The following is a 144179-nucleotide window of genomic DNA, read 5'->3' on the forward strand; positions in this document are numbered from 1 at the left end:
ATCCCGTTATCTGCAAGTGTCGGACAAACAGCTTCAGATGTGTGGCCCAGTTGCTCCCGCAGCTGCCAAGTGACGGAGCCGGGATGCCGCGTCTCTTTTAGCCCGTTCACCCGTGGCGGTGGCCAGCAGAAACGGCTGATATGGACGGTGACGTGCACTTGGGGGGCGGTCACGATGACCGGTCACGGAGCTGACGACGGCCAGAAATCCCGTTATCTGCAAGTGTCGGACAAACAGCTTCAGATGTGTGGCCCAGTTGCTGCCGCAGCTGCCAAGTGACGGAGCCGGGATGCCGCGTCTCTTTTAGCCCGTTCACCCGTGGCGGTGGCCAGCAGAAACGGCTGATATGGACGGTGACGTGCACTTGGGGGGCGGTCACGATGACCGGTCACGGAGCTGACGACGGCCAGAAATCCCGTTATCTGCAATTGTCGGACAAACAGCTTCAGATGTGTGGCCCAGTTGCTGCCGCAGCTGCCAAGTGACGGAGCCGGCATGCCGCGTCTCTTTTAGCCCGTTCACCCGTGGCGGTGGCCAGCAGAAACGGCTGATATGGACGGTGACGTGCACTTGGGGGGCGGTCACGATGACCGGTCACGGAGCTGACGACGGCCAGAAATCCCGTTATCTGCAATTGTCGGACAAACAGCTTCAGATGTGTGGCCCAGTTGCTGCCGCAGCTGCCAAGTGACGGAGCCGGGATGCCGCGTCTCTTTTAGCCCGTTCACCCGTGGCGGTGGCCAGCAGAAACGGCTGATATGGACGGTGACGTGCACTTGGGGGGCGGTCACGATGACCGGTCACGGAGCTGACGACGGCCAGAAATTCCGTTATCTGCAAGTGTCGGACAAACAGCTTCAGATGTGTGGCCCAGTTGCTCCCGCAGCTGCCAAGTGACGGAGCCGGGATGCCGCGTAACTTTTAGCCCGTTCACACCTGGCGCTTCACCCCTGGCGGTGGCCAGCACGAACGGCTGATATGGATGGTGACGTGCAATTGGGGGGCGGTCACGATGGCCGGTCACGGAGCTGACGACGGCCAGAAATCCCGTTATCTGCAAGTGTCGGACAAACAGCTTCAGATGTGTGGCCCAGTTGCTGCCGCAGCTGCCAACTGACGGAGCCGGGATGCCGCGTAACTTTTAGCCCGTTCACACCTGGCGCTTCAACCCTGGCGGTGGCCAGCACGAACGGCTGGTATGGACGGTGACGTGCAATTGGGGGGCGGTCACGATGGCCGGTCACGGAGCTGACGACGGCCAGAAATCCCGTTATCTGCAAGTGTCGGACAAACAGCTTCAGATGTGTGGCCCAGTTGCTGCCGCAGCTGCCAAGTGACGGAGCCGGGATGCCGCGTCTCTTTTAGCCCGTTCACCCGTGGCGGTGGCCAGCATAAACGGCTGATATGGACGGTGACGTGCACTTGGGGGGCGGTCACGATGGCCGGTCATGGAGCTGACGACGGCCAGAAATCCCGTTATCTGCAAGTGTCGGACAAACAGCTTCAGATGTGTGGCCCAGTTGCTGCCGCAGCTGCCAAGTGACGGAGCCGGGATGCCGCGTAACTTTTAGCCCGTTCACACCTGGCGCTTCACCCCTGGCGGTGGCCAGCACGAACGGCTGATATGGACGGTGACGTGCAATTGGGGGGCGGTAACGATGGCCGGTCACGGAGCTGACGACGGCCAGAAATCCCGTTATCTGCAAGTGTCGAACAAACAGCTTCAGATGTGTGGCCCAGTTGCTGCCGCAGCTGCCAAGTGACGGAGCCGGGATGCCGCGTAACTTTTAGCCCGTTCACACCTGGCGCTTCACCCCTGGCGGTGGACAACAGAAACGGCTGATATGGACGGTGACGTGCACTTGGGGGGCGGTCACGATGGCCGGTCACGGAGCTGACGACGGCCAGAAATCCCGTTATCTGCAAGTGTCGGACAAACAGCTTCAGATGTGTGGCCCAGTTGCTGCCGCAGCTGCCAAGTGACGGAGCCGGGATGCCGCGTCTCTTTTAGCCCGTTCACCCGTGGCGGTGGCCAGCAGAAACGGCTGATATGGACGGTGACGTGCACTTGGGGGGCGGTCACCATGGCCGGTCACGGAGCTGACGACGGCCAGAAATCCCGTTATCTGCAAGTGTCGGACAAACAGCTTCAGATGTGTGGCCCAGTTGCTGCCGCAGCTGCCAAGTGACGGAGCCGGGATGCCGCGTAACTTTTAGCCCGTTCACACCTGGCGCTTCACCCCTGGCGGTGGCCAGCACGAACGGCTGATATGGACGGTGACGTGCACTTGGGGGGCGGTCACGATGGCCGGTCACGGAGCTGACGACGGCCAGAAATCTCGTTATCTGCAAGTGTCGGACAAACAGCTTCAAATGTGTGGCCCAGTTGCTGCCGCAGCTGCCAAGTGACGGAGCCGGGATGCCGCGTCTCTTTTAGCCCGTTCACCCGTGGCGGTGGCCAGCAGAAACGGCTGATATGGACGGTGACGTGCACTTGGGGGGCGGTCACGATGGCCGGTCACGGAGCTGACGACGGCCAGAAATCCCGTTATCTGCAAGTATCGGACAAACAGCTTCAAATGTGTGGCCCAGTTGCTGCCGCAGCTGCCAAGTGACGGAGCCGGGATGCCGCGTCTCTTTTAGCCCGTTCACCCGTGGCGGTTGCCAGCAGAAACGGCTATGGACGGTGACGTGCACTTGGGGGGCGGTCACGATGGCCGGTCACGGAGCTGACGACGGCCAGAAATCCCGTTATCTGCAAGTGTCGGACAAACAGCTTCAGATGTGTGGCCCAGTTGCTGCCGCAGCTGCCAAGTGACGGAGCCGGGATGCCGCGTCTCTTTTAGCCCGTTCACCCGTGGCGGTGGCCTGCAGAAACGGCTGATATGGACGGTGACGTGCACTTGGGGGGCGGTCACGATGGCCGGTCACGGAACTGACGACGGCCAGAAATCCCGTTATCTGCAAGTGTCGGACAAACAGCTTCAGATGTGTGGCCCAGTTGCTGCCGCAGCTGCCAAGTGACGGAGCCGGGATGCCGCGTCTCTTTTAGCCCGTTCACCCGTGGCGGTGGCCTGCTGAAACGGCTGATATGGACGGTGACGTGCACTTGGGGGGCGGTCACGATGGCCGGTCACGGAACTGACGACGGCCAGAAATCCCGTTATCTGCAAGTGTCGGACAAACAGCTTCAAATGTGTGGCCCAGTTGCTGCCGCAGCTGCCAAGTGACGGAGCCGGGATGCCGCGTCTCTTTTAGCACGTTCACCCGTGGCGGTGGCCTGCAGAAACGGCTGATATGGACGGTGACGTGCACTTGGGGGGCGGTCACGATGGCCGGTCACGGAGCTGACGACGGCCAGAAATCCCGTTATCTGCAAGTGTCGGACAAACAGCTTCAGATGTGTGGCCCAGTTGCTGCCGCAGCTGCCAAGTGACGGAGCCGGGATGCCGCGTCTCTTTTAGCCCGTTCACACCTGGCGCTTCACCCCTGGCGGTGGCCAGCACGAACGGCTGATATGGACGGTGACGTGCACTTGGGGGGCGGTCACGATGGCCGGTCACGGAGCTGACGACGGCCAGAAATCCCGTTATCTGCAAGTGTCGAACAGCTTCAGATGTGTGGCCCAGTTGCTGCCGCAGCTGCCAAGTGACGGAGCCGGGATGCCGCGTCTCTTTTAGCCCGTTCACACCTGGCGCTTCACCCCTGGCGGTGGCCAGCACGAACGGCTGATATGGACGGTGACGTGCACTTGGGGGGCGGTCACGATGGCCGGTCACGGAGCTGACGACGGCCAGAAATCCCGTTATCTGCAAGTGTCGAACAGCTTCAGAAGTGTGGCCCAGTTGCTGCCGCAGCTTCCAAGTGACGGAGCTGGGATGCCGCGTCTCTTTTAGCCCGTTCACACCTGGTGCTTCAGCCCTGGCGGTGGCCAGCAGAAACGGCTGATATGGACGGTGACGTGCACTTGGGGGGCGGTCACGATGGCCGGTCACGGAGCTGACGACGGCCAGAAATCCCGTTATCTGCAAGTGTCGGACAAACAGTTTCAGATGTGTGGCCCAGTTGCTGCCGCAGCTGCCAAGTTTGAACCGCACTATCAGAACCGCACTAAAATTATCGCCGCAATGCAGATAACTGGCGAAGTTTGAATCATCTTATCTGTTTCGCATTGCTGGGTCTCATGGGAAACGAAAAGAACAACGCGATGAGCACGTTGACCCAATTGCGGCGGCACGGGACCGTTCAAAGGGTGTCGCCACCCTACGGCGGCGATCGTGAGTTTGTTTACGTTACTGAACCTGGATGGCGCCACAATACCGTCTCGAGGCGTGCTTCAACCTGGCTTGTTTTTGTTCGGGGAGAAAATAATCATCTCGCGCAACATAGTGCTCGCTCGACAAATATGGTAACGTAATGCTTCAATCGGGCAGTGTCGTCTGAGACAACCCCAAAGACCCGCAGTGCTGTGCAGTTAAACGAAGCATAGTGCGCGCAGTAGCAACAGCAGTACGCATCAGTTCTTCTATGTTTACTGTGCTTTCGTAACTTCCACTCTTTGCCCCACCATTCTTATTGCTTTAAAAGGAATGTGCCCTAAATTTAAGCACAAATAGCTAGTTATGCAAGCTTATAAGCTCAGCCTAATTTGCGTTTGCTTTTGCCGGCCTCCGCCAACCGCAGAGCAAGCTTCTATGACATCACAGGTTCTGTTGCGGGAAATTAGCGAGTGGGTCGCATGGCCATTCCCTTTTTTCCTAATTATATAACTTAATTGAGTGAAGTTTACGTTAAAACTGGTGTCAGTATGATTCTAACGAGGCCGTCTTTTGAATGAACCAAACTTGTGTTTTGTCTTCATGGCTCTGAAACTGAAGCTTGTGGGGAACGGGGTTCTTACGGCGACCAATCTCGCACTTGTGACGGCCGCAAAGCTAGCTCCACTGAACTCCGCCACGAACCGCCGACTGGCGTAGCGGCAGCGAACAGCAAGTAACACGCAACGGAATGGCCAAACCCGTGCTTATTGGGTCCTCCAATAACGTAGTTGGGCTCTTCGCTCTCCCTGACCCTGCCGAGATCAGGAGAAAGGCGCGAGGGGTTCAAACAAGGGAAGGCAAAACCGGTGCTCACATCTGCCGTCTCCAACGTCTCCAAAAGCCGCTTTCCCGGTTCCCGCGCCCCGGATCGGCTTCCCGGGATCCCGAAAAACCCGGCGGGCTGCGAGTTCTGGCGAACGCGCAGCGACTCCGGGCTTCCCGCAAGCTTCCCACATCTCACTGATGGCGTACGTCGCGTCGAAAACACCCTGCAGGAACGCGATGATGATGATTCTACGTGAAGTGAAAGAAAAACGTTTCCCAAGCTCGGAATCGAACTTAGGTCCCTGGCAGTATGAAGCCGACGTCTGTGGGAACAAAAAAGATTGCGCCGTTCAGACACGGACGAAGTAGTTTGGATTTGCTGACGGGTGCGTGGTCGGGCCAAATAAGGCAGAAAAACCATGCACCCCTCCACGTAAGGACAACGATGGTTGTGCACAAAGCTGTCTTCATGGCAAATCAAATTTATTTATTATTTATTAGCATTCTCACTTTCTTACATACAGCAAACTAAAGGAACAGGGACAAAAGGTGCCAAACTGCACCTGTCTGGGTTCCTGACTCCATGCATTCTGCATAACAGGGAAACAGAAACAAGCTCAACTACAATAGAAACACAGAAAAAGTACACACAGTATGAATAGGTACTAGGGATTATATGTAGAAAAAAAAACGTATATGATATACAAAACCGCGGTTACATTGCAAAACAAAAACGTAAGCAGACAGCATCACACGGAAAATACAAACGAAGTCAATGATTTCTTGAAGCAACTAAGAGATGGGCACTGATCAATTATGTCCATTAAGTCCTTATTTTTATTCAAGAGGGTAGGAATTAGGTGGCGTAAACATTGAAAGCCGTAATTGGTTCGGATCTTCGGCGTTTTGTACTTACTAGTTCTAAATTCGAAAAACTGATTTCTGGTTAGATATGCGTGTTCAAACTCCTCCCGACTTTCCTTTATGTGTGAATACATGTACATCGCAAGCTTGCGCTTGTGAAGCTGGAACACATCGATCATACCATATTTGGCGCAAACATCTCCAACACTATCCGTATATCTTAAGTTTTCTAATGCTCTAATAGATCTTTTTTGAAGTTGAAACAGTGCACGCAAATTCGAATCTGTTGTTGTGCCCCAAATTAGTTGACAATACTGCAAATGTGCCTGAATCATGGCAGAATATATACTGGTTCTAAACCTTGCAGGAATTTGGTTCCTTACCTTCCACAATGCGCCTATTATGCGTGACAATTTTATTTTTATATGATCGATATGTTCATTCCAGGATAAATATTCGTTAAAAAACACTCCTAAAATTAAATAGTGTTAGTGGATTGAATTACGTTATTGCGGAAGCAAAGTTGAAAATTTTCTGTCAGGGGTGTATTTCGGGCTCTGAACATAACGTTCTTTGTTTTGTTTATATTTAACTGCAATTCATTAGCGTAAAGCCAATGAGAGAGTTCCCCTAGCCAACAATTCGCATCTATTTGTAGTTTCATTAGGTCACTTCCAGAAAAGAAAACATTTGTGTCATCTGCGTACAAAACTATTTCTTGCGTGTGAGGAATATTGGGAATATCATTAATATCAAGCAAGAAAAGGAGAGGACCGAGTATCGATCCTTGGGGTACTCCCACTTGTATCGAACGAAAATCGGACGACGTGGCACCTAGCAATATAAACTGCTTACGATCTGTCAAATAGCTTTTTATTAGTTTTTGTGCAACTCCTCTAATGCCGTATGGACCTATCTTGTCCAATAAGATGTCGTGTTTTACGGAGTCGAACACCTTCCGTATATCAAGGAAAAGTCCCACCGTATACAGTTTATTCTCAATGTTTTCTATCAGCTTTTCCTTAACTCCTAATAACGCTAACTCAGTCGACTTTTTCTTTCGGAAACCAAATTGTTGAGGAGCTATCACTTGCAAACTTTCTAAGTATTCATTTATTCGGGTAAAAATTACTCGTTCTATAATTTTGGAAAAAACGTTAAGAATCGAAATTGGACGATTATTATTTAAATCATCTTTTGGACCACCTTTGTGAAGAACCGTCACACGGGCAACCTTGAGTTCATCTGGAAACACTCCGTCGCGAAGTATACAATTGCATACATGGCTAAATGGTGCTGCAATAAGAGAAGCTACGGCTTTTATTGGTCCAGCCTTGATTACGTCAGGGCCTGCTGCGCTATTATTATTCAAGGAACCGATAATATTTTGTACTTCTAACTCGTCCGACGGCCTTAAAAAGATACTTCCTCGAACATGGGAGTTAATGTAGGTTACGGGATCACGTTTTCTTGCCGATCGTTGGGCGAGACCACACGACAAGAAGTGTTCATTAAACTTGTCAGACAATTGTGTACCAGAAATCGTTACACCATTGACATTTATTTCTGTAGGTACTGTATTACCTTGTGCATTGTTCAGCTCATTAAAAGCTTTCCAAAGTTTGTGTTGTTGATCAATATTTTCAAACTTATGTCTGTAGTAGGAATCTTTGGCTTTCCTAATTTCTTTATTTACTTCATTGCGAAGCTTTTTAAACTCCTTAAATATTTCAACATTTTTTGTCTGGAGAAATTCTGCAAATAATTTATTTATTCTTCTAATACTACTATAAATAGAAACCGATATCCACGGTTTTCTAGCCTTTTTATGCCTCTTCAAAATATATGCTGGAAAAGCCCTGTGGTAGGCATCAATAACTTTACGATAAAAAGTTGAAAACGCTGAGTTTGCGTCATTTTCATTTAAAACATCAGACCAGTCTAATCGAGATAACATAGACTGAAATGTAGCTACAGTTTCATCATTAATTTTTCTCAATTTCTGCAAATAGTTGGGTATTTCTACGGAGATATGGTAATTCAAAACATAGAATAAAGGTAAATGATCACTAATATTTACACTCAATGCACCAGAGGCCCTTTTGTTTTGTACAGCATTAGCGAAGCACACATCAATAGAAGTTTCAGTAAGAGGGGTAATTCGTGTTGCACAGTTTATGAGGTTGTCATAACCATATGATAACATAGTGGTCAGAAATTCGCTCTGTGCACTCCCGGTCGACATTAGATCAATATTTATGTCTCCTACGATAACTGATTTTAGTTTTGAAAGGGACACATAAACAAGAAGTTTTTCCAAACAGTCGAATAAATTTTTCATTGTTCCATCAGGAGGCCTGTACACAACTGTTATTAAAGTGCCAGCGCAGTTAGCTGTTAATATTTCATAATCTCTCGTAACTGACGAAAATGCTGGCACAAGCGAGCACTTCACACCAGCCTTCACATAAAGAGAAACACCGCCACCTTTTCTTTCTGTTCTAAATAAACCGAAGTGCTCGTAACCCTCAAAACGGCAGACATCGCTCGTACAAGAGAACCACGTCTCAGTAAAGCACAAAACACTGAATTCTAGTGAAAGTTCACTGAAAAATAGTTCAAGTTGTTCCGTCTTGTTTCTAAGACTACAAGCATTCAAATGAAACAATGACAACGCCTTATGAGTCCATTTGTTGGCTGATACATACTCTTTAAAGTAATCAGTCGAGTATACTGAACCATCCATTATATAGACTTATTTCCGTTAACGAACACGAGTCCTTCATTTGATTTTTTCCATTTCGTCCTCAGAAAGAATTCTGATATTTGGGGCGCCGGGCTGCTCCTTGACCAGAATTTTTCCATTTATTTCCCAAGCGAACTGGTAGTTCATCTCAGCAGCTTTTGTACGCGTGAGCCACAGGAGCCTTTTGTTGTAAGGCGTGAGGTTCTCAAAAAACCCGACAGGTGACTCCCCCTCCCTCAGTTGCTTCGCTTTTGCCTTCCAACGGTCTTTCGTGGATTTGGACGTGAACCGAACAATTATTGGAGGCACATTCCCAGAACGTACTGGCAGCCGATGGATGCCCTCAATCTCCCCCTCTGTTATCTCGTCAAGCTGCAGTGACGCCCCAACCTCATTCACTAGAGCTAGCACATCCTCATTGGTTTTCACGGGAAGTTCATGAATTTCTAAATTCAACCTCCTTCCATATTGTTCCAGCTGATTCAATTCATGTCTCAGATGTTTAATTTCGTTAGGAGAGTTGACCTCCTCTACCTTTCCGAGCCGTCCTTCCAGGTCGGCTATGGCTTTGTCCTGCTTGTCTAACTTGTCAACAAACTCATCATACTTGTTGGCAAGCATTTCTACCGACTTTTCAATGGCATCAACTGTTACCTTCATGCCAAGGAGTGCATCCACTTTTAAGGTGAGTGGAAGAAGTAGTTCCAGTTTTTCACTGATGTTGGACAAGTCAGTATTGCTGGGCCTTCTACACTCCGTATTTTCAGATGATGCATCGCTATCTGAGCTCACACAGGTCGAGCACTTCCACGCGGCTTTCTTCTCGCGAGGTATCTTCTTCAACACCTTACTAGTAACGCCAGAACAACCTCCCACATGACAAGAGAGTTGACATTCAGAGCATACTAAGACGTTCTCATTAGCTGGGAGCGGTTTGTTACAAGACAAACAGGCTTCAGGTGACCCGCTCCTCGTTTTAGATCCAGACATAGAGCAACTTGGTATAGAGCACTACGAGCACTACGACTAAGAACATAGAGCACTACGACTACGGAAGCAGCAGAGACGGCAGAAATCCCATTAAGAGTACTCGCTCAGTAGAAAAAAAAGAAACACCAACCTGCGAAAGTCAAGAACGCCGTTTGTAGAACGGAGCCGATTCAAGCTGCCTGTCTCTGCTGCCCCGTTCACAGAATGACGACGACGGTGGGTGGTTTCCCGCCAGTTGAGATGCCCCAGTTGAATTCCCGCCAGTTCCCGCCAGTTCAATGGCGAAGGAACAGTCAAATTCGCTGAGCTCAAAGGTCGAAACTGCGTGCGAGCCAAAGTCAAAGCTCAATGAGGTAAAGTCCAAGCTCAGAGGACAACTAAGGAGACTCTCGCAAGAAAGCTTCCCGTTCAACCATCGTCGTCATTAGGCGGAGGGGTGCATGATTTTAGAGGCGAAGCTCCTCTTGCTCGGGCCCTGTCCCGGCCGTACACGGCACATTGTACACGGCACATTAATGATGATTGAAGCAGGATCCCCCTAGGGATTGGCCAACCAAAGATTGGCCGAAGAGGTCATAACGTTCAACGCGTTCGTTGCTACACAACAAGGAGGAGAGGAAGAAGAAGAGGTTGTCGTTCGTCGCCTGCGAGCTCAAGACTATTGCTCGGGCCCTGTCCCGTCCCTCGATCGTTGCTGCCATACACGGCGGAATGATGATGATTGTGGCAGGATCCCCCTATGGATTGGCCAAACAAAGATTGGCCGAAGAGGTCAAGACGTTCAACGCGTTCGTTGCTACCCAACAAGGAGGAGAGGAAGAAGAAGAGGTTGTCGTTCGTCGCCTGCGAGCTGAAGACACGTACCGGGGGTACGCGACACAAGACGCTCTGCAGAAGGCGACGGCCAAGGTGGCTAAAATGTCACACACCGAATTCGCCAACTTACCCATGGAGATTCTCATCGTCCCAAACAAGCCCTACATAATCACCACAAAAATCGACGTCGTCGACGGGCTTGTCAATGGAGCGGTGGAAAGCTTGACGTGTCGAGTCTTTATATGATGTGTGGGCGAATGTTTCACGGTGTTACCGATAAGCATTTTAGCTTCGCGCGTGTCATCATCATTCACTTCGTGGAGATGGCGGGATTTTTTGGCTATGACGGGGTTTTATAACAATGGGCACGGGGTCAGTTGCACATATCTCAAAAAGTAAGGTTGCCAGCCTGCAACCGCAAGCCGCAATGCATGAAAACATCACAATCTGGAATGGTGGATACTCCAAGGAATTTTTTTGTAAGGGCGACCACAGCAATGCCCGTTGCGTTATAGCAGGTGATTATAGGCCTCCTAACGATACTATTGATGTGCTAAATCAATTGAGAAATTGTTTGGCTTTAAATTCAAAAAATGACGCGGTATAATAATGACAGGAGATGCCTAAAATTGACTAGAAAATCTTCGAAGCAGCGCCACCAATGGCTGATGCTATGCTTGCTAGTTTTGACCTCCTTCAATTAGGCTGCACAAGCTACCCTCAGTAAATCTCCTTAAGCAAGCATTGAGATAGTTTTCGGAACTTCCGATCATCATGCGCTGTTATTAACTCTAAGTGAGACAGCTTTCGAAAGTCTTCTATTTCCTTAATTTTGAAAGTGCAGATGATACTTCTATTATAAATCCTATTTCATTCAAGTTATTTATTTATTTATTTATTTATTTATTGACATACTGCTAGCCTGATTGCCAGGCTTTAAGCAGGAGTGGGGGAAAGTGGTACAAGAATATTCACCAAAATAACAGTGAGGAGAAGGACAGGTCGCGTGATTATACAACAGACAATACTATACAATATCGACATAGTTTACACGCACACACATACACACTTGTATGCGCGGAAGAGCTAGTTACAAGCCATGATTATGACAAACTTATGGAAGCAATGTAATAGGTAAGATTACAACGTACTCGTTGGAAACTAAAACAACAGAGAAACAGACCGCAACATTTTCACCGCAATATAAACTGGAAAAACAGTTATGGCAGTTCATTTAGGAACGCAGGTACAGAGTTGGAGTCAACCGTGTTAAACGGTAAAGTATTCCAATCAGCTGCTGCGCGGGGGAAAAAGGACTGTTTGAAGGCATCTGTACGACATGAAAATTCCTTGACCTTTTTTGAGTGGTATGACCGGGTTGAGCGCGGTTGGATCGGTTCAATGTATTTAGTTTTTGGTATGCCGAGTTTATCATAATATATGAGATAGAATAGTTTTAACCTATCTCGGTAACGTCGGGCCTGCAGTTTTTCCAAGTTGGCTGACTGTAAAAGGCTTGATGGAGATGTGTGCCAGCTATAAGAGTTAAAAATAAACCTAACAGCTTTCCTCTGCACATTTTCTATCTTATCAATATTAGATTGTGTGTAGGGATCCCAAACTGCTGCTGCATATTCTAACACAGGCCTGATATATGTTTTGTATGCTAATAGCTTTATTTCGCGCGTTGATTTACCTAGGGTTCTTCTGAGGTATCCAAGTTTTTTCATTGCCTTATTCACAATGTGTGTTATGTGGTCGTTCCACCGGAAATCAGAAGTAAAGACTACGCCTAAGTATTTGTATGTAGTTACTGCCTTTATACATCGGTTATTGACATGGTATTGGAATATGAGAGGATGTTTTTTGCGAGTTACAGTCATTGCAACCGTTTTCTCAAAATTTATTGTCATTTGCCTCTTTGATCACCATTCGTGTATTTGGTTTAATGAGGAGTTTAAAGTCGTTTGGTCGCTGGAAGTTTTAATCTCATGGTATAATACGCAATCATCCGCGAATAGTTTTACTTGTATAGGCATGTTACAGGCTATATCATTGAGAAATATTAGAAAGAGAAGTGGTCCTAACACTGAACCCTGGGGGATTCCAGACTCTACATCGGCGGGTTCGGAACTTGCTTCTTCAATGCATACCACTTGGCGCCTACATGACAGATACGCTTTAATCCAAGCTATCAATGAATCATTTTTCAAGATTGATTTTAACTTAACAATGAGTTTTGCATGCGACACCCGGTCAAAGGCTTTTTCAAAGTCCAAAAAAATTACATCTACTTGACGTTGCCTGTCGATAGCGAATGCTAGATCATGGGTAGTTTCGAGCAGCTGCGTTACTGTAGAAAAGTTCCTACGGAAGCCGTGCTGTCGATTGTCGAGTAGCCTATTGTTTTCGAGATAGGCTGAAATATGCTTGAATATTATGTGCTCAAATACTTTGACACACGTGCACAATATAGAAATGGGCCGATAAGCAGAGGGCAATGATTCATTTGATTTTTTTGGTATCGGGCTAATTTTAGCGTATTTCCAATCACTCGGAAATTCTGCGTGTGAGAGTGATTTCTTAAATATTAAACACAAATATTTAGCACTCCACTCAGCATACCGTACAAGAAAAGCATTCGGTATGGCATCTATTCCCGGCGACTTCTTTACGTCTAGTTTAAGAAGAAGCGAAAAGATCCCTTCCTCACTGATGTACACGTCATCGATGGGCGGGGCGCCAACACAAGCAACAAAATCAGGGACGATACCGTTATCAGAGGTAAACACTGAGCAAAAGTAACGATTGAGTGCTTCACAGATCTCTGTCTTTTCGGTAACAACAACATTATCCACCATAATGATAGGTATCGACTTTTTTTTAGCTGAAAAGTGGCGCCAAAACTTTCCAGGGGAGGAAACCAAATAATTTTTTTAGGGTAAAGCGTTGATAATATTCTTTGGCTTTCTTTATAGTTTCTTTTAGATCCAGGCGCAGGCTCGAATGCTTATCAGTGTTACAAGCGGTAGGGTTTCGCTTGCACTTCTTTCTCGCCTTTTGAAGCTTGCGTGATAAGCGTATTATTCCCCTGTTCACCCAGGGATTCGAGTTGCGCACCACCTTTCTTTTGAACGGAACAAAGGAGTTGATGGTCGTAAAAACGATATTTTTGAAGTAACGCCAAATGTAGTCCACTGAGTACTCGTCTGATTCACAGAATGAAACAAATGATGAAAAAGAGTCTTCAAGAGCATCTAATACATCTACGTCACTGGCACGCGAGAAAATCGGAATTCTGCACTCCTTATTCTTTATGACTGGAACAGATTTTGTTTCCAGCGTTAAGCATACCATTTTATGGTCCGAGATGCCCTCAAAAGTGTGTACTTTCGGTTTTCGCCGAAGGACGTGCATGTTGACCAGGAATAGATCGAGGATGGATTCTGTGGAATTTTGAATGCGTGTAGGTTGTTTGACAAGTTGCGTCAAATCGTGGAATAACACAAAATCGGCAAATGCCTCCGAGGAAGCAGAAAGAGCGCACAGGAAATCGTTGTCCCAGCTAATGCTAGGGAAATTGAAGTCTCCGGCTAGCAAGATGTTGCATGAACGGTTTCTATAAGGGCACAAAAAGGCATTAATCTTTTCAACAAACGTGTTGTCGGTGTTAGGAGGACGATAGAATCCCCCTATCAGGAGATTGCAATCGTTTAGAAAGAATTTAGCCAACACGCATTCCACTCCAGCGATGTCGGGCAGCCTTGTCGCGCGCAAAGTATTTTTAAACATAATGGCAACTCCACCGCCACGAGAATTCCTATCTTTTCTGAATACTTCATAACCGGGCGGTAGTATTTCAGAATCACTAACATCGTGATGAAGCCATGTTTCGGTTATGATTAATATATGTGGTTTGTGTGCCAAAATTATGCTTTCCAAATCGGCGCTTTTGTTCATTACACTGCGGGCGTTGATGTTTATGCATCGGATGCTTTTATCAGTCTTTACGAGTGGTCATTCGGTCTTTTTAGGTTCATTAGTGCTTCGTGAACTGGGGACCATTTTCTTTTGATTGCTGTCCCATGCAAACATGGTTTTGTCTACTTTTATCTTGTCGTAATAAAGTTGAACTTTCGCGCCTGAATTCCTAGCGTCAGCTGTACTCTTCCAAAGGTGCCTTCTAATTTCCCTGGTGGCTGGTGAAAAATCTTCAGATATCGAAATGTCGGACCCCTTAAGGTTGAAGCAGTTCTTGAGTACTGATAATTTTTCTCTGTGGTCAATAAGCCTGAGAATAATTGGTCGTGATTTTTCAGGTTGTTTCCGGCCTATTCGATGTATCCGCTCGACGGATGACACCTTCACGTTCAATTTCGCCTGGAATATGTCGTCAACAACTTCTTTCATGAGTGATTCAGCTGTTTCTTCTTCCTTTTCTGGTACTCCAAATACGAGAAGATTATTTCGTCTTCCCCTGTCCTCTAAGTCTACTATTTGTTTTTCTAGCCTTTGAACAGTTTTTTCGAGGGCAGACAGTTTACCACCGAATTCCTTAACCTCGGAAACACAGGATTCAACAAGTTTTAGTTTCAGGTCAATCGCGTCCAGTCTTTTTTCAACATTTTTTTGGCCTTCTAGCAGTTGTTCCAGTAATTCCTCGACAGTTGGCCCAGGGTTCGACTCGACGTCTCCACTGAGCAATAAGAGCGAAACAACAAACTCTTTGACATACAAGCACAAGGCGGACAGGCTGTGTGGGCACGCCAGCTGGATAAAGCATCGGTCGCTGGTTTTGATCGTAGAATGTGTTCTACTGACCTGTACAAAAAACAATAGCGGGTTCGTCATGGCTGTAGCTGGAGGCCAGCCGGCATGCCCACTGAAGGTCTGCCAGCAGCGCAGGCTTCTTATATGCTCGGTCGTCGCTGTAGCGGTAGGTGGCTTCCAGGCTTCCGCGATGCGTGGTAGCTCTGCGCAGTCCTCGTTGAAAAGTGGTTGAATGATCATCGGTGTTCGTCGTTCTTGATAGGCACCGGTAGCTTCCGCCGCTCCGAGCAAGGCAATCTGTACAAAAAACAATAGCGGGTTCGTCATGGCTGTAGCTGGAGGCCAGCCGGCATGCCCACAGACTTTGGCTTGGCGAACTTTTCCCGAAAAGTTCGCCAACTTTTCGGGAAACCAAACTGATATACACAATTTATGAAATTGAACGATGACATTGTGAATGAATACATAAAATCATTTATGGCTTGAGTAAAGTTAGGTTCGTAGAAGGTGAGTGGTGTCGTCGTAGAGGGTGGTGAAGGACCCGTTGACGAGACGAGGCCAGTAGGTGATGGAGAAAAAGAAGTCTATTTACACGTATTTACAAGAGACGACGAAACATAGCACAAGACAAGAAAAAAACTGAATTAAAATTAAAAGGCGCCGCAGGGCGCAAAAGGGAATATCGCGGCGCGATTCCTGGAGGGGGCCCGGAGGCCAAAAAGGTGCCAAACCGCCGCACAGTTGGCGAAAAATTCGTGGGGCTCTGGCGCCCAGAAACCGCCACGGGAGCAGGTCTTGGTGCGACCACTCTGGGCCGCAGTTCCGAACAAACTCGTCGAAGCATGCGCGAGCAGGGCGCGAGCAATGCCGCCTCCCCCACAGCAGCGCACATGCTAAAGAGGATCTTGACCTCCGCTCCCCCCCTGGCCGTCCCCGAAGGTCAGGATGAAAGGAAAGCCTCCCCCGACGCCGCGAAAAGCCGCCGGCGAGGCCCATACAAAGGGTTGCGACTGGCCGGCGTCGGCGGAGGCCACCCCAACATTCCGCCACCGGATGGGAAGACCCAACAAGGCCACGAGAAGGGAGGGGGGTCATCGTCAAAACGGGTTCATCGGCGCTGCAATCATTACAGCTCCCCTATCAAAAGCCTGTGTCAGCACTGCTTGGACTACTACAGGCTCCAAAACAAAGTGATTACAGCGCGGATAACCCAAACAAACAACAAACAAAACGCGAAGGATAACCTTTGAGGGCTCCATGCATGCAAGCGCGATTTCCGCATGCCAGCAAAGTACAAAGTGAAATGCTACACGAAGAGAAAAACAAATGCTGCATAACGCGCCCGGGGCACATCATGCAAACCAGAAAAGTACCCGCGTGCGGGATACAACAACAAGGGTAAAAATGAGGCTCACTCGCGAGAACAAGGGAAGGAACAAATAATGCATAACACTCCCGGGGAACATCATGCAACCCAGCAAAATACCGCGTGCTGAATATAACCTCAAAGGCAAAGGCACAACAAAAGTGATGCTCGCGAGCACCAAGGGGAGCGAAGAAGGAAAACGGCAGCGACAAGAACAATGCAACTATGAAACAAAACGCAAGGTGAACGCTATCGCCCCCACAAGCTTGTGGAATTGATTGATTGATTGATTGGCTGTTTATTTGAGGAGGTCATAAGACCCTAAAGGGGATGGGGGAGAGTGGGAAAGGGAAAAAAATATGAAAATAAAAGTAATCGATAACACATTTGCACGTGGAAAAAAAGGAAAACAACAGCAGAGAAAGAAAAAAACCGTTCATGAGAGTTCAGTCAGTGCACCACAGTTTCTCCTTCCACCAGTAGCACTCGAATTAATCGGGTGCGGCCTCGAGGTGAGAGTTCACCTGGTTGTTGCACAAATCGCGATGTTCGGCGTTCGCCGCGGAGTCAGGTGATCCGCCTCTGCAGCCCGTGCGGGAAGTCCACAATGCCAGAGCCACACGCATGACCAGGAGCCGAAGTAAGACGCTTCCCAACTCATGTACGTGTTTGACACCGTCCCCTCCAGCGCATGCCAAGTTGTTTTCCGCTGTCCTTTTGTCGACCTTCGTTCTCATATCGAACCCACTGCATACCGCCGCCGCGGTGCCTGCCGTCTTTTTGCAACCGCAAATGTCCGAGGGAGCTACTGCCACCGAAAGCCCGTTTGAGAAGGCTCGGGCATGATTCCGCAAGGATTTCCGAGCAGTGCGGCGGTCAACCATGTTCGACGCTGCTGAGCCTCGTCTACGCCTGGGGGGTCCAAAGAAGTCACCCGGTGCACGACGCAAGCCTCTCTTTCTCCTGTACAATGGCTTGACAAAGCAAGGGAGCACCGGCGGGTATGCCGGGGCTCGCGCACAAGTTTGAGCGGACGGAAGCTGAATGGCGTGCAAGTCTGGGTCTCTCGACATGGCACCACCGTACTGTCCCCGTACTCTGACGTGAGCCGCCATGCCTGCAGGAGTTTTGCCACCGCAGCCGTCCGCGGTAGCGTCTGTCCCAAGCAAACCCTTTGGGCAGGGCCGGTCGCGATACTGCAGAGATTTTGAAGCACCCAAGTCGGCGTTGGCTGTCTGACCGACCGCCTCTATTCCTACCGCCGTGGATCTCAGAGGAGACGCCTCGGTATTGCCCGGCTCTTTTGCCTTGCCCGCACAATCGCTGACCAAGCCCGCCTCCACTTTTCCGGCGCGTGCCGCCGCGGCGAGCGTGCCTGCCCGGCCCGTGGCCTGGCCTACCGACTCTGCTACCCTTGGCTGTGTAGCCGAGGAGCCGCTGACGGGAAGCTTCTGCTTCTGACGGGAAGCGCCTTCACAGGAAGCCTCTGCCAGAGAGGCAGATTTCGCCGGCCTGGTCAGCTGATCAGGGGTAAAAATCCTTCTCAACAACGCAATTTCGTTCACTGCGCTGAGGCTCAGCTTGAATGGCTTAGCGGGGACACTCGGCCCGCCTAGCCGGCCGCCCACCTTGTATGGCCGTCTTTTAAAGATCCCGGAAACCGCCGCAGTGACCAGACGCGGCCTTTCAGCTGCCTCGGAATCAGCGACTTCAACCCACCGTTCCCTCTGTGGGTGTGGACTGGCTTCGCGATCGATATAGCGGTAACGGCGACAGTCCGCGGACGAATGTGTTGTCTGACCACAGCTGCAGCATGGCAGCACAACGTTCTCGTTTCCCGGCCGCGCCCAGAATTCCGCTTCGGCCAACCTTAAAAGCCGCTCCAGCTCTCGCGTTTTTGCGCGTTCGGCCTCCAGATCTTTATCTCTAGTCATGGTGGGCTCTGGCAATGAGGATGTCCCTCCAAAAAAAGAAAGGTGCAGAGACGGACCACTCACCGTCGATGATACGGCCGCTCCGCTGCACCACACACGTCAGTCCCACTCGTCCCGCGGGGATCGGAAGGTGCTGAAGTGAAGTTTCCCCGGCAGGAAAACTAATCCACCCGTTGTCTCGTAGGCGGCTCGCAGTCGCCCTGCTTCGTCTCTGTCCTTGCGTGGTGTCGACTTCTCTCCTCCTCTACTCTCGAAGTCGCCTCTCGGCCCGCACTGAGTCACCACTTCGTTAACTGAACCACAGGTAACGTCCACGACGCTGTCGGGCTGCGCCAGTAAAGTTAGGTTCGTTGGTGAAGGTGGTTGGTGTCGTCGTGGAGGGTGGTGAAGGACCCGATGACGAGACGAGGCCAGTAGGTGATGGAGAAAAAGAAGTCTATTTATACGTATTTACAAGAAGCGACGAAACATAGCACAAGACAAGAAAAAAACTGAATTAAAATTAAAAGGCGCCGCAGGGCGCAAAAGGGAATATCGCGGCGCGATTCCTGGAGGGGGCCCGGAGGCCAAAAAGGTGCCAAACCGCCGCACAGTTGGCGAGAAATTTGTGGGGCTCTGGCGCCCAGAAACCGCCACGGGAGCAGGTCTTGGTGCGACCACTCTGGGCCGCAGTTCCAAACAAACTCGTCGAAGCATGCGCGAGAAGGGCGCGAGCAATGCCGCCTCCCCCACAGCAGCGCACATGCCAATAAGGATTTTGACCTCCGCTCCCCCCCTGGCCGTCCCCGAAGGTCAGGATGAAAGGAAAGCCTCCCCCGACGCCGCGAAAAGCCGCCGGCGAGGCCCATACAAAGGGTTGCGACTGGCCGGCGTCGGCGGAGGCCACCCCAACATTCCGCCACCGGATGGGAAGACCCAACAAGGCCACGAGAAGGGAGGGGGGTCATCGTGAAGACGGGTTCATCGGCGCTGCAATCATTACAGCTTGTATAGCAAAAAAAATTGACCAAGAAATTACTCGATTTCTCGAACGACAGTGGGCATATGAACGATAAACAGGGGGTAAAAATCGGGTGCTATTTTCGAAACTGATAATCAGGGAGAAATCGGAATTTTTTTTCGAAAACTTTCAGAAATTCGTTTTTTTTTCTGGTTGAATATAGATATTTACTGATACCCTCAGTTTATTTTATCAGAAGGTATCGCGAGCTCCTAAACTTTAACACGTTAAAATAGGTATTTGTTTCAAGCTGGTAATCGGGGGGGCTTCAGGATTTTGTAACAAATACTCTCCGAAATTTTCCGTTTGTTCGAAAGGAGTGACCGTAAAGAGCATTCATACCCTCCGAGAAATGAAACATTTTATTCACGAAAATCTGGTCATTGACTTTGTACAAATCCCTGTTTACATACGCTATGCGCAACGTGTCGGTCTCCATTCGAGACCGCTCCGATCGTTCAGCGTATCTGAGCCGGGAGAAAGTTCTCTCGGCATTACAGCTTCCGCTAGCAAGGCACAACAATGTCGGTGCCGCATTTGACAGCTTGCAGTAGCGAGCAGTAGAGTCGTGTCAATACTCAGTGACTTGGAAAGCTGTGTTTGTGGGACTTGCTTCCAGCTGTTAAGAAGGGTGGATCGTGAGCGCATCGTGGATCGCGCATGGTGGATCGTGAAAAGGTCCGTTCGGGGAGAAATCGGGTTTAACTCGATTCTCCTGAATCATGTTCGGGATGTAAAATTCGGGTAAAATCTGGTATTACGTGAGAATGAACACTAAAAATAAGGCGCCTAAAATATTAAAACTGAACGTAAGGTATTCAAACGAAATCGCTGACCTTTCACAAAATTTGAAAAATCAAATTCAAGCAGATATACAGCGTTATTATGGCGAGTCTTTGATGAATTACTTGCCCTCATCGCGCGAGAAATTTTGGCGCAGCATTTCCCCCGTGCCGAGAGTTCTGAATTTGGTTGTACCGTCACGCACGACAACGTTACAAGTGTAATCGGTTTTACTGTCATTTCTAATAGTCTTGTTTCTTGTGACGACACTATTACCACTCCTTGAAACAATTTTGCCGCAAACGACAGATGTTGTTTTGAGTGAACGAGACATATTAAATATGCATGTGAACCTTAATATCCGAAAATCATCAGTAACGGGTAATATCCACAACGCGTTCTTAAAAGATACCCTGGATCGATCTCGAAGTACCTCTTCGTTGTTTTCCCAAAAGCGCTCCGCGAGGGCCAGATACAGCATGACTGCGGAACAGCCTGAGTCAAGCCTCTTCATAAATCAGCGAATAAGTGGAGTATTAAAATTATTCTCCCTTTCTCGGTAATTTCAACCGTCTGCAAGCTCATTGTCCATAATAGCATTTCAAAACTTCTTGAAGAACGTAAAATTGTACACCAACATCAGTATAACTTCAGAAAGGGATTTTCAACAACGCCGCAACTGGCATCAACACTGCATAACTTCACCAGTTCAGTAAATGATGAAAAACAAACAGACGCAATGTGTAAGTATTAAATCGAAGCTTCACTAATATGGTCAACCCGAGTTGCGCCGCCGCCAGAAATTTGACCTTCATTTTACCGCAGCTGCAGCGTAGCCTTGGCAACGCAAGAAGTGACTCGCCGCGCCGAACTTACCCGCCGCCGTGTGCGCTTGCCGCCCCCGCCTGCGGCGACTTGGCGCATGCGCTTTCCGCAGCCGGGTCGCTGCCTGACCACGTGACTCGCCGCGCGCCAGACTAAGGGTGCGTTCCAATTTCCCCTTTAGGCGGCCTCGTTGCCGTCTTCGCGGACAGCCCGCCATGTTAAGCACCGTTCTAAATCGAACGAAGACTGCTTCGAGGAGACGGAATCCAAGTCAGCAACGACGCAGGCTACCTTCCTGTCTAAACTGATAAGTGACGGCAGCGCCACCTTTTTCTGTATTAATGTCGTAACAAAAGCACTTGTTCTTTTATTGAGATATTTAGTATAATATATTAGTGATGAAGATGACTTTGTTTAGTTTTTAAACTACGTTATGTTTGTAATAATAAAGGTAATATTATTTACGAGACCTGCGGCTTGCGTTACTCAACATGTCTGCTACGAGGAGGTCGTCTCGTTGGTGTTGCGTTTGGGACGGCGGCGCCGTTCCAATTTTATTCCTTGAGACGTCTGTTAGACTGCTTGGTAAGCTGCATACCAAGCTGTCCGTGAATTGGAACGCAGCCTAAGCGGAGCGCCGTGCTCGCCTAATCATTGCGAGCTTGGCCGTCTTCACTGAGCGTTGCGCGGGAGCGGGAGGCTGTGAGCCGTCGTCGACCCGCGGCGTCTCACGCGGATATCGCCCGGCGAGCTGCTTCACTGGAGAGGGTTCGGAATGCCAAGCGCGAGAAACTAACGTCGGAGAATGAGGAAGGGTGTGTTTACCCAAGCCTAATCACAGTTACGTCTAGCCACTGACCTAGGCACACCTGGCTTAGAGCTAAATGTATACGTAATTATAACAATTACAGCTAAATCAAAGGTTGCCCAAATGAAACCAATATTTAACCAGGCTAAACAAAGCTCTCGCTTTCCATATCCACGGTTAGTTTAGGTAAGCCGCAGCCATTTTTTTCAGAAGCTTTTGATAAAGTTTCCCGCAAAAAATTAGTGTATACATTACAAAATGTTTTGGTGATAATCAACTAACTAAATCGATATCAACCTACTTGAGCTATAGGGAACAATTTGTTGTTTTTAACCATAATTCTCGTTTGGTTGGGCTTGAGTCTGATGTCCCCGAGGAATCGGGGCTGGGTCCCCTGCCATTTATTTGATTAATTAACGTCATAGTAAATGGCATCCTAGTAAATATTACATTTTATGCTGACGATTGGGTTTTTACCCTGAAACGGAATCCCCGAAGGACCAATTTTTGTTAAAGGGACCCTGAAACACTTTCGATAAGCGCTTTCACTCTTTCTTCCGCGTCTCGAACCACTGCGAAAGATATAGTTATCGCCAGAACAGAGCGGCACTGCGTGATTTGCTCGTCGCACCAGATACGCCTTCCATTTCTGCTTTGTTTTTGTGGCTTTTTAAAAATTTTCTACCGAAAAGCGGTCATTGCTGCAACGGAAGGAAAACCGGTCAACAGCCGCTACATGACCTTAGTGACGTAATTCGAGCCGTTGAAGAACGTCACGAGCGGGAAAAAGAGAGAAAAGACTTTTGAGCAAGTTTACAAGTTATCTGATAGGCATAGAGCCTTAATTTATGGCTGCGGTACTTTGCGACCCCCCAATCTAAGTACTGGGTGTGTTGGGTGACTACGTTCTGCAAGCATTTAAGATTTCAAAAAAGTTGGAAAAAATGTTGCAGGGTCCCTTTAAATGAGTCGCTAAATAAGGCTGTTTCGTGGTGGGAGGTTTCGCATATGTCAATCAATTTTGAATACAACGGTTTACATGTTTATTTCTCATAGGAAAACAACGAAATTTCCAGTACTCTACCAATAACGTCATTCTTTGTGAAGTTGATTTCTATAGGTACCTTGGGTTGCGGATAACAAATACCGTAACTGGACAAAGCACACTGACATCATACTTCGAAGGATAATAGAAAACTATTCTTCCTACGAAGGGCTTTGAGACTTTCACCGCCATCTGTTCGCCGCCTTGCATGAACGCTGTATACCCTGTAGCGACACCATCGCCATCGTCACCATCAGCACCGAATCATCATCACGGTACCCGGCCAGCGTCGGCAGTTCCACGCGACCAGAGATCGAACACGACCGAGCGCCTGGGCGCTCGCGTGTCTACGCCGCTCTCCAAGTTCCGGCCGGGCCTAACGCGCGTATTGGCAGCGGGGGCAGCGGAAGGAGGGGGCGCTTATTCTCTGCCTATCTACATTGCAGGTTTGACTTGCTGTATTTTTTTTTTCACAATTCCTGTTATTGCTGCCACTGCTGCCAAAATATTGCCTAATTTTGTAGTGTTCTGTGTGCCGGAAGTGTTGAAAATGGGTACCGAACTTGCTGATCTTAAGCGAGACATACGAAAAGAAATCAGAGAGCTGAAAAACAGCGTAGAATTCATCAGCAAGGAATACGATGCTATGAAAAAGGAGTGTGGTGATATGAAAAAGGAAAACGCCGATCTGAGAGCTTCGTACGAGGCCTTGGCGCTCGAGGTCGCAGCTTTGAAGGTGAGGGTGCACGAAGATTCGCTGCGGATCACTGCCCAGGATCGGTACTCGCGAAAGAAAAATCTGGAAATTAAGGGCGTTCCCCAGAACGACAAGGACAGGTTGATTGAAGTGCTGAGCAAAGTTGGAGAGGCGATCGGGGAGCCGATAACCGAACAGGATGTTGAAATCTGCCACCGTGTTCCAGTACGCAATGATTCTTCAGACCCAAACATTGTTGTCGTCTTTCAAAGATAGCAAAAGCGCGACGCTGTCATTCGTAAGGCACAAAAGCCAAGATGTAACACGGAAGACTTGGGTTTTGCATAGAAGTAGCCAGTTTATGTAAATGAACACCTCTGCCCGAAAATAAACTGTTAGGAATGACAATTGCGAAGAAAAGAGAACTGAACTCGCGCTTCGCATGGTCAATAGGCGGCAAGGTCTTTGCTGCAAGGGCAAGGGCCGCAAGGGCCATTCACATCACTTGTGAAGCAGATCTGGGAAAGATGCGCGATACCACTCCCGTCCACTGCCGACCACTCCCGCGCGATACCACTGCCGTCCCGTCCACTCCTTGAAGATAATGTAGTGTTAAGGCGTACGTGAGTTTTCTTTCGACGATGGCATCACCTGCCGATATCAAGTATCCTAGTGATGGTCGCTATCTTTCCTTCTTGCACTGCAATGCCCAGTCTGCACGCAACAAGGACGGCGATCTTATTGATTGATTGATTGATTGTAGGGTTTAACGCGCCGACGCAACGCAGGCGATGAGGCGCGCCGTAGTGGAGGGCTCCGGATTAATTTTGACCACCTGGGGATCTTTAACGTGCGCCGAAATCTCGTACACACGGGCGTTTATGCTTTTCGCCTCCATCAGAAAAGCGGCCGCCGCGGCCGGGAATCGAACCCGCGACCTCGTGCTCAGCAGCGCAACACCTTAGCCACTGAGCCACCGCGGCGGGTACGGCGATCTTACCATTTTTCTAAACGAGTTTCACTTTAATTTCTAAGTAGTCATTGCCACCGAAACTTGGTACACGTGTGAAGACGAAGTGTTCCGTCTGCCTGGCTTCAATAGTTTTTTCTTGAATAGATCATCTCGACGCGCCGGGGGTGTCATGCAGCTGGTATCAAATGAGCTGGCATGCAGCATGCTAGCAGATTTGTCAACCATAGCATCAGATTTTGAAGTTCTGACCCTGCAATGCAATAGGTTAATATTGTCGGTTGTTTACCGCCCACCCGATGGGAAAACGGATCAATTTTACTCTTTTCTGGAAAAGCTGTTTTCTTTTGTGTCTCTGAACAACCTAGAATAGTAATAGGTGGTGACTGCAATATTGATCTTTTGCAGTGCACAAACATATCTCGAGATTTGCTTTTGCTACTCGATTCCTTTTCATGCAGGAATGTGATTACGCAGCCTACGCGTATCACCTGCCACTCTGAAAGCCTGTTGGACTTGTTTGTGACAAATAACATGTTGATAGCATAGTATCTGGGACTATTATGTCGGACTTGAGTGATCATCTTCCCATCTACATGTTTCATAAGCGCAACGAAACACTCGGAAAAGTAAAAGCTGATCGCCAATCACACAGTGTGGAAGACACCAGTACCAAAAATTGAGTAAAGTTCCGGAAGGAAATAGAAAGAATAAACTGTAACCCAGTATTTCAATTAAACAGTGTAGACGAGGCTTATGACACGTTTATGCATAGTATTAAGGAAGTTTATCATAACCTCTTTAATCTAAAGACAGTACGAACATCTAAAAAAATAAGGAAAGCATGGTTAACAAATGAATGCCTTGAAATTATTAGAAAGAAAAACTCCCTTTTTTCGAAGTTCATCTAAACAAAGAAGCCGGATGATTTCAAAACTTTTAAGAAGTATCGCAATTTTGTGTCGAAGTTCCTGCGTAAGGCGAAGAAAACTTACTTTGAGAATATTTTTTCTGGCTCCCGTAATGACGTCATATGGCGTGAAATAAACAAGCTCCTAAACCGTGGGTCAAGGCAGGCTGAAAAACTTGAATTATTAATCGGTGATAGAATGATACAGGGTGTCGAGCTGGCGAACAGTTTCAATACATTTTTTACAACCTTAGTGCCAAGTCTTAATACAAACGGTTCGAAACAGTTTTTGGGTCCACCAAACAGTTACTCGGCCTTTTTCGAGCCAACTACTCCCTCTGAGGTTTATTCAGTCTTCATGTCCCTAAAGAATAGCACAGCGCGCGATATTGATGACCTTCGAATAAAACCGCTAAAATTTGTACTTGACCTGTTGGTGCCCGTGATTTGCCATATTTTGAACCTATCTTTATCTACGGGTGTTTTTCAAAAAAATATGCAGCACGCCTCAGTAACGGTGTTGTTTAAATCTGAAAACCAAAATGAATTTCGCAATTATCAACCCATTTCTATATTGCCTGTAATGTCGAAAGGATTGGAAAAAATAATTTGTAACCGCATTGTGCCCTTCTGTGAGAAACATTGCATTATATCACCGAATCAATTTGGCTTCTGAAGAGGCATGTCTACAGAACTCGCCCTGCTAACTCAAAAAGAACACATACTTACCGGATTCGAAAATAAAAAAAATTACTTTAGGCATTTTTATCGATTTGTCGAAAGCTTTTGACAGGATAAACCATGAAATTATGTTAACCAAGCTAGAACACTACGGTTTTCGTGGCGTTACTCTAGAAATTATAATGTCTTTTCTGAATTTCAGGAAACAATGTGTCAGCATCAAAGAAACTAGATCTTCGCTAAGGAACGTAACAGCGGGAGTTCTGCAAGGTAGCATTCTCGGTCCTATTTTATTTACATTTTTTATAAATGATATATTCCATATTAGTGAATGTGCCCATTATGTCGTCTACGCTGACGATACCAGCCTCTTTTTTCAGTCTGATGACCTAAATGAACTTTCAAACTCAGCCAATATGACCCTTAAAGGGACACTGAAGTGAATTTGTCAAGCTCCCGTTTTTGCTTGCACTGTGTAGACTGGCTCAAATTAGCACACTTTTCATCGTTTATCCGGTTGACAAATCGGTAATTATTTTACAAAGCTCGAAAGAAGAAAAACTACCATGCGCGGTTTGCGGCGGCCGCACAAACTAAGCTGTGACGTTGAGAGGAGGGGGCGCCGTGATTGGACGATGCCCAAGGTTAGCAATAAAACAAGTTTCGGTTTCGGTTTCGGTCCGTAAAACAACATGTTTGACATTCGATGGCGTCGTTGGATGGGCATTCTCAATATCCCAGTTATCGTAGTACCGCGCTTCTGCCATGTTGTCGGCTGTAAAGTGCATAAGATAAGCCTCCCAGGACGGCTTGGAATCGTAGCATTCACTATCTGAGGCCTACGCAGTGCATGAACGCCCTCCGCGTCCCCGCAGACGCTCAAATGCATGCGCTTTCCCCCTATATTTGGAGCTTGCCTCGCTCATGCCTGTATCGTAAAAAGCGTGTTCGCACCAGGCCAAGGGTCTGTTGATTCTGGCCTGTGCCCACTGCCCGCAAGCAGTCGGTGCTTATGGCAACAGCACGCCAACGAGAACTCGCTAGCGCGGCAGTGCCAGCCTGCGCGAGTTCTGTTGACTAGTTCGTGGAGCAATGAAACGTTGTGGCCCAAAAAAAACGTGAACTCAGTATAGAAAACATTGGCGAAAAACGAAAAGGTTAACTCATAAAAAAAAAAGCATGTACCCGCGGCGATTCGAACTTGTGACTGGCGAAACACTTGCGGTGACATAGCTAGCGCACCAGACGACTAGGCCACAGGGGGCCGCTGGCCGAAATGGAAAATATCAGGTATATAATGTATAACCAGTTTACACTTTTATTTAGTTTTAGTATTTCAAGCTGCTTAGGTGACTATTTGTTGTATTGCGCTCGTGCAGTAAGCGTCCCCCGAGTTTCCACAATAGCTCACGTCTAGCAATTGCATTTCGTAGACGGGAAAGCGTTCGCGGATGCGTAGTCGTGCTCCTGACCGCTCTGCTTGTTCGCCCAGCGCAAAAAAGTGCTTCCCGCACCCTAGTTTTACGCTGTACGGTAAAAATATCAGTTGATTTTATCTCCTTAGTACCTATATTGACTTCGCTCACTCTTCTCCCCCTTCAAGAGGCCTTATATTTTCCTACTGGCGTACCAGTCAGCGAAGCGTCGCATGTGCGCTTGTGCAGCGCTTGTGTGAAGCGACCTTGACTTGTAGCTAGATACAGTGTACAAACTAACGAAGTAAAGAAAGGCGCATTCTTCCATTCCCAAACGTGTTGTGGCTTAGTTTCAACTGATCGAGCGAATTGCGACGACCCGTCGGCGGCCGGCGGACTAAACGGTGGGCCGACTGACTCGGTCGCGGAAGGTCGGCGAGCCGTGCAGTAGCGCAGCCAATTGTCAGCTCCTCTCCTGCTGACGTCACACGAAAACGCCACAGAAAATGGGCGAGCGTAAAGAGAGGAGGACAGCATTTTCGAATTGATTTTTCTACTACATAAATTCGCGTAAATGCGCACAGAGTGGTCGAAACAGGGCCCAGAGACTCCGGACTACAGTTTGCGCACGTAATCCCGCATTGTTTACAAATCACTTCAGTGTCCCTTTAAAAATTTGCTGAAGTGGTGTGAGTTAAACTTTCTTGAAATAAACATAAGAAAAACGAAAGCTGTACTATTTTCTACTGCACAAAAAAACATTGCTTCGGATTTGAACTTATACCTTGGATCCGAGAGCGTAGAGGTTGTAAAAGAAGTCAAAACCCTGGAAGTGACCTTCAATGAACATTTAGTTTGGGATACACACGTTCAACGCGTAGGAGGAAGCTTGGCTAAGGCTTGCGGTATTCTTTCCAGACTGCGACATGTTATCCCCACCAAAACGAAACTGCTCCTATACAACGCACTTTTCACGCCCCACCTAAATTACTGCCATCTTGAATGGGGCACCACATTTCAAGCAAACGTAACTAAATTATTTTTATTGCAAAAGAAAGCGCTTCGTCATATTGCAAACGTATCGTACGACGCCCACACTGCAGAACTTTTTTCAGAATTTGACGTGTTGCCTCTGCCGAGCTTATAAAATTATAATCTTGGGATGAAATACAAACAGGCTGTCCATTACAATAACAAATGTTTCCTCACTTTATCCAACCTTACGCCACCTTTGGAAGTTATATATAATATCAGACATAAAAATCCTTGGATGACTCCTTTCTCACGTACAAACCACGGATTTCGCAGGCTACAGTACTGTATGCCCAGTCTCTTAAATAATTTAGCAAGCAAAAATATCCACATAAATATTATCTCCACCAGAAAATGGAAAGAGCACGTCATAGAAATGGGTATTCGCTTATGACACTAATAAATTTGGGACGGCCACGCACACCGCAATAATATTCTTTTGAATGGATTTCTCTCCGAAACATTTCCTATAATGCAATGTGTTTTCCCTGTTTTTCGTTCACCGAAAATGTTCGCTTTTAATTTGTTACATGGGCCTATTATTTCTCTGGCTGTATGTTTTTACTACAAAGGTAGTTTGTTTTTCAACTTGGTACGGATGTTCATTAGTACGTACCACTGCATCAAGTACATTAAACAAATATTTGTAATATTTTAATTGAGTGTATGCATATGTAATGTGTTTGTATCTACTTTCTTATTATATATGTATATCCCAGTGTACATATGACTGCTTATGTACATGTGTATTTGTATTCAGATGCATCCACGTGACAATTATTCTTTTGTGTATGCTCTTTTTATCCAAAAAAGTTCAACCATTTGTATTCATTTTTCTGCTGTTCTTTTGCTGTCAAAAACGGGGCAGAAACCATGTCAAGTTGCTTCTTAGCAGCTTTTTGTTTCTGCCCTTATTATTTCCACTTTGTATGAGAGTACAATGCTGAATAAAGGAACTTTGAAATGAACTTTGAATATAAATGTAGGAGAGCCACAGCACCCGACCGAGTCTGCTCCCAACAACCCCGCCCCCCACCCTCTGAGAACAGGCCCTGAGGTGCTTGGACCGTGACCGCCAAGAACTGGTCAACGACCGGGCCCTCAACTCCCCTACGCTAAAACGAGAGTTCGAAATAACAGTGCTTTCTCTCTCTCTCTCTCTCTCTCTCTCTCTCTCTCTCTCTCTCTCTCTCTCTCTCTCTCTCTCTCTCTCTCTCTCTCTCTCTCTCTCTCTCTCTCTCTCTCTCTCTCTCCCTCTCTCTCTCTCTCTCTCTCTCTCTCTCTCTCCCTCTGTCTGTCTGTCTATGGCACTTTAAATACTGGATTACGCTGATGTCATCTGGACTGCTTTTAATCCGGCGAACATTAATCAATTAGAAACATAGTCCAGAGTTTGACGGAATACCGTCTGGTCAGGTAAAAGCATGGTTGTGACGATGAAACGTAGGTCACTGACCAAGTCAAAGAAGCGGTTTTGTCAAAGAAACAATGCAAACAAGAGCTGTTCGCTTCATATGTAACAGCTATGAACGAACCTCGGTAACGGAAATGCTACTTAGAGCAAACTTACCTTCACTCCCAGAAATAAACCGTATATCACGTTTAAATTATTTCTATGAAAAAATGCCCATTATAAAATACATAATGAATGAATTGATTTATTTTCTTCGGGTTACGCTATTAGAGAACGTCATGACCATAACTCCTTTCCGTACCACAATAACTGCTTCAAATATGCTTTTTTCACCAGAACTGGGTACGACTGGAATACGACCAAGTCATTAACATCTTTTGCAGCTAGCCTGGATTAAAGGAGAAATATAGTTGTTTGTGCATTTGCTTTGTCTTTTTTTTTTAAAGCGCGAAGGGTGTTCCATCGGTTTGACTGTTTTATGTGCGCTTACTTTTTTGAAAAGCGACTGATGATTTGTCTGTTTGTCTTGTGCTGTCTGTTTAATATTGTTTAATGCGAACGATTGTTTGATGTGTTTTCCTGGTGTTATATGCTTAATTTATTTTGTACCCACCTCCTCAAGTTCCTCTAAGGGATTGCAGTATTCATAAATAATTAAATTGTAATGAGGACGAATGGTGTGGTTACTGCAGCCCCTGCCTTACGGCTGCGTTCCATGTGCAGTAGCTTCGTAAGTGGCATGGCCAGCGCCGACGACAAAGACGGCCAGCAGCATCGTCAGCGACGGGCGCGCGAGACCCTCTCCATCGCGATTCGCACCTCTCATCCGCTACTTTGACTCTGACCTGTCCATCCGCATGGGAAATCGCCCATGTCCCAACTCTGCCTTCCTTTTATGGGGTGACTTCAGCTTCCCAGGCGTACTCTGAATCCTTCCTACACTCGGGCCTCTCGTGGAGGAGATCCTTGAGATTTCCCCCATGCGTAATAAGCAGTGCGGAATCCTCCGCTTACCCGAGTGGAGGGAGCAAATGGCGTGGAAGGGGGACTCGGAATACGGCCCAGAGTATCCAACATTGAGTCGGTCACGCTTATTAAACGGGCGATGAAGACGTTATGCGCGTGTGGTTCATTCGAAGCGTTGGAATAAGAGCTGGCACCAATTTTAACGCAAGCATCACTAAAATAAGTGGTATAGTGAGGAAAATAGGAAATAGGCATGCGACACCCTAGCTTCTTTCCCGCACTGATCTCATGACGAATTACACGCAGTTAGTAGCGATTGGTTGAGGCCGCCAAAATCCAACGCAAATAAGCAGTGATTACAACCTTACATAACGAACTATTTGAGCTTAGATTTTGTGGACAACATTTTATAGCAGTAAGAATGGTGGGCCAAACAAGGAAAGTTGCGGACGAACACGTACGGAAGCACTAATGCGCACGGCGCGCAATGTACCGGTCGAAGCTCAACACCCGTCTGGCACGACACTGGCAAACTCCATAAGCGACACCGCCAGTTACGTGACCCTGTTTGCCCAGCATACTCAAATTTTCACAAACGGTTACTATCATCGGTAACAAAAGTTAGTCAGGTACAAATCAGGTCAGAAACACAGCGAATGCGGACAGCAGTTGGGAGCAGTATTGTAGTGCTATCTCAGAAAGCAGACGCTAAACAAGTCCACAAAATGACCTCTTGCCGTCCGCAGCATCCTTATTCAACACAATAGCGTTGGGTTTAGACATGTGCCCTGAATACGTCCTCGTTACCATCACGGAACACACGAGAGACAGAGAGAAAACATTTAATAAGCGCAAATGTGAGAGCGGAACCCATGTTCGGGAATCCATGCGTTGCCTTCGCCGTCTTGGCCCGTGTCACCAGGAGAGTATGGTCCTCCGGTTGACAGCTGGTCAACAGTGTCTCCCACAGCTCAGGAAAGGAACGGGTAGAGAGGGGTGGTAGGGCTGGGTTGAGAGCGCATTTCACAATTATATGCTGGAGGGTACCTAGCTGTGGACAAATTTGAATAGAGCGGCGTACTGTGTGGGAAACAATAAATTCATTCAAACCGAGTGAACGTACGCCCGTGCTTGTAATTTTCGCAGTATTATTTCCTGAGTTTTGCTGAGGGATGGGTGAGGGCACGAGAATTTTCGTCTAGTGGTCCGGTAAAATTGAGTAATGTCCTTATAGGTTCATGAGAAGTGGCGTCGGAGCTGCGGTGACCTCTGGGGCTCGGTGGGCCAGTTCGCGAGCCTGTTGGTGGGCGAAGTTGTTGCCCGTTACAGAGGCATGGGGAGGTGTCCAAACGATCGCCACTCGGTGAGATGGACGGTATCGCTGAAGTACCCGTAGGGTCGTTGGTGCCACCCTCCCTGAAGGGAAACTGCGGCAGGTTGCTTGAGAGTCAGTGATGATGACTCTGCTGGAGCATTGGATGAGGGCTAAGGCAATTGCGAGTTCTTCGGCGTCTCGAGGGCACGTCGTACGGATGGATGCGCACAAAATTACATGGTTTTTGGACGTTGTGACTGCAACCATGGTTTTGTTGTAAGCGTAGCTCGGCGCATCGGTGTAGGACACGTCAGAGCGATTGCCATATAAGCATTCGTGAGCTTGGCTGCGGGCGGCCCTGCGCTCGGGGTGGAGGTCGGGGGTTCATATTCTTTGGTAGGGGTCGTGCAGAGATATGTTTACGCCGCTCGACTGACAAAGGGGCCAGGTGGGTTTGTTCTGCACAGGGCCAGTGGATGCATTGCAGAACAAAGCGGCCTGCTTGAGTGTGTAACACACGATTTTGTGTGCGAAGTAAAATTTTGGCATAAATATTTAATTTCGCAGTGAACAAAGCATCCTTTGCTGCCGGAAAAGCACCGGGGGCAGTTGAAATACCAAAGCTTCGAATATAACAAACGTGAGTTTTGTCTTCACAGAGGATATAAATGTACCTTATCTGAATGCACAAACTTCGTACACCTGTGCCACGGCTTTATCTCACGCAGCTTGTCCACCAAGCTGCCGGTCCTCCCCTGTTTGCCCACCAAGCAGGGGGAAACGGCGATTCCTCTAGGGCTTTGAACCACGCCTGCACCCAGCATCGAGGAGTCCCCTTAAAGAGGGCGCCGCGCGACTACAAACCAAGATGGTGGCGTGTTCTTGCCCCATGGACTCGGACAGGCGAGTGACCCATCCACATCGCTTCCCGGAGGTGGTCTCTCTCCCAGCAATCCGGTCCCCACCCAATATGTCCAATGTGTCAACAACAGGGCCAACGCTGCAGATCGGGCTCTGCGCGAGCTTTATGTTCAACCAACGACAAGCTCCAACGTTGTATCTGACTCTGCTGCAATGAATCACGCGTACTCGGGCCAATTAAAAGCACTCTTTGGCAACCTCGTGTGCCGCCTGGACTGCCATACCAGCGTCATTGACGAAAGGATGAACTCAACGAGAAGATGGCCGCCTGCTTAGTGGATTTCAACGGTCGTATAGCTGCCCTGTCCAATCGTTTGGCAGTCATGGAGTCATGGCGCTTTGGCGACGCCCGTTTTCAGAAGGTACACTTTGCCGAGCTGAAGCCTGTGCGACATCAAGTTATGACTCTAGAAGAACTCGCGAATCGCGCGGAGCGACTCACGCACAAAGCAATCGTGGGTTCTCCTAACAACACGAAGGATCTTATTGGCACTGGAGCATTTGTCGATGCCCAGGAAAATCCACACCTTCAGCGTTTTGCACGTCTCGCTCGGCCGATAACTGTCCGTGCGGTTCTTGAATTGGCGCTCTAAGCTCAGCTGTGGAATCTCCTGCAGCACAGCAAGTGGAGGCCGGCTCTTTGTCTTCTAATTCTAGGCTACCTTACGGCGGGGTTCGGCAGCCTCCACCTCGCCTGGGCTGCTGTTTGTGTGGTGCCCCTGGTCACTCGACGCATGATTGTGACCGCCACGCAGGTGTTCTGTCTAGTCGACCGGGAAACTCCAGCGCGGGTCGTCGAGGGCCGGAACCCGCGCATACCTTACCAAGCCCCTCGCCTGTTGGCAGAGTTTACTTCACGCCAATTGGATGTACTTAGTGAAAAGGTATCCAAAGCCACTGAAGCAACGACACATGAGGTAAACTCTGCAGTGTTGCCCGTGCCCTCTGTGGCTGCGGGAGTGCTGGACAATGCCACAGTAAGAGCGAAGGTTCCCCACGACGCTCCTTACCTGTGGCTGGACGTGGTCGTGCTGGTTAAATCACTAAAGGCTTTAGTGGACACGGGTGCTGCCGTCAACATTTTGGACCGTTCTGTAGTGGCCCATGTGCCTCACTTAATTCAGTTCGCACTTGCCAGGTGGTTGCTTGCCTTCAACGCATCTGAGGTACAACCTATTAGATACGTGCTTTTGGATTTGAGTGTTCTCAGAAGGCTCTAACGTGTCGAGTTCATGGAAACCGAAAGCCCAATTTGTCCGGTAATCATTGGATGTGGCTGGTGTCGAAATAACATCTCCGCCAAAGCCTAGGTGCATGCGGCATCAAGACATTCTTAGGCCTAAGAAAGCTGCTTGTGGGTTATACCTTCTCGCAATTATGGTTGCTTTCGTCGTACATCCATTAATCTGTATGCATGAAAACTGGAAAGCTCTTCTTGGTCGTGTCTTCTGGGGGTTTGCCGCACCAGGGCCGCACAGAAACTACATCGGAGCGGCAACTGCTGTTAGCACAACATGCGGCGGAGCGTGGATGCAAAGACGGAGTGCTACAAGCGTCACAAGCTGGGACTTGTGAGTGCTTCCAAGACGGAGGCAGAGATGAAGACCTCGGCTTTCGCGGTGGAGGCTGTGGTGGGGGCGGACTACTAGCCGCCCACGAGTGAGAAGTGCTACAAGTGCAACTGGATAGGCCACTTTGCAACGGACTGCAAGGAGGCTAAGGACCGGCGCTACCGCTGCAACGGCATCGGCCACATCTCCGAGGACTGCCAGCACAGAACAGACCAGGTGTCCTGCTACAACTACAGCAAGCTAAGGCAAGAGAAAGATAATGATAGATTGACCGAAATTATTCGGTTTAGAATGAAGAGGGCAGAAGCGCACTCAGGATATGAGCTCAGCTGGCACTTCAACTGCATTCGACTCATGGCGGGGTTGCTAATTCAGGGGTAAAGAACAGGACAGGGTAGAGGAAAGAAAGTTTATAATTGATTGAAGGAATGGAAGGAGATCTGCCACTGTTGTTGGGGTTGGCCACACACAAAACATAACCAAAAACACCCGTCTGGCGTCTTGCAGCGTCGGGGGCGGCTCAATGAATAAGGAAACAAATGGAGAGCTTGAGAAGTCGTGACCGTCCACGGTGATTTTGAACCTCGTAGGTTGTTGGGAAAAGACAAAAGACGAGAGAGGGCCTGTGCTCGACGACCCCACGCACACACCGCAAGAGGTCAGAGCCCACGGGCTGCGAGGACCGCAGATCCGGAACTCTACTGAGCGATCGTCAACCTAAACACATCCGCGCTGCTCGGCGCCGGCGATCGAGCATCCATGGTAAAAGGCATGCTTCAAGGTTTTGCTAATGATTTTCAAACAGAACGTTATTGCCAAATAGCCCTCCAGAGTGGACGTCGGTGGCCTCCTTTGTATGGTGCGGCCATCTTTCCCTACTCTGAAGCCCCACAATGTAACGGAAGAACGAAACAAAAGGCAGACCTGAGCCATGGCTGCCCGTTCGGGGATGATAACTTTAATGACACGGGAACTAATATCCATTATGATTGTTATGACTGGCGCATGCGCATCGCGACATTCAACAGGAATTATGTGGTCGGTCACAAGTTTCTACACCACTGAAATAAACATAGCAGCCACAAATTACGGTTGTTCATGAAGGCTATGTGAAGGTGCTGCTCCTATGCTGGCTCCTGAGACAGAGCCCTTTTTTTCTCCCCCCTTTTTAAGAGCCACAAAATGAAAACGGGGCAGCACTCGAAAGCCTCGCGTTCCGAACGCACGAAGGTTGTGGAGGGGTGGCCCCCGCTGCCCTCGGTGACAGATAACCAAGCCACGCCATTGCACCGCACTGTTTCAATGCATTGCTCTTGCAGCGTTCTCTTTTCCCGCGGGATGTTTTGTCGCCGTGCTCCTTTGTCGCTTTGCACTGTTGTTGCTAGCTGTTTCGCTCTTTTTTTGCTATGCTCTTTTATCCTGTGTTCTTTTCTCGCTGTGCTCTTTTGTCACTGCGATCTTTTGTCGTGAGCCTTTTTTTGCGTGCTCTCTGACGCCATGCTGTATTGCCGAAGCTGTTTTGTCGCGTGCACTTTTGTTGGTTGTTCATTTATCGTAGTACCATTTTTATTACACCCGCCAATAATGTGTCGCCATGAACGCGAGCGTCAAGTATGCACTCACACTATGTATATTTCACTTTTTTTTTCAAATAAAGTCATTGATTGAAGCTCTAGTCTTTCCTTGTTGCCTCACATAATCCGTGTCGCGATATGACAACCAGCTTTCGCTTTTCCTTGCCATTTAAAGCGTCCAGGATGGCATACCTGCATTGAGCTCGCGCGTTCTAATTAGCGGTTGGTTATAAGCAGATTCTGCCATATCAGCATTATTTTTGCAATAACGCCTGAAGTTCGCGGAAATAAGGTTTATTCACTTACTCAATATTTGATCGAAAGGCCCAATGGCGTACTTCCACAGGACTTCTAGCTTCTCGATTAAATTGCAATAAGCGATTTGGCCGAAAGCATCATTTTAACGAACAAATTGCAGGCGTGTAACCTCTTTGTGGAAGTTCTCAAATGGTCATTAACTTAGGTGCCTCCATATAGAAGTTATTTTTAGGCACAGGGCTCCTCAAATTCAAGGATAGTGGCTCCAGTTCTCAGGGCGGGTTGTTCATTTTTCAAACGTCATTAGTTCAGGTCCATGGAATGACTGTATGCCTGTAGACCCAGGGTTTATCTGCGAATCCTTGAAAGTGGTTATTTTATGGAAGCAGCCACAACGCAGAAAGCCAATGCATTTGACCACCCTACTTCATGTCGCGCCGTCATGGGAGAACAAGGTTATTTATTGGATACTCGCATACAGGATATATCCTTCTCTCAATGAAGGGTTCTCGAGCGACGTTCGGGCAGCCGCTTGCGTCACCGCTGTGCAGCGGCTGAGCACCACACCGTCCATAAAAGCCGTCATCGCTAAAGAGAACTTTCGGAATCCACTTGCCTGGGTTGAGTGGAATTTCGCAGCCGGCTTTAATAGCTGTAGCGGAGTTAAAAACGTACACAAGAGATACATTTTCGCACGTCTTACGGTCAACTGGGGATACACAAGGAGCAGCGCGGCCACGCGACCAGTGGTCTGGTTTCTTCTTCTCAGTGCCTGTGGCTCGACAGCGATCGTCCAGCGCGACCGCACGTGCTGCTGTTAGCAGACAGCCTTGGCACCGTCGGAGGGACTCACAGCTGATCCGGGCGGAGCCTCACGGCCTCGGTGGCGCACACGTAGCGCACGCCGTGCTGAGCTGCGTCGTCGTCCTGCTGGCGGCGGCGCGCGAAGCACGGCAGGACGGCCTTGAACTCCTTGCGGAAGCTGTCGTTGAGCCAAGTGTACAGGAAGGGGTTGTAGCAGGTGGAGCTGACGGCGATCGCGTGCGCCAGGAAGAAGAAGGCGTTGGCGAAGTGCCAGCCGCGCGCGGGCTCCGAGAAGTCGACGGCCAGGTTGTACAGGTTCAGCGGCAGCCAGCAGGCGCCGAATATGAGCACCATGGAGACCAGCATGCGGTTGGTGCGGCGCGTGCGGCGCCGCTCGAACTGCTCCTTCTGCAGCGACTTGGCGCCGGGCTTGGCGCGCGCGCGCTCGCGGAGCTTGCAGCAGACGCGCATGTAGCAGAAGCTGATCACCGCGAACGGCAGGCCGAACTGCAGCGAGCTGGTGCACAGGCTGAAGGCGCGGCGGCTCTGCTCTGAGGGCCAGCGCTCTTCGCAGCGGGCGCCGTCCGCCGCCATGAAGAGGCCGTACGGCAGCGTCAGCAGCCCGCCCGCGAGCCAGATGAAGCCGATGAGGGCTCCGCACAGGGGAAGCCGGAGCCGGCCCCGGAACGGGTGCATGATGACGAAGAAGCGGTCCACGGCGATCGCGGTGAGCGTGAGCGACGACACGTACACACTGACGCCCTGCGCGTACGGCACCAGGCGGCACACGGCGGCGCCCAGGGACCAGCCGGCGAACTGGTGCAGGGGCGTGAATGGCACTGCGAGCGCGCACAGCATGATGTCCGAGAGGGCCAAGTTGGCGATGAACAGGTTGGTGACCGTGTGCATGGCGCGCTGCCGGAGCACCACGAAGCAGACGAGGGCGTTGCCCGACACGCCCACGATGAAGACGAGCGCGTACACGCAGCAGAAGAAGGCCCGCACCGCCGGCACTTCCGAAATGTAGTCGCCGCCACTCCTATTGGCCGCCATGCCCGCCGAGCCTGCGCCAGCAAGAGCGCCCCTGCTGTGAACACTGTGTCACGGGCTGCGGGGCGGCCACAGCGCCATCTCACGAGACGCGCGCCTAATCTGACACTACGGAATAAACCCTGTGCGCCAGCCATGAGCTGCAAGGACACCTGTAACTCACTCATACGGGCCTTCAGTCGCTTTTTCCCATGTTTTGAGAAGAACGGCGCGAAAACGAAACAGACCCCGATTCAATGTGGCTTCTTCCGAGCTCACCCGTGGCAGACGGCATGTGCCTGCTAAAGCAGACGCTTAACGTGCGACAATTCTGTCATGGACATTTTTTACGCTTGTACGAGGACCGTTCTCTTCATAGAAGTCTTCGGCCATGAAATTGGATTCATATACCATGGGTCATTCTGGAGATTTTGCCAAAACAAAAAAAAAATTATATGTGGTATACACAATTAATTAAATTTCGCTATCATAAAAATCTTAACGGGACCGTGTAACAGTAAATTGGCCTATTTCCAGAAATCAGGGTGCCGGGAATAAATGTATACGACTCCCAGTAGTAGCAGTTGCATGTAAGTCCAGATAATGCTCAAACATGTAAAATTGGTTTCGTTTGATTTTGCCTCACTACGACATCGCGTTCAGTGAAACGGGCTTCGTGAGGCTATGCCTTTGCCTAAAAAAGCAGACTCAGGGACATGTAAATGCGAAATAAATAATATCTATGGGGAACTTTTGTGCGCAGCGCATAGGCTTTAGAAGCCACGTACCGCAGTTCGAAGAGATAAAATAATATCCCTCACCACTTGTAGTAGGTTTTGTTTTAGCTTCTATTTCGACTAAGTGTTTTGCTATGCGGTGCAGGCATATTCAAAATGCCAACGCAACAGCTCGTGGTACCTACTTACCACTAGCGCATAAAAGCAGCGGCAATAGTCGGAGACTGTTTCTCCTATCGCCTACGCTGCCAGGATGGCCGTGAACTTCATTGATGGGGAATGGCGCGTGTAGTTGGCTGACGCTTAAAGGGACACTGAAGGGAATTTGTCAAGCTTATGCTTTTTTTTTTGCATTGAGTATTCTGGCTCAAATAAACACACTTTTCCTCGTTTTTCCGGTCGATAAGGCGACATTTATTTTATAGAGCCTGAAAGAAGAAAAAACTACCCTCCGCGGTCTGCGGCGGCCGCAATAATTACACAGCAGTGGCGGCCGCAATAACTAACCACACCAGGTGTGCTGTGATTGGACGATGTCCAAGATTACAATTAAAGTAGTTCCGGCTTCGGTTCTGTGAAACAACATGATTGGCATCCGACCTTACCGTTGGCTCGACATTCTCGATATCTCAGTAATCGGCATACCGCTCTTCTGCCATCTTGTCGGCTTGTCGAATAGTATCTACCATCTTCTACCATCTTGTCGAATAGTAACGATCACTAGCCGAGGCGTACGCGGTGGATGAACGTCCCCGCGGCGCCGGATACGCTCAAATGCGATGCGCTTTTTCCCCAACTTTAGAGCTTGCCTGGTTCGTGCTGTATCGTAAGAGGCGTTTTCGCACCAGGCCAAGGGTCGGCTGATTCGGGATTGTACCCGCAATCAGTCGGTGCTTATGGCAACACCACGCCAACTAGAACTCGCCCGCGCGTCAGTGTCAGTCTGCGCGCGTTCTGCGAACTTGCACGTGGAGCAATGAACGCTACAGAGCAAAAGAGGGGAATTCAGTACAGATATCATCATCATCAGCAGCAGCAGCAGCCTTCCCACGTCCAACACTGCAGGACGAAGGCCTCTCCCACTGACCTCCAACCGCTTCTCGAGTCCACAGTTTACCCCCAAGCTTTCGCACTTGATAACTCCATCATGTTGTCGGCCTTCCCCTTCTATACCCACCTCTTGGTATCCATTCTGTGACCATAATTGTCCACCGATTCTCGGTTCGTCTCCTACATGGCCAGCCCAAGTCCGTTTCTTTTTCTTTATTTGAACTATGATATTGTCAACTCTAGTTTGTTCTCTCATCCAACTTGCTCGTTTCTTGTCCCGGAGTGTTATTCCTAACATTATTCGTGCCATGGCCCGTTGAGGCGACCTTTCCAGTTTGCTTTCCAGTTGTTTAGTAATGCGCCAAGTTTCAGCTCCGTATGTCATCACCGCCAGTATGCACTGGCTGTAGATTTTCTTTTGAGCGACAGAGGTAGCTTACTTTTCCTTATTTGGGAGTGCTTTTTGAGTGCTCTCCAACCCCATGGATTTCTAAGTTATCTGGTGAGCATGTATCAGTTACTTCTGGCTGATGTACTTCATGACACCCCATTCTAAGTACTGGATGTGCTTGTTGACTATAGTTCGAAAGCCTTTAAGATTTACAGAAAAGTTTGGAAAATTGTTGCAGGGTCTCTTTATTGACGCAGAAGGAAGACATCGAACATGCGGTTTTAGAATTTACCGATCGGTGGATATGGAGGGTTCCACAAGGAATTCGTCTGCCCAGTTTTTAGGCTGGACGACGAAACCAGAGGCGTATTACAACAGAAAATGACGCTTAATGGAGTAGAAAGGGCAATCCAAAACTTGATCCCGGGCGAGTTCGCCGGCCCCGATGGGTACAGTGCTGCTTTTGTTAGCGTGCTAGCACCACTGTTTTACTAGGCATAATGAAACGAATCATACCGTACCATTTCGTTGGCAAATGTTGACTACAAAAGTTTTTTTAAAAGTCTCCGCACATAGAACACAGAAAGTAATACGGCAATTAATAGGGACACATCAGACGTGTGGCACCAAAGGCCGAACAATATTCACCAATGTACACAAAGCCAGGTGTGTGCTCGAGTGCTGCGACGCTGATCGTGATCAGTGCTCCCATTGGACCTCGAGAACGTAAACAGAGGCAGGGTGAAGCTCTGGCGCCTTGGATGCAATTGCGGGTTATACCCGTGCCACACGATTAAGGCCTTAAGATAACAAATGTCATTAATTGGGCGGGCTGTGCTACACGCGAAAATGCAGAGGCATAAAAGTGTTAGGCATGATCATGGTGATCATGACCAAAAAGATAAATTCACTCATATTTTAGAAGTCTTTAACGTAGAGGAAAACGCCTTACAAGGGTTAAAACTGTTTTTTGCGAAAAAAAATTATGAGAAATAGTAATTTCTCAAAAATGGTGTGAGCCGTTTCTAAAAGTGGTTTCAGCATGCCGTCGCCGGCCAGCCGTAGCCAAATCCGAAAAATTTAACACGAAGAGTAACGCGATGTTCTTACTTTTGCCTCTGTTCTAGTGAACTTCGTCTTCTTCAAAACTTCGCTCGTCTTATTTCGAAGTTCAGCTACATTTCCGCGTCAACACTCTGGTGCTGAGAGTTTCATTGGCTTCATTTGGTGCTCATCGCGTTCGAGAGTAGGCAGATGTAAGGCATTCGCGAAGGTAAATGAGTTGTGCGGAACTCCTTAAACCTAAAATGAAATTAGAGCGAATGGCATTAGATTTTTGCGCGTAGCAGCGAATTATTGGCATTAAAACTTCAGGCATTAAAGGAGCCATGAAGAGAAAATACAACTTCGTTTAATTTGAAAGAACTAGGATACAGTATCTCACTCAGCTCCATTACAGCCACAAAAGATGTTTTTTGAACGAAAAAAAGCAAGAATTATTTAAAAACTTTCAAATTTTGCGCCACAGTGACGTGTTATGAGCAAGAATGACGTCATACGGGCCAACAATAAAACATAATTTTCAGTGCCTTAACTGCACGTTAGCATTCAAGTGATGCGGTCAAATGGAACTACAGGTCCCATTACAGACGTCCAGTGATGTGTCGTCGCGACAGGTGAGTTAGGCGGCAGCCAATCACACAAACAAGGTTCCGTGACGTCATAGAAAAGTTGCGGGAAATTGGCTAGGGGGTCGCGACTGCTTCACACGTTTTCTTTAATATCTCCGTTATTTGTTCGAAGATTGCGATGATATTGGTATCATTGTTATCGGGACTAAGCAGTCTTTCTAACAAACCCAACTTGTATTTTGTCTTCATGGCTCCTTTAAGCATTAATGTCATTTTTCGTGTGCGTGTGGCACGGGTATTAGGAAGCGTGCAGCATTCGATGCGTCGGGGCTGCCCCCTCAGTGCTCTCCTCTTTGGTCGTTACATCGAGGCGTTATGTTTGAAAATTTTGGGAAACGAACGTATACAAGCGGTTAAGCTTCTTCAGTGTGAGGCCTAACTGCGAGCATATGTGGACGACATCACTGCATTTTGTAAAGACCTGGGAAGTGTAACAACTGCCGTTGAAACTGTCAGATTACAGTATGCTTCTAGCCAAAATGGAAGAAAATATGATTAACTGCAGCATTTAGGCCTCGCGAAGGCCACTGAGTCCCCTAAAAGACCAAATGTGCCCTGATCAGGGCCGTGTGCGAAATTGGGAGACCAAACGTTGGACCCTGGACGTGAATGGGTCCAACGGAAAGCCTGACAGCACCCTTTGCTCCCCCGAGGTAGCTGTTTCTCCCCATCGCGGCGGCCCTCCGACTTGTGTTCACTTGTTCAGCGGCTTCAGACGTGTGGAAAGTAAGCTCCAAAGTGGCGGCTTTTCCCCATTCTCCCCCCTTTTTTTTCGGGGTTTGCAAACTCCCACCTACCGTGAGTGTCAGATTTTGTTAAGACGAGCGATTCGCTGTACATTGCTGTCGACGACGATCTACTTTTTATTTGTATCGGTCGATATTTACTGAATTCTTTGCTTGACCATAATACACAAAAATGGAATTTTCATTCGGTCCCGCGGCTCAACCGCATTTTCTCGGCATTTTGCTCGATATCTTGCGGAACCCTAACTTGTATTCGGCCGGACCACACAGCAAAACAAAGTTTCCGCAAACGCGGTCTGACACGCATAATAAAAACCACCCCAAAAGAACCCAGGTATCTATCTAGTAGGGATTCTCCTGTCAACGTTCGCGTTGTTTTGTTTGAATTACCGCGCGCTGCTTCTCTTGATTGATCGATTGTAGGGTTTAACGCGCCGACGCAACGCAGGCGATGAGGCGCGCCGTAGTGGAGGGCTCCGGATCAATTTTGACCACCCGGGGATCTTTAATGTGCACCGAAATGTCGTACACACGGGCGTTTTTGCTTTTCGCCTCCACCAGGAAAGCGGCCGCCGCGGCCAGTAATCGAACCCGCAACCTCGTGCTCAGCAGCGCAACGCCTTAGCCACTGAGCCACCGGGTCGGGTCGTGGTACTTCTCTTGCCAGCGAACTTTCGAAATACTGTGCGGTGTTGCACCACCGAGGTATACGCTAGGTAAACGCTTCGGGGTATGGTGGCTACAAGGGGCAGGTGACGCCAAGGGCCGGTCCAAAGCTATGCGCCGGTTCATGCGTGGTGCACGGTGGCGCTGCAGTTCCGAGACAAAGGGAGGGCCTCTAATCATCATCATCGATGCCCGAGAAGTTCGCCGCACGCCCAAGTGTAATTTTACCAAGCACGCAAGGGGCTTGAAGTGGCTTATACTTCACAACTCTCACTGAGCTCTTCGACGCGTTCTGTTCCCATACGCATTACCTATGCGATCCCGAACGTCACGCATCTTTCGCTCCCGACTTCCATGTTGTACTCCACGCTTCCCATTCTGTACTTGACGTTATTTTAGACACAATACAAAGAAGAGACCATACCCGTTTCGTTTGCATAAACACACAAAGCACGAAAACCACCATTTTTTAAGCCGAACGTATACTAACGACCACAAGGAAACAGAAATTCAAAGGGTCTGCATCTGCGACTGCAGCCTTTCACTTGAACTAGTAGAAAGCGCAAATTGTTCAGTTTTGACGTACAGAATTTCTCTCCTGTACATATTTAGACTCCCAACATTTTACTGAAAGCAAATATAAAATGGATTAAGTCTGCAACAAGGAGAATTAGCAGTAAATGCACTTTATTTTATTTAAAAACTGCACAAATGTCAAGGCCTAACTGTAAATGCAATGGAAAACGTTTGCATTTGAGTACTGCAGTGTTCAATCTCGGTAACGAAAAATAAATTGCCATGTATCATTTTTTGACATTTACACAAACACGTACGAAGAGTGAAAAAGTACGTGAGTATACCTGCATACACCAGCACTTGCGCCTGAGAAGAAAAACAAACTACTTCACTCTGCCAATACAGCACTCTTAATTTTAGCACCACAGGTTTTATCTCACCACAGGTCTTTTCTTGGCGTTTGGGGTCAGCAGCAAACTCACCCTTTTCGCCAACATGTGCAGCTTTTCCGCTGATGGCAGTCCTTTCAACAGTGATTACTCTGCAATTTTTAGCGAAATGAGAAGTTCGTTTGCACAGCTAATATTTGGGGTGAATACTTGCTTTGTGCACAGTTTCAAGTCGCGCACGTTGCGCGACTGGGTTACTGAGCCATGGGAACTATCCCCTAGAAATGCATGCGGAGTTAGATTTCACAGCAAATTACACAAAAAAATATTCAGAAACCTGAAATCTTCTTTTAGCGTTTTAATCTCCACGTTGACTTCTGGCTTTATGCCAAATATAATTTTCCTAAAGTGGTTCTTCTAGGTTCCTGAGAGGTTGTAATTTTGAGCGAGAAAGCTGGGCATGATCCTTTGCACGGAATCAGGTAGGAATCCGCTACCACAAGCAGCTCTTGCGCCATTGCACGGTTAGTGGCCTAGAAGTTATTCACAATTGTGGCTTGAACGAACACTTTCCCTTCAACACGGCACTTGATTGCAGTGAAGGTATGGGACTCATGAATAGGGTTCCACCCCATCTGACGCCTGCGAGCGTCACCTGCAATGGGCTCAAAAAAAGTTGTTTCTCATCTCGATTGCAGTGAAGAAAACGACTTTTTCGAATGCAAGGTTCTGGTGATCCATGGTACAAACTCTAAACGCTGCAACATTGTCAGCCCCAGCAATCTCGTGCTTCGCCAAATAGGCGCTTTGCGGTTCCCATTTCACGATATCAGGCATGGTTGGGGAGTTATTGGGAGTGCTTTCGTCTCCAAGGGCGTCGGCCACTGCGGCCGCGTCATAAAACGAAGGATCGCTTTCACGTCAGCGACGCCAGCGCATTGACGCCACTGCCCCCTTCTAGCCACCATACTTCCGGGAGTCGCCAGACGGGAGTGCCGACAGCCAGGAGAAACCAGCCGCCGCCAGTCACCTTCGAGGAGCCCTCACGACAGCAAGTGGGCAGCTGTTCGTCCCACCGTGCCGTAAGCCTCCGGAAATCGAAGTGCTGTGGCTAATGTGTCTCCTGTGCCATTGATGTTTTGTTTCCGCTGCTCAAGTAAAGCCAATGTTCTGCGCCTCACTCGTTCTGTCTGGTTTTCTTTCGCTCTACGTTTGTACCTTGTGTTACAATGTTCCCTCGCAACATTCTGTGCGGTAGTGACAAGGCTGTTGCCGCACCCCCCGGAAGGCAGGACTACATGCAATCTTCACCCAAGTGTTTATCTTTCCCCTGGAATACAGTGTTGTTCACTTTGAATCCGTAAATGTGAAAGGCGTGTACAAAACGCCGTCGAGAGCCTTGCAGGCATGCTTGCAGGGCTATAGCCCAGAATTCTGCCGGGTCGGCCATTTTCTAAAGATCGAAGTGCCTCCTGGCGGGCATTTCTTGGGGACTGTGGGGCGAGCAAACAATGCCGAAGTCCCACGGTTGCTAAACGCCCTGCATGCACACGAGACGTCCAGGCGGCACCAAAAACCGGCAAGTGTCATACATTCGGTATGTCAACAGCGACCAGTTTAACGGTGCATCAAAGGAGTACTGAAACCAAATTTCGACGACTAAAAAATGATATAATTGGCTTCAGTAGTTTGTGCAGATGCCTCACAGATATTTTTGCAGCGATGCGAGGCGGGAATCACATCGAAAATTGATTTTAATTGTCCCGGCCGCAAGCTACCACAAATCGGCAGCAATAGCGAAAACGCAATCGGCGTGATGACACGGGACGCTCTGTCCGGCCAACAACAGGTCGGGGTCAGGACGTTACTGCTAAAAGTCACATGGCAAAGACGTTTTTGTCACTTCCTTTATACTTTCACCCATTTGCTTTGTGCGTTTGTTTTTATGGTACGGTCGCTTCGGCGTTTGGCGTCCGAGTTGGTTTCTCTCAACGTAGATGCTATTCGCGTAATACGTAGTCCTGGCCGGTTACTAAAACCGCGTTAAAGCAGCGTCGAACTGTTAACACTCGTATTCGAATTGTCTGCTTCCCTGAACCAGATCAGGGCGAGCCGGCGTGCTGAGCCATCGCCTCCTGTATTTTTACGATGGCTGAGTCCTCGCCGGCAAACGGCAACAAGATGACACTGATCCGGAGTTTGTTACTACTAGTTCTGCGTTCCCTATGTTACAAGCCTGGTACAAGTCATGCTGCCATCAGCAACAACGTGCATCAACGCGCCGCAGAGTTCACCACACGAAGATATGCTGTGTTGTGATGTAGCGAATTCAGTGATGTGGGAATGACTGTGTGCATCGGGGCGTCAAGCTGGGAGTACCACATTCGGATTGTGATAGCTGTGAAATGCGGTGATGCGGTACAGTTTAAATGCGGAAATGTGATGTGGTCGACTTCAATCTGTCTACCGAGTGTACTCTGATATCGACCTTCAGGTCAACTCGCTCGGCGGCTGAGTGTGATGCCTGCACGGGCAGCGATTGTTGCAGGCCGCCGTTGTAGGCAACAGGCTTTGCTGGAATGCACTTGTGACGTGCGGGTAAAAGACAGGAGGACAGTCCTGAAAAGCAATGACCGCTACAAAAATATGACGCGAAAAACGAATGAGACAGGCGTACTTGTCGTCCTTTCTTATCGTACTTTGTTTTCGTAGCGATCTTTTTTTATTATTTTGTCCATATCGTAAACCAACGCTACGAAGAGCACGTTTGTTGCAAGAGCGCTGCATTTTGTGAATATTCCTTGCCATTAGGAACTACTAAAACAAAACAGCTTCAACAGTTCAAACATTTTGTTTTTAGTTAAAACTGCTCCGGTTTAGTGGCTGTATATAAGACTTTATATCATCGCAGACATTACAAAAAAAAGCAAGTAGCAGAAAAAAAGAAAAACGGAGCAGCAGCAACTTTGACAGCCTGATTTGATGCTGCAGTTAAAGTTGGGTCAAGATGCTTGGTTGTAACAAAGTGTATTAGGTCACACTTCATCGTTCTGCACAAAAATGTAACCGATGGCTAAGTGGATACCCTCCCCTAGTTTACTACGCCTACTTTGCATTATGGCTGCCTCTTTGTGAAATTTAGCCTTGCATACAAATTCTAATTCATGAGTGGTGGTAGCAGTGTTGTTCCTCCTACAACAATATTGTAACAATGATGTACACTGCCTTACCTGTTCAATAAAGCCAAGATGTAGGTTCCATACATAGCCAAATTTAAAAGCATCACATAAGAGTAAATGAACGACAACTTTTGCCTTTAGAAATTTGCAATGCATACAAAAATTTAAATTTGCCACAATCTGCTGCAAACACCTCAAAACTCGTCAGAAGGTGCAGGTACAAGAATGTTAAAGGGATCCCCAATACTCTTTTTATAGGTAATGTCTTCACAATAGCTGACTTGTTTTTGTACCACCTTTACCAGTCATGAGGAGACTGCATTCCCATTAGGGGAAGCTAGTCCCACGGAAAGAAGATATTTAATTTCTCTGAGGGCACTGAATGCAGTTTTTGTTTCTAATAAAACCTTCGGACTTTTTTGAGCGTAGGAATCATCACCACAACTGAGAGCCCACCCGTTTTGATATCAAGACAGTGCTGTGCTTGTGATGTCAGCTCAAAAATGAGACCACCTTCACTAAAACCTCAGTGAAACAAACATTGAATTGAAGTTGTGGTCTGAGATCATATTGCACTCGATACTAACATTTTTTCGTGAATTTCAGTGCAATAAAGTATTCGCCGCAACAGCCTCATATCGTTTTTAGTTGATTTTTTGCATATTACCCTTGATTCTGCTTCATAGATTTTAACTCTGGGTGGCTAATGCTCGTCGCACTTGCATCTTATGGTCTAGTTAATCTGTGAAGTGCTGGATTTGTCATGTAGCCTAGAGAAGGAAGTCTCCTCTGCAAGCCTGAACAAATGAGATGTAAAAAGTCACCTGTACTCATTCAATCGACACTCCAATTGATTTTTAACTCCAAGTCGTACGTTGTGCTGTAAAAACTGTAAACGCTCTACAGCACGTATACACTAGTTCCATGAGCTCAGTGAAGCAGTGGAACAGGAATATGCTTTGAGTCTGACAGGATATTCATCCTCACAGTTCGAGATTTCTATGCATTGATCGCAAGGACACGGCCTGAATGTTCATCACTTTGCTAGCCACATGTTCCACCTGCCTTACCTGAATCCTTGCCAAGCCACTGCCTTCTATTCGTGTCACTTTTTTAGTTTAAATATGTCTGCCTTGTAATTTTATGATGCAAGTGCTCCCTTCCTTGAAACGTTTCTGGGAGAAGGGAGTTCCTCTCCAAATATTTGTAGTGAACTGGCTCTCAGACATTTGCAGTCTGGACTTAAAGGACCCACACTGGCTGATCTAGGGTGCTGCCCATGTCTAGCCTTCATGGTTGAGGCGGTTGCTGATCACCTACCGTAGAACCACGACAATTTGTGGCAGCGTGTGCAGAGGAGGTACTATACTGCTTGATAACTTGTGCGACTTATACTGCTGAATGCACTGCGTGTTGTCCACCCGTTCTTGCTGTCAGTACTACTTACTCTTCCCTTCTTAGCCTCTATTCCTACCCTTTTCGCTCCATAATTTTTTTTGTCTCCTGCCTGCGAAGAAAGAAAACAAAGGGGGAGAGCACAAAAAACTGGGATGCTAAATGGTGCTCAACTGAAGTTGTTCAGTAAAAAAGCAGTACGGTTTTCGATTGATTAGTCTTGGCCTTGCCACAAACTCCCTGAAAAGATATTTGGCTTTTGTTTCTCGCATGTCTTCTCATGGTTTGGAGACTCCTCAGACAACCCGTGGACTATCTGCAGTGAATCTGAGACTGTAGAGCCCGACCTGCATGTTAACGGAACTGAGTCAACTTGAAGCATATGTGCAAAACTGCAAATATTGTTTGTCCCTTTATTTTTTTTTTATTGCTCAAAAGTTCCAAAGTAGAACCATCTAACTGTTTTCCAGCTCAGTCTGCTTTCAGCAACGTGTTTCTCTTTTCAGTAGATATAGGCGGAAAAAGAATGATCAACGTCTGCTGAAGTTTGCGCACTATACTTTACCTTCAGAGCGCTCAATGTATTTGGACTTTGAAATTTTTAATGTTTGCTGCTCAGAACCTTCTACAGCTGTTTTAGAACAGGAAGTCCATGAATTTCGTCTAGAAAACATTTAGGTTCTAGGCAGCTCTCTCAGGAACCAGTCTAGGGATAGCGGCAATCCTTTCTTGGTCCGCCTAAATAAGCTGAAATTCTGACTGAATAGTGCCAGCGAAGTATGAAGTTTCGGAATGCTTTCTGCCAGGAATGTCGACTAAGCACACGAATGTACCAAGCCACGCTCCAAGTATAGCGTGGTGTTGACGTCTTGGATGCGATGCTCTGATCGGCTACAAAGGTGTTAGTACCAGCTAAGTGTTTCAAAACAGTCCACGGCCTTAGCCGAGCTTCCCGGGGTGCCCTTGAAGACACAAATGCGGCTTAAAGATTGCATCCTTACCTGCAGCGATTTGTTCGTTTCAGCTAAAAAAATGAGCAGTCACCATGTCTTACAGAACTGGATGGCCAGCGAAGATGTTGGGAACGATACCATTCAGTAACTGTATACAAGCTAACAATGTTAGACAGCAGACAAGGGTCTGCAACTAACCCTTTCGAACAAGGTTGCAAATGTTCTTGAAAGTTACCCCGCACCGCCGCCGTCACAACCAGACCACTGGTAAGATGCCGAGCTGCTCGGTTCATAACTCTGTCTCCGTTCTATCTTCGTGGTACAAGTGATTGCCGAGCTGGTGATGCCCCGTAATCAGTGGCTGGCTGTGCACGGGTTCACAGCCAGTGTTACAGACAGTACATTTGCCCTCAAGGGGCACATGCACGGCTGTTTGCATTGCTTGTTTTTTATTGCATTAACAATGCATGTGGTACGCCAGCAAAAATATTTGCCGTCAATCTGTGAACACATACCAATGTAAGAACATAGAACCAGTGAGCTAGTGTGCAAAGAAAAGACCTCAAACAAAGTCGATGGCCACATTGGCTGTGGTGGTGATGCATTCGTGCCTGTGGCCGCCTAGCTGCTCACGGTAACGTCAAGTTGAGGTGGCAGCGGCTGCGTGTTTCTGCGTCTCAGAATGCATGTTTGGATTATGCGTGCAAACGGCGTGCAACAAATGCTGCATTCTGGGCTTCTGAACAGAGAGCAAGGTTTGAAAGGAAGGCCAATCCTCAAGACACGGCTCTGAGGGCAACGCATGGTCAACACTTTTGGGAAATAAGTGCTCAAACCAAATAAACAATTCAACCTTTCATAAAGAAACGAAGTAATACACGTTGCACATTACGTACCGACGGCGAGAAAAAAATGATAGAACTTCACGAATGTGGAATGGGATACTGATACATTTTAAGTATCCTCTGTTTTCGGTAATTTTTTTCCTGCTATCTGGAGTTTAGCTCACCTTCACCTTTTTTCTGCACGAAACGTCACGACCAATGAGAGGCTAACAGTTTCCCTATAAAAGCCTTGAGAAGTGCAGCAGCTTCGTAAATGTAATCTGCCGCATCTGCCTACAGCAGCCAAACTAAAGTGCCATGGGTTCCGCAAGGGTGCAATACCTTAAGAGTCAAGTTCACAAACTAGGCGGTAGTCTGGATGCTTGTTTTCTGTAATTTCGTGCATATCAAGAAAGGTTTTGTTCTCCCTTCAGCATCAAGCTTTTCAAATACGAAATAAACAAGTACTCTCCCGTTTGCATCTGTTGTCGCGTCCACTGAAATCTATATGTATGATTCACCGAGTTTCGACTTTTCTTAGCATCTTATTGTACATTGACAGCAGACGTAGGTTTTGAAGAGTTTCTAACGTCTTATTGTACATTAATAGCAGGCTTAGGTTGTGAAGAGTGGACTGTGTTGGTATATTTTGGAACAACATTGCACCACATGGACCCAACAAGCCTGAGGAGGGCATTTTCAGGCGCCAAAAAGCTGATAAATCTACAAACTTCAAAAAATGGGCCCTTATAGGCATGATCAGCAGTTGATTGATGTTTCCATTGCCGCAGTTTCTGCTTTAGGTTGAAAAGACCTTATAGGAACTCCAGGAAAAATTAGGCATTTTGTCCAATGTTCCTATCAGGAGTTATTATATTTGTACATCAGTGTGCATGAGCTGTGTCACAAATATCATGCGCTCACGCATAACATGGTTTTGTGCGCTGGACCTTATGCCTTTTTAGTGATGTGCACACGGTTTCTGTATGCATGTGAGTGAGCATTACCAATAAATCTTAGCTGGAAGTAGCACTTGTTAAATCCTCCTCTGTCTCTCGACCAAATTTTGTGCTTTACATGTGCGGAATTGAGTACAAGCTCGCCCAAAAGGCTGCATGAAAAATCCAGTATTTCACAGATTAACTAAACCATAAGCTGCAAGTGCGACGAACATTACCCACCCAGAGTTAACATCTATGAAGCAGAAGCAAGAGGTAATATCCCCAGACTCAACTAAACACGATATGAGGCTGTTTGGGCAACGACTTTATTCCACTGAGATTCACGAAAAATGTTAATACCGGGTGCAATATGATCTCAGACCACAACTTTATTTCAATGTTTGTTTCAGTGTGGTTTTAGCGAAGGTGTTGTCATTTTTTAGCTGAGATCACAAGCACAGCACTGTCTTGATATCAAAACGGGTGGGCTCTCAGTTGTGGTGATGATTCCTACGCTCAAAAAAGTGCGAAGGTTTTATTGCAAACAAAAACTGCATGCAGTGCCCTTATAGCAAGTAAATATCTTCATTCCGTGGGACTAGCTTCCCTTAATGGGAATGCAGTCTCCTCATGACTGGTAAAGGTGGTACAAAAACAAATCAGCTATTGTGAACACATTACCTATAAAAAGAGTATTGGGGATCCCTTTAACATTCTTGTGCCTGCACCTTCTGACGAGTTTTGAGGTGTTTGCAGTAGATTGTGGCAAATTTAAATTTTTGCATGCATTGCAAATTTCTAAAGGCACAAGTTGTCGTTTATTTACTCTGATGTGATGCTTTTAATAGGACTATGTACGGAACCTACATCTTGGCTTTATAGAAAAGGTAAGGCGGTGTACATAATAGTCACAACATTGTTGTACGAGGAACAACACTATTACCACCACTAATGAGTTATAATTTGTAGGCAAGGGTAAATTTCACAAACACTCAGCCAGAATACAAAGTAGGCATAGTAAACTAGGGGATGGCATCCACTTAGCCATCGGTTCCATGTTTGTGCAAAACGATGAAGCGTGAGCTAATACACTTCGCCACAACCAAGCAACTTGAGCCAACTTTAACTGCAGCATCAAATCAGATTGTTAATGTTGCTGCTACTATCTTTTCCTTTTTTTCTGCTATTTGAATTTTTTTTGTAATTTCTGGCATGATATAGAAGTCTTATATACAGCCACTAAGCAGGAGTGGGTGTAACTAAAAACAAAATATTTGAACTAAAAGCCCGCACCTTTCTCAATTTTATAATTTTAGGAGTGTCGGTACAAAATAAGGGAGTGTGAAATATTCTGCTTTTCAAGCCGTTTTGTTTGAAAAGTTCCTAATGAGGAGAAATATTCACAAAATGCAGCGCTCCCCCAAAACACATTTCTCTTCAAAACGTGTTCTTGGTAGCGTTGGTTTATGATATTGACAAAATAACAAAAAAAAAAAATATCGCTACAAAAACAAAGTACGAAAAGAAAGGACATGTACGCCTGTCTCATTCGTTTTTCGCGTCCTGTTGTTTCTGTAGCACTCATTGCTTTTCAGCACTGTCCTCCTGTCTTTTACCCGCACGCCACAAGTGCATCGCAGCAAAGTCTGTTGCCTACAATTGTGGCCTGCAACAATCGCTGCCCGATAAAGCATCACACTCAGCCGCCGAACGAGGTCACATGAAGGGCGATATCAGAGTACACTCGGTAGACACAGTGAACTCGACCACATCACATTTCCGCATTTAAACTGTACCGAATAACCGCATTTCACAGCTTTCACAAGCCGAATGTGGTACTCCCAACTTGACGCCCCGATGCACACAATCATTCCCACATCACTGAATTCGCTACATCACAACACAGCATATCTTCGTGTGGTGAACTCTGCGGCGCGTTGATGCACGTTGTTGCTGATGGGAACATGACTTGTACCAGGCTTGTAGCATAGGGAACGCAGAACTAGCAGTAACAAACTTCGGATCGGTGTCATCTTGCCGTTTCGCCAGCGAGGGCTCAGCCATCGTAAAAATACAGGAGGCAATTGCTCAGCACACTGGCTCGCCCTGAGCTGGCTCAAGGAAGCAGACAATTCGAAGACGAGTGTTAAGAGCTCGAAGCTGCACTTACTCGATTTAAGTCAAAGAGATAATATACTGACTCATAAGTCATAGAGATAATATACTGATCTAAATAACCGACCACGACAACGTATCACCCGAATAGCATCTGCGTTGAGAGAAACCAATTCCGACGCCAAACGCTGAAACGACAGTACCATAAAAACAAACCCACAAAACAAGTGGGTGAAATTATAAAGGAAGTGACGAAAAGGTTTTTGCCACGTGACTTTTAGCAGTGACGTCATGACCCGGATTGTTGTTGGCTGGACAGAGCGTCCCTGACGACACATTGCCCGGCGTCTGTGGCCGGTTCAGGGTGACGTCATATAGTCGTTTTCGGAACCGGAAACGATAGCCTGCGCTGCTGTTGTCGGTGGTCTTCGGTTTGGCAGGAAGCGTAGGTATACCTCTGTGAGCAATGCTTGTAAGCTTTCCGCACTTTGCGTGTTTGACGTCTTTGCTCTTCAGTTCCTGGCTGGCGCATGGTGTTCCCTTGCACAGGTGCCGAAAACTGCGCGGTGTCTAATCTTAGCGGCCTGTGTGCGTCGCCGAGCTCGCAAAGTTCTGCTATGGCAAATGGGAAGTACTGCTCAGTGGAAGCCTGTGCAATCAAATCGATGACGACGCCAAGATGCATTACTTTCGACGTGACGACGTGAAGCGCGAAACATGGACTGAGTTCGTGCGCGGTGGCGGACGCAAGAACTGGTCGCCGAAGCCAGGGAGCAGAATTTGCTCGCTGCCCTTCTCGGATGACTGCTACCTGCAGAGGCCGAAGTGGACGGAGGAGCTGCAGTAAAAGTGGAGTGGAAACGATTAGGCTGTTTTAGAATAGGGGAAGCCGGCGTTGGAGGCCCCCAAGAAGCTAGGGGAACCCAAATACAACGCGCTCGCGCGTGGCGAGTTTTAGAAGAAGGGCGTCCCAACCAGCCCGGCTTGCGTTGCTCGGGTCAGCTTGGATGTTGGGAACCTTAGGCTTAGCGTCGTAGCGAATACTTGATTGATTGTGGTGTTTAACGCGCCGACGCAACGCAGGCGATGAGGCGCGCCGTTGTGGAGGGCTCCGGATTAATTTTGACCACCTGGAAATCTTTAACGTGCGCGAAATCTCGAGCACACGGGCGTTTTTGCTTTTCGCCTCCATCAGAAAAGCGGCCGCCGCGGCCGGGAATCGAACCCGCGACCTCGTGCTCAGCAGCGCAACGCCTTAGCCACTGAGCCACCGCGGCGGGTCGTCGTAGCGAATACTTGATGGCCGCTATCTGTACTATTACGAATGACCATCCCTAACACAACTTTTCACCACACTATCGTCCGCTTTTTTGCATGTGAAACTTTATCTTGGCGATAATTGCCGTTTGAGCGATCGGTGAACAAGACATCTACCATGTCCTGTTTTGATTCTACTGCGCAGGTGGCGCCATCTTTCGGCCGCTCACCGCACCGCGGTGTCGGCAGCATGGCCTCCGAGATTCACCCGTGCGCGTATGGTGGCATAGCGCACGTTTTGCTCCGTCCGTCCCAATCGGCCGGAGAGAACGTAAGTTAAAAAGGGGGCGTTGCCGCGTCTTCTGCCGCACTGCGGCGCTCGCCACCTATGCGTCAAATATTCCGCGGCTACTTCGCGCAAGCGAGGAAACGTGCGTTTTCGCTGCTTGCAGAAAAACTGTGTCGAGCAGCCAGGTTTAAAATGGCAGGTACAAGACAATAACGAATAACTTTATTACGGCTAAATTAATAATATGAGGCGCACAAGTACAAAGATTAAGCAGCAGTCACTCGAACGAAGCACAGTCGGTTCTTGCGTTCATGCAGCGGTTTGGCGTCCTTATTTTGTATTTTTTAAATTTATAGGGGTGTATTTACACGCGGTGCCCTTGAAAAACCTCTCACGTCCTCACCCAACTTTATTTGCAAGAGTGGCGACTTGCATAAACATCTGTTGCGTAAATACAATATTAAGATTGCTTCTGATTGGTATGCTTAATAGATCTTTCGTAAGAATTCTAGTCTGACACAAGCCAGCCGTGGTACATTCAGGCACCACCGTTCATTGCAATGCGGTATTTGGGAGGTTTTAGTAAGCGCTCTGTGAACTACTATAGCGCATATGCGCGGCAGTTAAAAAACGCTAATCATGGTCTGCAAAGAACTACACGATACATTATAGCATATGAAGCTGCATAATTATTGCGTGATGTGCGACCTAAACATGTCTGTGTTTGCAATTGAGAATGCTTTCTCTTTGTATACCTGTGCGCGCAGGAAACTCAGCTAGATTAGTGAACTAATCTAGCTGAATGAACTATTAATTATTCTAACTTCGCTATTTTTATTTTGTATGATCACTTTTAAAGGTCGTTGTTTATTTTTGTTGTTATTTCTGTTTTCCAGTTCCGTTCAATAATTAGCTCGATTTACGCTATTTTAAATATATTAAACATGTTATCTTCTATGCAAAGAAAGGGGTTTAGACGGTTTGTTTTCTCTATATTTTTCCGTAGTTCTTTACAGCGCTCTTTTTTAGTCTTCGCTTTTGGAAGAGGTGTGTAAATACGCATTTTTATTTGTAAAGTAGGTTTTATAATTTATTTTCTATTTTTGGTTCTTTTAAGATTCTGTACGACAAATTAACTCGCTTCACGCTATTATAACGACAAAGTAAATGTATTAACTCCGCCAGTTATACATTTTTCAGCAAATGCGTAGGGCGTTAAGCTGTGGTCAGTTTTTATAATTTTTTATTCGTGTGAACAAGTTAATTTTTGTCAGGGCTTTTTATTTGTGTCTTCGCTTTGCGCGGGAGATGTATAGAACTCATGGTTTTCAATTCGTAAGTTTACCTTTATAAATTCTTCGTAGCTTTTGTTGTTTTTATAATACCATTGAATCAATTGCCTCTATTAGCCCTATTAAATAATTAAATCTGTTGAGTCCGACAATTATGAATTTCTGTGCCAATGCAGGGCCCCACAAGGTTCGTCTGTTAGCACGTTCTTTTATTCACATTTTTTGTTATAATTTTCGCTGTTCCTTTGTTTTTGTCTTTTTTTGCCAAGCAGCTGTATAAAATTTGTTTTTGAATTCGTTAATAATCACTCCTGTATTTCTCATTTTTCTACTTTCTGTACTTTTGTTTCTTCAAAATTACGTTCGACTAATTATCTTTATCCACGCATTGTAGCTATAAATTATATTAACTTCGCCAATTTACATTGCCGTGGAAATGCAGGGCTGCACATTTGGTGCCGTATACGTGGGGTACTTGGCGGTTGTGTACGTTAGCTCTAGGATAAGCCAAGAACGATAAGCTGCTCTTTTTCTAAATGCGATTGTAGGACTCATGGCATAAATCTTATATTACAGTTAGATGTGAGCTTCCGCTTCGCGGAAGAGCGCAACTTTATGCACCAATCGACCCGCAAGGGCGATTCAGCGTCTAAAGGTCCAACGAGACGAAAGATCCAACCAGACGAAAGGTCCTACAGTGGATATTCCGTCTCGTTGGATTTTTCGTCCCGTTGGACATTCAGGCTCAATTGAACCTTTCGTCTCGTTGGATCTTTCGTCTCGTTGGATATTCAGGCTCGATTGGACGTTTCGCCTCGTTGGAACTTTCGTCTCGTTGGACATTCAGGCTCGATTGGACCTTCCGTCTCGGTGGATCTTTCGCCTCGTTGGACATTCAAGCTCTTCCGTATTATATGAACGTCTGAAGCTTTCCACCATTATCTTCACTACCCAATTCACAAAATTAATAGCGAGAACGTCTGCGTTTCAGGTGCGAGTATATAACTTCGCTTAAGTACACGATAATTTAAATTTTAATATGCTCCCGGCGTTGGCCTTTCCACGTGGTCAGGAACGCTATTTCCGAAGAACAGCTTCACGAAGATGAAATGACTAGTTTACGGGATGTATGCTATGATGTCATATCGACTGAAGAGCACCCACAAACATTTTTGCGAATGTGCCGGATTCTCCTTTATGCCTGTGTGTGCCTGTGTTAGGGTGTGCGAGATTTATTAAATTCCCCTTAGGAAGAAAGCGCCAATCGCCTATCTAAAAATATTATCTTCCTACGAACGAACTCAAGTTCCTTCCCGCCGCATTGACACGTGCAGCACTTAAGCAAGCCTACCTGAAATCTGCGAACATTCACTTCCTCACTTGTGCACTTTGCTATTTTCTTTTATAATTAAATTCGCGGAAGTGCACAAGTTTCTTTATATCATTCAAATAAGTTCACTCTTTCTACATGGAAGCCTAACTATTTATAAATATCAGAAATTGCCCCATTTTACTGCGCGCCTTTCGATCCTGCCCAAGACTGTGCGCAATACCGGCCTCACCAGAGTGAATGGATAAAGCCCGAAAGGCTATGTTCGGTTCGTCTGTGATGATTCAACAGTTTCAAGGAACTGAGTAAGCTAAATAACGGCGGGTGATTGACCCCCGAGGGCGACAGTGCAGCGTATTTACGCCATCCTTCCACAAAAGTGTTGTTCTCGAGCCTCAATTTCCCAGCGACCGACATTACGCTGTTGGGACGCGGTTCGGTGAAAGCCTGTCGAGTTTTTTGTTGCAGCTCCAAGACGAAGCTTGGCTAATCATTTTTGTCCACTTTATGTAAGAGCGGAAGGTACGTATTTGTTTTTATAAACGCGGCGGCACGTTTTAAGCGGTCTGTGGGACGTCTCAGCACATATTCCACGGTTTAGCGGACGGCAATACCTGCGTGATTTGTGTTGGCCGTAGTGTCGGCAGAGGGTTGACAATACCCGCCAAATTCTTCAAGCATTTAAATGTGACTAACTGAATTCAAAAAGCGCAAAAAGACTGGACAAGAGACGACTACACATGGCGTTGTTTTTAGCACGTCTTTTTGCGCTGTTACGAATTCAGTTAGTATGCACCTAACAGCCCAAGCCACCGTTCTAACGAAGTTCAAATATGACGGAGAACGGATTTTTTGTTTGGAAAGCAGTAATATGCACCCTTAACAACAGGAATGGCCACAAACACATGCGGACCCACTGTGATGTTGTTCTATATACATCAACTTGTGTATGGAAGTCCAATTATATACCTAAAGGTGACGGTGAAGTGATTTGTAAACATGGCGGGATTACTCGTTGAGATTATAGTCTGGAGTCCCTAGACTAGGTTTCGACCACTCTGGTTGCGTTTACGCGATTTTCTTAGTAGAAAATATAATTTTAAAGTGCTGTCGTAATCTTAGCATCCTTCTTGCCGATTTTCTATGACGTTTCGTATGGCGTTTACTCCTGTAGGCTCAGCTTGACTGCGCCCACTGCGGCTCGCCGACCCTAGGCCGGTCGCCCGCGGGTCGTCGCAATTCATTCCCAAAGTTAAAACTAAGCCATGACAAAAATTGTATCCGGAAGAATGTGGCTTTATTTTGCTAGTTTGCAAGAAAGTCCAAGTCAATGTATCTCTACGCTAGCGCACATGCAATACGTATATTGGCTTAGGACGCTTCACTGAGTTCGCTTCACGGGCGCTGTAAGCTGCATTTGCCCACGCAACTGGTACGCTAGTAGAACATCTAAGCCCAATAAAAAGTGGGAGAAGATTCAGCGAATTTAATGTAAGTTATAAGCCATAAAAATCGACCAATACTCTCTTTGTAAAGCGTAAATACAAGGTACGGGAAGCACTTTTTGCGCAGGGTGAGCTAGCACAGAGGCCAGCAGCACGATCGCACATGTGCAATCTCTTTTTACCCGCCTGAAGAACGCAGTCTCTAGTGAAACATATTTGGGGGATTCGACGGACGCAAAAAAAATTTCATTTGAGCTGCTTACATCAAAACTCTTTGTGAAAACATACGTGTGCGACAAAGGAATGTCTATCTCTTGCTCGGATAATTGCCGCTTATATCAACCGCTTTATTTTGTGCCGGGATGTGGCGGTTTTTGGGATGTTTTGCAACAAACTGTTAAAAGGGACATGGACACATTTCTGTGTCTATGTCTCTTCACACAATGCAGTTTTTGTCTTCTCTAGATACTACTGGAGTTCCCTATGATATATTTTTTGTGATGGGATTGTATAGCTTGTAGAAGTGCCGCATGACTGACCGGCATACAGAACTCCCCTGCCCAACGAAGTCCGTTTTTTAGGAGCTGGCTGCGTTGGTGGAGAGCATCTATGCGGAAGAAAGTTACCCACCAGAGTGGCTGCACCTGTTGGACGCGCCTGCCTGCTTGCTGAAGTTTTGGCGGCTGCCTCATTGTAGCTGGTATGGTGTTATCCTTCTTGGATAACTGCTAACTTTTGTATTGCATAATAACAGCAAGTTTTTTATGCAGAAAAGAACGAATTCTGGCATGGACGAGTGCTCTGCACCAGTAGATGGAGTGCATCGTAGCAGGAGATTCGAATCTTCGGTTGAATTATTTTTTTTGGGGGGGGGGGCGGGGCAGTTTATTTCTTGTTGTATAGGTAACGTTTTATATACTGCATTCACCATTTTGCGCTCCAATCATCATTGCATTATGAGCGAGTTTAAAGACTACGTGCAGACAGACACTGACACGCTGGCGAGTTTTCGTTGGCGTGGTGCTGACATATCACCAGCAGCTTGGAGGCACAGTGCCGAATCCGCCGTCTGTCGGCCTCGTGCGAACGCGCCCCTTAAGACACAGAGACGAGCAAGGCAAGCTCCGAAGTTGAGGGGGAAGCTGAGCGTCTGCGATGCTGCGGAGGGCGTGCAGCCACTGCGAACGCGTCATCCAGTACACTTCACGACTTTAAGCGCATCTGGCATGCTTATCTGACCTATAATGCCGCCGACAACAGCATCCAACCAGCGATAACGCTGGACGCCAAGCATGTTGCTGCGGGGAACCAAAACAGAAACTGTTTTGAACAACTCTCCAAAAATAAACGACAACAACTATACATTCCGATACATGTGCTTATCGCCAGTAGTAGTAGAGCTACTTCTAAAACAATAACATTGACAAACAATCATCTGCATATTGTTACGAATCGGCCAGCGCCGCCGTACTTTCCCGCAGCACTCTACGGCTGTGCGGCGAAGCCACCTCGTGCGCCTTTCTGCCGTCAGGCGCCACCATGTCGGTGACAAGTTGCGACAAGCCGCGTCAGACGCTTCGCTGTGGGCGCATTTCAAAACTTCGGCGGCTACCGGCGAGGCTCGTCTCCACGCTCTTCAAGGACACAGAGGCCCCGTCGATCGCAACGGAGTCCTCCTCTCTCCCCTCTCTCGGACTCAACGTGCGCGGAGGCTACCGACGACTAACAAACACTGGAAAGAGCATTGTGTGTGTCTGTGACGTTCGTGGCGTGTTGCCGCTTGTTGCGTTTTGACCGTTACCGCTTTTGGGTATAAATAGACCCCCGCAAGCGTTGTAAACCATTCCTGTTTGGGCAGCGAATCGATGCTGTCGCTCTGCTCGAGTCCTGTATTGTAACCTCGCCCGTCGGGGCATTGTTCTTTGTCTTCGGCTCACCTCTCGCTATGAAGTAAACAGTTTACGTTGGCCTGTCGGCTATGGACCTCTTCCCGGCTGCAGTCGGCCTTCCCGGTCGCAACAGCTGGTTGGCAGCGGTCGGATGGCAACTTCGTAACACCTGAAGCCAGCTGTGCGAGACCCAACACCACGGACGTCAAGGCGGCTTCGGACTTCGCAGAATTCACGGCGGTCAAGAGTGAGTGCGGGACTTTTCTTCACTGAGTTTTACCAGGCTTCTGAGGATAGCTGGTAGGGCGTGTGTTTTTGTCGCGTGGGTTATTCGCGCAAAACATTTTTGGAGCAGTGGGAAAGCAGTACTCTAGACCGGCCATGAATTTGAAGCCGTTAAAAAAACCGCAGTTGTTGGAGCTTGCAAAAGAGTTGCGCTTGGATGTTACGGACGCGCTGAGAAAGCCAGAGCTGATACAGGCTATACTCGCTGTTGGTGCTGACGATGAGGAGCTGTCGGAATGCATTGAGCGGATCAATGGCAGGGAGACCGCGAAACGTCAGGCTGCAGAGGCAGAGCTCCAGCGCGAGGAAAGAGAGCGAGTACAGGAGCTCGAGTGGCAGAAAGAGGAACGAGAACACAAGCTTCTATTTGAGCGAGAAAGACAGGAACGCGAGGAAAAGATGCGAGGGTACGACCTCGAGCTCGAGCGCCTTGAACGGGAAAGAAAGGAGCTCGAGGGAGAGAGACTCCAACGGGAGAACAAGAACACAGAGCATGAGATTCAACTCAAGCGGGAAGAAGTGAAGCCCGAGTTAGAATTGTTGCTCGAAAAAGACCTCGTTCTCGAGGAAAGCACCGTGCCAGCGCTGCCAGTAGCAGACGCTCGGGAGCGCGAGTCGGAGGCGACGGTTGCGGTCCAGCAGCGCGGCAAGGTTGCTGAGAGAGATAACGACGGCGTATTAGCTCAGACTGTCGGCAGAGGCGGCAGAGGGCAGTGCTTGTCCACTGAGTGCGATAACGTGTCGGCGTTTGTTTTGGAGATCTCGGCGGAGTGTTCGGACGGTTCAAATTCGCGGGAGGCCTTGGGAACGGCTACCGACTTGAACGTGAACATTTCGCGAGATAGCGACGTTTCGCAGGAATGCGTAAACGATGAGGTTGCCGAGAGGCCGCACGAGTCCGCCCAAACGGAGGATGTTCCTTCGGACGGTAGTGCAGAAACGAGCGACGTGGTGGGAAAGCCTGCAGTCGAGGCAGCAAACGGTTTGCAGGGTTCAGTTGGGAGTCGTGACGATCTCGCCACTGAGCCAGCCGATTCCGTCCTGCCACCAGCTCAGGTAGCCGACCTCGAGCAACGGCCAGCCGAGCTCGTAGAGATTCAGATGTCACGGGCGGCTGAGCCGTCTTTTGAGACAGGGCAGCCTGGTTGTTGTGTAGTTCTGGCAGTGAGGAAGGAGAACGGGAACACGCTTCGGTCTTCGCGTGCCGAGGCTGTCGCTGAAAGCGCGAGGGACGACGAGGTAGTGACTGTAGGGAACTACAAGGTGCCTAATGAGCTCTTCGTGCCCGTTTCACTTCCCGCTGATGCTCCCGACGATAGGCCAATATGGGCTAAGCTAGTTGAGATTTCGGTGGCGCCTGTGGCTGAGCCGAAGTCGGGAACCGACCAGCCTAGAGAAGAGAACGTAAACGCGTTCCGATGTTCGCTTGCCGAACGCGTTCGCGAAAAGGCGAGCAACGAGGAGAGAGAAAAAACTTCCGCGCGTAATTGTGGCGTGTGTTTCAGTGCGGGCAAAGCCGTGAGCTCGCATCGCGCCGGGGGAACGCCGCCTCCAAAAAGGAGTGCGCGCCTCTCGTTTGAACTGCACTTGAACGTTGGAAAATCTCGCTCGCTCCTCCGCGCGCTCAGCCGTTGTCGAAAACAACGGCCGGTGTCCTTTCACGCGGTCGCAGAAGTCGTTTTCAGGAAGCAGGCGCACCTAAAGTGCGGTACAAAAAGGGGAAACAATGGCAATGCTGATGGCTTAAGTCGTAGTCCTTAACGCGAGAGGTGGCCTGTAGACGCCTGACTTTCTCGAGTTCATTGTTTTTCATTACGCAGGTTTCGCCCTTTACGATTACGTTTCTTTTTGTGGGACATTTCCAATCACGCGAAATGCCACCTTTCAGGTTTGTCACTTGTCTAAAGTACTGCTGGGCAAAAATATAACTAGAGTAGTTAGTTATTCGCGTACTTTTTCGCAACTAAAAGCCTGGTAAAGCTTCAGTGTGGATTTGTCTTCGCACTTGCCGGCGGTGCAGTTGTGTCTTCCTGTATTGTTCTGTTGTTTGCCTGACCAAGCCAGAGACGTTCTTGGGGAGCCACTACTCGTCCAGTGACCCGGCCGGTGAAGCTCCAGCACGGTGTCGTACAGCCCAGGCCTGGAGTCGAGCGTCTGCCGAACACTTCACTTCGACAGCATCCCTCCGGACAACGGTTGAAGACCCTTATCCATCGGGATCTCGGACCCCCGGCGGAGAAGCTGTTACGAATCGGCCAGCGCCGCCGTACTTTCCCGCAGCACTCCACGGCTGTGCGGCGAAGCCACCTCGTGCGCCTTTCTGCCGTCAGGCGCCACCATGTCGGTGACAAGTTGCGACAAGCCGCGTCAGACGCTTCGCTTTGGGCGCATTTCAAAACTTCGGCGGCTACCGGCGAGGCTCGTCTCCACGTTCTTCAAGGACACAGAGGCCTCGTCGATCGCAACGGAGTCCTCCTCTCTCCCCTCTCTCGGACTCAACGTTCGCGGAGGCTACCGACGACTAACGAACACTGGAAAGAGCGTTGCGTGTGTCTGTGACGTTCGTGGCGTGTTGCCGCTTGTTGCGTTTTGACCGTTACCGCTTTTGGGTATAAATAGACCCCCGCAAGCGTTGTAAACCATTCCTGTTTGAGCAGCGAATCGATGCTGTCGCTCTGCTCTAGTCCTGTATTGTAACCTCTCCCGTCGGGGCATTGTTCTTTGGCTTCGGCTCACCTCTCGCTATGAAGTAAACAGTTACGTTAGCCTACGGCTTCTGGACTTCTTCACGGCTGCAACAGCAGCTGGCCGCTCGCATCATACACGCTACCACTCGTATGTCCGAGGCCACGGAGATCGGATCGGGTGCCCCCGCCCGGTCGCAACAGTATACATAAAGTTTAAAATCCTGGGTATCGTCCAAGCACGTCGCGTGACGTTTCCTGGGAGGCTAACTTGTCTTGAAATACGATTGGACGCTGTTTAGCGTACTAAATTTTATGCATACGGAATTGCGCTTTTGCCAGTGCTATTTTTTCATTAGGAAAAAAATTAGTGCTATTGGCATGAAGTGAAATTGTAAGAATGCAGTTTTGTGGTACATTTCGTGGAGGTTCGAGACAGTCTCGGTTTTGGTTCCGCCGTGCAATACGTATATGATTTCTGACGTTATCTGTAATCGCGCATTGGTCATACTTAAGAAGTCGACATGATCGGCTATTCACATGTGCTTGACTGCAGAAATGGGCCGCATAAACCTCCTTGCGCCGCATCAAGCTAACAAGTATCGTTTCATGTCGTAAGGCCGAGCCGAGGTGCCGCAGTGGCTGAACCTCAGGGCTCCACTTCACTGGAGATGGTGAACCGCGGGGCGTCTCTCCCGCAGCTACGGATCTCACCTACACGCCTTTCCTCCATACTATCCGCCATGTCGTCGGCGAATCGGGCAATTAAACACATTCGGCCAATAAAACAAGGCCTTTACCCCTAGATTTGAACCCGCACAGTGGATGCCAACGCTTAGTGCTTCATCAAATTACACTTCGGTAACATGCAACTAGGCTTAAAAGTAACAAGTACATATGTTGAGGCCCACCACCGTAATATCCAGGAGCGTAGGGGGGGGGGGGGGGGGCACACCAAGCCCGTGCCCCCCCCCCCCCCTCCCCCGAAATGTTTCGTGCCAGGCTGGAGTGCGGTTTAAGTAGCCTGAAGAACCATCTGAAGTCGCCTGCAGGCGCCGAACTTGCAGTTTTAAGGACATTCTTACTCATATAAAGCTTAAAACAAGGGCTACGTCAATGTCAAATCCCTGTGCCCGCTCCAGATACTGTACATGTCATTTATACAGCCCGGCTGCATTTGGCGCCGGTTACACCGAGCTGCGCTGGGAACCTGCCGCGAGCCGATCGAGGCAGTCCCGCTGTTTCGCAGGCGGAACAGCACGGCCGCGAAATGGCGGAACAGCAGGAAAAGCCTCATATAGGCATACATTTGGTCTGGACTTTAGCGTGTCCTTCCTTGTCTTTAAACTGGTACAAAGTATAATCACATGACAGAGCATGTTACTGTATTTTGTTCAGTCAACTATCAATCCTTGATACGTTTATTTTTCTACCAACATCGCCTTTCATTGACTATTGAAGTTCCATAACTTCTGCTGTATGAAAAGCATTGCTCTGCCCATCTTGTATTTGCTCCACATCAATAAAACTGTACAATTCTCTTCATTGCGGAGCTTTGTCTTTTTGCCACTATTTCATTGTTTCCTTGACCTCCCTTTTGGTTAGAATCAGCATTGTAATTGCTCAACCGGAATTTTACTGAAGCCATGTCTGTTCGATTTAACGGATAGAAATAGAATGAAATGTAAGAAACGTGCAACAAGCTGAACATTCAACAACAGTGCAATAAGGTGTTCCGCTAAGCTTAAGCTTACTATTCACGTTACTAGCACACAAAATAACAACAAGGCGATTGCTGAAGGACGAAGACGCACGTTTGCTAGCTTCACCGCCATAACATACGAATGTGCCGCACGTATGTACAGTCCACTGCGATTCGCAGGTTATTGCGGGAAAGATACTCTTTCAAATGAAGCAGACAGAACACCAGCTTTAGCAAATATTCCATGCCAGTTTCGTTATCGTCGGTGTAGATAAGACGAAACCAAGTTTGTGCTTGATAACAACGCATGTAAAGCTTGAAACCCAAAAGGGTGGCAAGTCAGTCGTGCGGGACATTGTTGTAGCATGGAACAGCCAACAAGGCGGAGAAGAGTGCGAAATCTTGATTTTCATGGTTCCGAAAACAAAACCTTCGGACAGTGGCACGCGTGGCCACTCGATGCTGGCGCGATAACCTTCAAATCGTGGTCGACTGTACTTAAATAGCTGATAAGAAAACTTATTGGTCCCTTTTGCAAAAGAAAATCTAAAACACGCGAATCTTGATAGCAAACACCCAGTGTTGCCCTCCACTTCAGCCTGACGAACTTGGGGACCGCGCGCCACTCACGAGCACACTCGTGATCTTACTCACGAGCGCTTGCCCGCATAACCGCCTGCTCTACGGACGAACGAATCACCCGTGGCCTACCCATAGACCGGCGAACGGGAATTTAGGTCATCATCGTCATCATCATCATCATCATCATCTAAGCTCTTTACTGTTAGCGTTTAGCATACACAAATTGCACGCTAAAGTCAGTTATTTCAAGCTTCCTTTGTAAAACAACGCGCAAGAGGCCTTGCCTACATATTTCCCCATCCCATCTTTTGGTCAACCCCCCCGAAAAAAATTCCTGGCTACGCGCCTGGTCATATCAGACATCTGCGACGTGTTTGTAGCGTTAAAAATAAACGAACACAAGAAAGAGGACAGGATAGGCGCTTCCAACATTGCTTTTTACTTGTTGGATTGCAGTACTTTGAGCTGCTAAGCTGAGTATTGATTGAATAACGTTTGTGCAGTAGGCTTTACCATAGCCCCCACAAATATCTGATGAGCAGCTACAACGCTTTTTCTGGCAGGATTATCGAACGGAAATGTGTGGTCATGCCCTGCGAAATGGTTTTACGGTTTACGATAAAATAATTCAGTTGGTTTGATTTCCTTATTACGTATAATACTTCGCTTTTTATTTGCTTTTTGGATTTTCTGCAGGTGTACCCATCGCACAGGCATATGCAGCTTCCGGTGAAGCGTTGTACGCCAATTATATGAAACAATACTTGCTAGCTAGAAGCGGTCATCATCATCATCATCATAAACCTACTCAGGTCCACTGCAGGACAAGGCCTCTCCCACTGACCTCCAACCGCTCCTGTCCTGCGCTGCTCGAGTCCCCAGTTTACCCCGGAATTTCTTTATTTCATCCGGTTTATCCGGTCCGCCTCTGAAGTCATAAACATGTGACTAGGCGGTCACGGTGACTCCTGAAGTATGGCTAATGCACGATCACAGATATCGTTGGAAAATATGGGCGTGTTTCACGGTGAAACCAAAACCGACGCTAGGTCGAACTCCCCGAAAATAAACCACAATAACTTTATTCCGACACATACTTGTTGTGAATTGCACTAAAGTATTTCCTAAAAAAACATTCTTCACACAAATGCAGGTGAGCATGCATATACTCTAAAATCTTGGCCGTCGTCCATTACATCGCAAGGTGGGTTTGCTTCATTTCGCGTTACTGCTGCAGTTGTTGGGGCCGCCGCAGACCTCGCAGGGTATTTGTTTTTGTTTCTGACTTTAAAAATGAAATATTGTATGACCGACTGCATAAACGAAGAAAATCATGTTTATCTGCGCCCGTCTATGCAATGCAAACACTATCACAAGTTAAACAAATAAAAAAGGCTGTTGCTTGCTACTTAGTAACCAAATAACTCGGGTGTGTAATATTCTTAAAATTCCAACTCAATTTTTTTTTCTTGTCGTGTGCAATATTTACAGTACTCTTCATGGGCTGAACTATCACCAAGCAGCTCATTGATTGGCGAAAAAGGTAGAAAGTAAGGGCCCAACCACATGCACGCGTAAAACCGGCGTACTCGCGCAACGACGTACGCCTGCGTCGGCATCCGCCGCCGCCTTTACGCCGGCCGACGACGTCGGAGAGGGCGAGTAACCACATATCGCCGCAAGTATAGTGCCTAGAATATACTGGCACTGTACCGCAAGGCGCGCGTAAACCAATGCGCCGCCCAGTGTGGCTCGACTACTTCGGACTCAGCTTTGTGGCGACCAGTTCAACTACATTTTAACTCAAATAGCGCAAATAATGCCTATTCTCACAAAAATACGTATATTTAATACAGAAACAACTAAAACAGTTCTTGGGACATTAAAAAAACGTTAAGGATTAGTATGCATACTTGGCAGGCACAAAACCCTTTCGCTACATTTGGCGTAAAACTGCCTTGCTCCCATAGTTGGTCGTTGCTTCGCGTGTTTTGTCCGGTTGTTTGGTCACCGTATTTTACAAATTACTTCGTTTTATCGCATAATGAACAGTGAAGTTAGCTTATTTATCAATTCACTGTCTTGTTATGCGACCTGACCGCCGATAACATCACCGCCAGAGGTGTACGTCAACACCGTACGTCCGAACGTTTGCGTCGATGTCTGGCGCGCTCTGACTTGGGCGTAACAAGCGCGTACCAATGCATTCCGCGTACGCCGGAGTACGCCGGTTCCTTTTACGCACTTACGCCGGTTACGTCGTTGCGCGAGTACGTCGGTTTTACGCGTGCGTGTGGTTGGGCCTTAACACATTGATGTGACGATTCGGCGCGGAGCTCAGAATAGTGTAACGGTATTTCTGGCTTTTCAAACATTGATATTAGAAATGTATTTATATAACAATCTCATTTTAAGCCATTTTATGTCTAGAACATGGCACCTCAGTGCATGAATAAATCACTGTACTAGTGAACACGAAGTTTCGGCTTCGTTCCTGGCAATGACAGTCACTTTTCCCATCAAGTAAAAATAAGGTAACAGAATGATAAAGTACCATAAGCAAAAACGTATATGTACCTCAAGTGTTGAGCACGTTCAGATCACTTAGGCGTCATAAATTGGTCCGTCACCCCTCCCCCCCTCCCACGGCTGTCCGCCAAGCCTCCAAGCCTCACAGTATCTTTTACTCGGAAATTTCCAGTTTCAACTGAATGACAACAATGTGAACATGTTTGTCATCCACAGATGACTTTTCGCCTTCCGCCCATGTAATACACTACAACTGTAAAATAATGGACAGTTCTGTTGGAAGATACGGAGCGAAAAAATTACAGGGCTGGTTGCCAATGCTAAACTCATTCAATTATGCATTCCGCTGTCTCCCGAGCTGCTTTTGTCTGCGCGTTAAATCCCGTCAAGCTTAACTTGAATCAAGTTTTTTAGTGCACCGGCCAACTCAATAGGATGGACCATGCGTTGATTTCTAGGAAAATGGCAAGCGCAAGAAGTTTGTTTTTCTATCCTACGGGTAATTATTCAAATATGATTATCTGACAACAACCTTCACGTGTATTTAGTGATGCTACCACTCTGTGTGTGAGGAACCCAACGGATTAGACCCTGACGGATTTCAGTACTCAAAACGAAACTTGATTGTTTCTTTTATTGATAGACGATATTGCTGAAATTGACCACTGAACATCACGGGACAATACGCTCACGTTTGTGCTGGTAAGCCCGAGGTCGCGGGTTCGATGTATAGCCGCGGCAGACGTTTTTCAGATGGACGCGAAATGCGAAAACGGCCGTGCGTTCGATATTTCGGCGCACGTTAAAGGTCCCCAGGTGGTCAAAATTAATCTGGAACCCTCCACTACGGTGCGCATCATCGCCTGTGTAGCGTCGGCGCATTAACCCCAGAATCAATCAATCAATCAATCAATCAATCAATCAATCAATCAATCAATCAATCAATCAATCAATCAATCAATCAATCAATCAATCAATCAATCAATCAATTAATCAACCAATCAATCAATCAATCAAACAAACAAACAAACAAACAAACAATCAAGCAAGCAAGCAAGCAAGCAAGCAATCAATCAATCAATACGCTCACGTGCAACAGGTTACATGGACGCAAAACTGAGTCCTACATGAATAAGAATAACAAAATTGTCAAAACGGTCAGTTAAATTTGATGGGGTAAAATTTTACACGACTGATTCAAACCCATCGCTGTCCGCTTTATCCGAATGAGCGCACTAAATTTATCTCATTGTTGGACCTTTCGTCTCTGTGGATCTTTCGTCTCATTGGACATTCAGGCTTGATTGGACCTTCAGACTCGGTGGATATTTCGTCTCGTTGGACATTCAGGCCCGATTGGACATTTCGTCTCGTTGGATCTTTTGTCTCGTTGGACATTCAGGCTCGATTGGACCTTTCGTCCGTTGCACATTCAGGTTCGCTGATCGCGTGACGAATTGGACCTTTCGACTCATTGGATCTTTCGTCTCGTTGGACATTCAGGCCACAAGCGGCAAGGGCGGAGGCTTTAGCCTCGAAGGATTCAGTGTCTGAAGGAGCAACAACACGAAAGGTCCAAAAATGGATGTTCCGTCTCGTTGGAATTTTCGTCTCATTGGACATTGAGGCTCGATTTGACCTTCCATCTCGGTGGACATCCAGACTCGATTGGACCTTTCGTCTCGTTGGATCTTTCGTCTCGTTGGACATTCAGGCTCTTACAATTCAATGACTGTTCGGAGCACTGTAAAGTTACCTCTAATTCCCTCTACCGCAATATGGTTGTGGTACCTTCTGCATTTTCATATGCAATAACTTTTACACGATAATTTGAAGTGAAACGTACGTCTGGCACATCTGATTTCCGTCGTAAAATTTGAGCCTGCTTATAAGACTTGACGAAAGCAAGCTTGGCCTCGAGTGCGTTGCTGAGTGCCTAAATAGGACTTCAGTTTTTTCATTCGCACCTTTTTTTATCATTCGTAAAAATTGTAAAGATTTTTCTGGGTTTTTTTGGTGTGCGATAATATCAGCGAAAAAATAATGTTCTCGAGCTTCATGCGCATGCCACGTGAGCGCTAAGCAAGCAAGCAAACAGTCACGTGCTGTTCCATCCAAACAAGGAGGGTCCTACGACAGTCGCCTGAGCCCTCATTCACACAGCCATCACCTTCACTGTCACGGCACCGTCAGATCAAAACACCGCGACAGAGACGCAAATGGACTAGTGTCCGTACTGAAACTCTCCGTCAGAGTACAGAGTCGTCTGCCTAGTGATCAGTTGAGCCTTGAATTCAGCGTGCTTAATCTGAAAAGTAAAGAAAATGGCTTAGATTTTACGTGTGCTCCCTTCTCGCAAAATTGAGCCGCAAAAATTTGTTTTCTGATTGCCGGGTTTACCACGGGCGTAGTACCGTCGCGTTGACGGAACGGAAACGTAAATCTCGGCTTCCCGTCACCGTCGCACCGTTTTCGGCGAGAAATCTCCCGAGAAACGCTCGCCCATGACGGAAGACGGTGACGTGACGGTGACGTGACGGTGACGTGACGGGGTGAAAAACGCCTGTTGGAATGAGGGCTGGCACTCGCCGCGTACGCGCGCGAGTGTCCGGGAACTGCTGGCAGCCCGTAAAAAGCGGTCGATGCGGATGAGGGTTCTATATTCTCAGTTCGGTCTTATCAAGGAGTCAGTTTGATGTGTCATTTCTCATCAAGGATTTCACATATTAATCAGTTATTGAGATAAAACATCTAACTTGAAGATCTTCCGTTCTGGTATTTCGTTTGAATTTGGCGTCCACTTATACAAACGATGTTATTGTGCTTCACGCTGTCACAAGAGCAAGCCCAAATACCAACTTCAAGCCTTGGTATGATCATAGTATTCACTTTTAAGATCTGAATCTTTTCAAGAACCGTCTTCTTTTCATCGATTCCCTTTCCTCATCCGTCCGCAACACTAGAAATTTGGCTAGTCTTCTGTCCGATGCCCTCAGCAGCATAGACTCAGCTCCAGGGCATACAGGCTGTTACATTGATAAATGGAACACAAAAAAAATCCTGAGCGTATCACTGCTCCGTTCGCGCTCGAACGTCGCACGGAGGCCTCATTTTGTGGTCTATTTTGTTTGGCACTGGGAACGACGACACTTTGTATCACCTTGTATGTAATGAGCTACGCGTGCTGGAGTCAGACAAGGAGGGTTCCTTCGTAGTTATGCCGGAAGTTATTTTTCGTGAGAAGGGCTTGGCTGCGGTCGAGAAGAACTTTACGAAAACTGATGTAACTTGCTTGCAAGGAAAAAAGGTGCTCTCTGTTGACTGATATGAATTTGAACAAATTGGCTCAGGCAGTCAAGAGGGCCAACAAGCTTCACCGTGATGTTTTCTTCACCGCTAAAACGCACAAGCCTAGCATTCCTTTCGTGTCATTATTACAGAGCGGTACACGTGGCAATATTGTGTTTCTGGTTTTCTTTAGAAGTGCTTATCGTCTTTACACGTCGAAGACCCTTTTCTTGTCTCAATTCACTCGCTGTAGCGGAATATCTTAATACGCATACCCTTTCAGATACCACCGCCATTAGCATTGATGTAGAAGGTTTGTTTTACTCACTTCCTCATGTTCACCTTTGGCCAGCTGTTAACTTGTATCTGTTTGTTTTATGGCGCAAGGGCAACGATGGCCAAAGAGCGCCAATGCAATGGTTGATCATTTTGAATGGTGTTTTAATAAAATGGTGCTGTAAATGTGACGATTTTAAAAGAGGTTAGTGTGGGGGGTGTATACAGCCCCTCATTTAAAACAACAATAAAATTGGGGAAATGGGAATGGCAGGGTAAGAATGTAAAAAATAAATAGACACTCATAGCGTCCTCCCACTCTGAGAGGCCCCGAGGTTACACGTGGTATGATATGCGGTTTAAAAAGCCAATGTCTCCCAGGTAAGCAAAAAGGCGTTTACTTGGAATTAAGGGTTGATCAGCTAAAAACATCGAGGGATGAAGAGGAATCATGTGAGTGTAAAGTTCCCGGAAGTGCTTTTTCCTTGCCTTGTGGAAATACCCACACTCAACTAAGACATGGCTGACGGATAGGCGATGTCCGCACCTGTCGCATTGTGGCGGTGGTTTGCCCTGCAGAAGGTGCGAGTGAGTAGCGTATGTATGACCTATTCGTAATCTGCACATGTATACTTCCGTTGTTCTGTTGTGTTTTTCTGTGTAGTAGCTGCCTAATTGGGGTTTTATAGTGTAGAGTCTGTTATCTGTCTGAGTGTCCCAGTGTTGCTGCCAGCGTTGTCGAATTGCCCTTCGAATGAATGGTTTCCAGTCAAGGTAGGGAAGCTGCTGAACGTCGACGCTGCAGCGAAGTGCTGCCGCAGCGGCGCTCTGGTCTGCGAGTTCATTACCAGGAATGCCACTGTGTCCAGGCACCCAACACACGACTATAACCTGTTTTAACGCGTAGGCTGCCATTATCTCTTTAACTAACCTGTTCAGCACAATGTTCCTACTAGGTTTTCCATAATGCAGTGCTGTCACAACACTCAATGAGTCTGTGTATATAATGGATTGTTGTGTCTTTGTTTGTATTATGTGTTCTAGCGTAATTAATATAGCATGTGCCTCAGCCGTAAACATACTTGTGTTTCTGTTTAGTGTCCTTGTGCTGGGAAAGTTGGGACCGTGTGCAGCACATGCCACAGCAGTGGCAGTTTTGGAGGCATCTGTGTAAAAGGCAGTGTACGGGAATTTGTTTTGCAAGTGCAGGAAGTGTTGTCGGATGAGTTCTGCGGGTGAATGTTTTTTGTAAATTTCCTTGAACGACATGTCACAGGTGACAGGGCTCAGTTGCCAAGGCGGCATGAACTCAACGAAGTCAGCTTTGTAAGATTCTGATAAAATAACCCCAAGTTCCTCCGCATCCACCTTCACTCGAATAGAGAAAGGCAGAGGAAGCGACGGACGGTTCAAAAACAGCCTTTCGGACGCTTTGTTTTCAAGAATAGCATTTAGCGGATGACTATTTAAGGATGTTGCCCTTACGCAGTACAAAAGTGCCATGTATGTACGCTGGTGCTCTAAGCACCACTGATGCATTTCTGCATAGAGGCTTTCAATAGGACTCGTCCGGAAAGCCCCGGACGCCAGGCGGAGTCCCAAGTGCAGCACTGTGTCCAGCATTTTTAGAGCTCTTTTTGAGGCAGACCCATACACTACACTTCCATAGTCTATACGGGACCTCACAAGACTGTTAAAAACACGTAAAAGGCATGTTGTATCTGCACCGTATGACTGGCGGGAAAGGACTTTTAAGATGTTCATAGTCTTCATGCATTTCATTTTAAGTTGTTTAATGTGTGGGATGAATGTAAGTTTATCATCTAAAACTACTCCAAGAAACTTGTGTTCTCTTTTTACGGGTATGTCAACTCCCTTAAGTTGTATGGTTGGTTGCAGATGGATCCCACGCTTCCTGGAAAAGAGAACACAAGTGCTTTTCTGCGGATTTAGGATAAAACCATTTTTGTCTGCCCACTTGGCTAGTCTGTTCACAGCAACTTGGATCTGCCGTTCACAGATAGAGGAGTTGCATGACCTGAAGCTGATGTGAACATCGTCTACATAGATTGAATAAAAAATGGTGGGTGGCAGTGCTCTCCCTAACGTATTCATTTTTACAATGAAAAGTGTGCAGCTAAGTACTCCACCCTGGGGAACGCCATTTTCTTGTGTATACGTCCTGGATAATGCTGCACCAACTCGTACCCGGAATGTTCTATCTGATAAGTAGCTTTCCAGTGTGTTTAACATGTTTCCACAAATGCCGAAAGATTTAAGGTCATGCAGGATGCCATACCGCCAAGTGGTGTCATAGGCCTTTTCGATGTAAAAAAATACAGATATACAGTGTTGCTTATGGGCAAAAGCTTCTTTAACATAAGATTCAACAGCTATAAGATTGTCAGTTGTTGACCTGCCCAAGCGAAAGCCTGCCTGGCAGCTGTCAAGGACACCATGATATTCCAAGAAATAGATAAGCCGTCTATTGATCATCTTTTCAAAGAGCTTGCTCAAGCAGCTTGTCAAAGCAATAGGGCGATAGCTTGCCACAGAAGAGGCATCTTTCCCCTCTTTCAATATAGCCAACACAATTGCCTCTTTCCAAGCGTGAGGAAAGTACCCAGCACACCATATCTTGTTGTACAAGAAGAGAAGAGTATTGAGGGTATCTATGTGCAGGTGCTGAATCATTGTGTATGTTATTTTATCAGCTCCTGGCGCCGAAGCACGGCATGTGTTGAGGGCTACCATAAGTTCCTGCAGCGAAAAAGGAGAGTTATACCCATCATTAGATTTCTTGTGGTCACGAATAGGCTTTCTTTCAATAGATTCTTTGTATCGCAGGAATGTTTCAGTGTAGTGGGAGGAGCTGGAAATATGTTCAAAGTGCTGTCCCAGGGTGTTTGCTTGGTCTTCAAGTGTATCGCCAGTGGTGCTGACGAGAGGTGTGACATATGTTTTCTGCCCCTGCAGTTTCCGTATCCTGTTCCAAACTTTGCGCGCATCTGTATAGGAATTTATTGATGATAGAAAAGACCTCCAACTATCTGTTTTTGCCTGACGTCGGATTCGCCGTCCCATGGCTTTTGCGCGCTTGAAGGAAATTAGGTTTTCTGTAGTAGGATACCTGCGGAGGACCCCCCAGGCCTTATTCTGAGCATTTCTGGCCTTCTTGCAATCGTCATTCCACCAGGGCCTCTGAAGATTACGTGTGGTATTGGAGGTCTGGGGAATAGAAACGCTAGCAGCATCAAGTATATGTGCTGTGATGAAGAAGCACGCTTCATCAATACCTAAGTGTGTTATTGATGTGTAAGTAAGTTTCGACATCTCTTTAAACGTTGCCCAGTCGGCACCAGCTTCTTTAAACTTTTCATGTAAGGTGTAACTGTAGGGGCATTTTTCTAAATATCTGAGGGTGACAGGGAAGTGGTCGCTCCCGTAGGGATTCGTACCCACTTCCCATTCGATGGATGGAAAAAGAACGGGAGAGCCTATAGCAAGATCAATGTGTAAATATGTGTGGTGTGCTATATTGTAGTATGTCGGCTGCTTTTTGTTAAAGAGACAAGCTCCGGATGACAAGAGAAAGTTTTCTATCAACCGGCCCCGGGAATCTGTGCGTTCCGATCCCCATAGTGGGCTTTGCGCATTAAGGTCACCAACTAGTAAAAACGGTTCTGGCAGTTGATCTATAAGGGACTCAAATTAGTAACTGGACAGCCGATATTCAGGGGGAATGTACAGTGAGCAGATTGTTGTTAACTTATTGAAGATAATTGCCCGAACAGCAACCGCTTCTAGGCCGGTGCGCAAATGGATAGATTGACAAGGGACAGCTTTTTGTATAACTATTGCCACGCCACCAGAGCAGTGCGAGCAGCGGTCTCTGTCTTTTCTAAATACTGAGTATTGGTTTAGGAAGTTGGTATGCTTAGAGTTCAAGTGAGTCTCTTGTAAACACAGGACAGTTGTTTGAGTTTTGTGTAGGATTTCATATACATCATCTAGGTTTTTAATTAATCCTCTACAGTTCCACTGCGTAACTATTTGTGCTACCATAAATGTTTAAAGAAGATTTTGGCTGATGAAGACTAGGGATGGATGTATCACCTACCACATTCAGGTATGATCTGGGCCAGTGACACGGGGGGCTGCTGGCTTTTTTCCCCGCCCCGCCATGGAGCGCTGTTCTTTCACCGCCTTTGGTGCTGGCCGAGACGGTGTCATGCCCATGTCCTCGTCTGAGTGCTGGGACAGCGACGAGATGGAGTCCTTGCGGCCTCCGACACGGAATATGTTCGAAGTGGTGGAAGGATTTCCTCCCACCATCGTTTGTTGCGTGTTGGACGCAGAGGCGGTCGAAGGACCCGCCACATCTACATCCATGGCCACCTGAGGTCTGGTAGCCGGAAGAAGGGGACCAACGGCCGAGCCGTCACTCCTGGCGTTCATGGCCGACGCAACACTTGCGGGTGCCACAGGTGTTGTGTCAGCTGGTTGGGCTGCCTTAGGCAGCCCCTTGGGGGGCTGGGGCGGCACCAAGTCTGCTTCGCAGTACTGGGTGGCCGCAGTGACAAGACGCCGCTCCGCCCCCCGGCGAGCTGCGTCGGCATACTTCGCAGAAGCAAAGGCGCTGAGCCTTTTACGAGCTTCTAGGTAAGAGATGTTCTCGCTGACTTTAAGATTGAGTATTTTCTTCTCAAGTTTGAATGTTTCACACGTCCTTGAGTACGCTGTGTGCGGGCCACTGCAGTTCGGACACTTAATCAAAGTGCTGTTGCAATTCTCTTTGGCGTGGTCGTGCTCTGAGCACTTTGCACACGTTAAACGCCCACGGCAGTTGTTAGTACTGTGCCCATAACGTTGGCACTTAAAGCACTGACGCGGGTTGGGGATATATGGTCGGACGGTACATCGAAGAAAGCCTGCATTCACAAATTCGGGTAAGGTACTGCGGTCAAAGGTGAGGACAACGTGTTTGGTTTTGATTTCCTGATTTTCTCGACGCATAGTGATCCTCCTTACTGCAATGACGCCCTGGTCGCGCAGGCCCTCGAGGATGTCAGAGTCAGTTTCATTGCAGAGATCAGATTCGGATATCACACCTTGGGATGTATTTAGCGTTCGGTGGGGAGTGACCTTGACTTTCAGGTCGCCAATGAGGGTTTGTTCAAGAAACTTTTTTGATTGTGCCGGGTTATTTACTTCTACAAGGATCTCTCCAGAGGTCAGTTTCTTGGCTTTGTAGTGTTTTCCCACAACACGTTCAATGCACTTATTAAGAAAACGGATGTAGATGTCACTGGCTTTGTATTGTCTTCGGATGCAATGATCAAGAACCGGGGAAAGTTGTCAGGTATTTGGAATGATAGGGCAGGCAATGGGGGAAAGTTCGCTTCGGTGCGGCCCCTTTTGGGGGGCCGATCAGTGGGTTTAGAAAATTTTGAAAGAACCATGCAGCATGGAAAAAAAGCAGGGAACGGGGGTACTTCCTTCGCTCGGTTTACCCTGATGCCGAGAGAGGTCCCGGAGCTCCCTGCCTGGTAAACAGACAGGGAGCCCATCCGCCGGAGCTTGACCATGGCTCCGACAGCCACCGTTTGTGGTTTCTACCCTTCACCTTAAAACTCCTAGCCACGGTAGGATACAGCGTGAGTATGGGGGCTCGGGGTCCGCGGTATCGCCAGTACCGTCACTAAGATAGATTGCTCAAGGTGCCCCGTGCGGGGGGCCAGCTGTTAAAGAGTGTATTACTTTAGAGAATGATGACGGCTTTCAGGAATGCGAGCAGCATTACCGTCCCGTCCTTTATGGAGAGATTGTGTGTTTATTTAAATTCTTTGGTAATATATCCCGACGGTGAGGTGCTCGCGCAGAAGTCCGGTGTGTGTATTGGTTCGCGCGTGGCCCCAATTCTTAACAATATCTTCCTTGCAAAAGTTGACACCTTTCTTGAAAATGATTGAAGAGGTATGGTCAAGAAAGTTCCGCTATGTAGACGATTACTTGGTTATTTTCGGCACAGCTTGCAGCCTCAAGTCTACGGTAGACATTTTAAAGGTTTTTTAAATAAAAGGGTTTTGGCCTTACTTTACGGTCGAAACACTGAAAGAAGGTTCCATTCAGTATTTAGACTTGTCTGTTCAGTTTAACAGAGGCCACACTTGTTGGATGTACGCCCCACGGTCTGTTAAGACACTGCTGCATTATTCGTCTGGTCGTTCAAAGCAAGTGAAGAATGCCATCGCTTTATGATATTTGCTTTCTGCTGTCACAACGTCCTGTGTTCATAAAATGGGAAATATCTTCGAAGGCCAAGTGGTAAAGTTAAGGCTGGCCGGATTGCCTGAAGCCGTGTTAACTTGGACATGAAGAAAAACTCGTGAATTTGCTTAGGTCTGGAAATAAAAATGTCGATGTAGAAGTTGGTGCCAACAGACAAAGAAATGTTGCTGTCATTCCCTGCCTTCATGCAGCACGCATAGGCTGAAGAAAGTAGGGTTGCGGTATCGTGTGCAGGTCGCTATAACAGCCCACAGTAAGCTTCGTTGTGTTTGCGCCAGAATAGATAATAGGGCGAGGCGTAGGTCTGATAAACGAGTGCTAGGCTGTGGCGTTAAGCATGGGAACCGCTATGTTTCGTGCGCCACGGGAGTCATTCATAGCATTCCCCCGTCATGTGGGCGATTGTATGTGGACCAACTGCAATTATTTATTCTCAAAGCAGTTCAGATTATTTTGTGTGCACGTCAATTCTCGTCAACTATTAAGGAGTGCTGGAGCTCACTCGAGAAGATAGCCCATACGTTGCTAAAAAATCAATTGAGCAGAAGAGGTTAAGAGGAATTTGCGAAATTTTGTGATTTCCGGGCCAGTCTCACACACCATTAATCATACGATGGTACTCTGTGCCGTGAACAAACAGATTAGTCAGAGATTTCCTTACTCAAAATCACAGTTTCTTGTTTGTATTGTAGTGCAACTATTTTGAGAAGGTCGACGATAGCCATCCGGTACGGCACGTTCATGTGCAACGCATTATATTGACGCAAGAGTTAGGCCTGCACACTACTACCTGCACGGTCACAACGCTAATTCTATTAACGTTGTGTAACGTTTGGCACAATACACTTGAACCTATCGCTATTGGCTTAGTCTTCAAAAAAATGCGTCTCTTGAATTAAACGCTTGCGGCCTGAATGTTCAACGTGACGAAAGATCCAACGAGTCTAGAGGTCCAATTCGCCACGTGATCAGCGAGCCTGAATGTCCAACGAGACGAAAGGTCCAATAGAGCCTGAATGTCCAGTGAGACGAAAGATTCAATGAGTGTGAAGGTCCAATCGATCCTGAATGTCCAACGAGACGAAAGGTCCAATCGAGCCTGAATGTCCAACGAGATGACAGATCCACTGATTCATCGTAAGTAGCGCTTGAAACGGGAAACAGAAGAAAAGACACACGACGGCGCTTCTCTTCTTCTTCTCTTCTGTGTCCCGTTTCAAGCGATACTTATGATGAATCAAAACCAACTAGCCGAACTGTCAATTTTAAAGATCCACTGAGTCTGAAGGTCCAATCCAGCCAACGAGATGAAACATCCACTGAGACGAAAGGTCCAAAAACCCTAAGGCACCCCTGTTTCCTTCAGATTCAGCGTCTAACGTCCAACAGTAGATATTCCATCTCGTTGAATCTTTTTTCTCTTTGGACATTCAGGCTCGGTTGGACCTTCAGACTCGGCGGATCTTTCGTCTCGCTGGACATTCAGACTCGATTGGACCTTCCGTCTCGGTGGATCTTTCATCTCGTTGGACATTCCGGCTCGATTGGACCTTTCGTCTCGTTGAATCTTTCGTCTCGTTGGACATTCAGGCTCTGACTATTAAAGGAATGTCCCGAGCACTCTCAACTCACTTTGAATTCCCTCTACCGCAATATGGTTGTGGGACCTTCTCCATTTTCACAGGCAATAACTTTTACACGATAATTTGAAGTGAAATGTACGCCTGGCACCTCTGATTTCCCTCGTAAAATTTGAGGCTGCTTGCAACGCTATTGACGAAAGCAAGCTTGGCCGCGAGTACGTTGCTGGGAGTGCCTAAATAGGACTTCAGTGTTTTCATTCGGACCTGTTTTATCATTCGTGCAAACTACGGGTTTTTCTTGATTTTTTTGGTGTGCGATAATATCAGCGAAAAAATAATGTTCCCGCGCATGGCAGGCACGTGAGGGCTATGCAAACAAGCAAACAGTCCCGTGCTGTTCCATCCAAAAAAGGAGGTTGCTACGACAGTCGCCTCCTCATTCGCAAAGCCATCACCTTCGCCGTCACGGCACCGTCAGGTCAAAAAACCGCGACAAAGACGCAAACGGAGTAGCGTTCGTACTGGGGGTCTCGGTCAGAGTACAGAATCGTCTGTCTAGTGCTCACTTTAGCCTTGAATTGAGCGTGCCTAATCTGAAAAGTAAAGAAAATAACTTAGATTGTGACGTGTGCTCCGTTCTCGCGAAATTTAGCCGTAAGAATTTCTTTTATGATTGGCTGGTTTACCACTGGCGTGGTACTGTCGCGTTGACGGAACGAAAACGTACAGCTCGGCTTCCCGTCACCGTCACACCGTTTTCGGCGAGAAATCTATCGAGAAACCGTCACCATTGACGGAAGACGGTGACGTGACGGTGACGTGACGGGGTGAAAAACGCCTGTTGGAATGAGGGCTGGCACTCGCCGCGTACGCGCGCGAGTGTCCGTGAACTGCTGGCAGCCCGTAAAAAGCGGTCGATGCGGATGAGGGTTCTATATTCTCAGTTCGGTCTTATCAAGGAGTCAGTTTGATGTGTCATTTCTCATCAAGGATTTCACATATTAATCAGTTATTGAGATAAAACATCTAACTTGAAGATCTTCCGTTCTGGTATTTCGTTTGAATTTGGCGTCCACTTATACAAACGATGTTATTGTGCTTCACGCTGTCACAAGAGCAAGCCCAAATACGAACTTCAAGCCTTGGAATGATCATACTATTCACTTTTCTGGTCTGGAAACTTTTCAAAACCGTCTTCTTTTCATCGATTCCCTTTCCTCATCCGTCCTCAACACTAGAAATTTGGCCAGTATTTTTTTGTCCGACGCCCTCAGCAGCATAGAGTGAGCACCAGGACATACAGGGTGTTACATCGGTAAATAGAACACTGAAAAAAAAATTCTGAGCTTATCGCAGCTCCGTTCACGCTAAAACTTCGCACGAAGGTCGCATTTTGTGGTCTATTTGGTTTGGCCCTGGGAACAACGGCACTTTGTATCACCTTGGCACCAATAAGCTACGTGTGCTGGAGTCTGACAAGGAGGGTTCCTTCGTAGTTATGCCGGAAGTTCTTTTTGGTGAGGAGGCCATAGCCGCGGTCGAGAAAAACTTTACGAAAACTGGTGCTGACTTGCTTGCAAGGAAAAAGGAAGCTTCTTACTGTTGACTGATATGAATTTGAGCAAATTGGCTTAGGCACTCAAGAGGACCAACAAGCTTCACCTTGATGTTTTCTTTACTGCTAAAACGCACAAGCCTAGCATTCCTTTTCGTGTCATTATTACAGAGCGAGACACGTGGCAATATTGTGCTTCTGGTTTTCCTCAGGAGCGTTTATCGGCTTTGCACGTGGAAGATCCTTTTATTGTCCCTATATAATTCACTTGCTGTAGCGGAATATGTTAATACGGATACCCTTTCAGATACCACTGGCATTAGCAATTATGTAGAAGATTTGCTTTACTCGCTTCCTCATGTTCACCTTTGGCCAGCTGTTAAAAGTGTATTACTTCAGAGAATGATGACGTGGCTTTCGAGAATGCGAGTGGCATTACCGTCCCGTCCTTCATGAAGCTATTGTTTTTATTTAAATTCTTTGGTAATATATCACGACGGTGAGGTGCTTGCGCAGAAGTCCGGTGTGTGTATTCGTTCGCGAGTGGCCCAAATTCTAAACAATATCTCTCCTGAAAAAGTTGACCGCTTCTTTGAAAAGGATTCAGGCGGTATTGTCAAGAACGTTTTCCATAATGTGGACAATTAGTTGGTATATTTTCGACACAGCTTCCAGCCTCTGGTCTACGGTAGCCATTTAAGGTTTTTAAAGAAAGGGGTTTGGCCTTACTTTACGGTCGACAGACCACCATGGCAGATACCATTTTCTCGTACTACGTACGGAACCGAACGAATTCGACACGCATTACCCGCTACACTAAACTAACTGGATGTAAGACGCATAGACGTCCTAAACATGCCTCGTAAAGGTATTTTTGCATTGTTGTTGTGAGGGCATTTGTCAGCACAAAATGTCATTTTTATTTTTACCAAGTTATGTTTTCATCACATGTTTTTAAAAATGTATAATGCCTGAAAATACTTTGCTGTACCGCAAGCAGCCTGACCTTGCCCCGGTGCTCACTTATTGCCCTTGTTTCGTTGGTTGTCTGGTTGTTTATTGCTTATTTAATGCAGTGCTCTGAGTTTTATGCCCTGTGTCATTCTCCAATGCGGCTTCATTGTATGGCGTGTGAGTTGCGGCATTTGCACTATATATATATATGTGTGGCAGTCTTGGTGCCATAGGAAGCTTAAGAGGGTTCAACGCCGGTCACCCACTCTCGACATGTCGTAGACACTCGAGTCACGGCCCGGGGGTTAAAAAGAAGGTCCCCTTCACCCCGAGTAGTCCGAGTGTCGCTGGCTACCACCCCCAAGCACAGGAAACAAAAATACCTAAACATAAATACCCCAGAAAGTGGAGGGGAAAATCGCCCCGCCGGTAGCGTAGTGGTTATCGCACCAGACCGGTATTCTGGAGGTCGTGGGTTCGGATCTCACCTGGCGGGCATTTCTTCTCCACTTTCTTTCTTTCTTTCCAAATTATTTATCTATTTCAATGACCTACCACATCCTCCCTTTGGCTTTCCGAGGTTTTCTTGACTGCCAACTCTTATTTCTGTGTATATATGTATGTATATATGTGTTTATGTTGATATATAATGTATATGTATATACCTTAGTCGAGTGTTCGACGAAACTTCGTCTGCTCAGGGGTCATATTTGCGAATATAAAATCGTGGTCACTGACCGAGTCAAAAGAAAAAAATTTGACGTTTCGGAGCCCATACGGGTTCCTTGTTCACAATAAGACGGGCAAGAGGCCGTCGTCAATTTATATACAAGACATGGCGCAATGACTTCGTGTAGATTGCAGGCATGTTGCCACTAGTCCGGTTAACAGTATGAGGTGTGGTTTGGATGATGAGTGACTCGAGGAAAAGACGGGAGGCCAAATTTCTTTCTTTTGCTATGATAGCGGTGTCGTCCCAACCGATGCGGTGATTGTGCTGGCAGGCGTGCTCTGCCAGCGCATTCGTCATTCGATTTTCTTTTGCAACGACACGTTGATGCTCCTTCATTGTTCGTGAAAACTTGCCCGTTTCGCCGATATAAATGCAACTGCAGTCAGCGCAAGGGATTTTGTATACGACTCCCGGGAACTTGTCACTCTCCATCTTGTCCGTTACGTTCACGAGCCTGCTGCGCAGCTTGCTTGAAGGCACGTGCGCTACACGTAAATCGTATTTCGAAAATACGCGGCAAAGTGCCTCACTGACTCCTTGAACGTAGGGAATGGCGGCGCGCATGGTGGCCGTCTTGCCGGCAATTCCGTTCGGTCGTAGAACCTGATTTTCGATTCGTGCCACAAAATTCCTAGGGTATCCATTTGCCGACAGCTCGTGATGCACAGTCGTCAATTCTTCCTTCAATCTCTGTTGATTGGAGCATAGGCGTTTGGCTCTGGTAATCAGTGCCGAGACGACAGACCTCTTGTGGGCAACCTCTGAGACGACAGACCTCTGATCGCTATTCGGGAGAACGTAGTAGTGAAATAATTTTACATTAAAACTGCAAGCAGCCAGCGTGGGATGTCTCAAACGTTCGTTAATCTGAAAAGTTCATTAATGTTGTGTTCGTTGTACCGAGTTTTGAGTGTAGACCTCGTCAAAAGCTTGACGACCCAACCTGAGTCGTTCTATGCGCGGGCGCGGGTATAAACATTGCCGCATCTTTTGCTGTACTCGCTAACTGAGCCAAAATCAGCCCGTCTCGTGGTAACAAATACATCCGCACAAAGATCGACCGTCATCATCGCGAAGTGCCAAAGCTAGAAAAACTGCTGCTCTCCTAAACGATAAACTACATTTTTTTCAATCCCGAAATGGAGTATTTAGTTTTATACAGTGTAAGAATCAGTTTATTTGAAAGTGAAATGTTATCAACTGCCCACGTCTCTGGTCAAAGTAGAGAACAACAGTAGAGAGTAACTTTTTAGTGCATCTAGCTGTGGAAGCCGTTTTGTTTCGAAATGAGCCAGATCCAGAGACCGAAACTGAGTCAGATAAAATTGCAGTGACAAGAAAAACTCAGAAACTGTCCCCTAAAAAAAGGTGACAAGAAAAGAGGTGAAATAACGCCCTGCAAATGTGTACGCAGATGGCAGTTCGCATCAAAAATGAGCGAGATCGTGCGGCGTCACAGGTCAAAATTAGCTTTTGCCCAATGGGAGTTTGCTTTTGGATAGTGTTCTGTGGGTGTTTTTAGAAGTTTTCTCTTTTAACTTTCGGAGTTGGCTTATCATGACTTCAGACGGAAATTAGGAGATCGGCGAAAGATTTGTCCCCAGATGTCAACGATGAAGTGAACAGAAGAAATGAACGAAATGAAAGTGACAGGCGTGAAATAATGATTTCATCTTGTCCTTCCCGCTATTTTTGTAGTCCCGTCTCTACCATTTTAGTACTTTACTAAAAAGCCGCTTACAAGCCCTGGCAAATGTCTCTCTCTCTCTCTCTCTCTCTCTCTCTCTCTCTCTCTCTCTCTCTCTCTCTCTCTCTCTCTCTCTCTCTCTCTCTCTCTCTCTCTCTCTCTGAGAATACGAATCACTTCATTTATTTGAAGAACATATGAGCAGCCTTCTGATGAAGCGTTTTGGAAAGGCTGCATCTCACGGCAGCCGCTAGAATTACCTCCCGGAAATTCTCACGGCAGTTTACATAAAAGCTGACTCGCCTAAAATTTCCTGAATAATATTACGTCCCAGCGTAACCTAACATAACATAACCTCACCGAACCTAGCGTAGCCTAAGCGTACGCGTCATAACCTACCCAAATAGAGCCAAACTGCCACAAACCTAATCTAACCCAGCCCAACGACACAGAACACAACCTATATTTAACGTAATTCAACCTATAATAGAAGTCCTGTGCGTCGATCTCTTGATATAGTAAAAACCAGTATGAAAAAAAGTATTAACAAAATCACGATGATCGAAACAATCTGAAAGGTAAAGAAACACACATCGCATTGCGGATTCGAACCTGAGCCTTCTAGTTTAAAACCAAGTACTATACCACAGCGCCAGAGGGACAGCTGCAAACGCGACTTTTATCCCAAAGAACCTACGCGTACCTTGCTTAGCCAATGAGAGGCGACTGGCGTGGGAAATTTCTGACGGTAATTATCACAGTTGCCGGGATAACAGACACTGCCTTTTGGAAATTTATGGCAAGGCAATGAAGATCTTGCTTACTTCGTGAGTGCCTCCAGGCGTGCCCAAGAAAATTATCCTAGGGGAGAATTCGAAAAGAGCTGCTAATGGTGCCCAGAGGACTCACCTGCTCTCCATGCATAGGTCTGCTGTTCTCGAGGCCCTTTTGCATATCTTTAATGCCTTTTCTGCCAAAACTCAATCGCATCATTCTGGAAAGTCAATTTAAATAAAGTTTTCATAGGAATGCCGCATCAACCTGAGTGTTTCAGCGTATGAGCCGAATCCAAACTTATCACCCCAGTATTGCTCAAATTCACCACGTAATTTATAATTACTTGGGGCCATAGACGTGTAAAGTATGCCATATAATAGCTTCGGCAGCGTTGCATTCAGGTCCGGCAACAAATTTCCGCTTCCTTATCAAATTCGCGTTAGGTGGATCTGGCTCATTAAAAAAAACCGCCTGATATTGTTTCAGACTAATTTACAATTCGATCGTGGGTGTGCAGCGAGGTAAAAATTACTGGGCTGATATTCACGAAGCTGTTTGCACCTAGTGGCATAGTAAAAATAGTTATTGATTCCCGCCTGTGCGCGGTTTGTTCGTCAAAAAAGCGATAAGATAGCCGAAGCGCCGCTTAGCGAAGCTGTTTTTCGATGTCGTACGAGCAAGTGTCTTTGTAAATCTGAACCCGATACTTTACTCCCACTGCCAAGGATTGCTACCCTGGCAGTTATTCTAATGCTGAAATAACTGTCGGAAGGTCTATTTCATATTCACGACTGACAGTCGGAATTGCGCCAACTCGAGCGTCCTTGTGTGTGGAAGCCCACCGCGTCGGCCAGAATCGCTCACCGGGGCTCCGGCTCGCTGCGCAGCGTCTCGAGCATCGTCTCGGCGGCGGGCGGGTGGGGGGCCGGCAGGAAGCGCGCGAACTGGCGGCGGAAGTTGTCGTTGAACCAGGCGTAGAGCAGCGGGTTGTAGCAGGTGGAGCTCATGGCGGCCGCGTGCGCGGCGCAGAAGAGCGCCTCGCCCAGGGGCCAGCGCAGTGCGGGCGCGTGGAAGTCGGCCAGCAGGTTGCACGCGTTGAGCGGCAGCCAGGCGAGCGCGAAGGCGGCCACCATGGCCAGCAGCATGAGCTGCGTGCGGCGCGCGCGGCCGCGGCCGCGCAGGCGGCGCGCCACGCGCGCGTAGCAGCCGCCCACCACGGCCACGGGCAGCAGGAACTGGGCGGCGCTGGTGAGCGCGCCGAACAGCTGCCGGCCGCCCTCCGAGGGCCACTGCTCCTCGCAGAGCGGCTCGCCCCCGGCGCGCACGAGCCGCACGAAGAGCGCGTAGGGCAGGGTGAGCAGCGCGCTGGCCGCCCACAGCGCGGCCACCAGCGCGGCGCACGAGCGCGGCCGCAGGAGGCGCGGCCGCAGCGGGTGCACCACGGCCCGGAAGCGGTGCGCCGCGATGGCCGTCAGCGTGAGCGAGGACACGTACACGCTCACGCCCTGGGCGAAGGGCACCGCGCGGCACAGCGCTGCGCCGAAGGGCCACCGGCGCAGGAACAGGTAGAGCGGCGTGAAGGGCACCGCCAGCGCGCACAGCAGGATGTCCGAGAGCGCCAGGTTGGCCACCAGCAGGTTGGTCACGCTGGCGCGCATGGCCCGCCGCCGGAGCACCACGAGGCACACCAGCGCGTTGCCCGACACGCCCGCCAGGAACACGAGCGCGTACACGCAGCCGAACAGCGCGCGCCCGGCCGCGCCCAGCTGCTGAGGAGGCTCGGCCGCCGCCTGCGCACCCGCACATTGCGCCCTCTCGAGAGCGCTGAGCTACCGAGAGCGCGAGTCACCGAGACGGCTGCTGGCGCGTTGGTTTGCGCAGCGACAGGGCTCCACAGCATTCGTCACAGTGGCGCACCTACGAAGGGGGTTTTGGGGGCCCTCCGCCAGAGGTCCGTCGACCCAAACCCCCTCCGCACGCCTCTTCCGCCGAACCGAACCCGAAGTTCACCGAGCGAAGTGTGTAGTCTCGGAACCTTTTATTATCGGACATTCGCAGTTAAATCTCGAAGAAGAATATTGTATGACCGGCATTAAAAAAGAAAACTAGAGCACGAGCTTTTAGGATTGTTCTTTTAATACTGTGCGGACCAACTTGCGTATATAACTTGAAGTAGTTTGAAAAAAAAAAAGAATGAAAAGAAATTTTAGTGACACAAAAAGTGTCCGTGGTCAGGAAATTTCTGAATCCTTAAGAATCCCTGGGGTTTTTAAATGATTCCGTAGCCCCCCTCCCCCCTACGGCACGCCTCATAGCCCACGCTAAACCGCAAATAGTAGCACATTTTTTGTAGGGCTAGATTATACCACTTTCTGAACTTCTGTGCGCAACTTCCATCACGAGATTTGAATCATTCGTCGTCTTCTAGAAAAAAAGGACGCTGGAATTTCCCATAGGTTGGGACTGAGTATTGTCGAGCTTGCCTTCTGGCCTCAAATAAAATCTAACAAGATCAGATCGAAGTTATTTATTTCATTTGAAAGCTTAAACAACTGTTTGTCCTTCAATACTAAGCACTTGCGAGCCTTCCCTCTCCTGTTGAATAAAAAAGGTTCGGTTTTCCTTTATATATATCGCCTGAGTTTGTAACATTATAACGAGGAAGGCAGCAACGCTTCGTGCGCAGTTACGAAAACCACTGATCACGGATAACAATGATGTGTTGAATAGGCTTTCAGAAATATGTGTTCATGTGACTGTTGTGGGGATCTTAATTGGGGCTACTCCCAATTACGCGAGCACGCTAGCCCGCGATCCCCTCTCCCAAAGGGGCGAGGATAGCCCCTCGCGCCCTCTCCCTGCAAGGGGGTACGGGCTGACCAATGCGCGCCGGCCCGTGGGCCACGTGGGGCGTGACGTAGTGGCCCCGCTGAAGGGCTCGCAGCGGCGGGCGCGCGCTTCGGTCGGACCCAGGAGAGATTGGCTGGGTGCCGACTCCGACAGGTACTTCGTGCTTGCACGCTGCTCGCCCGCTTCGGCCTGAGCGACCGCCGTTTCCTCACTTCCTTGAGGTCGGCGAACGTACCGGGAGTTGGATTTCTCAGTCAGTCTGGTGGTCGGTTCCGGTCATAGCCGGGCCCATCACCCGCAGCGCTTCGGTGGCTTCCGCCACTGGACCAACAGCTACCCTCCCTGCGCGTCGGGCTCTGTGGCTTGAAGCGTACGGTCGGCGGGTACCCCCCTCTCTGCCCCAGGGCTAGGAGTGTAATACCAGGGCTGGTTGCTGTACCGTGGATTACCCGGAATTAAACCAAGTTCTGAGGAGCTACTTCGTCTTCGCGGAGTGACTGCGCACGCGTGGCGAGGGCCGCCGCGGCCGTCTACGGCTTGGCTCGCTCGAACCCATGGTGGGCACCTTGGCAGGCTGCACTGCATTACAGAGGTGAGGTCCACATTTCTGGCGCCCAACGTGGGGCAGCGTTTGATAGCTCATTTGCTGCCATACCGTAGCGAGCTTTGCTTGTGCAATCGGCTGGCCGCGCCAGGCACGCTAGTTGCGTGCAGTGTACGTTCCGGTGAGAGCCCGCATTCGGGCCGCCGGCCGGACCGGCTCCTCGTTTTGTGGATGCCGGCGGAGCTCGAGAGCGCGAGGTTTTCCTTGCTTCGAGCATGCGAACATAGGGCTTTTGTGCTGTGTCCGCCTTTAAGGTTGATTTTGACGCAACCCACGCTCGGGTGCTAAAAGGAGATGCTTGAATTCGAGTAACCTCATTCCACAACGCAGAGTATTCAAGCTAGTGCTTAATCTCGTATCTATACGGATTAATGCGACCGGTTCCCTTTGTGGGGATGCCATGTACCGCACGTATTCACCCCGAAGAGCTCAGCCATGGTTTTGGCGGAACGATTCCTATTTCCGAGGAGTTTCTCGGCCGCCTTTGGTAGGCGGAGCGCCTTGACGTTGACTTGCTTTGCAACGGGCGCTGGGGACAGGGACCAGCTTGTATTACCGAACAATGCGTGGCCCCGTGGTGATCACGGCACCCCTTTGAGGACTTGGTGCAATATTTCCACCTTTGTGTATCTTTCTACACCTGTGTATCTAGTGTAATGTAAGGAAGTGTACGTAATGTAATGTAATTAAGTGTTCTTAGTGCATTATAATTAACCGTAGGTTGTTTAATATAAGTAACAGCTGTGTTCGTGTAGTATAGTGTACGTAGTGCAACCTTAGTTGACCTCCTCTGTACAGCGTAACATTAGTTCCCTCACCAAGTGAGTAGAGTATTGTTTATAGTGTACATTTGTTGTTTCACACCTTGTTCATAGTGTGTATGTATATCTTAAGTATGTGTAGCGTGCGTTGTGAATGCAGTGTTAGTTTAAGGGCTGGAGTAGAGGCTGGTGGGCACTAGCTTTGTTTACTTACATTAAGATAGTTCTTTTTGGATGAGTACCTGATGGCTGGCTTTACGACCGTCAGGGGGGCATTTAAGGAGAGGGGGATGTGGGGGCCAAGCCCCTCATATCGGGGCGAGGAGGCGCTAGCGACGTCCTCCTCCTTGGTGAGGCGAGGGCGATCCTCGCGCGCTTCCATCCTCTCCCTACGAGGCGACGGGGGATTCGCGCAGGAGATTCCCCGGAGAGACCGCCCTTGGGACGAGCAGCGATCGCACTGTACGTAAATGCCTTTCGGCCACTTTTGGCCGTTTCTTGCATTGGCCGTTGTTTCCCACTTCCGTGGGTCACGGCACCCACCGTGTCGATTTGCGCATGCCTTGATTCGCGTCAGTGCGTTTATCTAGGATGTCCGACGAGTCTCCGCGGGTATATTCCACTCATTGGTGGGTTGCCCCCGCGTCCGCGATGTGACGGCTTGCGCCGTCTGAGGTCAGTGGACGAGCGCCGATGCCGCCCGGTCGAGTCCGGTGGCTCGAAATGTCTAGCGGCCACAGAGAGCCCCCTTCCCCTACGTCAGCGAGCGTTGCGGCCGGCCACAGCCGGCGGACGCTAACTGCTGCCCGACTACGGGCTGGGCACACGCTGACGGGTGTATGCCCCACGGGCTAGGTGCGTAGTGCAGTGTAGTGTTTGTATCGTGGTTATCCGCATAATAAACCCCTTTACTATGAAATGTATCGCTTCCATGTGAAGTGGCTAACAACGTACACTCGCGGCGAGAGTCGTGGCTCGCTCTCGAACCCATTGTGGGCAGAGTCGCTCGGCAGGGCAGTTCGGTGGTGCGCGAGAGCAGTGAGAATAACGACGGCACGTTATTCTATTACTCATTTCTGTTCCTTAATGCTAACGTCAAGGATTAAGGATAGGATAATGCCCACACATGGCGCGCGCCCCTCGTTCGTTCGTCCTTGTGTCGTCGTGCGCTTGCATTCGGTACCGTAGAACAGCCCTCGCGCGGAAGCGTCTGACAGACACCCTGCTTGGGAGAAGTCACAGCGGCTGCGCATTCTCAAGAAGCTATAGGCGCCGATGTGGTCGTGCGCAAGGGCCTACGTTTATTTGCATGCGAGTTTCGGTGGCAGCATGAGCCCGCGAGTCGGGGAGCGCCGGTAGATGGTGACCGAGCAGCGCGGAAGCCCGCCTATTCTTTTTTGGCTGGGAGCTCGGCCTGCGTGCCGAGGCCACACACTGATGACGATGGCCCGTGGTGATGATAGTGAACGCTTTCAGTCGACGACAAAGTGGCCGCTACAAAGTCATTATGGATATTGGGAGGTATTGGCTACGAGTGTGCCACTCCATCCCCAGACGACCTGCAGATCCCGCCACCGCTGCCTCGAGTCGACGAGGAAGCTGCTGGTGGAAGTCTACAATGCTGAGGATGACTTTGCATCCTCCACTAACCGCGAAGAAGACGACGGCCTCTTCGATGCGCATGGCGACGATTACTAGCGCCGCAACTAGGCAAATGAACAGTGATACTTAACCTTAGCTATGTGTCCGGCAATGCTCACGCACACATCAGCTTCGACATTCAAGTCTTGCGCGTAAGTGCAAGCTTCCCTGAATTTTCTTGCACCGGAACAAAACCACGTTTGGCGAAACGGAACCGAGCCGGTTTTTCTTTGTCGGTTCGACTCCCTGCTCTTGATAAATGCCATGTATGCCGCTTGTGGCCGAGTGTGAGAGAACTTAATTTATCGATTCTAAACGCCGAGTAACATTCGGTGACCGGCACATTCGGTGACCGGCTATTTTGATGCTTGCAGGCGAAAGCGCGAGAACGACCCCTGAAACAAGCAAGCACCAACGAGTCGCGGTACCTTACGGATCCCTCCGTGGACGCGTTCGGTTGGCCAGAAAGTCGTGAAACTGCAGGCACCTAGATGTGGCTCCACACGGATGAAATGCGGTTATTGACTCTGTCAAGCGTATTACCTCGGGAAGAGTGCAAGAAACAGTGCAAGCGGATAGAGCGCTTTCGTTTTTCGACGTTATGGACGAAAGGGAAAATGCAATCAGAACAATAGTTGTGCAACTCTGCCGGCCTGATGAATGGCCGTGAGGGGCATTGAATTCGCGTCCCGGAGAAGCCGCACGACTGTCACTCGCGCGAAACTGGCGGTCAAAACACGGGAGAAACTGTTTTAAAGCTATGAGCGTTTTCACTGCTGAACGCTGCATTTCGCAGCATGTCCCTGTGGCAGCGGACAGACAGAGGCCGTGGCAAGTGCCGGTCAGTCCATTTCCATTGGTGCAGCCCTTTCGGGAAACAGAATGGCCCTGGCGAAGGATGAGCGAATATACTAATATAGCACAAATGATCGACAACTGGAACGAACAGGTGAGAAGACCACTGGACTTTGATGCTCAATGGTTTACATAAATTTTAGCCGACAAGTGCAATTTTGCGCGCCGAAGTCTGGCTATCTCCGAGTTTTCTTCCGAAACAATGTGGAACCAGCCCACACGTTTGCTTGTAAACGCATAAACGAGAGAAATGGTTGGCGCAAAAGAAGCTGGTCTCGCACAGCACAAGGGGGGCCTGCGTTTGTTGCCAGCAAGCAAGGCCTTCGTTAAATTTTAAAGGCATTTCACGGTCTCCAGGGTTCAAGCTGGCTCCCTTAAAACGCGGTCCCTTCTTTTTGCTAATTGAGTAGCTCTTTTATCTAATGTATGACGGCTAACATTTTGCGGGAAAAAGTGAGCGAAGCAACGAGAGCGGTCGCCCCACGCGAGTGAGCGGGTGAGGCAGGCACTCACGCTGGCAGTGACGACGGGCCCGTCTTCCATGAGTCCGTCCGGCGGCAGCAGCACACCTAATGAGTGCGGCTCCGCCGTCGCGCCCGGATGCCCGCGTGGGGCTCGCTCGAGCGTGCGCTGCGACGAACCCCGAACAGACAGGCCGCCGCTCATTTGTTGCCGCCACACAGGGCTGACCAGGCACTCTTGACACGCGTCGTAGCGAAGCCCTGACCAGCTTCTTCCGCGTGTTTCTTGCGCCGCCCGAGCGTCGCTGTCGACCAGCACAACTGGGTTTCTGCAATCACAATCCTCGGCTTTCGAGCTTCTGTCCCAGTGAGACCCAAGGCCGCATAAGTTGGCCCTAGAAGCGCGCATTGATATTGTGTACGAGGTATCTAGCCGACTAATCCTCATCTGACGTTTCTCAATACCACAGCGGGCCTGCGTCAGGGCTGCAGCCAAGGGCTACCTGGACTGACGCAAAAACGCTCCCCGAGTGATGGCTCTAGAACCCCGATTAAAGGTCAATTCTGTCTCTCTTCCAATGTTTCATTACCGGAGTGAAAGGGGTCGCTTTTGATTGGCCGGATTAAATTACGCACAGCCTTTTCGGACTATTCTAGTGGACAAGGCATCGTGGCAAAATGCACTCGCCAAGTTGCTGCAAAGGCATCTAGCAAGACTACACGTGGATGACCCGTTTCTTGTCAAGAAGTCTGATGTAGTTGTGAATTTTCTAAAGGAGTGTACACCTGCGTCGTGCTTCTCTATCGATGTTTCGGACCTTTTTTATAGTGTGCCGCGCACCGCCGCTATGGCAGAGGTAGAACAATGCATTGATGCCTACGGACGCGTTAGATTTCAGAATGAATGCGCTATGACTACCAGAGATTTCCTCGACCTGTTAGGCCTGTACTTAAGGTCATTGTACATAGACTTTGATGGTGCATTGTTTGTGCAAAAGGAGGAGGAGGAGGAAAAAACTTTATTCCAACGCAACATTAAGCGTCGAGAATGTCCCGGGCCAGGTTCACCAACGCCAACTGGTCCGAGAGCTGGTCCGAGGCTAGCCAAGTCCGCCACGTTGAAGGAGGTGGGTGGGGAAAATGTGGGGATTGAATTGCAATGGGGCAGGCGAAAATGCAGTGTTCTAAATTAGTGTATGGTTCGGGACAATTGGGACATGCTGGTGAGTGTCGGATACGGTAGAGGAAGGAACGAGCAGGTGTAAGGATGGTATTTAACTGTATGCGTCGAAGAATGCGTAGTTGCGTGGTTGTTAGAGATTTGTCTGGAATGGGAAGTGTACGAATAGTTTCTCTGATGTTCTTGTAGTGCAGCTTTATTCCTTGTTTGTAGTGGAGAGTAGTGTCCCACGCCGGTGGATAAGGCCAGGGAATCCCAGGCGCCCTGTGCAGAAGTTCGCGGGCGAGGCTATGCACTACCTCATTGCCTGGAATTCCAGCGTGACCAGGAATCCACCTCAGTGTGACAAGATGGCATCAGCATCGGATCCTGCATTGCTCCTGTTTTTTGCGACATCTACTTGGCACAGGGAGACCGTGTGTTGGAGGGGAGCCTTAAGAATGTTGGTGTAGTCAGTTGCTTCAGATACGTGGACGATTTCCTTGTGTGCTTGGCTTCTGGACGCGATACTGATGGCATTGTCCAGAATGTGTTGGATGAGTTTAAAGCAGCGCATGAGGGGTTAGATTTCACGTTTGAATTGCCCGCAGATAACTTTCTTCAGTACTTAGATTTAAGGCTTAAATTCCAACAGGGGCACACTTGCTGGTGTTACCATACCAGGGGAGAAAAACCGCTGCTTCCTTTTGATTCTGCGCATAGTAAATTAGTAAAGCGAGGTATAGCCAGAGGTTGTCTAACGCAAGCGATAAAAAAATCGTGTTATCATGCCATGGGAGAAAGCCTTGACATCCAAACAGGCAGGCTCAGAAAAAGTGGCTATCCGGTTTCTTTAATCGGTTCTGTAGCAAGAACGGTTATGTCCGCTGTTGTTTATGGAAAAGAATCGACGGCTGACAGACCAGATAGACGTGCGGTAGTGATACCGTATATTCATGGTTTGTCGCATCGCTTGAAAAAAATAGGGGGTAGACATGACGTACAGGTAGTTTGTTCCGCACCACATTAGCTTGGAAGCATGTGCAATCGGTTAATAAAGCGCTGGAGACCAAGAAAATCGGAACTAGTAGAGTACAGATAGTGGCTGTGGGGTTGCGCACTTGCGGAAGTTTGTGAAGTGCTCTGTTTGCATAGTTTACAAGATCCCGCTTGCTTGCAAAAAGGCATACATAGGACAATCAGGACGTTGTGTGAACGAAAGGTTGAAGGAGCACCGTGCGCAGTGTCAGCAGGCGGCTATTTCTGGCAATCTGGCACAGCACTGTGACAAGTGCAAATGCACTCCAGATTTCACAAACAGGAAGGTGCTCTTCAAATCAAGGGACAGGGTTACAAGGGAAATATGTGAAGCATTTTCGATGGTTTCTGGCCTCGAAGGCGAGTGCGTCAGTGCTCCGTCAGTCTCGTTGCTGGAAAGAGAGAATGAGTATCTAAAGAAAAAGAATGGTTGTATGAGGTGATATGATTCGAACACGCACTGGGTGGTGAAACGAGGTGGCAGGAGTATTTCTATGTTGTCTTGTTTATTAAAACTTTTCGCAGTTGTTAGTAGCGCATCTACCGTTTCGTGTGTCCTTTTTTCTTGATCCTGTCGCCGTCGTGTTAAGTTCAGTGCTATTGTTACATTATGTATAGATACCAACTAGCCCAACACCAAGCTTTATTGAAGAGCCATCCTCTTGGTAATCGGAATCTGAATAGCCGATATATCAATTAAAAGCATACCACTATTACAGACTCACAAAGGGCATTAAACAGTTTTATGGAGGCACAATTCCAAGCGCTTCGGTGAGATATTCCCATGCGTAATGCAGAAATTTATCAGTGTCACCTGGACCGCAGGATACAATGGTCTGAAATCGAACGATGCACTATGCAAGAGTCACACGAACTCACGTACCATGCTGCTTTTGACCACGACTACCACACTGCCCTCTTCGAGAAACGTTAAAAACGAATTCCAATCCTATGTCTAGCAGCACAATCTGTCCCCTTGCTACAACGAGGTCTCAATGCCGAAGAATCACAAACTCTACGGCCGAAAAACCAACACAGTAATTGAAAACCCATTTGCGTTAAGGTGTTCGGTGGGAACGTCAGATATTAACTAAGAACTCTGCTGAAATAGGGGCAACATTCACCCTGTTGCGCGCTACTACCGATGTCCAAGGGTATGGCCAGGGGAGAACAACTCAAACATAACATATTTTACTTCTTGGTGGCATGGGAGGCAGACTTGACCAGCTCGTAACCTCGCGATCAGCGCGAGCTGATTGAGAGGGCAAGGGAAGGAGCTGCTGCGTCAGGTGCCGTAGACTCAGGTTCCACCTTTGAGCTCCCTGCCATCACTTTACCCCACTTTCGTAAACCAAAACTATTTCTTCCTGAACAAAGATCTCCTTTCTCTCTCGCTCGCTCTCACTTTTTGAAAAAAGCAAAATTGTCCAGCCCGGCCTAGACGTCACGGAATAAACATTTTGATACACTGACACTGACTCCTGCTCGCTCAAACTGACCGACGCCTCGCATTTGCACCTTTTGACGCCTAAATTTTAAACCCCAGAAGCGCAGAGAGCCTTTGTCTCTCCTGGGATACGGCGATTAAAAACCCTGGTTGCTACTCTTTCTCTTTTCGATAACCTTTTGTGTTCGCGAAACACAGCTCGGAAATGGAGCAGCTGCGTATGGAAACACTCGGTGGGAGTCGAAGTACCGCTATCCCGCCTTACATCTTAGGATAGAAACGCAGATGTCTCTGCAACTTTTTTAGCAGCGATTAAGCTGGCATTGGGCCGGCGAAAGTGCGCAGAAACAAACTGGAAGCATCTCCACTCCCTGGATGATGGCGAGGGTGTGGAGTACGGGGACTCGAAATGACATCCACGTTTTGCCCCGAGTGACATCGGATTTGCGCCCCGACCGTCATTCAATTTGAGCCGTGAGTAGCACCTTGATTATTCGCTAAATGAAACTGCAACTCACAGCTCGAATCGAATTTCACTTGATTTTCGCTTGATGGTGGTGTGTGCACGGATGGACGCGGACGGACATTAGGAGGTCATAATGTACTCCGCACCGTTAGAGGCGAGGGAGTAAGCCGTTTGACTCTCGGGTACAAACTCAAGGTCGTTGCCCGATGGGTAAGACGACTGACACTAACTCTGTGTGGTCTACCAGACACAGGCTCGAATCCTTCCGGTGCCTGTGTGAATGTTTGCGATTGTAAATGCTATTCGCACGGACGCGGACGGACGTTGTGCGGTCCTAAGGTGCTCCGCACCTAAAACCTCGCCATGAGATGACGTCATCGCGAGCGACAGCACCGCTCGGTTTTAAAGGGACACTGAAGTGAATTTGTCAAGCTCCCGTTTTTGCTTGCACTGTGTAGACTGGCTCAAATTAACACACTATTCATCGTTTATCCGGTTGACAAATCGGTAATTATTTTACAAAGCGCGAAAGAAGAAAAACTACTATGCGCGGTTTGCGGTGGCCGCACCAACTAAAGGCTGTGACGTCACGAGGGGGGGCACCGTGATTGGACGATGCCCAAGGTTAGCAATCAAAAGTTTCGGTTTCGGTTCTGTAAAACAACATGCTTGACATCTGATGGCGTTGTTGGATGGGCATTCTCGATTTCTCAATTATCGCCGTACCGCGCTTCTGCCATGTTGTCGGCTGTCAAATGTCTAAGATAAACCTCCCAGGGCGGCTTGGAATCGTAGAAATCACTATAAATCACTACGTAGTGATTTCACTGCGTAGAAATCACTGCGTAGAAATCACTACGCAGTGGATGAACGCCCTCCGCGTCACCGCAGACTCTCAAATGCCATGCGCTTTTCCCCCATATTCGGAGCTTGCCTCACTCATGTCTGTTCGTAAAAAGCTAGTTTGCACCAGGCCAAGGGTGTGCTGATTCAGGCCTGGGCCCACTGCCCGCAAGCAGTCGGTGCTTGTGGCAACAGCACGCCAACGAGAACTCGCTAGCGCGTCATTGTCAGTATGCGCGCGTTCTGCGATCTCGCTGGTGGAGCAGTGAACGTTACGGCCCAAAAATGGTGAACTCAGTTCAGAAAACATGGGCCGCATACGAAAAAATCAACTTACAAAAAAAAAAACATGTACCCTTGGGGATTCGAACTTGCGACTTTCAAGACAAATTCCAGCACCTCAAACCGCTAGGCCACGAGCCTTTTTTTTTCTTTCTTTATTGTCTAGGCCACGAGCCGGGGTTGGCCGGTTTGTATATATAAGGTTTATAATGTATGACCAGTTTACACTTTTATTTATTTTAAGCATTTTAAGTACTTTATGTGACTATTTGTTGTATATCACTCCTGCAGTAAGTGTCCCCCGAACTTCCACAATATCTCACGTCTAGCAATTGCATTTCTTTGACGGAAAAGCGTTCGCAGATGTGCGGTCGTGCTGCTGACCGCTGTGCTTGTTTACCCAGCGCAAAAAGTGCTTCCTGCTCCCTAGTTTTGCGCTGTACGGTAAAAGTTTCAGGTGATTTTATTTTCTTAGTACCTATATTGACTTCGCTGACTCTTCTCCCGCCTTCAATTGGCCTTAGATTTTCCTACTAGCGTAAAGTCAGCGAAGCGTCGCATGTGCACTTGTGCAGCGCTTGTGTGGAGCGACCCGGACTCTGAGTTTGACACAGTGTACAAACTAACAAAGTAAGGAAAGGCACATTCTTTCATTCACAAAGGTGTTGTGTCTTAGTTTCAATTGAGCGAGCGAATAGCGACGACCCGTCGGCGGCCGGCGGACGAACCGCTGGTGACGCTGGGCCGACTGACTCGATCGGTAGGTCGGCTGGTCGGCGAACCGCGCAGTAGCGCAGCCATTTTCCAGCTCATCTCCTGCTGACGTCACACGAAAACGCCACAGAAAATGGGCGAGCGTAAAGAGAGGAGGACAGCATTTTCGAATTGATTTTTCTACTAAATAAATTCGCGTAAACGCGGCCAGAGTGGTCGAAACAATGCCTACGGACTCCGAACTACAATTTGCGCTAGTAATCCCGCAATGTTTACAAATCACTTCAGTGTCCCTTTAATAGAGAGTTATAGCAGATCGGAAAAACGGTTCCGGTACGGTACGCGGTACCCGTTACCGGGCCGTACCGGGGAGGCTCGTTTTAAGAGTTATAGCTACCGTAACTACCGGACATGCTACCGAGACTGGGAGCGACTTGCGTTGTAAGTGATTTGGCAATTCTTCGTGAGTCTGCGGCGTATCCTGTGCTGAAATATTAGTTTTCAGTTCTCAAAAGCGCTAAAGGCAGAATAAAAAAATATCCAACGCCCCTACGGAGATTCGAACTAGCGAGTGCGTGAACATGAAGCGGGCATTTTACTTCTGCACTATCTCAACGGGTGGCGCCAGCTGGTCAAGATGGGCTCTCAGTACATACGGCTGGCTGCTTCTAGTTTTTCGTTGTATTTGAGAGTCCCTCTCACTGATACCGCCTGTTCCTCAGCCGCCGATTTGTAGACGGGCCCCATGTTGATATTAATACTAGTTATGTAGCCGGATCGTCTTTATTTAACCTAAAAGAAGCTATCGTACATGCGTCGCTCGACGACACAATCCACGGCAGTTGGGTCGGGACCGGGTTTCGCTTGCTGCTTGAGCTGTCAGAATCGCGCGGATTTCACTTGTTGCAACCTCATTTTTCCTAAACGATACATATTTGCAATCCGTTCGACTAGGCGTGAGCCAAGCGTTCGTCTACCAAACTCTTCCAAAGCGGCCGTCCGCTTTGGAACAACGCACACGGTACGTTTCGGTACCGTCCGGCCAAGTCGCTCCGGTTTACGGTAGGGTTCTGCGCATGCGCGGTGGGGTCCAGACGGTAGACTTTACCGTACCGGAACCGTTTTTCCGATCTGCTATAACTCTCTAATAACACTCCACCTTGCGTTGGTGGCATGATCACTTGCGTGTACTTTTCCTCGCCAGCTCAGGTGCATTCGCGCCAAAGTGAGAAGCACAGAAAGCTCGCCCTACAGATTCCGAGTTTGCGAAGCCAGTTGCCGCAGGTTCTAGCGCGTGTTAAGGCGATCCACTTTGGGAAAGATGTGAAAGCCGCCCGCCGCGGTGGCTTAGTGGCTGAGGCGTTGTGCTGCCGAGCACAAGGACGCGGGTTCGATTGCCAGCCGCGACGGCTACTTTTCTAATGGAGGCGAAAAGCAAAAACGCCCGTGTGTACGAGATTTCGGCGCGCGTTAAAGATCGGCGCACGTTAAAGATCCGGGGCCCTCTACTACGGCGCGCCTCATCGCCTGCGCTGCGTCGGCGCATTAAACCCTACAGTTATTCAGTCCATCAATCAATCAATCAATCAATCAATCAATCAATCAATCAATCAATCAATCAATCAATCAATCAATCAATCAATCAATCAATCAATCAATCAATCAATCAATCAATCAATCAATCAATCAAGCAATCAATCAAGCAATAAATAAATAAATAAATAAATTAAAGATGTGAAAGCCTGCCGACAAAACGAACCGGACCTGCCAGTCCCACAGAATTTTCAGCGGAAATTCGGAAATTTATGTGAGGGGCAGCAGCCTGGTCTCCGAGAAAGGGAGAAATAGGGTGACAGGAGAAGAGCGTCACTCCTGAAGGGGAAGCGCGAGAAAGGATGCGACCACTTCGGCCCAATCCTGAATATCATGCAGGTGAACTGCGGCGAAACTTCACCGAGTTGCAGAAGATGCGGAGTTACGAGCTCGCGCACATTATAGAGACTTTAGTGTCCGAGGGTTCATTAGGCTTAGGGAGCCTAACGATGACACCATGCTGAAAACTACCTAGTTTCGAATCATCACCGCGCAGAAAACTTGGCCGACTCTCCAAGCATAAACACGCATAAACTTAGCCGATCCAAGAATAAGCTAGGTGGGACCGCCAGCTGCGCTGTTGGCCAGTCTTCGCACTACTAGTGCGAAGTTGCCCCAGTTTTTTATCACTGTAATAACAGCACGTTAGCATTGCATTGATACGACCAAACGGAAATCGAGGCGCCAGTACAATCGTCCGGACATGTTTTTTGGCGGTAACACAATCGCCGAAACAAAACTGTCTGACCTTATATAAAAATTTCCAGAAAGTGGCTAAGGAGTCGCCACTGTTGAATACGTTTCCGTCAATATATCTCGACTATTCGTGCGAAGTTTGCGGTGAGATTGGTAGTGTTTTCATCGTGCCGCTCCCTGTAAAGTGTTTTGAAGCGATGGGCATGTGGGTGTTGAACCTAGAGACCGCTGGAAGAAATCTTAAAGTAAACTCAAATGGACAACCAGCTCGGCAATACGGAAGAGAGCCTATGTAAACTTAAGAGCCAATGTGTTTGGGTGGAAATTGCGGCGTTTTGGAAAAACCAGCGAAAAAACACGTCAAATTAAGGAAAGGACAATACAGTTGCTGAACTAACAACTTAAGATATACTTGAAGAATCGTACGATCAACCGACCACTACGCGTGCACAAAGTTTTCCGCACAGACACAGGCCAGATTCATTGCAACCACACCAGTCAGCCTTGCACGAATGCAATTTTTAAACCAGGCACAAATTTTAAACCAAGCTCAAAAACGCGTCCACGTGTTTTCGAGGGAAGTCCGTGCAATAGTGCTTGTTCTTAAATGGGGCATGCAGGCAAAATACAGGAATATTTATTGTGTTACAGTTTCCCCAGCGCTTGTCCGGCAGCAAATGATGCCGTACTCACTGAGAAATTAATCAATTTAGGTTAAAATGTTCCTTCTCCCGCCAAATCGTGCGTTTCCGGGACGTCTGCCATGAAGTCATAAGTGCGCGTATTCGAACAAACTTCTACGGCGTCATTCGGTTCTGCAGCCTTGCTGGCCGTCACTCTTCCCTGATGGCGCTACCATATTCTTCCACCGACCCGGTGTAAAAGCGGTTCAGAACCTCTTGCCGGCGACATCAACACGGGGAGTTATTGGAGGGGCCATTGATGCGCGACTAGGTGTGCAGGGAACAAATACTAATAACACAAAACCAAGTTTTGTTCAACAATAACACAATATTTATATGTTACCAACGATATATATTTCTCAATCATATTTACTTAGGCACAGCGTGCAAAGAATTTGTGAAAATGGTATTCATTCGCAAAAAAAAGTGCTATTCTTCGAGGGTGCCATAAAGCGCCCTCTGAAGAATGGCACATGCCATTGCTCTGTGATGCAGTCCTTGTAGTGTTCGGAAAGGCGCGCGTAAAGTTAGTCTGCTATAGGAAACGCCCCTCCCGTGTTTTGGTGTTGCGAATTCGCATTCGTGTTTCCTTATTAATTTGGTGTGAACCTAAATTTTGCTGTGTGTGGAGTTTCGAGGTGCGTTGCATCGCAGGTGAACACGTTTAGTACGGTGCCCGACGAGCACGGTGTCTGTTTTAAGCGATGCTGCTAACGGTTAGCGTGGAGCGCTTTCCTTGGAACCCACGAAAACAATGTGCTGTACAAGGTTGCAACAGCAACTCCCGTACGCCTGGCGTTTCACTGCACCGTTTTTTTAGGTGCGAAGTACCTTAGGACCGCACAATGTCGCCCGCGTCCGTCCGCATACATTTTAAAATCGCGAAAACTCACACAGGCACCGGCAGAATTCGAGCCTGTGTCTGGTAGACGAGCCAGAGTTAGTGTCAGTCGTCTTATCCATTGGGCTACCACCATTTTTTTTATTGCCTGGTTTGGGTCAATACATACATTCAAAACATCAACAAAATTACACCACGTGAAAAGGCACTAGCACATATCTTGCTATTGTGTCAGGTTTCAAAGGCGGTAGTCTCGCCACACTCTCCAGCACAGTCACCCACTCGGGTGGACTAGGCTCGGCTTTCTACACCTCGACTATGTAGCGGACATTTTCACAAAAACATTCCCTCCCTGGCCTCGCATCTACATCATTGTACCGACGGGCCATGCGAACCTTCCATATACCGTGTAGGGCCGGTAACATTATGAAGTCGTATGGAACACCCCCTTAATTTTCTATGCCTAAAAACCTAATTCCATGACTATCCACAGGAAAATTTTTCTTTAAGGTACGCTGTAACACGTCCCATAGGAAGATCCCGTCCAAACAATCTATGAACACGTGTTCGATGGTCTCTGGCTTTTTGCATGAGAAGTAATCAGGGCCCCAAGGCACAAATCAACTTTTCTCAATCACCCATGTTTTTAAAGAAAAACGATTTAACATAGACAGGAGCTGGCATTCTTTTCACCCGCCGAAGATCCCGGCCTCACACGGTATAGGGACCTGTAAAGTTGAAGTTGAAGTTCTTTATTCCAGTCAAGTACAACGGCTGAGGAGGTGGGAACCGCTGTACTCGCACCTTGGCGGAGCTCCCAGCCCTTACGACACAATCAGCGGGGACGAGGCAGGGGAACAAAATGCAAAATGCAAAATGCGAGCAAACAAGAAGCACGCAAACAACAACAAAAAATAAAATGCAAGCGCAATACAATATTTGTTTAAACCAATTACACAAAATCGGGGTTCTCATGCTGTATTGTAAAAACGTAAAAGCATTTTCCGGAGGGTACCGTAACACGTAGAGAGAATGGATAAATCGTCGAAATCATATTTGTTTAGCGCTAAAGGCAAAGTGTATGATAGAGTCTGGAGACCGTAATTTATGCGAGCAGGTTTTATGTGCCAGTGTTCATGGTGTTGTGTGTAATGGGAAAATAAGTTGTCGTGTAAGCTAGCGCTGTCACTAGCGCTAGCGCTAGTGGGGTCGGTAAAACCGTATCCACGAGGTCCTTATACAATTTCTTCCTCGGCACATGAGATAAATATTCCAAGGTGAAGCGGGCACAAGGAAACCTTGTGGCATCGACAACTTCACGTAGGTATCCATGGATTCCGCCAGCATAAATACAACAGGAAACAACCAATTCGGGCAGTGCTGCACCCAAACGAACCTGACACACTGTTCGCAAAAAAGGGTCACCTACATCTCGCAGAAAAAGGAAACTGTTGACTACTTGGCGCCAGAATAAGTGCACCAAAGAAAGTCCACCGGAGCGCACACGACGGAACAAGTTTGTCCGACTCGTTGGCTGCCTTGTGGGACCCTATCAAAACACGGCAAACACATGGTGCAATCTTTGTACATTGGCACACCCGAAGTGTAATACCTGCATCACGTACCACAATTTCGATACGAAGAAGAAATTACAAACAGCAGCACGTGCAAAAAACGGGTAGCTGCTTCCCCCCCCCCCTCCCGACTTTCCGGCCTTTTCCCGTATCTCGATTGCTTGCCTTCGCCAGGACGGGTCACTATCCCGATAATTTTCAAGCGGGACGCCTATGTACTTCGTGGGCGTGACTACCCAGTTTATTAGTGCAAATACACCGAGCTTCGATTGCCATTTACCCCGCCAAAAACCAAGGCGCTTATCCCAGTTAACGCTGCTGCCGCTATAATTGCAAAACCTTTTTAAGATATCAATACTCTCGTTTATGCTACTTGTATGCGTGCAGAACAAAGCGATGTCATCGAAGTAAGCCAGTACGCGCACTTCGCACGCTTGCAAAGCAAAGCTCCGAATTTTAAGGCTGTGGACGATGTGGCGCCAAAAACATTCAATGTAAATGGAAAAGAGCAAAGATGATAGGGGGCAGCCCTGTCTAACCGAGCGCCTCACTCTAATGGGAGCGCTGACAGATTTGTTCACTATAATACATGTGCTGCACTCCTTGTATACGCCATACGCACTCTTTCGGTAATAATTCTTTCTACATTCACATGCTCAAGAATTTTCATCATTATTTCATGTGCTACCTTGTCAAAGGCCTTCTCTAAATCTATCTGTAGCATTGACACAGCTTGATCCATTTTATCACAACAGTCTAGGATGCATCTGGCTACATGTATGTTTGTTGGGATTGAACGGCCCTTTATCCCACATGTCTGATGGGTTCCAACTATATCTTGAACTACTAACTGCAATCGTCTTGCTAGGATTTTCATTAGTATTTTATAATCCACGTTAATGAGGAAAATGGGGCGATCCGCAATGACCTTCCTGAGTTTCAGTCTATCAGATTGTGGAATGAGTACAGTGTGAGAGAGAGTGAAGGACGGTGGAAGCACTTCGTTGTCGTGCGCCTCAGTAAAAAGGTGACAAAACACTGGGCTCAGCTCACTTTTGAAAGGTTTATAAAAGGCTGCTCCTAAGCAGTCTGAACCTGGTGTCTTTCCAGGGCTTAACTCTTCAATGGCCTGACTATTATCAGCAACGGTAATCGGCGCTTCGAGATTAGTCCTGATTTCATCATCTAGCCTGGGCAACAAATCCATGAATTCGCGTTTAAAATTTTTAAATCGCTTGAATAAAAAGAAAACAATGTGTCATAATGCTCTTTAATTAGGCTACGACCGTAAGTTAGTACCCGAGAGTCAAACGGCTTACTCCCTCGCCTGTAACGGTGCGGAGTACCGTAGGACCTCCCAGTGTCCGTCCGCGTCCATCCGTGCGCACACCCATATCAAGCAAAAATCAAGCGAAATTCGATTTGAAGCGCGAGTTGCAGTTTCATTTAGGGAATAATCAAGGTGCAACTCACGGCTCAAATGGAATGACGGTCGGGGGGCACATCGGATGTCACTCGGGGCGCAACTTGGATGTCATTCCGAGTACCCGTACTCAGCACCCTCGCCATCATCCACAGCGTGGAGATGCTGCCATTTTTTTCCTCTCATTTCCACAAGGTAAGCAAAAGCAAAAACTCCTACTGTTAATACGTGTATGCGTGTTGCGCATGGGGAAGTCGTGGTGCTCTTAAAAAAATATGTGTCTAAAGCTTTATCTTCTGTCACAGTTATCGCTTGATTTCACCCCAGGTTTGGGTCGGAGCAAGTGATGTCAAATACTTTAGGACTTCTCAGCGTATTCCAATAGCGCAATTATTGTGCACCACTCGGATTCAAACGATTCGCTTCAACTGACTATCTCAGTGCCTTCTCTGTTCCATTACAACGTGATCGTTGCTTCGTGCGCTTGCATGCGCAAGCAACCTCTCCGTCGCAGTGCCGCTCTGCGCTGCGCTGCGCTGCGCTGCAGCCACACCTTTCCTGCTATTTCCACTCACTGCCGTCACTTTCTTTTGCATGGATCCATTTTTTTTTTTCTCTTTTTACTTATCTGTAGCGACACTTGCCTAAAAACATTGGCCGCTTATCTGCTCCTTTCGTTGCAAATGTCGTCAAAAGACGATAGTCTTTGTAGACATTTGCCAAGGAAATGCCCCGCCTTTGCTTTCCCCCTCACCTCTAATGCTGTTCCTGTTCCGTCGCGCTTATCCCAAGGTAGACACACTAAAGGTTTGCTCAAGGCGATTTGAATTTACCGCGTCCCACTGTTACAGGCCGGGTTCCTCGATGCCAGAACTGCAGTACGGCGGAGACGCGCGTGAATCGAGGCGCCCCACTTCAACTTTTATAGAACGGCGTTGCCGTGCTCCACGTGCGTTCCAAGCAGAACGTGGAACCTAGCTAGTGGAACCTTTCGTTGCTGTTGTCGCGTGATTTTGTGTACGCCACCAGGAGGTGGCGCGGGCAACAGCGGGCGGCGGTTTTCTGCAGTAGATGTAGAATATAATTTGCTATCGAAAAACAAAGCATAAATGAACGGTGTAATAATAAAGGAACGCTGTAAATATCCCTTGTGTACTAATTCCCTGTCTTATATTTGCGTAACCTCTTGTTCTTGTTCAACAAAGTTGACAAGTATGAACATATAAACGGGGTCAGACGTTTACGTTTGGCTGTGGGTATTTGACTATTGCGCAGTAAGCATTTTATTTTGGCCCGGTAGCTGGAGTCACAGACAGTCAGACAGACAGACGGACAGACAGACAGACCAAAACTTCTGGGTTTAAGTAGCCCAAGAAAGACTATCGTCTTTAATAAGAAAACCATGAAATTGCAGGCGTGAGTCCTGGGGGAAGTCCTGTAGAAACCCATGTCTACTTGATAAGACGCCGGGACAGCTGCGCTTCAGAGTGGTGTGCTCGCTGCACTTTCATGAATCGACATTCCTGCGGCCCGGTTTTCTGCGTCAAGACGCAGTGCCTACCATGCTTCCTGTTCTCCTGCTCTGCGAAGTAGTTCTGGTGTTCACTTTCATTGCTCATAATGCTGTGTGTAACGAGTAAAGTCAAATTTTCGGCGCTTAAAGAAAATCGTAATGCATGTAGTGCCCACGAACATTTTGTACTTATTTCGATACGTGCTGGTTTTGTACAGTGTCATAAAGTTGCTTTATGTTTATCCTGGAATAAAATTGAAATGCCATGTTTATGACATGACTATGGGTTATTTCTTCTATTAGCACACAAACAGCGCAAGCATTATATAACCTTGATCTATACTTAGGGCGCGCACGCAGCCTGCGTATGTGCGACGCAATTAAACAGCCAAGCAGTGGCGTGGGCAGAAATTTGTATAGGGGGGAGGGGGGCATGTTTTTTATATGAAGGGGGGGAGGGGGCGGGCAACGACAAGTGTAGTCGAGTGTCATTCTCTGGTCTGTATCCCCATGGAAGAAAAAAAATTCGGGGGCTGGAGGTACAGTCGGCCAAATCTTTGACTGGCGTGCACGAGCGGCGACTTTTCTGTGCGTCAGCGCCATATGACGGAGCCAAGTTGCAAACTGTTTGAGGCTAAGCGCATGCCCAGAAAGCCGCGCTAAGTTGTGCCCATCGTCCGCTAGGCTGTTCCTTCCTTAGCGCGTCACCCCTTATGAGCGCACTGCAAACGATCCAGGCAGCCTGATAAAGAGAATGGGTTTGCTCTTATTTTATTTTCCCAAGATCAACGTTGCAGCAATCAATCGTGTAAATTTCAAGGTACGCCGAACACGCTCACTCATGAGATAAGCTGAAGAATAGGGTTTATTCATTTTTTACTTTGTGACGTAAACGCTTTCTCGTGTGTATTAAAGACAGTTATCAGTCGTATGCGCGCTTGATATCTTGAACGTGGCTGCAAAATTATAGGGCCGCTGTGAACCTATGATCAGTGAAGCTGCTCTGCAGGTTGTGCTCGCAGCAGTTTTCGGCAGTCACCAAATGCCACCCCGAATACCTCAAGCGAAAAGACTCCAAATTATAGGAATGTCAATGAGCGGCTTAGCACAGCAACTGGAGTGGCTGAGGCTTCAGTGGGAAGAATAATATGTGCCTACCGGGAAGAAGGCCGGATTGCTGATGCTCCTCGCTGCCTCACCAAAAAAACAACCGAAGAAGAGGACTTACAGATTGTTTCCTGGGTGAGTGACAGTCCGTTCATAACAGCGGGTGAGATAAGGGCTGTCCTTGGCCTAAATGTTTCTAATGAACTTATTAGGCAACGACTAAGAGAAGCAGGGATTATAAACAGGATTGCTGTGCAGAAACCCCTACTCTCTGACAATGCCAGAGCAAAAAACTCGCCTTCGCTCAAGAGCATCTACAATGGACAGTTGATGACTGGCATAACGTCGCGTTCACAGACGAAAGCAGCTTCTGCACCCAGTGGGACCAAACACAAAAAGTATACCGGCCAGTCGCTACAAGGTAAATCATTTTACTTTTGGCTTTCCACCCGGAGCCTTGTTGTCTTACATACCGTATTATTAGTTTTGCTAGCGACGGTGAATAATTTGCATTTAACACTGTTTTTTTAGGTATGATCCTCGTTACGTCCAGGACGTCAAGGCGAGTGGCAGAAGATCTGTGAACGTCTGGGGGGTCGTCACCAAAGATGGCCTCGGGCCCCTCCGCCGCATTCATGGTCGGCTGTGCTCCGAAGATTACATAGCAATCATAGATCAGCTGCTTCCTCATGTGCTGGATGGACCATACAGCGACGGAAATTTTCTGCTAATGCATGACCCCAATCCATACTGCACAAAGAGTGACAGCGCACCTCGAAAGCCTTGGTGTGATGACGCTCGATTGGCCGCCCAAGGGCGCGGACATGAATGTCCTGGAGAACGTTTGGGGAATTTTGAAAGCGAACTTGTCAAAAATGGGCCTCCACACAGCAACTTCTGATGAGTTGTGGGAAGCCATCAAAAGCCAGTGGGAAGTGCTGAAGGCCGACACCGACCTCGTACTCGCACTGTACGACTCCCTTCCACGCCGCATGTCTGCCGTGGTAGAGCTTGGCGGCGACTTCATCCGCTACTGAAATGCCTGTGCAAGCCGCATATTGCTACACACCTTCACTGTTATTTTTAATCATGATCATTGAATGCTTTAAAAACGCATTTCGTGCTGTTTCATTCAGATGCAAACAACGGGATGCAATATTTGTGACCCTAACGAAGAATATTCATTGAAACCCTGGCAGTAAATGTGTGAGTAAAGAAGAGTTTGCTAAGTAGCTACCATTTTCGATAACATCCCAATGTCTGTCTTGCCTTTTGAGATATACCGGGTTACATTTTGGCGACTGTTGCGAATTGCCGCGAGCACAACCTGAAGAGCAGCTTCACTGATTCGAGGTTTCACAGCGAACTTACAGATTGGTGCCCGTGCTGAAGCTATAAAGTAGGCATCTACAGAAAAAAAAAACCGAAAGAAGAAATAAGTGACCCATGTTCTTCGGCTTATCTCATGATTGGGTGTGTTCGGCGTATCTTGAAATTCACTCGATTGATTGCTTCAACGTTAATCTTGGGAAAATAAAATAAGAGCAAACCCATTCGCTTTACCACGCTGCCTGGATCGTTTGCAGTGCGCTCATAAGGGGTGACGCGCTAAGGAAGGAACAGCCTAGCAGACGATGGGCACAACTGAGCGCGGCTTTCTGGGCATGCGCTTAGCCTCAAACAGCTTGCAACTTCGCTCCGTCAATGGCGCTGACGCACAGAGAAGTCGCCGCTCGCGCAAGCCAGTTAAAGATTTGGCCGACTGTACGTGCTCGGTTCCCGGTTTGCCACCCACTGCAACAGCAGCGGCGGAAGACATGAATACAACATTAAGTTTCATTGAAAACGCAAGATGTTTTCAGCAGCACCGAGGCGAATCATGCGACATTATGCTCAAGTACGTTTCTATAGTAACGAGTCTGCACTAGTTAAGCTGGCGTTCACTTGAAGTATACTCGCCAAGGGCTGGCCAAAATGCGTCGGATGGCAATGACCTGAGCCCTCAGTAATCACAGGCCTGTTCAAGCTATTTTAAAGTCAAATGTTTCCACTAGTGACACCAAGAAGACGTCCCTTTTTGACCGGATCTCGCGTGACATCCGGTTTCTTTTGTTCCGCCGGAAGTGTTCTCACCTCACACAGAAGGCGCTAAGTCCTATGAGCTGTTAAGAGCCGCCATTTTCTGAACGTATGGGCTTGCCATAGAGTTTCATACTAATATATACTAGAGGGAAATCTGTCACTGCAGGCGCGGGCCGCCGTGGGCGGCGCCATTGCCGCTAGCGACGTTCGCCGCTTACTTGGCTTAGCGCGCCATATGGCTTCTTTTTTGTCTCCAAGCCAAAATCAACAAAAAAAAGTAAGATTTTTTCTTGTTCATCGTGCATGAAGCTTGTACATAATCACTGCAAGGTAATATTTTTGGAGGTTCAATTTTATAATAACAAAACAAACTTGATGAACTTTATACGGTAGTATTGTTGCTTTTTTGTAGCCAGAGCCAACTTCTCAGCTTGTTCATGAGCCATGCCAAGGACAACGTGCCTGCCCGGTACATGACGGAACGCTCGCTGAAGCGCAGCTCCCTATACAGTAGCGCCAGATTTACCTCCAGTATATATTAGTATGAAACTCTAAGGGGCTTTTATGGAAGCTTTGCTACCAGTTACATTTACCTTGCACGGACCGTTCTCCGCCCTCCCTTTGCTCTCATCGTGTTTGCACCTGGCTTGTTTTTGTTACCGTATAAAGTAAACGTTTCGTGAAACATGGGGTATCCTCCACAAACAGGGTCACGTAAGACAACGTCGCTTACGCCAATCGGCCAGTGTCGAAAAAGGCAACAAAGCGGCGGACTGCTGTGCAGCTAAAACAAGCATAGTGCACCCAGTACCAACAGCAGTGCGCGTCGGTACTTCTATGCTTACGTGTATTTTCGTAACTTTAATTGTTTACCGCACTATTGTTACTACTGCAAAATTAATATGCATTACAGTTAAGCGCAAATAGCTCGTTCGGCAAGCTTATAAACAGTGCCAAATTTGCGTTTGATATTGCCGGCCTCAGCCAATCGCTCAGCTTAGCCCAAATGACATAACTGGTTCTGTGGCTGGAAATGAGCTCACATGGACGTTCCCTTTTAGGGGCGAAGCACCTTAAGGCCGAGGCCTGTCCGTCCGCCGTCCGGCGTCCGTGCTCACGGCACAGCACCGTGCAAATAGAAACATCTGTGAACAAAAGGTTCACAAAACGCTAACAAGAACAAAATAAAAGGTCAACTAGAGTTAGAGAGAGACGAGATGGAGGGAGAGAGAGACACAGACGCACAGCACCATGTAAACCGAAACATCTGTGAACAAAAGGTTTCCAAAAGCTTAACAAGAACAAAATAAAAGGTTCACAAAAGGTTAGAGAGGGAAAGAGAGAGGGAGAGAGACGCACAGCACCGTGTAAATCGAAACATGTGTGAACAAGAGGTTCACAAAAGTTTAACAAGAACTAAATAAAATGTTCGCAAAAGGTTACAGAAATAGAGAGAGAGGGAGAGGGAGGGAGGGAGAAAGAGAGAGTGCTCCTAGAGAGCCGTGCGGCGCATGCGCGAGGAGCATTGAATTGGATTGGAATTAACTGACATATATTGGATTGGATTGGACTGGAAATCGTTTTAGCAGCAGTAAGCACTCTCACGGGTGATTTACGGTAAGAACGATCCCCAGTATTTCGCCCAGTCGTCATCGTTCACTCCGTAGAGATGCGTGATTTTTTTCCCCTAATTATGCAGCTTATATGAGCGAAGTGTGCGTTAAAAGTGGTGTCAGTATGATTCTAACGAGGCAATCTTTCGAATGAACCAGACTTGCGTTTTGTCTGCATGGCCCCTTGAAGGGGGGGGGGGGGGGTGCTAAGGAGAAAGTGTACTTACATGTACACTAAAAGCAGCAGCTTCTGGGGGCATTGCATGTAGTGGAAATATTTGGTGGAAAAGGGGCCGTGTCCCGTCCTATAACAGCTACGAGGTTGATATTTTATGATAATAAAGCAAGCAACAGCTGAAGATATTGATTTAATAAATAATTATTGTGTAAAAGGAGACAAATTGCAGGAATAATTATTTCATACCATTTATTGGACTGGGGTATCAACTTCGACATATCCTCAACGAATAGCAAAGAGGCGACTTGCAATTATTGTGAAAAACAGATAAGAGTGTGATAAGATATTGTGAAAAACTCAAATAAGAGAACACAACATCGTAGCGGAAAGATATGGGCCGTCCATTCATTAATGCAGCTAAATAAATACGGACATCCGTAATTAGCACTCAACCAGTTACCTTAAGTCACTGAAAACGTAAAAAGCAAGATAAAAGACAGGGGCAACATCACTCACCCTCTCATAAACTGAATGACCACGCACAATGGGACGTTCTCGGGTCTATAAACGTACATAAGCTCGTTGTCGGTACATTATGAATGCTAATTGCCTTCGCTGAGTTCAGCAATGATTGAGTGAGTGATTGATTGATTCATTGATTGATTGATTGATTGATTGATTGATTCATTCATTCATTCATTCATTCATTCATTCATTCATTCATTCTGTGGGGACTCTTGTTGCCCTACGCCTCGCCTGCACAGGTTTTGGCGAGCTGGGAGCGGCAATTTTGGGCGGCTGGCGCACCACGTGAGTCGTGACCCTTTGTGACCCCATGCGACGCGCCGAACCGGCTCGCCGTGCACGTGTGCGCAAGCGCGCGGGGAAGAAGGACCAGCTTGTCGCCTTACTTCGTGCCACCCTATTCATGACCCGGGAAAGACCTCCTCTCCCCCGCCGCCCTCCTGTACCGACCTGCGGGACGAACGAGCGTTCCGCCCGGGGGTCTACTAGGCGATTTGGTCGGAATCGGTTGGCTCGGCAGTACCTGCTCCGAATGCCCCAATGACGGTGAACACAGTTGCCTCCACGGGACTCTGCTAAGAGGCTCTGCCCTCATCGGTCGCGCGGGATGCCTCCCCTGCTCCCGCGGCCGTGATGACGGATATCGAGGTATGAGTCCCGCGGCTTGACCGAGCGAACGGAGCCAGTCTCCCCGCAAGCGATAGGCGTATTGTCTGGTATATGCCAGGCAATAAAGCCTCACTTTGGATTGCCAGAGTCCGTCTACCGCATGTGAGTACCAGCCGCATTGTGCAGGAGCATTTAGCGCAGCTTCGAGTGCTTCCTTCAGTGGTGTCCTCAAATGATGTCGATGCACTGCGACGACTGCTGGACCACGTGCAGTGTCATGTTCGTGAACTCGCGGCTCTGAAGGTTTCCTCTGCCAAGTATTCCACGATGATGACTGATGTGCTACTGAGAGCCTTGCCATCGTTTCTTATCACTGACAGATAGCACACAGCTCGCACAGATCAAGCCTTCGAGAGGGAGAGCCCTCCGTCGGCGGAGCAGCTGCGCCACCGGCGTCCTTTGACGGTGAGTTTGACGCGCTTTTAGACCACCTTCTGATTGAAGTGGAGTGCCGAGAACGGAGTGGAGTTGAAAGCAAAAAGGAACAAGCCCCGCCTAAAGCGCAAGGTGGAAAGGGAGGTTTGGGCATGCCGCCAACGGCAGCTGTGCTAAATTATAGCGCCTGTGGCGGGTCCAACTGTTTCTTCTGCGACTCGGACCAGCACTATACGCAATTATGCGACGGCAACATCAGTCATAAGGATCCGATAAGGAAGTTGGCTGCTGACAGACGATGCTTTCGGTGTACTTTTAAAGGACATTTTTTCTAAAGAGTGTCGCCGCAATGTCACGTGCGCAAACTGCAACGGGCGACATGTATCATCGGTTTGCGATCTTACCTGGCAGAGCAGATAACGTGAGGAAGTTGGATGCCAGTAGCCTTCACTCCAGCAATCTACCCACTAGACACGGAAATACTGCTGCAGAATTGTCGGCTCGGGATTTATGGGGGTCGGCAGTGTGCGTACGTCCGTGGCATCGTAGATAGGGGAAGCCAGAGCTCTTTCAACCGAGATGTCTCCCGTAACCTTGGCTTACGGAAGCTTGGGAAGACCAGCTTGGAACTGAACATCTTCGGTCACGATACGTCAGCAACAAACGAATGCCGCCTAGTGGAACTGGTCGTCCGCAGTCAGTACAATGACGAACTGTTCTCTGTGGATGCCATTGAAGTTCCTCCCCGCACGGGGCACCTTGAGCAATCTTGGTGACGGTATTGGCAACACCCCGGACCCCCAGCCGCAAACATACGCTGGAACCAACCGTGGGGATGTGTTGAATGGTGAAGGGTAGAAACCACGAACGGTGACCGTCGTAGCCCAGGTCAAGCTCCGGCGGATGCGCTGCCTGTCTGTCTACCAGGCAGGGAGCTCCGGGACCTCTTCAGCTATCAGGGTAAGGCTGACGAAGAAAGTACCCCCGTCTCCCTGCTTTTATAGTATGCTATATCGTTAATACTAACCCCCCCCCCCAAACGTGATCGGCCCCCGAAAAGGGGCCGCACCGAAGAATCTTTTCCTGCTTTGCCTTCCATCTCGCTCCTAAAGCCAGATAACTACCCGCGTTTTTTGATCCTAGAATCTGTAGACAAATCGAAGCCGGCTACCTCTCAATCTGTATTTCTTGTTTCGAAATTCCTTGAAGGTATCATCTGCAAAACATACGACGCCAAAAAGCTCAAAACTGGTGAAGTGCCAGATGAGGTAAAAACTCAGTAGCAATCCACAATCCTCCTGAAACAAACCCGCATGGCAGATCTGGAGATCAGGATCACACCCCACCGCAGCCTCAACAGCTCTCAGGGTGTGATCTCTGAGGCAGACCTCATTTCCGAAACCGAATCCGACCTTCTGGAAGGCTTAAGGGATCAGGGCGTCACGGCTGTTGTGGGAATCGTGGAGAACCGCGATCCCGAGTCGGCGCGCGCTTCGGGAGAGACTTGTGCGCTGAAACCGGGCCGGCGCTCCACTGGCTCTTCACCGTCCCCCGAGAGATGGCACCACCGATCTGTGCGGCCATAGGCTGGCAGGCGCGGGTGGCGCGAACGTGTGCGCGAGGGAGTCGGCAAAGTCTCGGCGGAGACCCGGTCGCGGCAGGTTCGGCGGAACATCGCGGCGAGTGCGGATACCATGTCTCTCAGGTGGGAACCGTTCTTTGTCGCGCGCCGTGGGTGCCTGCCTCCCGTTCGCGGTCACGACCTGGACGGCGTGATTCGTGAACGCCGTCGAGCCTTGTGCTCTCATACTTTGGGATTCCCCAAATAAACGGCTGTGCTTCGGCACTACTGTCTACTGTGTTCTCGTATCGGCGAACCTCGCTGGGCTGCCGTAGGCATGGGAGCCCGCGTGGTTGACACGCCGGGAGCTAGCGTGGGGGCCCACCCCAGAGTGCTGGCAAGGTCCCCGAGGAACCTCATATATCCCACATGGCGCCCAAGGTGGAGCTCGTCTTCAGACGAATTCGAGGTTGCTAGCTCCCCGAGAAATGCGTTGCTGCAGTCTCGTCGGAGACCCGGTCGGGGCGAGATCGGCGGAACATCGCGGCGATTGCGGATACCATGTCTCTCAGGTGGGAACTATTGTTTGTCGCGCGCCGTGAGTGCCTGCCTCCCGTTCGCGGTCACGACCCGGACGGCGTGATTCGTGAACGCCGTCGAGCCTTGTGCTCGCATGCTTTTGGACTCCCCAAATAAACGGCTGTGCTTCGGCACTACTGTCTACTGTGTTCTCGTATCGGCGAACCTCGCTGGGCTGCCTTAGCCATGGGAGCCCGCGTGGTTGACACGCCGGGAGCTAGCGTGGGGGCCTAACCCAGAGTGCTGGCAAGGTCCCCGAGGAACCTCATATATCCCACATGGCGCCCAAGGTGGGGCTCGTCTTCAGACGAATTCGAGGTTGCTAGCTCCACGAGAAAGGCGTTGCTGCAGTCGTAGCCCGCTACGCTTTGTCCGGAAGACTTCGGACGAAACGCCCCGCGCCAGTCGGTTGCAGGCAGACAGTTTTGATGTCCGGTACAGCTGTGACGGAAAATGTGTAAACCTGCCTACACGCACCAGACGGTACGTCAGAAGGATACCTCCGAGCACCGCAGTCGCGGTCCGCTTGCGAGACGGGGGGTACGTAGACCTTGTTCCAACATGGCGGTGGGTCGCCTTCCTCGTAGCGCCGTCCCCGCGCAGTCGCGCCGGCGGCACCGGTTGATGTTTCCCGGAGGCGCGGCGAACACTACCGAGCGAGGGTGCGGCGTTTGGGAGTTCGCAAGCCGCACGGTAAGCCCGCCGCTACTGCGTTTCGAATCCGAGGCGGAGTGTTAGACGATTTGACGCCTGACAAAGAGCGAGGGGGATCGCTGAAGAATCAGTCTCCTCTCGCTGCGGGGGGAAGCGGGAGCAATGGGACCGTTGTCTCCGCGCTTTCGCAGTGCGTACGTCTCGATGCCGTGAAGTCTCCGCTCGAGATTGCGTTTAGGGAGTAAGAGCTTTGCGCGGCTCGGCAGCGGGCTCGTTGGTCGTGAGAGATCGCCAGTCTTAGTAAGAGACGGACTTTCAGGCGACCTATACCGGTGATGTGCGCCCGTAAGCCGCTGGTATTGCGGTTGTCGCTGGCTCTACGGCAGCTTGTATTCCTGCGAGTGAGTTGCAGGAGCCCTGCCTGCTTGATACTGACGCTGCTTTGCCGACCAACGCACCAGGCCGAAATAGCTCGGACGGGCGTTTCGATGCCGACAACCCGTAATAGCCAGGCGAGCTGCCTCCAGGCGGGGGTGGCTGCTGGAGCACAGTTGCCGGACTCGTAATTCTGCGAGCAAGCGAACGTGCAAGGGGGAGTACCTTCGGGCATGGAGCTTTCCGGCCGGTCACTGGAGGTTGCGGAGTCCCGCTGCTCCCGCCTTCAAGTATGTCAATCGTCTGTACCAGTCGGTGAGAGCGAGACCTGCATGCAGCAAACAGATACCACCTGTAGCCACGCCAGTCACCACTGCCACGGACAGCGAGGATGGCCTGCTGAGTCACTGACGGGGCCGAGCGCGGCCCGCGGAGCTGCCGCCAGTTGCTGCTCCGGCCCGCCGGGCCACGGACTTTCCGGCAGCCAACAGTTCGGGAGGACCTGTGGTCGAAGCGGCCACGGAAACCAGGAGGCGGCGGGATCTGGCGCCTACCGAGCCTTCGGGCAGCCGCAGTGGGCGCGGCCATTTCTGTTGCCACCTCGAGCTGGGAGGGGGGGGGTCGCATCATGGCGCGACCCCAGCTTTCGTCGGCTACGGCTGCAGGGTACCCCTGGGCCGGCCAATCTGCTGTGCTGCCTAGCTGCGAGGGACTCGGGCGCTCGGCCCCGTCAGTGACTCAGCAGGCCATCCTCGCTGTCTGTGGCAGTGGTGACTGGCGTGGCTACCGGTGGTATCTGTTTGCTGCAGGTCTCGCTCTCACCGACTGGTGCAGGCAGGAAACCTGTGGTCGAAGCGGCCACGGAAACCAGGAGGCGGCAGGATCTGGCGCCTACGCGAGCGGCGCGAGCCTTCGGGCAGCCGCAGTGGGCGCGGCCATTTCTGTTGCCACCTCGAGCTGGGAGGGAGGTCAATGTGTTTGCGGGTTTGTGAGGCGAGCATCGCGACGACAGCATCGTGTGGCGAACCCTGGGTTGTGGACTGGCGTAGGAGTGGCGTTCGGGGACTGTTTTGCTGACTTGAGGCGTCGTGACGAGTGTGGGGTAACGTAGCGTCACTCGAGCTCAAGTGGCGTCCAGTTTTAGGGGGGAGGAGTGTGGGAATCGTGGAGAACCGCGATCCCAAACCGGCGCGCGCTTCGGGAGATACTTGTGCGCAGAAACCGGTCCGGCGCTCCACTGGTTCGTCGGCGTCCCCCGAGAGATGGCACCACCGATCTGTGCGGCCATAGGCTGGCGGGCGCGAGCGGCACGAACGTGTGCGCGAGAGAGTCGGCAGAGTCTCGGCGGAGACCCGGTCGGGGCTGGTTCGGCGGAACATCGCGGCGAGTGCGGATACCATGTCTCTCAGGTGGGAACCGTTCTTTGTCGCGCGCCGTGGGTGCCAGCCTCCCGTTCGCGGTCACGACCCGGACGGCGTGATTCGTGAATGCCGTTGAGCCTTGTGCTCGCATGCTTTGGGATTCCCCAAATAAACGGCTGTGCTTCGGCACTATTGTCTACTGTGTTCTCGTATCGGCAAACCTCGCTGGGCTGCCGTAGGCATGGGAGCCCGCGTGGTTGACACGCCGGGAGCTAGCGTGGGGGCCCACCCCAGAGTGCTGGCAAGGTCCCCGAGGAACCCCATATATTCCCCACTGTAAAGCGCATATCCATACGCCGCGATGACAAGCAGATAGCAACTAACCACATTATCCTGACCTTCGATCGATCCACCCTGCCAGACTCCGTAAATGCCGGGTACATACATTGTTCTGTCCGCCCGTACATCCCAAACCCACGGCGCTGCTTCAAGTGCGAACGGTTCGGGCATGGCACAAACTCTTTCCGTGGCCGACTTACCTGCGCTAAGTGCGGTCGGCATGACCATCCCTCAGACAATTGTGAATCTGAAACCTTCACCTGTGCCAACTGCGAGGGATCCCATGCAGCGTACTCGCGAAAATGTGAAAAGTCTAAGCAGGAGAAGCAGATAATTCATGTCAAGGTAAAAGAGAACATCACCTTCCCAGAGGCGCGAAAGAGGTTCGCCTCTTTACCCCTGGGGAGGTACGCCGACACAGCTCGCCGGACGGCGGAGCGGAGTCTTGTTTCGGTGGGGACCCATTACGCGAGTCGGAGTTGGTCCCGCCCCCCTTCCGTGGGTTGTATCCGGCGGCCCAACCCACTACCGCGCCGCTCGCTGAGCCAGGTGCGGCTGTGGTAGCATCCACGTCCGGTGGAGATGCTGCTGCACCCACTGTTTCCTCCTATCCACCGGCCCGAAGGAGTTGGAGGAAACCGCAGCAGTTCCCTAATCCGCCGCACCGCCTGTGCCACCCAGGGCGCTCCTGACGCCCTCGGCGGTCGCAGCAAAAACGAAGGGCACTGCCAAGTTCGGGGGGTCCGGTACGCGTATTCCCAAACCATATCCCGTAGGGGCCCAGGCCAACCACACCCCCTAAGCAGCGGCGCAGCCAATGAGGTTGAGAAAATTGCAATTTTTAACCTCCTTGGACGCAGCACCGTGACGTCACTACCTATATGTGCGCGACTTCATGCGAGGTGGATTTTTTTCTTTTTTCCCCCTCCCCTTGTTTCGGCTGCTTTGCGGGCGGCCGATGGTTTCGCTCCGTGGGCGGGGCTGACCTGCGGCGCTGGGGAAGTTGACGCACATCGGGTAGAAGTTAACCTTTTGTACCTGAGCCACTGATCTCTCCGCGCTCTTCTTGCGTGCCTGCAAGTTGAGGCTGACCTCCGATCGTGTTCCTGGATAAGCGCTCGGCTCGGTGCTCGAAGTGCGCGCGCGCGGATGGACGCTTTCACGTACATGTGGCAATTACACAATTTCCGGAAAGCAAACACTCTCATAAAAATCAAGACAAAAATGTGTTTTGATTTTTTGTGATCGCGCTGCTTCGCGGCGGCCGAAGGTTTCGCTCCTAGCGCAAGCCTGGTGTACGGGCTGGGAAGATGAAGCTCGCTCTCCGCGCTCTGTTGTGCGTCGTCAGTCGCTCGTCTCCCATGCTGTTTCTAGTTAAGCTAGCGCTCGGCGCGGTGCTCAAATTGCGCGCGCGGATGGATGCTTTTGCACGTACATATGTAGTTATTCTTTACGTTCCGGAAAGCAAGCACTCCCAATAAAGTGAAGGCAACAATGTTTTTTTAGGGGCGAAGCTCCTTAGGGCGTGGGTCTGTCCATCCTCGACGTATGTATGTAGCCACCTCTAGTTTAGTTCTTGGATTGTTTACTAGATGGCGCGGCTACCTTTAGTTTAGTTCTTGGATTGTTTGCTAGATGGCGGTACTTGTATATGATGAAAAGATGCGCTTGGATTGTTTACTAGATGGCGGGGAGCGTTGTAATAAAATCCGTTCGCTGTTGGCGCGCGCTCGGAGTCGCCCGATGGATAAGGCTGCAGATGTGCGAGCCCGCGAGGCAGAAGCGCTACGTGAAGCTGCGCGATGCCGCCGCCAAGATCCTGCCGTACGAGAGCGGGAGGCCGAAGCGTGTCGTCTGGCTGCGCGACGACGCCGCCAAGATCCCAGCGTTCGAGAACGAGAGGCCCAAACGTCACGGCAACGGCGCGAGGACCCTGCCGTACGCGAAACGGCACGGCTGCGGCGCGAAGAGGATCTCCAAAACGTCAGAGAACGGGAAGCGGCGAGAAAGCGCGCGTATCGGCAGGCAGACCCCGATGCAGTGAGAGCTCGTGAGGCGTCTGCAAAACGCATCAGGCGAGCTCAGCCCCAAGGTGCCGACGCGCGGTTTAAGCGGACTTTCAGACGTTACGTTCGGACACAGATGTAGTGGGCGAACTTTCACTGAAGAGTCACGGTTTTACCGATGATTTCCCCTCAGGAGCTTCGCCCACTCATCATCATTCACCCCGTGGATATGCTGTGAATTTTTCTTTTGTCTTGGGTGGTCCTTCGGACTCCCTACCGAAGCGCAGAACGTTTGCTCTCATTCGGTCGAAAGCACACGCGTACGTCGGTCGCTCGTCTGCTGCGAACATCATTGAGCGTGTTATTCGACCTACTCGTCTGTGCCTAGCACTCGCGCAGAACTGCCCATCACAAGGTCCGTTCTCATAATTGTGTGCGCCACGCGCGTGCCCCGCGCATTCACGCGATGGTCGCGAAGCTTATAACTTCTGTTTCATAGATAAGCACGAACAGCCGCTCGAGGTCGTCAGAGATGAGCTCGGGTCAACAAATCATGAGTTTGTATTCCACGCGAACCGGCCTACCGAAGTAGCAGTCAACGCCTTCATGGACACGTAGAGCGGGTGCACCAACACCCTGGATTGTCCAAAAGGTCCAGAAGCGGGCGAAAGGTATGTTTTTCGATACGAACCGTTATAGTACGCGCGGCGGCGTTTTGCAACTTGTGTTGTACTAGTTATATTTTTATTCTTGCTATTTCTTTTTTATACGTTTGTATACTTTTTGCGTGTGTGTGGCTTACAGTTGAGGCGCGAGCTGTGACACAATGCGCGCGAATTAAAAGGCCAGACACTACAGAAATCTATATATGTGGTAGCTAAAAATGCGTCGCAGGAAACAGACACAAACTGCACATCTATACCCATCAGTGGATGTCGAAAAGTGACAATTTTTTGCCGCTATTTGGACTCCCAGATCACTATCGCAAAAGTAGTGCGCCAAGGAGATAACTTTTTTTTACTTAGTTTTATCTCCGCTGCGACTACCGTGACTTCAAGCTCACACGCAACTACTCATTAGTCCCAGCGAAAAGAATATACGTATCTGAGTGAGTGTAACACTTTATTAAATGAGAGGTCATCTGATTTTTGCATACATCTGATTTTTGCATACATCTGCATATCTGCATGAGAGGCCATCTGATTTTGCATACATCTGCATACATCTGATTTTTCCCCACGCCAAGACGTCTATTCACTGCTTTCAGGCTACCCCCGTTCTTTACAGCGTATTCGATCCTCTCCATATTATACTTCCGTATGTCAGCTGTCTTGCGCTTATTGATTAACTTCGAGAGCTCCGCTATTTCTATTCTGTCAGCTGCGGTAGAGATTGTCATGGTTTGCCGCTTCCCGATTAGATCTTTCGTCTCCTGTGAAAGTTTACCAGTATCCTGTCTAGCCATAGTGCCCCCGACTTCTACTGCACACTCCGTGATAATGCGTGTAAGGTTGTCGCTGGCTTCCTGTGTCGTAAGCTCGGCTTCCTCGTTAAGAGCTGAATATCGGTTATGCAGCGCGATCCTGAATTCTTCTCTTTACGTCTTACTGTTAGCTCATTGATCGGCTTCTTTCGTACTAGCTTGTTGCGGTCCCTCGTCAAATCTAGCCTAATTCGAGATCTTACGATACGGTTGTCACTACACCTTACCCTTCCGAGCACTTCCACATCCTGCACGACGCCAGGGTTATCGCATAATATGAAGTCTATTTCATTTTTGTGCTCCCCATTCGGGCTCCTCCAGGTCCACTTCCGACTCTCCCGTTTACAGAAGAAGGTATTCATTATGCGAAGGTTATTCCGTTCTGCAAACTCAACTAGTAGGTCTCCCCTGCTATTTCTACAGCCCAGACCATAGTTCCCAACTGCCTTGTCTCCAGCCTGATTCTTGCCTACTTTAGCATTGAGGTCCCCCATAACTACGGTATACTGTGTTTTTACTTTAGCCATTGCCGATTCCACATCTTCATAGAGGCGTTCCACTACTTGGTCGTCGTGGCTGGGCGCGTAGCCCTGCACCACCTTGAGCTTGTACCTCTTATTTAGCCTAATTACAAGACCTGCTGCCCTTTCGTTAATGCTATAATATTCTTCTATGTTGCCAGCTATGCTTTTATTGACTAGAAATCCCACTCCCAGTTCTCTTCTGTCCTCTAGACCCGGTAACATAGGACGTGTCCATTTTTCAGCACCGTAAATGCCTCGCCTGCCCTCCTAACCTCGCTAAGCCCTATTGCATCCCATTTAATGCCCTCTAATTCATCGAACAACACCTCTAGACTCGCTTCGCTAGATAAGGTTCGCGCGTTAAACGTTGCCAGATTCAGATTCCATTGGCGGCCTGTCCGGATCCAGGGATTCTTAGCACCCTCTGCTGCGTCACAGGTTTGACCGCCGCCGTGGTCAGTTGCTTCGCAGCCGCTGGGGGCTGAGGGCCGAGGGTTAATTGGCGTATTCATGGGAGGTTGTGGGGACTGGGGGGGGGGGGTAATGCACTCCCTCACCAGAGCAGGACTGGCCACCAGGGTGGCCAGTCCTGCTCTGGTGAGGGAGTGCATTACCGGCAATGGTCGCCGGGGTCAGGCCGCACCCCAAGCCCCTTTGTGCAATTCCATCAATACGCGGATTTTTTTTTTTTTTTAATCCGGTGGGAATTGTCCGGCACCGGGATTCGAACCACGGTCCTTCTGCACGCGAGGCGGGTGTTCTACCTCTACGCCATCGCTGCTGGAACTGTATCACCCGTGAAATGAACTTACTGCGAATGGCTAGCTGACCCATCCGCCCATGCGCCTCGATAATCCGTAAAGCGTGCCAGGGGAAGCGCGGGCAGCTACGGGTGCCGTTAAGAGTGTTTATTTCACGCTGGGTTCGAGCCACGCGAGAGAAGATAGAGATGGCCATGAGTGTGAACACCAGACGAGGTGAAATGGAGGCGCCTTCTTGAGTGGCGCCAGCGGGGAGCCCTGGACACCGCGCTTGGTACTCGAAACGGGGCTTGTTGCTTCAGAAGGGGCGTCACCACGGCCCTCCCTGCTACACACTAAACATATTTACTCCCAAAAAGGTGCCTTCAGCTTGTCGCCGCAGGAGACCCCTCATAACAGAATATTTTACACCCTTTAGGGTGCTTGGATTCTGTCGCAGCAGGAGCACCCTTTGTGATGCACCCCAGACGACGGGTGCCTTATAACACCCTTTTCAGCCTAAAATATCATAGGGTGCTTACTTAGCACCCCAATATGTAGGAGCTTTTCCTGCAAAAGCACGCACCTAAAGGGGTACAAAAAGGGTGCGTCATCCTCGGTTCACAAATGGCGCTGCAGGTGTGAAGCCACATATGGCCCAGTATGACACACAATTACGGTATGGAACATTCCTGCTTTCCAAGCTCCGTTCTATGAGACATTCCATTGAAGCTCAACGTCAGCTGATAATTTACTTTAACTTTCTGTCCCACCGATTTTTAAAACATCCATTTATAAAGTCTAGTATTAGGACCACATCTCAGTACAGAAATCGTATCATTAGAGGTTGTTGATTATTCAAAACGGTGTTAAAAATTCAATTGAATGTTCATTTTGCTAAACTGCAGCGCGCATCCTTCGAGTTTCACTGTACAGCATAAACGTGTTATGCAGTGAAAGCAAGTAGGCGTGCAACGCATCAACTGCACAAAAGTTCTTTGAACCTTAAAACCCTTGGTTTCTCAGCATCGCATCAAACTTCCAATCACAGTAGCAACCCGCAATGTTTAGTGCCTTATTCTTGAGCTCAGCAGAAAAGCTCAATATTAAGGCAGACCAAATGCAATATGTGTACTTACCTCCGCACAGTGGCTTTATTCTACCCATAAAAGTTGGGTCCCCACTGCCACTTATTTTATTTTACATTGTTCTTTTTGCTTCATGAAAAATGACCCCACATAGCAATACCAAGAACTGTAAAAATCACAGAACAATGCATATGAGTTCCCTGGTGAAGCCCATGGGTGAAATGTGATGACATTGTTGCTATAGCAGTATTTTATCATGAGTCTAGCTTGTACATGGTGCCTTGCATTATGTCCCTGCTGGTGAATGTGGGGTCATTTTTCAATGTTGCAAATGAAAAGCCAACAGACAGTGCCCATTAGTTTAATCTAGTATTACGAGGTGCTTCATGGGAAGCATCAAACCCCAGCTTTAGTGTTGCTAATTTCCATATTTAGGTTTTTTTCTGCTTTTCTTAATGACATTTTTGTTTTGCTGAGAGGGTGCATAACCAATGAAAGCTTGTCTGGAAACCTTTGGTAGCTATGCAATTGTTAGAAAATATTTTACTAAAGAAGGCAGCTTAAACTGAGAATAGTTGCATTTAGAAACATTTAAATCAATTTAAATTGATCACAAATTTCTGGCTCTTTTTACGCAAAGCTGCACATGGGATATGAAGTGGACCGCAGAGGAGTGAAAGGAGTCTGGAGAGGAGTCTGGACCGCAGAGGAGTGAAAGGAGTCTGTAGAGGAGTCAGAGGAGAGGAGTCTGGATTAGCTTTGGCAACTTCGGGACATTTATTGTGCACTCAAATCTCCCCACATGCATATTTTCACTTTCTGCCTCCACCAGGAAAATGGCCACCAATTTAGAGAGCTATTCTTACTAGTATTTGACGTACATTTTAAAATAATCTCAAGTATTATAGCCACAAAATTATTCTCTACAACAGCACCCAGCGGGTGCTGTTATAGAGGGATTGTGCACTACACCAGACACTGTACTACACTGTACTACACTACTACACAAAGGAAGCTAATACTGGTAGGATGTTTCATACCACAATTACTGCGTGTTCAGAGCTCACGTGTGAAGTACAGATACTGCTGCTTTAGCAAGAACCGAGGATGAGCACCCTTCCTGGTTCTGAATAAAAAATAAACATGGAAAATTGCTTTAAGCAGGATTAAGAAACACGGTTGAAAGAAAGTCAGCAAAGCAATTCTTTGAAAATATGTAAAGCAATGGAAACAAATATTTATTTCAACTTCATGTCTACAAAAGAAAATCTCATTAAGGCTGGTAATGGCGTATTGGCTAAAAAAAAGAGTAGCGAGCACTTATATAAATGGTACAGGGAACCTTGAAGCCAAAAATTGCTTGCGCACTTAAACTAATCAGTGTTCAACAAATTCATGAAAATAATTCAATGGATGAAAAAGTAGCGGTAAACACAGGACACAGTTGAAAGAGAACAACGGGACAAGCTTGTCCTGTCGTTCTCTTCCGTATCCTGTGTTTTCCGCTGGTTTTTCATCCATTCAAACATGTACCAACTAGCACAGTCCGACGCCTTTGTATCATAAAAACACGGATTGTCACTCCTTACAGACAGTTGGAAAAAAAGAAAGTAGAAAGCAGGTGACAGTATTAAAATTACAGCAGATTGGTTAACTTTTAATTTTAAGTGCTAATATAAAAAAGGGCTCATCTCCCCGCGAGGGGGACTCGAGTAAATGCGTCGCATAGGGGGTGGGTGTATTGCGTTAACGTTTAGTGTTTGGGGAGTTGGTGGTAGTGAATGCGTTGTATCAGCAGCTTCTTGACGTAGTTTGAATGAGTCAAGGATATAAGGCGCGTTCGTAGCCTTTCATTCTGTGTCGGTTTTGTGGCGCATAGGGAAGAGCACCATGTACCTCGCGTTCCGCCCACAGGTAGTGAATGCGTTGTATCAGCAGCTTGTTGACGTAGTTTGAATGAGTCAAGGATATAAGGCGCGTTCGTAGCCTTCCATTCTGTGTAGGCTTTGTGGCGCAGTGGGTAGAGCACCATGTACCTTGCGTTCCGCCCGCAGGGTCGTGGGATTGAAACCAGGCGCCGGTAAGTATTATTTTTTTATATAGTGTAGGGGGAGGGGTTCGGACCTGTTGTTGAGAGCGAGGAGGGTAGCGTGATGCGGGAGAGGAGGAGTGGGGGAGAGGGCGCACCTGGAACGGCTGTTGCGGACGCCGAGGCACGCCAACACCGGGTGACATCGTGAGTTAAAGAAATGCTCTGCATTTAAAATAGTGGCTTGAATGAAAGTGAGCAGCAACCGAAGGACCATGATGCTAGGCCCACATTTCACTTTGAAGCAAAACATCTGCTTTCAACGCTACATAGGCCAAACATGAAAGGAGGCAACCCTTTAGGCCCGCAAAAACATACCATAATTTTTAAAAAAAGCTACAATTTAGTTGAGAAAAACTGACCACAACAAATTGGAATTGGCAACTAGATACAGTTTCAGACATACACAGCGACATCATATAAAAATACATGGTTTCCGTACAGAGACTGATCAAAACAAAAAGTGAGAATTACATATATAAAACTGGCATCAATGTGTAAAGCAGCTTAATGAAGGAAGACGGTCTTCACTTAAAACACTCTAATACTGTTATGAGAAAAAATTCAGTACATGTGTAGTCTCCGGTTCTAACGGCAGATATGAATTTTCTTTTCGTGTATAACTAGTATCTTAAAAATTTATTCGAACTTGCAAAAATAACTGCTGCTCAGGTGCAAATAAAGATTGTAATGGTGAACTGTGCACAAGTAAAAGATCGCAGTAAGACTAACACCATCATTCAGTTCCCGAGCAGAAGAAATGACTATTGAAATTTCAGGCTTGAAAAGTAGAACCACAAAAATCTCATTTTGTTTTAAAGACGATAGTCTTTCTTGGGCTACTTAAACCCAGAAATTTTGGTCTGTCTGTATGTCTGTATGTCTGTCCGTCTGTCTGTCTGTGACTCGATTCAGCCACCCGGCCAAAGCAAAACAATGCCTGCGCAATAGTCTTGTATAGTCATAGCTAAATCTACCCGTCTATGTCCGGTGTAATGTTCATACTTGTCAACATTGTTGAAGAAGAACAAGACATTACGCAAATATGAGACAACAAATCAATACAGAAGTGATATTTGCAGTGTTCCTTTGTAAAAAATCAAACATGCTTGACTTTTGCGAAATTAAATACTTCATCAACTGCAGAAAAAGAATTCACTCCGCCGTCGCCTGCTGTCGCCCGCGCCACTATAGCTTCTGGCGCCATTTTAAGAAATCAACCAACAACAGTTACGCAAGGTTCCACTAGATAGGTTCCACGTTTCTGCTTGGAACGCTCGTGGAGTAGAGAAACGCGGTTCTATAAACGTTGAAGTAGGGCGCCTCGATTAACGCTCGTCTTCGCCGTACGGCAGCGTTCGCATCGAGACACCCGGTTTGGAGCAGTGGAACGCGGGAAATTTAAAATGATTTAAGGAAACCTTTGGCGTCTTTATCTTGGGAGGAGCGCGACGCAAGAGGAACAACATGAGAGGTGAGCGGGAAAGCGAAGGGAGGCATTTACTTCGCAAAAGCCGATAAAGACTATCGTCTTTTGACGGCAGTTGCAACGAAAGGAGCAGATACGCGGCCAATTTTTTCGTTCAAGACACGTAAATTGGTGAAAACGACCCATAACTATGATTTGGTACCCTCATCTGGTATGGTTTTCAGGCAATGCTTACATCTCAGTTCAGTACCTTCAGGTGGTGGAGATCTTTGAAAACTCATTGCGGGCAAGTGGGTTGTGTTCAAGCTCTCGTATCTTGCCAGCATATACTGGATTCCGCCATTTCCAAATCAACGTGACGACTCGAATGTGGTGGATGCAAGAAAGAATGAGCACACGCCAGGGGCGTAGCCAAGGGGGGCACACCGGGTCCATGCCCCCCCCCCGACATGTTTCGTGCCAAGGCTGGGGTGCGGTTTAAGTAGTCTGAAAAACCACCTGAAGTCGCCTGCAGGCGCGGAACCGGCAGTTTTAAGGACATTCTTGCTCATATAAAGCTGAAAACAAGGGCTACATCAACATCTGATCCCTGCGCCCACTCCAGATTCTGTACCTGTCAATATATACAGCCCGGCTGCATTTCGCGCCGGATACACCGACAAGCGCCGGGAACCTGCCGCGAGCCGATCGAAACAGTCGCGCTGTTTCACTGGCGGAACAGCACGGCCGGGAAATGGCAGAACAGCAGGAAAAGCCTCATATAGGTATACATGTGGTCGGGAGCGTGTCATTCCTTGTCTTTACACTGGTACAAAGTATAATCACATCACAGAACATGTCCCTGTATTTTGTTCAGTCAACTATCAATACTTGATATGTTTATATTTCTATCGACATCGCATTTCATTGACTATTGCAGTTCCATAATTTCTGCTGCAAGAAAAGCATTGATCGGTCCAACTTGTATTTCCTCCACATCAACAAAACTATACAATTCTCTTTATTGCGAGCTTTGTTTTTTTGGCCTTATTCCATTGTTTCCCTGACCTCCCTCTTGGTTAGAATCAGCATTCTGTATTTGCTTAGCCCAAATTTTACTGAAGCCATGTCTGTTTCGATTTAACCGATAGAAATATAGTGAAATTTAAGAAACGTGAAACAAGCTCAACATTCAACAGCAGTGCAATAAGGTGTTCCGCTAAGCGCAAGTTTACTACTCACGTTACTAGCACAAAAAATAACAAAAGGCGAGTATTTAAGGAGAAGACGCACGTTTGCTAGCTTCACCGCCATAATATACGAATACGCCGCATGTACAGGTCCGCGCAGAAGTAAACGGAGCACGGGAGTGGTGGACGAACTGCATCGCTGCGCCGCGTATGGGCGCCGACGGGAACCATGGAGCGCCGGTCACGGCCGGACTGGAGGAGCGGCGAGCGCGCACTTTCATACGGCCTGCGCACCCAAGATGAAAGCGATACAGAAGATTCTTGACAGAGTGAGGGCGCTCCGAACCAACCCTCTACCCTCCCGATCGACGCATCGCCTCTGGTCAAGTGAGCCGACGACGCTTGCCGCGCGTGTTTTGGATCTGCCACGGAATATCACCTGTACTAATGTATACGTTCGCTGCTGTATCTCACCAAGTAAGTTAATTTGTTGTGCGGTTCAATTGCGTGATTAGAGAGTTTTAGCTAACCATTTTTGACAGCCCGCTCCGGTGCTGACGGCCCGCGCAACCCGACCGGAGCGTGACCAGCAGAAACACTTTTAAATAAGCGATTGCCGTATCACTCTCGACGGGGAATCATTCGCGTCACTGGTCGTGGCCTGTGCTTGGCCAAACCAAGACTTCATCCTAAAGAAAAAATAAAACGTGATATTTAAGTCACGCAGAAGGCCGCGTTTATTGCCTGTTTCGCCATTTTCATATCATGCAGTCGCGGATAAGATATCATCCTAAATAACTTCAAGGAAGCCGTTCAACTTTCGTACAGCCATGACAAGGCGGTTTTTTTTTGGAGGGGGGGGGGAGCAGCATAGAAGTAGGCTCGGGCTTCGGTCGACGTTTTTGACTTCCTTTCTAAACATCGTTGAGGTGTGTGAGCTGTTTACCTATTCAGAATCGCTTTCCTTGTTTCGTCGGTCATGTTTCAAGCAAAGAAACACGAGTTCCCAGTGGCGCACTCGCCACGCAGGGTGCAGCCAGCTTGAAATACCGGGCTGGAGCGTAACGCCAGCGAGTCGAGCGCTCCCGCTTGCTATTGGAGCTAAGCGGACCGTCAAAAACTGTCTGCTAAAACTATGTTTTTTCACTCGATTTCTTATTGCGCCATTCTAATATTTTCAGGGTGCATCGGGTTAAACCGTGGACTGGTCGGCATCGAAATGGTGTACTGCTGTGTGCCATTTTGCCGCTCGCGCCCTGGGAAAAGCCGAGGAGTTTCGTTTCACCAATTTTCAAGTGACGGAGAGCTGTGCGCGAACTGGCAAAGGAACATTGCGAGGAAGGATTTAATTATCAACGATAAGTCACCGTCTACGGTCGTGTGTAGCCAGCACTTCCTTCCGACTGACTACGCTTCCGGGTGCCGCAGAAAGAAACTTTTGCCTGGCGCTGCGCCCACCGTTTTCGAAGGCTATCCGGCGGACACGGAGCCTCCCGCGAAAAGGCCTCGCAAGGAACCTGTTCCTCCGGTACTTCCTGCAAAACAAATCAAGCATGAAGCCCAGCCACTGCCAGCGGAAGCAAATGCGTACGTCGAATACCTCGAAGACACCAAAAGCATGCGCACGCAAACCAAGAAGAACGATCACCAACGTGCACGTCGGTACCTCTCCACAATCTCGAGGCTCCGGTCTCAAGTAGCATACCACCGTTCCAAGAGTCGAAAGTTACAAGACAAACTCGCCAAGGAAGAGCAGCGCAGTGCGTTTTATCGGGCAAGCAAACATCACGCTTCGTTGAGAAAAATCGAGGCGGACTCGCGGAATGGACACAAAAAGGCCGTGTTCCTGCTTCACCAAATTGCACGATACGAGAAGCAACATCTGACGTACCCGGAAGAGGTAATTAGAGAATGCGTCATATGGAGGTTCCTCGCACCGAAGGGTTACGACCATGCTCGATCGTCAGGGCTCCTGAACTTGCCAGCAAAATGCACCCTCCAAAAATACACTCCAACCACTCCAACCACATCTGGAATGAGTGCTGCAATGCGAACTAGACTGGTTTACGAAGCGTCACTTCTGAGCAGCAGGCAGCATATGGCTTCATTAATTATTGATGAAGCCAGCATTAAGCCAAAATGCATCTATGACAGGAAAGGAGATGCCGTGTTTGGTTTTAAGGACAGACCCGACAGCAGCTCGTCGAACACCCAGGGGATTTTGGCGAACAGGGTTTTGTGCTTTGTTCTTTGTGGCACTAACAGTCACTATAAAATACCTTGCTCGTATTATTTTACGAAGCAGCTAAGTGGAAAAGACCTTTCCCAATGGACGAAGGAAGTCATCGCCGCAGTCGAGTCGTGTGGCTTCAATATCATTTGTATTGTAACCGACAACTACTCAGCAAACACCACGCTGTTCGAGCACATAGGCAATGGCTCTTTGCGCACGGTTACCACGCACCCGCATGACCCTAACCGGGTAATATTCCTTAGCTTTGACCCGTGCCATGTGATAAAAAATATCCGAAGCCAGTTCCTTGAAAGGCAGCTCACGGATGGCTGCGACGTTATAAGCGGTACATACGTACAGAAATTGTACGAGTATCAGAAGCCGCTGACTGTGAAACTTTCTCGAAACCTAACACGGAAACATGTGTATCCGACGAATCTTGAAAAGCAAAATGTGCTGCGTGCTGTCCAAGTGTTCTCGCCACAGGTGTGTGCGGCGCTACAACATCTGCAGGAGAATCACCGTGAAGATAGGGCCCTGAATGATTTCAAGGACGCTGGTGCCACCATTCATTTTATGAAAACCGTTAAGGAATGGTTTGATATCCATGATACTTCCTTTGCTGGAAGTGGTTACAAGACGCCGATTTGCAGTCCACACGATAACCGTTTGCTGTGGCTCGAAAACACGTTTACTGTGTACATAAAAAATGTGCAGTCGTGTTCAGTCGCCTCAGGCAAAGGCGCTCTCACAGAAGAGACTTTTGAGGCGTTGCTATTCACAACGCAATCCACTGTGGAAACAACACGCTTCTTGCTTCAAGAAGGCGTCAGCTATGTGCGTACTAAGAACCTAAATAGCGATCCGGTTGAGGCACTCTTTGGACGAATTCGACAAATGTGTGGTGGCAACGACCAACTGGACGCCAGAGCCGTTACGGCTGCCCTTGATCGGATTGTGAAGGCTAAGGCATTATGCACAAAAGAAGCCGAAACGCCCGATATTGATGCTGAAGAAGTGGCAGCCACACTGTCTGAAAAGTTTCACGACGAGCTGGAAGACCTGGCGCAATGTCAAGCCCCTACACCAAGGTCGGTGACTTACTCCGGCTTGTCATATGTTGGCGGCTACATTGCCAAGTTAATAGCAGATTTCGGTTGCGGATCCTGTGAAATGCTAGTTACAACATGCAACAAGGACAATCCTTTGTACGCACTGTTGCAAGGCCAAGACAGGAGCGGGCTGTGCTACCCAAGGCCAGAGTTTCTTACTCTTTCGAACAATTTAATTAATATGTTTGAGCGAGTGTCAACGCATCTGCCAAGGACGAATACGCTTGAAGTACTTCAGCTACTCGTCGAGCGTCGGCTTGAACGCGCGCCAATACTAAGCTGTCCAGAGTGTGTTGACGACAGCCATGCGAAACGATCCGCAGTGCTAATTGCCGAAAAATTCATGAGAATACTTCTCATAAACCACACAAAAAAAGTCACCGACTCACAAGACAAGCCCTCCAATTATGCCCACAAGCCGTCCAGAAAATTCATCAGGCTGTGAGAGAATGAACTCTCGATTCTCGACGAGAAAGAAAAAAAAAAGACTTTCTGCGAGCTGCTGCTTGCGTAGTAATGCAATTTCTGTATTTTTATTTTAACTTCGTGCTGAAGTTTGCTAAGATGAATGTTTGTAGTGCAGCAGGTGTTATTAAATAAGAAGTATTCGAAACAATCGGTTCACATATTTTTTTTCATGTGCCCCCCATTAAAATTTTTCTTTCAAATGTTTATGCTTCGACGCTTCCCGAAGGTACTGCTACGTTGTTTATACCTATTCGGCAGAAAATTCAGAAGGAGGATGGAATCACCTATTTCAAGGCGCCCATGCAAACTAGCACGGACAGGTATCGTCTGTAGCCACGGCAGGATACAGGAGCAGCAAATGCCCGCGCCGCCGCACCGCCGTTCCCCAGTACCTCGATGCGCGCACAGCGCGCGAGCATCAAGGCACCCAGCGAGGGTTGGTCCGCTGCCGCGAACTAGCGGCGGTGAAAGGTGGGAACTATGCACGAAGCGCAGGCCGTATGAAAGTGCCGCCGGTCAAAGAATGTGTTCGCACGGCCCCCGCCGCCCTATCTGATATGTTTAATCGCCGCTCTGCTGGCGTGTCATGCTCGGCCGGATGGTCTTCAAAAGGTAGCGCTGGGCTATAGGGACCGGGCAGCTGGACGGGTGGCGCCACCACTCGGCGCTCCGCTCGTCAGTGGAATGAGCCGGTGCATTGGACTACACAGCCTCCCGTTGTTTTTGTCGTGTTTACTTCGGCGCTTTGTATGTTTTGGTGGCGTTGTGAGCAGACATGTGAGATGAAACGAAGTCTAGACAGGTGTGTTGGGTTCTTAGATGCAGTAATGACTACGTAAACTTGTCAGACGCGTCTAAAGTTGGGTATCGGCTGCAATGGCATGAGCGCTTTTTGCAGCGACCTGCGCTTGGCTCCACCCGTTCTGACCTCGAATAAAACTACTATTATTAGTATTATTTTTTTCTTAAACGCACTAACGGCTACGCAAACTTATTGGATGCTTGTAAAGTTGGGGAAGGGCTACATTGACTCGAGCGCTTTTTGCAGCGCTCTGCGCCTGGCTCCGCGCGATCTGAGTAGGAATAAAACCATTAGCAATATTAAAATTCCCTTCTACCACTTTAAATTATCTTCGCTGGTTTCAATGTCTACGGTTTCCACGCCAGCCTTAGCGCTGGGATACCTCGATACGTGTGCTTTAAATAGAAAGGCACCTGCATACGAGATGGATTACCGTGTACGTAGAAATGTTGCGGTAGTTTGCACTTTCTGTAACCGTAAACTTTGTACCTTCGGTTTTGGCGAGCGACACTGTGACAGCATGGAAGCCTGAAAGCCGAAGTGGAAATCCCACGTTTGTGGTGGTCATTTTATCAAGAGCCAAAGTTATTCGCCAACTCAAAAGCCCAAGCTACAAACCATCCCTCCTCCCCTTCCCGTTTTACCACCTGCGTAGAATAAATGCTGGCACCGATAGTTAAAAAAATGTGGCAGTGTTAACGTCAGCCGGTGTTTTTTAATGCTAAAGTATTCTTTACAGAGTACCTAAAAAATCGTGTAATGCCTGGTGAAGACACCAAAAACGCGCGATTAGTTGCCTCAAATATGGGTGCATGAGCCCGAGTCCTCCACCACAGACATATTTTCGACACGCTGAAAAAGTTTAGATTTGGAGAGGGGGCATTGAAGTTCAAAATTAAACAGAAAAATCATCTCGCCCTCCATTTAATGATTATGATGGTTGAACACAAAGCTTTCTTCGTGCGAAATCAAATGGGAAATGGTCAAAGTCAAAGACGCTGCGATTAAAATACCAAACTGCGTGCTTGTCAAATTCGACGCTTAATTAGTCAAAGTTCTAATCCAGAAGGCAACCAAGGAAACCCATACGATAGATCTTTGCGATAAACGATCATCGTCGTTAGACGGAGGTATGCATGATTTTTCAATCGTAGGTGGCAGCTTGTAAACCAACCGCAGCATTCAGTTGTGAAGCTGAGTACAGGTTTCGGGCACCGTCCTGTCTTGCGTCCTTCAGCCACGCAGGAATTAGTTTCTGAAAAACCATTTACCAACTAGCCAGCAACCATTGCAATTCTTGTGAAGCAGTGCCACGACAAGCAATAACGTTCTACTATCATGCGGTATTAATATTTATTCTATCAACGATTCCCGATGACTGTAGTAAGAGCATTTCTGTGAAATTAAACACGTTTCAGCCGTCGGTAATGAAGTTACGGAAGCGTCGCCCATCACAATTTCTGTTTTGAGGTAAATCTTCGAAGACACCCCCAAACTTTGTCTTTCGCTTGTGCACGACGTCGACGCCGTTTCGTCATCAACTGCCAAAGGCCAGCGCCGCAGCATTCCTAGATCGGTTGCACACACCCCGGCTTTGTGGGAGCATTTAGCGGCAATATGCTCCTCGATTCGCGAAACTGCATGCAGGCATGAAAAAAATTGCATGAAGCAACGAACTTTCACTTCCAGCTTGACTTCCAGCTTGGCGCATTGAGCGTCGTCTGCTATTTGTAAATACCGAGTATGGGCGTAAATAACACACATGGTATCCCTCGTAAACGTCACATCCACGCTCAAGATTTACCGATTTGAAAAATGCCCGTGGGGTTACGTACGCTTTGCAAGCCGCACCGCAGAAAAACGACTGAAAGCCATGCACAACTACGCTGTGCTGACCGCCACCGGCATTCCACTGACGAGCGGTTCGCCACGGGCGGCGCTGTTCGCTGAAACGACGGTGGTGCCATACAACGGCCGCCCGGTCCCTATAGGGTGGCGCTGGCTGCATTGGCGCTCGCAGGCATCAGCGGTGACCGAATCCCCTGCTCATGAGCAGGACGAAGCTGCGCGCGCCCGCAAACGTGCCTTGTTGCGCGCCGTAAAGGGCGGCATAAAATTGGAGGCCGCTGCGGTTTGGCATAGCATGTCATTGCGATATAATTAATTGTAAGCCGGCAACAAAATTGCCATGTACAATATAGAAAGCACATTCACATACATTTTTCTTGTTTGGAAAAAAAATCTCGCTTACGAGATTTCTTCTTATTTTTGGGTTTGTCCCAAGTTATTGCAGCCGGTCAGTCCTGGTGTGTTCTGAAGAAAGGAAAATAAAAAATGTCCATGTGGTGGAAATTTTGTATTGGAGAACACCATAACGAATAGGTACAATCCTTGCCCTCTATTACAGCGGACCTCATACGGCGCATATTTTGTTGTCGCATTAAAACCGACGTTGTTATTTTTAACGAGCACCTTATATTTAAGAAAATGGTACAGGTTTAAATAAAACTCCGCATTGAATTAAAAGTTAGCTTCACCGCATGGCCTCAATGTCTTGCAAAAAAGCGCTGTCAAGGCCCCAAAATGACCGATGACGAGTTTAGTCGTCATGGCCGATGGCGACCATACTGTTAATCGGTTAATTTGGTACAAAAACTTATGACGGCTATCCTCGTCAATGGGAGCGAGGGTTAATGCGACAACAAAATATGCGCCGTATGAGGCCCGCTGTAACAGCAGGCAACGATTGCACCTCTTCTTTACGGTGTTCTCTAATACAGAATGTCCACCGCATGGACATTTTCTATTTTTCTTTCTTCAGAACACACCAGGACTGACCGGCAGCAATAACTTTGGACAACCCCAAAATTAAAGAAGACATCTTGTAAGCGAGATTTTTTTTTCGTACAACGAAAATGCCCGTGAATGTGCTTTCTATATTGTACATGGCAATTTTGTTGCCGGCTTACAATTAATTATATCGCAATGACATACTATGCCAAACCGCAGCGGCCAACAATCTTATGCCGCCCTTTACAGTGCGCAACAAGGCACGTTTGCGGGCGCGCGCAGCTTCGTCCAGCTCATAAGCAGCGGATTCGGTCACCGCTGATGCCTGCGAACAAAAATGCAACCAGCGCCCCTCTATAGCCCTGTGCTGCCTTTTGAAGACCGTCTCGCCGAGCATGACACGCCAGCAGAGCAGCGATTAAACATATCAGATAGGGCGGTGGGGGCAGTGCGAACACACTCTTCGACCGGCGCACGGCCGGACTGGAGCAGCGGCGAGCGCGCACTTTCATACGGCCTGCGCACCCAAGAAGGAACCAATACAGCAGATTCTTTACAGTGGGGGCGCTTCGAACCAACCCTCTGCCCTTCCAACCCGCCTTTCTGTTAGTCGACGCATCGCCTCTGGCCGAGCAGCTGTGTGTTTTTGACAGTGCGCTTCGCTACCGGCGGGCCGCTCAGCCCGACCGGAGCGTGAATAGCAGAATCACGTTTAGCTAAGCGATAACCCTATCTCCCTCGACGGGAAATCATTCGCGTCACTGGTCGTGCCCTGTGCGTGTGCAAACCAATACATCATCCGAAAGAAAAAATAAAAAAATAAGAAATGATATTTCAGTCACGGAAAGTGCCGTGTTTATTTGCCTGTCTCACCATTTTCATATAATACAGTCGCTGATAAGATATGAAGGCCTCGCATATTTTTCTTCATGTGCCCCGAGTTAAAATGTTTCTTTCAATTTTTTGATTAGGCGCTTCCGAGTGATAATGTTAGGCTGTTTGACCCAATTAGACCGAAAATTCAGAAGGGGGGAGGAGTCGCCTATTTTAATGACGCACATGTAAATTTACACGGACAGGTATCGCGTGTAGCCACGGCAGGGCTAGAGCAGTGGCAAGTGCGCGCGCGCCGCCGCTCTACCTACCCCGCGCGTGCTGTAGGTCAACCGGCGAGGGTCAGGGACCTTAGCGAGGGTTGGTCCGCAGCGACACGAACTAGCGGCGGTCAAAGGTGGGAACTATACCCGAAGCGCAGGCCGTATGAAAGTGCGCGCCCGCCGCTCCTCCAGCCCGGCCGTGACCGGCGCTCCATGGTTGCCGTCGGCGCCCATACGCGGCGCCACGATGCAGTTCGGCCTAGGGTGCGGTTGTCCCTATCCGCACGCCTCGCGCGGATAATTTTTAAAACAGTCCGCACGCCTCGCGCGGATAACTTTTAAAACTGTCCGCACGCCTCGCGCCCGAATGCAGCCGATGTAGCGCCGTGTGCCGAGTTTCTTTTTCCGGGTGTCATTATGGACGCACCAGTTTCTTCCGCTCTCAACTTGGATGCTATCCGCGTGTTACGTTGTCGTGGCTGGTTACTTTAGTGTTCGCTATAGTACGATGATTTCCTTACTTAAACCAAGTGCAGCGTCGGTCCTGAGCCAGCCAGCTCACGGGTGAAGCCGGCGTGCTAAGCCCTCGTCGGAGAAACGGCGACCACGACGACACCGACCCATCTCCTGAAGAATCGAGGACGAAGTTTGCCATCGCTAGTTCTGCACTTCCTATCCTACAAGCCACGATGCAACAATGTGCCAGAGATCACCACACGAACAAATGCCGTGCTGTGATATGACGAATACTGTGAGGTGAAGATGATTGTGTGCATCGGGGCCTAGAGCTCGACGTACTACCACATTCGTCTTGTGATTGCGGTGACAGCATATGGTAAATGCGCGAATGAGGTGGGGCCGAGTGCAGGGTGTGTTCTCTGCGCTATCGCCCTTCATGTCGGCGCATTCGGCGGCTGAGTGCGATGCTTGCACGGGCAGCGATTGTTGCAGGCAGCCGTTGCAAGCAATGCGCGGTTGCACTAGTCAGCTACGGTCGCCTTGGCGTTTGTTTAGCGCCCGAGGTTCTTTCATTCAACGTAGCTGCTACCCGCGTAACATTGAAGGGAAAAAACGCAATTATCGCACGGAACTGATAACCTGAGCATGCGTGTGGTATATTCTGTGCAGACCTTGAGTGCTTAGTATTGTTCTGCTGGTGCTTGCTTGCTACTGCGCGTATTAGTTTTCAGGCTAGAGGAACAGGCACAGTGCCAAAGCGATACTGAATCAAGTGTTCATTTGTTTTGAAAACAACACAAGGGTACGTATAATAACGCTCACAGCACAAAATAAAATCTAACGCTGTTTGCTGTCCTTTAATCTGCCCGTTTTTTTTTATTGTGAGCATTATGGTTTACCCACTAGCTGACCCCCTCATGTCCTAGCTGTGCTAGATGTGATGAGGCATCAAAGACCCTTCGAAAACACTGCGTATGAAAAATCAGTCGACTTCTTGCCTATAAAAATTTAGTTCGAAATTACAAGCGCTCCATTTTAAAGCACTCGCTTTCGTGGAAACTGCTGTTGTGTGAAACGAGTCTGATGCATTTAAACAACACACATCATTGCCACATTCTTTCTAGGTAGTGGCACATTATATGCACTGCTATTATGAGCGCGTTAAATCATTATAAATGTGGTATTCATGCCTAGAGAGAGAGAGAGAGAGAGAGAGAGAGAGAGAGAGAGAAATCTGTACTATATAGGCAGTCATAGTCTAGATTGCCTGGCCGTCTCCTAATCTTCATCAGAAGACGGCCAGTCTGCAAATCTACCAGAGTTCCTCACTAACCCGAATGCCATGACCACCAGAAGTTCTTGCATAGACTTCACGTCCACACCATGATCCGCGCTCAGCCAGTCTTCCCAGGAAGCGTGTTGCGTCAGGTATAGTGGATGCACCCCCAACAGAGGGGTAGTACTGGTGGGGTGTGAAGGGCAGTTGGTTGTCGGGCAAGTGGGGCAGGAGGATTACATTTGTATAGTGGACACGAGGCTGGGCAAGAAGGGAAGGGGTTTGTGCATTTCGGACCGTAGATGCAGCTTCACGGGACAGGGTGAGGTGGGGGACCGGGAAACACTGCCTACTGGCACTAGCACATGTGCAATATGTGGGCTTGGATATACAAAGCTTCTCAGCAAAACTGTACATGATATACAAAGCTTCTCAGCAAAACTGTACACAACTCAGGGTCTGCTATAATGCCAAAAAGGGCACTGGCAAGCATTTCATCACACGAGTTCTGGGTGTGTCACGTCTTTCCTTTGTCATTGTTCCAGCCATGCTGTTTTTTCCTGTTGTGCAGAACCAACACACGGCCACTGTTCTTTATTTTATCACATGATGCGATATGTGTTGACCCCTAGCCAAAAATTCTGTGTGCGTGCATCATGTGTCGTTCAAAATTTTTCTGTTCAATATACTATATATGGTAATAGAGGAGCTAGAGCCAAAAGCAAACACTTCAACAGCTGATAATTCCAACCTGTGCCACCAGATCGTTTGTATTATGAGTGCATGAGACGGCGCACATATTAAAAGAGTAGTTACTTATAATGTTCAGTTCTTGCTACGAGACTGAACTGGGCAAACCTTTTTAGACCATAGGTAGTGCAGGTGTTTCAAGATATGTACTCGCTCATGTTGTGCTGTTTATCAATGTCTTTTTCTTGGGTTGATGTTCTGCCTTTTTTTGCACCGTTTTGCCTTTTGAATACGTGCGAAGCTTGAAATTGTTTTATGAAACAGTAAAGTTCCAACTTCTGAAAGATTACATACACAAGAAGCTATTTGCATAGTTGCTCAAATTGGAAATTTCATGTCAGTAGTCTTTTAAATCGCCTTTATTCTTCACAGGGGCAACGAAGATGAGAACAGGGCTGCTTTCGACATAGGTGCCTTTGTAACACCACTCTTCACTCAGCACAAAGAAAAAAGTAAACAAAATTGCGTTTCAGGTTGCTATAAAAGGACCATTACCTTGTTCATAATTTTTTAATGAAAAGGGAAATAGGTGACGTCAGTGCCAGAGGAAGGTGCCCGGACATTTTCATTCATGTCAACGGCAGGTAGAATGCAGTAGCTTCTGGTGGTATTATGCAAAGGGAGGGGTAGTAATGTGGAGTCATAAGCGTGATTGTTAAACACATTATTGTCGCATTTTATTGAGTGCCGGAATCACCACAGTTGAAACACCTTACATGATACAATTTTAATGTTGAGGCAGTGCTGTTGCCTAACTCACCGTGCTTGTGATGTCAGCTTGTGAAATGAGAGCAGCCTTAGTAAAACTTTACTGAAAGAAATGCTGAAGATAAACTAATCTGAAATCCACTTTTACTCGCTAGTAACTTTTTTCCGAAAGAAATTGAGCACAATAAAGCTTTTGCCCAAACAGCATCATATTGTTTTCATTTTTTTTTTCTGGATCACGCTCCTCACCCTTTCACCCGCAGACGATAACTCTGGGTGGTTGATGTTAGCCTCAACTGTAGCTTATGGTCTAGTTTTTAGGTGAAACTGTGCAGACATTTAGAGAGTGCGTTTTGGATGGAATCGGTGCAACAGAAACGAAGAGAGGGCAAGAAACATAAGGACGGTCGCTGGTCTAACAACTCATGCTACACTTGTTGGATTTATCACGTAGCCACAGCTTTAGCCATGAAAAACATCATGGCTTCTGAGTGCACGACAAACTATCCCACTGCACTACAACTAACCTGAAGTTGATATTGGAAAGTGTTCGGTATTTTTCAGCAGGCTATTTAACCGAAAATGGTACCCTGGAGCCAATGTGCAGCGAGTTCATACATAGTTTCACTAAGCCTGCCTGTGCAGAAGGAGCTAACATGAGGCCAAATGTGAAGAATATGCAAGATTTTTCAAGTGACAAAGATTAAGTTGACTTAATTCCTCAACCATATACTGGGTCTTTACAGTGACATTTCACCCGTTGTCCACGGGTAGTCACAAGATTCTCCACACCACAGGAATACATGTGAGCAAGAAATGCCAGATTGCCTCTCGGGGAGTTCGTAGAGAGTCCAGGACTGATAATTGAAAACCCCTACCGTTGTTGCATAATGACTTTTGTTGAGCACTATTTGGCTAGCAAGTTTTTTCTAAAAGGAAGACCTAAATGGGATTGAGAAGAAAAGGTAGGAAAGGCGGTAAAGGAAAGGACAGTGAAGAGTAATGGAACGGTGACGGGTCAACAACCAATAGACTATCTCCACTGCACACACTGCCAAGAATGGCCTTGGTCCCACAGTGGATGATCAGCACCCTCCTCGGCAATGGGCCGGCCGGTCAAGACTGCGTTTGTGTGAGAGGAGCTTCCTCCTCCTGGAAACAGCGCAAGGCAGGGAGGGAGCAGGACATCAGAGGGCAGAGATTTTTGAGATAAAGAAAACAACAGAACCTGACGGCGGTAACTTGGCAAGGATTCACATAAGGTGAAGGGAAAATGTGGTCGGCAAAGTGGTTACAAACATTCAGGCTGTGCTCTTGCAACCACTGTATAGAGATCTTGAACAGCGACCATGGATACGCTGACAAACTCAAAGCATCACCAAGCTACTTCAGGTGCTTCACTGTGTTGATTGAACTAGCATACACGTTATCTTGCGTCGTACAATGCTTACAGCATTGACAGCACAACATACGTTTAAGAGTACGAGTACAGGTGACGACGTCTGGGTGGGTGAGGTTGCGGGGGTGGTTCCCCCTCCTCTCAGTGGAATGGCTACTTCTGTGTGCAACACAAAGTGGGCCTGAGAAATAGTAGCAATGGCTGTACACCACCACGAGGGAAGGTGTTACGGTCAGAGGAGGCTCGCTGTGAAAATGAGGATAGAGCACCAAGTCCACTAGCAACCGGAGGAACTTCGCTTTTTTTTCCTCTCATTTACAAAGTTTACGCCGTCACCGCAATCACAAGTCGAATGTGGTAGTACGTCGAGCACTACAGCCCGATGCACACAATCATCTTCACCTCACAGTATTCGCCATATCGCAGCACAGCATTTGTTCGTGTAGTGATCTCTGGCACATTGTTGGAACGTGGCTTGTAGGATAGGAAGTGGAGAACTAGCGATGGCAAACTTCGTCCTCGATTCTTCAGGAGATGGGTCGGTGTCGTCGTGGTCGCCGTTTCTCCGACGAGGGCTTAGCACGCCGGCTTCACCCGTGAGCTGGCTGGCTCAGGACAGCACACAACGCGAAGCCGAGCGTTAGCAGACCGACGCTGCACTTGGTTTAAGTAAGGAAATCATCGTACTATTGGCGGTGAGATGTTTGAGTGGCGCCTCCTGGCTCTGACGTCAGCTTAGGGACTCGCGCCGCTGTCGTCTGCTACACTTGGGCCGCTGCTACACTGGCACCGCTGTGGTGCGCTTGTAAGGGATCGCCCGCTTCGATCTTTTAGGGCATGAAAAAGCGTATTTCCAGTAATTCAGTTATTGACAAATCTTAATAACTGCAAGCTGTATACCGCACAAGTTGGCAACGAACGAGAAGAGAGAGACCAACTTTCTTCAGAGCATCGGTCAGATGATCGTGTGTAACTCATCTTTTCTAGCTTATTTGCGAGGTTCAGGGCTCAGAGCTCCTCGATAGGTATGCAAAATGCGTAGGCCCCCCTAAAGTATTCTCGAAATGTTCTTATGAAGACTCAACA

At 48.4% G+C, this 144179-nt stretch overlaps 3 protein-coding genes across 3 annotated transcripts; all 3 read right to left on the reverse strand.

The window, feature by feature from the left end:
- Positions 1–5561: 5561 nt before the first annotated feature.
- Positions 5562–27312, reverse strand: LOC144156367 (uncharacterized). Its single transcript, XM_077688370.1, has one exon. The coding sequence runs from the start codon at positions 15595–15597 to the stop codon at positions 14518–14520; it is 1080 nt and encodes a 359-aa protein (XP_077544496.1). The 5' UTR covers positions 15598–27312; the 3' UTR covers positions 5562–14517.
- Positions 27313–37197: 9885 nt separating this feature from the next.
- LOC144162858 (prolactin-releasing peptide receptor-like) lies at positions 37198–38574 on the reverse strand (the record flags this gene model as incomplete). The annotated part of the gene is given in 2 exon segments (XM_077693568.1): positions 37198–38543; positions 38545–38574. Coding segments are annotated over 2 exon segments (969 nt in total), but the record flags the coding sequence as incomplete, so codon positions are not given.
- LOC144156368 (prolactin-releasing peptide receptor-like) lies at positions 38464–93996 on the reverse strand. The gene is made up of 3 exons (XM_077688371.1): positions 93834–93996; positions 87474–88399; positions 38464–38623 (listed from the first exon to the last, which is right to left on the reverse strand). Exons 1-3 carry the CDS (start codon positions 93984–93986, stop codon positions 38599–38601), a joined length of 1104 nt encoding a protein of 367 aa, XP_077544497.1. The 5' UTR covers positions 93987–93996; the 3' UTR covers positions 38464–38598.
- Positions 93997–144179: the final 50183 nt, after the last annotated feature.

This window comes from Haemaphysalis longicornis, unplaced genomic scaffold, assembly GCF_048455015.1.
Source record: "Haemaphysalis longicornis isolate Haplotype H1 unplaced genomic scaffold, Haemaphysalis longicornis Haplotype H1 scaffold_1, whole genome shotgun sequence".
Taxonomy (NCBI): Eukaryota; Metazoa; Arthropoda; class Arachnida; order Ixodida; family Ixodidae; genus Haemaphysalis; species Haemaphysalis longicornis.

Bases quoted from the DNA above. Each gene is read 5' to 3' on its own strand.
- LOC144156367 (XM_077688370.1), bottom strand. From the start codon at position 15,597: ATGACGAACCCGCTATTGTTTTTTGTACAGATTGCCTTGCTCGGAGCG.
- LOC144156368 (XM_077688371.1), bottom strand. From the start codon at position 93,986: ATGAGCGGCGGCCTGTCTGTTCGGGGTTCGTCGCAGCGCACGCTCGAG. The intron at 88,400-93,833 runs GTGAGTGCCTGC...GCGGGTGCGCAG, and splicing joins GGCCCGTCGTCACTGCCAGC to GCGGCGGCCGAGCCTCCTCA. The intron at 38,624-87,473 runs GTGAGCGATTCT...TTGCTGGCGCAG, and splicing joins CGCAGCGAGCCGGAGCCCCG to GCTCGGCGGGCATGGCGGCC.